The sequence below is a fragment of the Ambystoma mexicanum genome, chromosome 4p (assembly GCF_040938575.1).
Source record: "Ambystoma mexicanum isolate Mex_15411 chromosome 4p, UKY_AmexF1_1, whole genome shotgun sequence".
Lineage (NCBI taxonomy): Eukaryota > Metazoa > Chordata > Amphibia > Caudata > Ambystomatidae > Ambystoma > Ambystoma mexicanum.
In genome coordinates, this window is record NC_090927.1 from 1,118,982,670 (window position 1) to 1,119,126,848 (window position 144,179).

Genomic DNA, 144,179 nt, shown 5'->3' on the forward strand with positions numbered 1-144,179 from the left:
AGCTGAGAGCAATAAATCACAGACTGAGAGAAGAGCAGTTTCAGTAGAGCGAAGAGGATGAAGAGCAGATTAAAAACAAGGAAGTATAGAATTTAGTGACAAAGGAAAAGACCTGAGAATAAACAAGCCATTCCAGAAGCTTAGAAAGATAAGGAAGAAGAGATGTAGGGTGAAAATTTGAGGGAGAAGATGGATCTGAAGAAGGTTTTTTTCAGAATGGGAAGAATAGTAGCATGATTAAATGAAAGAGGTAAAGTAGAAGTACAACGAGAGATATTAAACATACTAGTGAGAGAACAATTAAGAGTAGGGTAGATTTTAAGAATAAGGGAAGAGGGAATAAGGTCATTAAGAGAGGCAGTGGGATGGACCTGTGAAAGGAGCAGAGAAATATAAGAGTTGGAAATTGGAGAGAAGGAGGCAATAATCATAGATGATGAAGAGAAGAAGATAGAGAGAATGAGAAGAAGGAAAAGAGGATGGAGCAATAGCTGCATGAAGAGTAGCCTCTTTAGAAGTAAAATAGGTGGTAAAGACAAGTGCAGTTAGAGTCGACTTAAGAGGGTAGTCAGGAGAAGGAGGAGAAAGAAGCTGCAGCAGTCATTGGAAAAGACCCCTAGGATGAGAAGATTGAGATTGCAAAAGATAAGAGTAATAGGAGCTTTTAGAGGAGAGGAGCACCTCATCAGAGAGAATATGATAGGAAGAGAATGATGCATGATCAGCTTCCTTGAAGGACTTTAACCAATGCCGAAATTATAGAGCAAAATTATGAAGAAATCTGAGGCTGTGGAGGCTTTCGAGAGGGAGAAAATTAGGAAGGAGGATATAATCCATCGAGTGATGAAGAGAGAGAAGAAGATAGACCACAGGCTGCCTTATCCATGGAACGAACAGATACAGCTGGGTGGAATGGAAGAATAGAAATACAGGAAGATACAAACAAAGAAGTATTGAATGCACGAAGATCACAACAAACATAAGGATCTCTGTTTTTATCAGGAATGGGGTTCTTGTTGGGTCACCCAGTACCTTTCCCGTTCATCAATATGAGGGAACATTCGGCCAGCCCTAAGCTGAGTGGGAATTCATCATCTAAGATGCCAAAATTTACTATCTCTTCCTCCTCTTACATGAGAGTAGCGCTGACAACTGACTGCTTGGGTCTACCCCAGTGCTTGTAGTGCCCTCACTCCACCTTTTTCAGGAACCAGACAATGTTGGTGCCTGGAATTTCCCCTCAGGTTTTTGGGCCCCTTTTTTTGCAGCAAGAGAGTGAGTACTTTTGTCCTTACTCTCCTTAGATTTACTCTTCTCATTCCCTCATCATCTGGTTTGAATGCACTAACCACATCCTTTTTCTGTATGCGAATAGCCAAGAACTTGGCGGCTGCTTTTGTGAGCTCCCCAGGGTCTGTGATATTCTTGTCAACTAAATGTTGGTGTAACTGCATCTCACATTGCTTTAGTGTGCTCTCACATGCTATAAGATTAACCATGCCCTCAAATATGTCAACTGTTTTACCAGTAAGCCAACCTGCGAAATGTAGCATGAAATAAAGGGAATGTAATTCAGATGCTGCTTTCAACGCTTTCAATGAAACCTTACACCCGGTACATATAGCTTCTTGTTCCTCGTGCTCTCATTGATAGTGCTTTTCCGACAGCACATGGACCATTTTTTCTCCTCAGGTCTCACCTCCAAGTTCTCTGAGGCTTAATCTGCTAAGGCCAGTGAGGAGCCTTCTCCGAAAGGGTCTTGTTCCTATCATGTATGAAGGAAATGAGAACAACCCATTAAACATTTGAGCTGCATGTGCCCCTCTCCTTGTTCAATGGGTTCTCCTGTTAAAACACTCCCAGGACATGTGACCCGGGCTGCCACCCATTCCATGTCCTTTTTTCATTTATGGACTGTAGCTCCTCCCAGTTTTCCCTCCAAAGTCCTTGTGGTGTTGGCCATCTTTTGTTCACCTGCCCGTTTCTCCCCCTCGGGGCTGGCGATGCCGTAAGTGGGGGACTCAAATCTTGATGCCCATTTTTGAGGGCCGCCGATGGGTACCTCAGGCCCCAGGGGTCTGGTCCCACGAACACCATCACTTCATTCTCTCTAGAAGCCGACCCATCTGCTGATCTGGGGTCTGTTTTATCCCTGCCTCACCGGCTGGGGACCAGCCGGGAAATTTACTGAGGCAAGGGTCTTGGGGACTGTGGCCTCATGCTCAGACAACCACTTAGCTATTTCAGGGACTGATCAAAGGTTTCACTTCCCTTTTTGGTCAGCTCTCTAAAACTCTTGAGGTATTGTTCTGGGGTTTTGCAGAACTTCCTGAGGACAGTGGCCTTCATTTTGGAATAGATAGGCCTCACTTCAGGAGTCAACTGAATAATTACATCAGTTACAACTGTCAGTAGACGGCTCATAAAGGCTGCACCCCCAACTCCTCTTCCACCTCCTGCAGGTGGAAAGCGAACTCCATCTTTTGGAAACAGTTGAAACCTCCTCATACAGCTGGACTAAGTCCATGGGGAGGTGTAGTGTCTAAGCCTTCCTTGGAAGCCACCTTTGGATGCTTCCTTCCCCACTAGAGGTTTTGCTGGCTTCCTTTTGGACTTTGAGCTCCTGCTTGGCAACGTCACATAGTCCCTATAATTCTGTTCTTCCAAAACCACCCTTCTTTCTTCTAAGAGGTAGAGTCTGTCAGCATTGAGTGCCACTAGAGTCTCTTGGTGCCTGGCCAAATTGCAGGATCTACCCAACTAGACGGATTTGTGAGGGACTTGAGACCCTTGGGACACCACTGTGACTACCCATGAGGAAAAATGCTGGGGATTTCCACGGCCCCCAGGTGAATAGGTAACAGGGCTAGGGGATCGAGTTTGCTGCTGCTCCCCAGAGAACCCTCCATCCCCTAGCTTCCTTGAAAGCTTAGAGGTTTTTTAATAGTTCAGCTTTCTTAAACTTACTGCCATGGTGGATACCCCTTACTCGACAGGGGTTGCACAATCCGCTTGCTATCATGGTCTGCACCATGCTCATGTCGAGTTACATGGTCGTAAAATCACTTTGGCAGTGAATACTAACAATAACTGCACAGTTTTATTTTGACTGGCTGAGCTTTAGGCACAGTCTGTTTCAAATCCCACTGCTGACATCAGTGTGACGAAATGGGAAGGCTATGGTCTTAAAAGGGTTGTGCAGATGAACCAATAGTGACACAAACAACACAGTATCCCAGTCCAAAATAAAGAGAACATCCAATCAAGGTTCTATAAACATATATATATATATATATATATATATATATTCACTATAAAAAAAAACTCTTTAATGGGACGTTATGGTTACGTTGCGCTACTAAAAACCTGTGAAATTCCCTTAACAAAACTTTATAAACGTCACATTATGGTTCCAAGTACAACCGAAAACCCCCTGAAATTCGCCAATTATGGTAGTCTAGGCAACCATAACTGTTATTTTTAACAGACCAGGAAAAAAAAGAAGAAAGGTCAACAAACGACTCAGAGGAAGACAGGCTGAAAAGAACAGAACTGAAAATGGACACACTGAATGACAATTTTAATAGGCAATTTGTGGAGGAATTTGTGAGAGGAAAAATACATCATCACTGTCCCACCTGTACCTGCCCACATTCTCCATTTCCTAGTGAACCATCCCCAAACCTTCAAGAAGAAAATAGACGATTTGATGAAACATCCATTCCTTCTTCCCCTCACAAATCATCTCCTGAAAATCAACCCATTTTGAACCCTAATTCCCCTATATTTGTGTCAGTATCTGCTTCCCCCAGTATTTCTGTTGATTGAAGTGTGTATGTGTTTTTAGAAAGTTTTTGTATGTTTACTGTAGTTGAACTGTTTGAGGATTTTTTTTTTAAAAGACTTAAAATGTTTGCGAACACCACGCCTGTTCGAGCTAGCCGTCAACAATAGAATATGGAGGTTCTAACGCCAATACAGCTGCCCGTACCAATGCCACCCATGATGAAACTGATCTTAGAACACACTATCTGTGCTAGTTATGCGTAAATGAACAGAATGGGACGTCCTAAGGACTTTGTACCTCTCTGTACCACTCACAAACGAGATAAAACATGTTCCTAGAACACACCAGGAGGCGGGAATGTCTGTAAAATAGCAAAGTGGTAGTGTCCTAAGGACACTATAACCGTCCGTATCGTCCGCAGCCAAAATGGAACCGTCCATAGAACAGGCGCGGTGGCCGGCAAGTTCATGGTCAAACAAAATGGAGGTGTCCTAAGGACCCTGGACCTGTCTGTGCATTCATCAGATCATGTACACACATGTGCAGTACACCCATAAGTACTGCGAACATCGCGCCTGTCCCTAACTGTCCGTTTCACTTGTGACACAATTTTAATTTGTTTCAGCACCCGAACGCTGTCCGTAGAACACTGGCGCGCATGAGCACATTTGTTACTCTGCATTTGCTGTCCAGCGGGTAGGCATTTCCCACGCAGATGTGTTCAGGACGTCATCATGTGACCGCACCCACACTGAGCATGTGGACTAATTTGCGCAGTTTGTCTGATTCCGCTACATTGCAAAAGAAGTTATACATATATAAGAAAATCATTTCACATGTCGCATCAGTAGATCTACCTGAGAACGTGTCGTTTAGAATTTTTGCAGCGCTTCTGAGTGATCAATATGGTCACAAGGCGCACCCCTCTAACCCTATAAATGGCCACACCCCCAAGCTCATCTTCATTGTGCTTCTGACTATAGCTGTTAGAGGTGTGCTGCCTTTACTGCTGTAGTGACCATTAGGTAACTAATCCTTATGGCATCCATGACTACTGTTGCTTCATTAGCCTCAGCAACACCCCCACACCCTCCACCGCCAACACCTCCCCAAGGGCCTGCAGAGGGATATACGGATAAAGATGTAGAGATGGAGGAAGAAGAGGAAGAAGAGAATGAGGTGGAGGAACTATGCATTACTAAAACTCAGCAAGAGTCGTGGGTGTGGCGGTTGTTTTCCATTTTAGGGAATGTACAGAAAGCACGTGTGAACTTTGTCAGGTGTAACCGGTGCCAGTTGGTGCTCAGTCGAGGGAGACCTGGTGCGTACAGCTTTGGTACGACAACCATGAAGCGACACCTAACTTCGTTCCACAGTGCGGACATTCGCAAGGTGGTGCCATGCGAAGAACGTAGTAGATTGGGTCCCTCCACAGCATCCTTCGTGTACGATCCTCTCACCACAAGAGACACTCCTGTGGGGGAGCGCATCCCTCCAGCTGCCTCACAAGCCATTTGCAATGCTGTTGAGCCTTACCTTTCGAGGGTCACAATATTGTGTGTGTATTGTGACGCAGTACTCTGTAGAGGGGCGAGTCTTCGAAGTGCTTTTGAGGCTATGGTCACGGAGCACCAGAAGAACTGCTCCCTACCTAAGTAAAGGCCACCCTATATCTTTCTCTCTCCACCTGCCCCTTCTTAGCCCCGTGGTTGGTGTCCCTTCCTTACCCTCCTTTGCCTTCCTCTCCTAGTGTCTCATGTCGTCAAAAGTAGTAAACTGGAAAATTACAAAAATTAATAAAAAAGGCTCTTTTCAAAGCCGCCTTTCTCAGTTAAAGAATAGAACTATCAAGTGACTATTGTAGGCCCCTGCACATTTTTGGAAAAGTCCACAGACAGTCGTAGGACACACAGATTAAGCATAACAAAACCAATGGACTTTTTGCTGGGAGTAATTGGTGGCTCTGAAAAGAGCCTTTCGGTGGAGTTGTGTGTCCCTCAAAAAATGGAGGTTAGAAAAAACGGATTGTCAATTAGGTGAGTATGATGTCAAAAAAAGTTGCAAAGCATTTTGTACATTGCGAAGAAAGATCTGATTGCCAGCATATGTGAGATGGACTCCATCTCTACGAAAAAGTAAAGAACTACGAAACAAAATGTTTTCATTGTGGAATGAGGACATGCCAACATCTCTTAGAAAGGCACAAACAGCCTTATTCACATTGCGCCTCGCTTTCTCCATTTGTGGACCAAATGCAGAGGAACGCAACCATATCTGTCTTTGTGCAATACGGGAAAAAACAATTTGGCAATTTGGAAACATGTCCATGACCTTCGCAAGTCCTTCCTTCATTGCAAATTGCAGCGAAATTCCAGACACATGGCCTAAACTGTTTCCTAGTCAATGAATGATAAGTATGTCTGGATGACGCTCTGTCTGTAAAGTTGCTCAGAGAGGTACCAAGTCCAGCCACCTCAATCCACCAAAGCCATGCCAGTGCACTTCTACATTAGGAAATCCAAGATCTGCACATAGGCCGCAACTTTCAGCATGCACCTTCAACCAATGTATCCATGAGTCTCCCAAAATCCAGATAATCTGTTTTCCAGCACACAGAGCCATGGCTGTCTGGTCTCCTGTAAGGGAAAAGACGTTCTCACTAAATGTCTCTGTACAAAACACACCCACTGAACTTTACTGACCAATCCCTAGCTTTGCACATTCTCATTTGCATGCGTCTCCACCCCAGAATTGGCGCTGCCTGCAAACTACCACCATGTTCGTGGACACGTACAGGATAAGAGCGTGAGGACTGTACATTTAAATATTATTCCCTTTTTCCCCTTTAAGGTGGGCTCTGAAAAGAGCCGTTTTTTTAAAATGTTTTGGTCAGATGCCTTACAGACCTCTGTTATTTTGTATTTTTTTAATATTTTTTCTTCGTACTATACTCCTACAACCATTACAGAATCTTCTCCAAAACAAGCCTCACATTTCAAAAGAACATGGCAAGGTAACGCAACAGCATCTGCTTCAAAATAAGCCGCATTACTGGGAACAATGTTCTCGTGGCTGCAGAAAATCATACCAGTGCGTAACACAAAAGCAAGCATGCTGTGATTGATGGTACACCTCCCAATTCCTTGATCAGGACAGAAAACAGAACTGTTGTCCCATTTTCCTCTAGGGAGTAACCCAGAAAAAATGTATTTCGTAGTTGGAAATATGTTCATGACTGCTTGCACCAACTATTCCAAATCGTCCAACTAAGTACGTGTACTCACGTAGCCCTAATGACAAGCACCGTAGTGCAAAAGTACAACATGAGAAGTGGGCATCGCACGCATCTCGGTGCAAACTCAGAGAATTGCCGCAACATTGCGATCAGTCTCAGCGCTCCACACCACCTCTACTCTTCTCACATCGAAATGGTGCACTACATTCCTACTTTCGGCATAGTGCTGTAAACCATGCACAAAATATCTACAACAACCAAAACCTTCACCCTCTGCACCTCTCCCATCTTCAGTATACGCACTGTCTTTCGACACAAAAGAGCAATGTGAACATCTGATTGGCTGATGGCTACAATTCCCTTTCCATGCTAGATTTGCTGTAGAAACCCGTATGTGACACACCCTACCCGCGCACAAGCGTTGTGTACGTGCAGCACGTAACTCTTAACTAGTCCTTCTACCCTTACCACATCACTCGCGAATCCATTCCCTCTTTGGACACAGCTAAGCAGTCACACACTATCCACCAATCAGATTCAACATCCCTACATCTAACTCCGTCATCAAAATTTCACACTTCAAATGTACTATTGATCACTCTGAGTACAAGTCGCATATCATTGCAAAGCACCTACTTGGAAAAGTACTGTACATGTGTCACGGATTTCTACGTACAGCTCCATCGATGCACACATGCATGCGTATAAAGTACAGGTATGCATATTTTAATCAGAGAACATGTACAACCCGTGTGATTTCATTTAAACAAATTAATGGCACTAGATCTGAATAGCCAATACATACCAACGCTCCCCCTTTAAGTGCAAGATGTCCGATTGTTCATTAACAAACCGCACTACTTCTTACTGTCTGCCGCATAACCTATACATACGTTACAACCTTCCCTATTTAGTGCGAAACTCGATTTTCCATTAGAAAAAGGCATTTTTACTGTATACTGCCTACATCAATGCTACTTCCAATACGATCGTATGAGAAAAATAAACGCTCCCGATTGCTGTGGTGAGGGTCTCCTGATTTTTCGAAAAAGTACTTATAATAAGAAAGTACCAAAATTTTTCCCAGCAACTATAATCAGCTATCGCTTACAAACCTCTCTGCTATAGACAACACAGCTTAAAAGAAACAAGGCATTTTCGTAATCTAAAAATTGTACTAATTTCTGAAGCACTTGCAACTAACATACTGCAAGTAACATACAAGGGCAGCACATAGTGAAGTGAAATGCACACATGCACTGTGTGAAATATCAAAGGAGAATACTTCGACAACAGATGAAAAAATGAACGTATACAGTAACATCACTACTTTAAACACACAAAGTTACAAACTTCTTCTTTTTACAATCGCAGTGAAGACTACTGTCCTGAAAATCAACAGCATCTAGATTACAAATGACATACCAAAACAACCTGGTCATTCTGCAAAAAAAAGGAAGTACAGGACGACCTTTATATTCTAACTATTCCTGAAACAGAGTGTGTGGGTTATGTATTTCATTTGCGCATCAATTTATTAAACAAAGATTGACAGGCAGAATGGCTCACAAATCCCCATCTGTTTGGAACCCAAATAACATGCAAACACCTTACAATGTTAGTACTAGAAAATAAATAGCTGTTTCAATTTAATGCCATTTATGTTTACTATTAATGTGTCTCCTCACCACTAGGCCTCTTTGTACTCCTATCTGAAGCACATTGTAGAAGTATACAAACCGAAAAATATCCTTTCCAAATCATTATAAGAGACCAATGATCATTCACACACCACACACACACACACCAGCGTCCCCATCAAACTCATGAACGCATGCACAGTTACATTGTACAACAGATCAAACCATGCCTTCTTTTTTTCAACAGACCCTAAAGAATGCCTACCAAAAAGCAAGTCCGTAGAAAGGAACGCAGAAGTAGAGCCAATAAAAATGAAAGTGTCCAATCTAACCATCCATCTGTAACAGAGTTTGTAGAGAACGTTGGAACAATACAGCTACCACAGTCATTTAGCAAAACAAAGGAAGCTTCAACTACCAAAACTTTACCTCCTCCAACAAAATGTGGCACGGAGGTCAAAACTCTTCACAAAAAATCAGCTACCAGTACTCCTAACAATGCTACTATTAATCCTGATATAGTGACAAGAACCTATAGTAAAAAAAGTATTTTAGCCAAAATGTTTCGCCATAGAGTCCTTCGGAATCTAATAAGAAGAGGACCGAAATCATCCTCAACCCTTAAAACCTGCCGTAGAAAATTAATCTTACAAGCTCTCGCGGACAGTGCAATCCTTCTGAAAAGGAAGTTGTTTATATTAGTGTTAAATAGGATGAAACCACTAACAATACTAAGTACCAAACTACAAAAGAAACGTATCAATAAACAGAATGTGAACAAAAATAACTTCTTACATATTTGTGGAGGTGAATGGAATCACACAACAACCACAGAACAATATTTTAATGAAGACGCATACAAACAAAATCAAACAAACACAATTGCCATCCATAGCAGTGGAGGAGGGTATGAAAAAATCAATCATAGCATCATGGAACAAGAAACACTGCTTCGAAACGTATCCCCTGAAAACTCAGAATTACCTCTCGATTTGACTGAACCAGACCGTCCAGTGTACAAATGGCCGTGCACATCAATGTGTGCCATTCCTAACAAATTATTCAAATCTTTACGTCAGTTCCGCAATCAGTATGTGAAAGGTAACGACAAAGTAAAAATTAAAGTGCTGCAAAATATAGATATCTGTCCAGTGCGCAAATACACAGGACTACAAGGACATTCATTAGCCTGCATTTCTGGACCTATTTGCAAAAGCACCTTCCATGATATCAAAAGGATATCAATATATCTTACAAATGTAAGAAATCGCATACAATATACTATGCTAAAAGTCCCACTTCAGAATTAGCCAATTTAAATAACACTCTTCTGCATGGTACACCCAAATATCTACAAGAAGGAATGGACAGTATTCAGAGAAAATATTTTGGAAGTGAAATCCACTTACAAAATGCAATAGTTGTAGAACAGAGCACCAACAATTCTCCACGTAGCAACCTTCTATTACACACATACAAAAAAGAAATACTAAAATTGAAAAGTGCATCAGCTGAAATACCAAACATGTGTGTGTGTTGCCACAGAACATTTTACAAAAGTAACACAAAAAATATAGACATAGCATTCAAATTAGAAGACAATGAAGATTCCAACTGGTTTGAATTAGCTCTCTACCTTTTAGCCGAAAACAAATATCAAATAAGTGAACCACTAATATGTTGCAGATATAGCACTACAAAACTAGACAACAACCAAACTCCTTCAAGTGCTATCACAAATAATTTAGAATTGTTCCCACTACCAAAAACCCTGCAACAACTCAATTTGTATGAGAGCATCATAATTCAAACAGTTCACCCATTTCAAGCAATTATACGCTTTCATCAAAAACAGCAAAAGTACCTCCCTCTGAATTGGTGAAAGGCATTTGTGGCAAAGTAGTTTACTTGCCATTAGATCTAACAGTAAATGTACACACTCTAGGAGTGGAACGTTCAATAGAGCATTCTTTAATTGTCTTGGTAAATGGTGTACCAACAAAAGACAAAAAAAATTGGCAACTGGTGGATTTACATAAAGTTAGAGAAGCCTTGTAATATCTAAAAGACAATAACGAATACTACAAGGAAATAAATATTGAAGAAAGCTTAAGGGAAACAACTGAAATAATTGAAGAGTCAACAGAAACTGGACAATTCAAACTTCTGGATCCTGCTGCAGTATCCACTCTTTTGGACCAGTATACAATTCATCCATTGCATTCCAATGAAAGCATAGATGATGCACTAGAAACTTACCAAATGCGACAAACCAAAGGTTCACCAATGAGCATATGGGAAAAAAGTATAGAAGCACGTGCTTTTCCACTGCTATTTCCTACTGGCAAAGGTGCAAGATACGATGATAGACCCACTCAAATTACAGCATCAGAATACTGCTCATTATGAATGTATTCGCAAGATCCCAGGTTTAGACAAAATGTAGAATACATATTCCACCTACTCTTTGAAAGTGAACTAGGAACCCTATGTTACGGAGTTGCACACATTTTGAAATCTGGAACCCACTTTCAAAATATGTCAGCTATGCAATTAATACAAAAAGTGCAAGAAAAAGATGAGGTTTTACAGTCAAATATAACACATTGTTTTGCAAACATGCATGGTTTAAAAGAATACTGGTTCCGACGGCACGGAGGCGTACGTTGTATGATCAGAAACCTTGGACCACCGACTTGTTTTGTTACACTAAGTTATGCAGAATATGCATGGGAAGATTTACATGAGTTCCTACGCATATCAAACAACAACAAAACTGGCGTACATTTATTAACACCTGGAGAACTTTGCTCTCTAGATCCAGTTAATTTGTCAAGATATCTCCATCATCATTTCATTGCTACGCTACACTTTATTTGCAATACAACTGTTCCTCCCCTCAGAGAAGTGCAACACTTCTTTTGGAGAAAAGAATACCAAGCGAGAGGAGCACCACATATTCACATGCTGTTATGGATCAAAGATGCACCTAAATTTGGTCATGACATTGATGCCACTGTTTTGCAGTTCTTCAAAAAATATGTCACTTGTGAAATCCTTTCACAAAGGACACATAGTGACCTGCATGGGCAGATTTTACATTTTGAAAGACACAAATGTGGCAAATATTGTCGTCGCAAAAACAAAAACAAAGGGAAATACTACACCAATGCTGCTTTGGTTTCCCTAGACCAGTTACAGAAACAGGTGAAGTCAACAACTTCATGTCTTCAGTTAGACATAGTGTTAAAGGTAAATCACCTAAGAACACGTATTACATAAAAAGAAAAGAAGAATCAAAATACATCAATGATTACAATGCAATCATTGCCCTCTATGGAATGCAAACATAGATGTGCAGTACATTGCAGACAATTCCACTGCTGTTGCACGATATGTTACAGACTACTTAACAAAATCATAAAAAACAGAGCTTCAAGACCTATGGGATGACCTATCATCAGACAAAACACTATCTCAGAAATTGTACAGCCCAGGCATAAAAATGCTGTCTCATAGAGAATGTGGCGCCTATGAAGCAGCATATTGTTTAACTGGTACTGCTTTGTATGGAAAATCAGAGAACATAGTATGGCTAAGTCTTGGTCCTGCTAAATGTAGAAAAAGAGTTCTGAAATCATATGAGGACATAGAAACAATTGCCAGAAATGATCCCAACATCAAAGACATTTTAAAAAACTATTTACTTGACACATACTATCCGACCAGGAGTAGGACTTTGGAAAGCATGTGTCTATACCACATAGCTCAACATTTTGCATACAAAAATAATATAAAACCCAATGAAAACAAAGGCAGATATAGAGTCACAGATTGTGAAGGCAGCTTAGTGAAACTTACCAAACGAAGCTTAATTAATCATGTTAAATTGTCATTAAAAACTTCTCAACAGGAAGAACTATATTACTCTGCTACAACATTTTAAACCATGGAGAAAAGAGGAAGAGATACTAGATAACTATGACTGCTATGAAGATGCTTTAAAAGCAAATGAAAGAGCTATCATCGATGTGAACTTTATGCAGTACAAAACAATGTTGCACAATGAACAGCAACACGAAGAAGAACTTCAGGCCCAGCTAGATAAGGACTCTTCCGACAGTAGTCAACCGTCTGTAACATAAAGCCAAGAACGACTAGGACAGCCACTAATAGCAAATGAGGCAGAATTAGCTATGACAGAAGTGGAAAACACCATGTGTCACTATCAAGAAAATATAGAAGACTTAACTGTACAACAAGCAAAACTTAACAAAGATCAGCGCACCATTTTTGAAGACGTAACAAAACAAATAGCACATGGTGTACAGCACAAAACTAAAGAATGTACCTGCCAAAATTGCAAACCAATACTATTGTACATCAGTGGTGAAGCTGGGTCAGGAAAAACATTCTTAATCAAAATCATCAGCTAGTTCCTTCAGCAATTGACAAACAACAAACTGTCAGCTGTTGTAACTTACCCACAGGTTTAGCTGCCTACAACATAGGCGGTGTCACTTTACACCGATTACTACTTCTTCCAGTAGAACACCAAAACAAATTAGACTATTACAAACTTTCTACAAAAGCTGCAATGGAACTGCGCAGAGTATTAAAGCAAATGAAAATGCTACTAATAGATAAAGTGAGCATGGTCTCCAACCAGATGTTGGCTTTGATTCACCTCAGATTGCAAGAAGTACTTAAAACAAACTACGAAGAACTCTTTGCAGGGAAACACATTATCATTTTCAGAGATCTTCTACAATTGACACCAGTGAAAGGTGAACCTATTTTTAAAACCTTAGGACACAAACTCTGCCTCAAACCGGTTGGCAGCATAGAAAATGTCAACCTTTGGCAACATTTCCAATACAACGAATTAACAGAAAACATGTGGTAATCTGCAGATCTCACTTATGCCAACATCCTAAAAAATATTAGAGTTGGTGTACTATCGCAAGAAGCACAAGCAATATTGAAAAAACGGCACATTCATGCACTTTATGGCGATAATGCATGTGCTACTGATGTTATGGAACAATTAGCACACAAAAATGTCAATTGTATGGCCTTAATGCCAACTCTTCCAAGCTGTTTCAAATTCAATGAAACAATGTTAAATAAAGAAATGCTACCAATAATGGAAGTTTGCGCCACAGACAAACTAGACGTACATGGCATGACACTACCCATGTGTGAGCAAGCAACACAAGACAGCTTAGAAAATTCAATCTCCAACATAGCTGGGTTGGAAAAACTATTTAAATTATCCTTAAATTGTAGAGTAATGCTTAAACGTAACCTTGACGTAGAGCAAGGGCTAGTTAATGGAGCACTGGGTACAGTTGTTGGCTTTCAATCATACCCACGTGACACCAACATTCAGTTTGTCAAAATTTGCTTTGACAAACTTTCAGAAGTGAAAAGAATAGGGCGCTCAACTGCTCGACTCCTTCTGTTCAAAGACATGTATGTACGTAGAGAAAAATGTTCTCTAACTCTTGCATATGCAGTCACCATTCATAAATCCCAAGGTCTTACCCTAGACAAAGCATTGATAGATATAGGAAACACAGTCTTTAAAGAAGTCATGAGCTATGTAGCACTATAACGCTTACGTACACTTGTCGGTCTATTTCTAATCAACTTTGATGCAAGTAAAGTGAACGCTGATATTCCTTGCATTTTAGAATACAATAGTCTACGTTCACTGTACACCCCCCTATCTCAAACAATATCCTGCTCCAGAAAAAGTAAAATGCGGTAAAAGAAAACTAATTGAAACAGAAATGCAACAGAATCTGACAGCAAATCCTTCAAAGAAAACAAACTAAGGTAAAGGCTCCTCAACAAGCAAAGAAGAACCTATTAGGGAAAGTAAACCAGGTACTTCTTCAAAGAAAGAAGACAAACTCCAAAAAAAGCACTCAGATACAGAACTAGCTGGTCCATTCATATTTTCAAATGAAACTGGTTGCTAAGCAAATGTAGCAATACATATTCTATTGCAATTGCCACCAATTGTTAACAATATTTTCTTACACAGTACAGACCAATTGTGTTTACAAATGTTAGTCCTTCATATAAATGCAACAAACAATCCTGACAACATGTACAGTGTTCACGGAAAAAGACAAGAATTGGACTACTGTGCTGGAATAGTGAAATTCACTATAAACTCACAAGAAGATCCACAAGAATTTCTAATGTACTTACTACAAGTACTGGAAAACAAAAGCATACCTATAAATTAAATCTTCCAGATTTTATACATGTGGAAACATACATGCACTCTCTGTAGCAATGTGATACAGGAACAAATCCCAAATGAATGATTTGTGTATGTATCCATGCCTAATTGTGAATCCATTCCATTTCAGCATCTTGTACAGAATGCAAACCATGGCATCTTATGTACTATGTGTAATTCAGAAAATCGCTCCACCTTACTAATACAAACACATAGTAAGCACATAATACTTATGCTGCTATTTTATAAAGAAGATGGTACTAAAAACAACTGCAAGCTGACTAGACTCACACACGGTCAAGTGTCACTTGAAAAGAAAACCTTTACAACAGTAGGTATAATCGACCATGCAGGAGCCACAACCAATGCAGGTCACTACACTGCATACATTAAAAAGAAATGTGGATGGCTGGAATGTAATGATAGCACCATTACTTCAAAGCAGAGATTACCAGCTAATCTTACAAATGCGTATTTACAGGGTAATTCATAGAATTTCGCACAAAAGTGGCGCACGCGGCTGGCGCACAGTGTCCCCGTGCGATACACTGCGCCAGCCGCGTGCGATAAAATCCATTTCATCACACAGCGTATTCATGGATTCCAACCTCCAAAACCAGCCGTGGCGCAGAGTGGCGCAGCGACCCTGCAGCAGCGCCAGTTACGCCCCCAAGAACGCCCTCGCGCAAGGAAAACCCTTCAAAATTCCCAATTCATCGCAAAGGGCTGCGCTAACCCTGGACCAGTTCACAGGGCTGCCAAACACCAAACGCCAAGCGGGGAACGTGTATTTCATTGGTTCGCGGGAAGTATCACACGCGATTGTCCTGGGTACGTGTACATCAGGGGTGCACGTGAAGTAACACACGCGATTCCATCAGGGCACGTGTATTCCAGGGGTGCGCGGGAAGTATCACATGCAAAATCAGCAGGGTACGTGTATTTCAGGGGTGCGTGGGAAGTATCACACGCGATTCCATCAGGGTACGTGTATTCCAGGGGTGCGCGGGAAGTATCACACGTGGTTCCATCAGGGCACATGTATTCCAGGGGTGCGCGGGAAGTATCACACGCAAAATCAGCAGGGTACGTGTATTTCAGGGGTGCGCGGGAAGTATCACACGCGATTCCTTCAGGGTACATGTATTCCAGGGGTGCGCGGGAAGTATCACATGCAAAATCAGCAGGGTACGTGTATTTCAGGGGTGCGTGGGAAGTATCACACGCGATTCCATCAGGGCACGTGTATTCCAGGGGTGCGCGGGAACTATCACACGTGGTTCCATCAGGGCACATGTATTCCAGGGGTGCGCGGGAAGTATCACACGCAAAATCAGCAGGGTACGTGTATTTTAGGGGTGCGCGGGAAGTATCACACGCGATTCCTTCAGGGTACATGTATTCCAGGGGTGCGCGGTAAGTATCACATGCAAAATCAGCAGGGTACGTGTATCTCAGGGGTGCGCGGGAAGTATCACATGCGATTCCATCAGGGTACGTGTATTCCAGGGGTGCGCGGGAAGTATCACACGCGATTGCATCAGGGCAGGTGTATTTCAGGGGTGCGCGGGGCGCACTACACGTAATTTGGCCATGTGGGTCCTCCCAGGTGTTCCCTCTACACCCTCCACGGCCCCTGCAGCCAGCCCACACCACAGGGGACCACCCTACACCCCTGCCCATGTCCGGCAGGCAGCCCATCCACCATGGCCATGCCCCCCAGCTAAGCCACATGTCACCTTGCACTACTGATCAACAATGCATGTCTCCCAGCACCCTCACCCCCCAGCACTGTGGGGCACCTGCCAGCAGGCCCCCACACATGTCCAACTCATGTCCCCCTGCACCCCCACCCCCCAGCACTGTGGGGCACCCTCCACCAGGCCCACACTCATGTCTCCCTGCACCCCCACCCCCCACCAGTCAGGGGTACCCTCCACCAGGCCCCCACTCATGTCCAACTCCTGTCTCCCTGCACACCCAACCCCCCCAGCACTATGGGGCACCCTCCACCAGGCCCCCACTCATGTCCCCCTGCACCCCCACCCCCTGCATCCAGGGGCACCCTCCACCAGGACCCCACTCATGTCTCCCAGCACCCCCACCCCTTGCATCCAGGGGCACGCTCCACCAGGCCCCCACTCATGTCTCCTTGCACCCCCATCCCCCAGCATCCAGGGGCACCCTCCACCAGGCCCCCACTCATGTCTCCCAGCACCCCCACCCCCCCTGCATCCAGGGGCACCCTCCACCAGGCCCCCACTCATGTCTCCCTGCACCCCCACCCCCAGCACTGTGGGGCACCCTCCACCAGGCCCCCACTCATGTCCCCCCTGCACTCCCACCCCCCTGCATCCAGGGGCACCCTCCACCAGGCCCCCACTCATGTCTCCCAGCACCCCCACTCCCCTGCATCCAGGGGCACCCTCCACCAGGCCCCCACTCATGTCTCCCAGCACCCCCACCCCCCAGCATCCAGGGGCATCCTCCACCAGGCCCCCACTCATGCCTCCCTGCACCCCCACCCCCCACCAGTCAGGGGCACCCTCCACCAGGTCCCCACTCATGTCCAACTCATGTCTCCCAGCACCCCCACCCCCCAGCATCCAGGGGCATCCTCCACCAGGCCCCCACTCATGTCTCCCTGCACCCCCACCCCCACCAGTCAGGGGCACACTCCACCAGGCCCCCACTCATGTCTCCCTGCACCCCCACCCCCCAGCACTGTGGGGCACCCTCCACCAGGCCCCCACTCATGTCCCCCTGAACCCCCACCCCCCTGCATCCAGGGGCACCCTCCACCAGGCCCCCACTCATGTCTCCCAGCACCCCCACCCCCCTGCATCCAGGGGCACCCTCCACCAGGCCCCCACTCATGTCTCCCAGCACCCCCAACCCTCTGCATCCAGGGGCACCCTCCACTAGGCACCCACTCATGCCTCCCTGCACCACTACCTCCCACCAGTCAGGGCACCCTCCACCAGGCCCCCACACATGTCCAACTCATGTCTCCCAGCACCCCCACCCCCCAGCATCCAGGGGCACCCTCCACCAGGCCCCCACTCATGTCTCCCTGCACCCCCACCCCCACCGTTCAGGGGCACCCTCCACCAGGCCCCCACTCATGTCCAACTCATGTCTCCCAGCACCCCCACCCCCCTGCATCCAGGGGCACCCTCCACCAGGCCCCCACTCATGTCTCCCAGCACCCCCACCCCCCAGCATCCAGGGGCACCCTCCACCAGGCCCCCACTCATGTCTCCCTGCACCCCCACCCCCCAGCAGACAGGGGCACCCTCCACCAGGCCCCCACTCATGCCCAACTCATGTCTCCCAGCACTCCCACCCCCCAGCATCCAGTGGCACCCTCCACCATGCCCCCACTCATGTCTCCCAGCACCCCCACCCCCCAGAATCCAGGGGCACCCTCCACCAGGCCCCCACACATGTCCAACTCATGTCTCCTTGCACCCCCACCCCCCAGCATCCAGGCGCACCCTCCACCAGGCCCACACTCATGTCTCCCAGCACCCCAACCCCCCAGCATCCAGGGGCACCCTCCACCAGGCCCCCACACATGTCTCCCAGCACCCCCACCCCCCTGCATCCAGGGGCACCCTCCACCAGGCCCCCACTCATGTCTCCCTGCACCCCCACCCCCACCCCCCAGGACTCCCTGCACCCCCACCCCCCACCAGTCAGGGGCACCCTCCACCAGGCCCCCACTCATGTCTCCCTGCACCCCCACCCCCCACCAGTCAGGGGCACCCTCCACCAGGCCCCCACTCATGTCTCCCAGCACCCCCACCCCCCTGCATCCAGGGGCACCCTCCACCAGGCCCCCACTCATGTCTCCCTGCACCCCCAGCCCCCAGCATCCAGGGGCACCCTCCACCAGGCCCCCACTCATGTCCCCCTGCACCCCCACTCCCCAGCACTGTGGTGCACCATCCACCAGGCCCCCACTCATGTCTCCCTGCACCCCCACCCCCCTGCATCCAGGGGCACCCTCCACCAGGCCCCCACTCATGCCTCCCTGCACCCCCACCCCCAGCATCCAGGGGCACCCTCCACCAGGCCCCCACTCATGTCTCCCTGCACCCCCACCCCCCACCAGTCAGGGGCACCCTCCACCAGGCCCCCACTCATGTCTCCCAGCACCCCCACCCCCTGCATCCAGGGGCACCCTCCACCAGGCCCCCACTCATGTCTCCCAGCACCCCCACACCCCTGCATCCAGGGGCACCCTCCACCAGGCCCCCACTCCTTCCTACCACACCCCCCAGCCCCCAGCAGTGTGAATCGACTTTGTACGTGTATATCAGGGTTGCGCGTGTAGTCTGACACGCGATATCAGCAGGGTACATGTATTACGGGGTTCGCGGGAAGTTCCACACGCGATTTCAGCAGGGTACGTGTATTTCGGGGTGCGCGGGAAGTTTCACACGCGAATTTGCAGGGTACATGTATTTCGGTGTGTGCGCGTGAAGTTACACACGCGACTGTGCCTGTGGGGTACGTGTATTCCAGGCGTGGGCCGGGATTATTTACTCGCGACTGGGCCTGGGAGAGCATGTTACGTGTATTCCTGGGGTGGGCGGGAAGATTTACACGCTCGCCTACAACGCGCCAAAAAATAAAAGGACCAATCCTGCAACACGTACGCCAGCATGAAGCAGGCGCACGTCCCGCGCAGCATAAAAGAGTGCGCAAACAACAAACAAGCTCAGACGCCAGGATGAATATACCGTTCCTAGCAGCAGTGGCCGTGGGATACCGCAGAAGGACGAGAAGGATAGTCAGGGCCAGCATCTTCACACCCAGAACCAGCCTATTTGGTATGCCAGATGACCAGGTGTATGGGAGGTACAGGTTTCCACCACACATAATACTCAACCTGGTCAGTGAGTGGGAGGATGACCTCACATCACCCACCCTGTGCTCCCAAGCACTCAGCCCCCTGGAGAAGGTCCTCAATGTACTGCACTTCTTGGCTACCGGATCATTTCAGCGGACAAGTGCCATAGTGGGGGGGGGTCACAGGCCATGCAGTCATGGTGCCTACACCAGGTGTTGGCCATCATCACTGCACGCCCATCAATCCGCAGGCACATATACCTGACCAGAACACCTGCAGAAAGGCAGGCTGTCAGCCAGGATTTCTACAGGGTGGCACAATTCCCCAAAGTGCTAGGTGCAATTGATTGCACCCATGTGGCTCTACGTCCCCCAAGGGCATCTGAGCACATCTATAGAAACCGCAAGCACTGGCATTCCATCAATGTCCAGGTAGTAGGTGATGCCAAGGGAATCATCACCTCAGTATATGCCAACTATCCAGGGTCCACCCACGACAGCTTCATTTACAGGATGTCAACCCTAAACCGGGACATGGAAGCTGGGCGGCATGGCGATGCATGGCTGCTTGGTGAGTAGAAATGCCACAGCACACGCATGCATGACAGATACAGAGTAATGCCAATACCCCACTAATGATCCCCATCACCACCTCCCCAGGGGACAGTGCCTACCCTCTGAGCACACACATGATGACGCCAATACGGAACCCCATCACGCCTCCCGAGGTAAGATACAACACAGCCCATATTGCAACACGCGGCATAGTGGAGCGCACATTCGGAGTGCTCAAGTCACGTTTTCGCTTCCTTGACCGTTCTGGTGGGCAGCTGTTATACGCTCCCCCAGTAGTGTGCAGGATCATAGTGGCAGCATGTGTCCTGCACAATGCTGCAACACGCCGGGGCCAGGCTGTGGACATGGTGGTGCCCCCACATCCCCAACCACCTGCACGCCCGCTGCGCATGGGAGGAGAAAGGGCACGGGGTGAGGCAGCCCGTACGCAGCTGGTGGCTAATTACTTCACATAGAAAGCACACCCGTATGGAGTGCACACAGCCCTGGCACATACCATCTGACAAACAATGATGACTCAATCTGACAATTATGATGAACAAAGGGACAGTCAACTGTCAGAACCATAGCAGCCTGAGATTGTTCATCTGGAAGTGTCACAATGTGTGCATCCCTACCTACACAAACACCACCAATGCAGTGTCATCCAAAGACACACTTCCATGCAGCAAAAATGAATACCCAATACTTGCAAAATACAACATGAGAACAGTGCCATGTCACCCAACCCCTCCCCGGCACGGCCACACAACACACCATGGCATGTCATGCAATGTGAGAGCAAACAAATGAATCCCCACAACATGCCCCAAGTGTCACCAACTACAGTGTCCCTAATGGAAACTGGCCACATATGAAATGCTCACAGTAATGCAGGACCAACAACACACATTACCAAATACTTACCAAGAATACCAATCACCTATACAACCTCCAACCTACCATAAACATGACAGTGCAGACTTAAAAAAATTGGTAGCCTCACTACCTGATAATGGCAGCACTTCGAACACTTCCAAGTGTACAGTGTTAGCACCACGCAAGAGTGTAGGTGCACTGCTTACAACATGGACTCCAGTCCCAAAGTAGACCGCCTTGTGAAAACATGAGAAATGGACCTGCAAATTAGGAGGATGAGAGGGATGCAGAGGCACATATCAATACACCATGCAGTGTACAATACAATAACAATATGCACTAGGAATGTATACACAGTATTGACTACAAACTGCCCACACATTAAATGGGAGTCCGACGTCACCGTGTAAGTCAATGTCACTTGGGCACACCCTTTGCAAGCCCATGGAAATGGGAAGCAGGAGGGGTGTGTGTCACACAAACCCAAGCATCTGACCCAAATTCAGGACAAGCCTGCATGTGCCCAGCCACAATACAGCGTATGCCCACAGGAGCCACACAAGGCAACACACTGTCCAAAAAAAAAAAAAAAAAAAAAATGGCCATTAATGGACCCGGGTGGTGGGGGAGGCCACCCAGGAGGTCCGAGGACAGCGTGCACACCAAAACCCACCTGTGTGGATCTTGCGAAAAAAAAAACACCTGCATGGGCTCATGGCCTGCACGGCTACCCTATTGTGGGAGAATCGCTGCTGTCGCTCTCCTCACCCTCTGCAGCTGCATCAGGAGGTGGTGGCACTATGGGAGGCATCCCACGCAAAGCCCTAGTCTGGTCCTCCATGGCAGCAAGCATGCGGGTGTGGAAGGTCTGGTTCTGGAGGATAATTGTGCAGAGGTCCCCATGCAACAACTCACGGGATGCCCGGACCTCCGCCCTAGTTGCCTGCATCTCAGCTGAGAGCGTACGTGTGAGCCGCTCCAGCTGCTGTTCTGTCCTCATGTTAGCTGAAGCCTCAAGCTCAACCAGAGTTGCCCTGAGCTGACGGAGTTCCACCCTCAGGGCTTCCCTGTGGCCCTGGGACTCAATGGAAATGGCTTCCCGCAGAGTCTCCAGTGCCGCCCGCCTGTCCCTATTGGACGCCAACATGTCCTCCCTGTGTGACTGGCTAATGGAGTCTGTTGCCTGCTGTAGTTGTTCAATTAGCCTTTCTTGGGGGACAATGGAAGTGGCCACCCTATCCATGGCCTGAGCCATCATCTCAGTTGATGCTGCCTGTTGGTTTGCCATACCGTATATGGATTGCTCCCATGCGGCATTGCCAACTGGCGTACGGCCACCGCGTCGGCGGGCACCACACCTGTCTGGGGCAAGGCGAACTGCGCCTTGCTGTGCCGGCACTGCCTGAGGCTGCAGGACTGCATTCCCCCTCTGATCTGCTGGCCCAGGAACAGGATCAGATGTAGCGGAGTGTGACCCTGCATCCGTAACCACCAAAGGCTGACCTACCAACACTGACATCCCCATTGAGGGTTCTACCCTGGTGCAGGTGGGTTGGACAGTACAGAATCCCTCCCATAGACACTTACCTGCGACGCAACATAGGTCTCATCATCCGAATCGACACCTGAATAGAGTTCGGGGGAGGTGCACCCAGAGACTCCCCTTGAAATGACGGCCTGCAGCAAGTGTGGGTTCTCACCCACCACCACACCACGTCCCTCACTGGTGCCGGGTTGGGCCTGAGACCCCTCCTGGGTCTGCACCATCTCCACAACCCCAGCAATATCAAGGGCGTCATCCCCTGCAAAGACATGAAAGAAAAGAAATGGGAACAGGCATTAGCAACATGGAACACAATTAGGGCTGAGAAGTAACAGAAACAGTACTTCATTGACACATGTACCATATGACTACCCTCCCATGCATGCACTGTCACTGCGTATGAAGGGGAGGCAAATGGCACACATTGATGACACCAAGATGGGAGACCAACAAATTTGCTGCATGCCATCACGCATTGACCTGTGATTGGCATGTCCAATACACATGCATGACACATGCCATCACACAGATGGCATGTACCCTAGCCATGTCACACATGTGACAATAGGACTGAGAAATGCCTAGTGAAAGTGGTGGAATGCAGACAATCAGCCTGAATGAACACAGAATAACATGCAACTATGTTGTGGCAAGATGACAATTCAAAGGCAACTGGCGTGAGGTTGGGCTGAATGTCTACTGTTGCCAGAAGGGATACTGCAACACCCAAATCCTGGTGCACAGAATGTATTGGATGAAGCACATGGGTGACCCAAACCACTCAGGCACACACCCCCTCACCTGGCACTCAATCAGAAGCACTCACACACACGCCATGCACATGGATGACACACACATGCATGTGCACTCACCAGACAATGCCTCGTAATCTGGCAGGTCCCCCACACCTTGGATCTGTTCCTCCGTGACGTAGGTCCCAGCAACATACTCATGTGGAGTGAGTTCTATGTCCTCTGCCGGAGACCCGCCTCCAGTCACTAGAGTTGCGGCATGACTTGAGGCCAGCTTTTTCTTTGCCCTGCGCTTAAGGTCATTCCAGCGCTTGTAGCAATCATTAGCTGTGCGCCTCACAAATCCAAGGGCACTTATGAGTTCCGCAATGGTCTGCCAGTGTGCCTGACGTTGTGCAGGTGTGGTCTTGCATCCTGCAGTAATCACCAATGCTGTCATGTGCGGACACATACACCACATGTGCATCAAGTTCGACCCGATTGAAGCAGGGCTTCCTTGGTGGGCCAGACTGTGTAGCTGTGTCTGGGGCATCAGCCTGTACTGGACGAGCACTCTTCCTCTTCCGCTTGGAAGGTGGTGGTGATACTGAGTGTCCTACGCCGCTCTGGACACTAGGGGCAGGAGCCCCGGTGGACTGTGGACTAGGAGTGTGGGAATGAACACTCACCATGGGAGTTGGTGCAGGCATTAGCTGAAGTGTGATGTAGTCAGGGGGAACGTCAGCAGGATGGACTAGGACCAACACTGTCCTGGCTGGGACACTCAGAGCTGGGGTGGATGGAGCCGCAGCTGCCCCTGCAGCCTCCCCACCCTGCCTACTCGGGGCAGCAGATGACATAGCTGCCCCTGATCCATGTGGGCTGGTGACACCAACTTGCACCGCCACACGTGGCCTAGACCTGCTGACCTGGAAGTCAGCCATGGAGTCACCCAGTGCCTAGTCTGGTGCCACAATGGGCTGGTCCAACAAGGGCTGAGCAGGGATGGTGTCAGCCGCGTTACCCTCAACCGGGGGGGGGCATGGGTGTCCCTGACTGGTCACCCACACATGGGGGGCTAGGGGCACCCTGCAAGTCCTGGCCACGTCCCCTCCCGTATCCACCACGGCCACCTCTTGTGGCTCGCCCACCTTTGCCACCGTTACTACGTGCTCGCCTCCCAACCATGGCACTGATGTTGTTGTGCGTATGGGAGTTGCAGTAAACTATTGTCCTGGGCAATTGGGGGCCAAAGGGGTAGGGTACTAGATGGAATTCATACCCTAGTGCTCTAGCAAGGCTGTATGTAACCCCTGGGGGAAGATGACGGGTCACGCAACGCACAGGCACCCCGAAAAAAAGGGAGTTAAGGTGCACACAACCCCTCCTAGACCACGTGCGTGGAAAAAAAAACCTGCACTACGCTGTGGCACCCAGAAACACAACAATGAACGTATGCGTGTCACACGCAGCATAGACTGACCTCTGAAGGTGTAGGCAACACACGGGGCAAGCACAGATGTCAAATATGTGCGCAACTCACCGTCTGCCAGGAAAAATTGCGTGCGCGTTGGCAACACCCCTGCCAAAAGGAGAATTGTACGCTGTCTGAGGAGACAGGACAACAGGAGAAGTGAACGCTGTTTGAGCAAACAGGCCCAGGAAAAAGACAAGAAGAGAAAAAGCTGTCAGAGGTAACAGGGAGTACAAACTTGGAACGCCGTGAAGTAAATCACGTGTGAACTGACAAGAAGTACAGATTTCACCCACTCGCTCTCCACGAAAAGCACATACAAGGAAATGGCGTTCTACACGTACCTTTTAAACATGCCCACACGTCCAGCGTCACTTCCGCGTGTACGCGCTAAGGCCCCATCCTCCAATTACACGCGATGACACTCTGACGTGCAGTCATTGGATGTGTAACATGCACCCGTGTACAGGGAAATGCCCGTGCACGCACGTCACAGACGCGCATACGCGCTGTTGGCCTTTGGGCCAATGAATTCGCGTAGTGTGCTGACGCGCTTACGCGCTAAGGCCCTTTCCTCGAATTACACGCAGACGTGCTGGATTTTCACGTGCCAAATCACTCCGTATCAAGCTGGCCACGCGTAAGCACACGGAAGACCACGCTCCTGCCCAGAAGGCTGAATTACTGCCCCCCAGAACCCCGAGCACGCTCCCACCTGCCATCTGCTGCTGCCTGATTGCCTGCTGCCCACGTGCCCTGCCATTCACTGCCTGCACATCAGCCAGGGGTGCTGTTGCTGGGACCACCCCTGCTGGAACCGAAGACTCCCGACTGGGATTCCATCGCTCCACAGCCCAGCCCCAGGACCCAGTTTCCACCCACTCCTGCCTCTGGGGTTGTCATGTCGGGCACTGCAACATCTGGCACCACTGACAACCCCCAGCCAGAGAGGCAGAGGGGCACCAGCTTCACTGCCACCGAAGTTGGTGTCCTGGTGGAGCAAGTCCTGGGGCAGTATGATGCCCTCTTCAGAAGTTTGCGCGCCGACAAGGAAGGATGGACTCGGATCTGGACAGACATCGTGACTGCCATCAATGCGGAGGGGGTGGCAGTCCGCGACTTCCAACATGTCAAGAAGCGCTGGGAGGACTTCAGGTCCAGGACCCTCAACAAGGCCCGGCGCCTCTTGAAGGCAGCCGATTTTAAGGGGTGCCGGGGCCACTTGTCGGACGATCAGATGAGGGTCCTGGAACGCATATCCCCAGCGCTCCACGTCCAGGTCCTTGAGAGGCAGACCCGTCTGGAGTCGAGCGGTAAGTGTACATGCATCATGATTGTAAGCTGTGCGTGTGGTGATGTGCCAGTAGTGTGCAGGTTGCACATCTGTTTGTATGGGGCCGAGTATGGGTGGGGGTGTACAGGGCCGTGAGGCTAACACATGCGAGGGCTGTCATGTGTGAGACATGGATGGTGCTTGTGTGTGTAGGCTTGCATGCCAAATGCAGTTGTGTGGGCACTCATGTTTGGATGAATGTGTATGTAAGTAGGCATGTATGTGATGTCACACATGGATGTTGTTTTCAGCTGTATGTATCAGCACTGTGTACATGTGCATGTGTGTGTATTTGACAAGGGTGCAACAGTGATGCAACATGGATGCATGTGACAGCGGGATGTGGAAGCCTGATTGGCAGATGTGACATGGATGCCCATCTGAACACTGCGACAGTTGGCAGAGGTGTACACATGCATGCAAGTGTGGTGGTGTGTGTGCATGTGTAGTGCACTCCCTGTGTTGCATGTGATGTCTGGCTCACCTTTGCCTGCTCATGCTGTTTTATGTGTATGGATGGTGCTGGCAGTTGCGATATGGCTGTGGTATGGCTCATGTGTGCAAGTTGAAATGACATGTGTGTTGGCGATTTTGATGCCATGTCTGAGGTTTGCCAATGCCACTCATGTACAACTGTCATGTGTGTATGTGTCCATTGTACAGTGCCCTGATGCCTGTGTTTTATTTCTCCCTGTCTGCAGCGTCAACTGATGAAGAGGGCGGAGAAGGTGCTGTGGAGCACAGCGGCGGGGATCGCACCGCCAGCCGGAGACGCAAGGCCTGGCTCCCCTCCCAGGTTGTGATCTCGTCGGGGAGTGAGGAGTCCAGTGCCGCGTCCCAGGCTGCAGCTGCCGGGGGGAGGTCCAAGAGGCGGAGGTCGGAGCTGGACTCCTCAGCAGCAGAAGGGGCAGCTGGGACCCCACAGGGCCCTAAGGGGGAAGATGGCACGGAGTCATCCAGGTTGGTGGGGGGTTTGGTGGAGGAGGAGGCCGTGCAAGCAACAGAGACGGGGTCTGGAGGTGGGGATTCCACTGGTGCTAGTGGTGCAGTGCAGGACCAGGGACAGGAGGCAGCACAGGCCGCCGCAGAGGTGCCTGTGTGCAATCCTGTCCCTGATCCTGTCACTGCATCATCTTGCACCAGCAGGGATGCCTACGTCCAGACCCGTTTTCAGGCAGGGGATGAGCTCACAACAACTGGCCTTCCTCTGCCTGCAGACGTGGCTATCCGGGTCCGGGTTGAGCCTGTCCTGACTGGTGTGGCGTTGCGTCAATGGGCCATGCGAGGTGACCTGCAGTCTTTTCATGAGGAGACTGCACGTCATCTCGAATGGCTCGTTGACCGCGTCGGCCCACTGGGACAAGTCACCCAGGCCGGATTCCTCCGTTTGAAGGGGCTTGCTCAGACCCCCTCCTCAACTGAACCCCCTATGCGCCAGTCGTCCTCCGTGCCATCTTCCCACCCATTAGTCACCTGGGTGCCCTGTGGAGCTGCCTCTGACGGTGCGGCCAGGCTGGTGGAGGAGGCATCCCTGCCACAGTCGGGAGTCGGACGTCCAGCAGGGGTGGCCACATCAACGACTGAACCCCGGCCAGTGGAGGATGTGCAGGCAGCAGGAGGCAGGGCACGGGCAGAGGCACAGCAGCAGCAGCAACGAGGTGGGAGCCATGATGGCTCGGGGCCTTTGACATCTGAGGGGCAGGCATCGGCTGGAGGGCAGGAGGACCCAGAACGGGAAGTGTCTACCGTGTGGCAGCTGTTGGGCCACAAAGCAAAATCAAAGAGGTGATGGCTGGAAGGTTTAGAATGAATCTTAACCACTGGCAATGCTATGGGCAACCCTCCAGACCACCGTTATTCGCCTGCCAAGCCATTACAGAAGGGGAAAAACCATATGCAAATCAGGCTTGGCCCCACCCCAAAAGGGGCAGTCCAGCCCGAACTGCTAGGCCACATCCCTTCTGCATGAGACCACAAGCATCCCCAAACATGTTTCGCCCTTGTTGGGGCTCATCAGTGAGGAGTAGCTTGGATCTCTAGGCCCAGCAGGGACGGGACCCATGTCTGGGCATACCCGTCCCACTCGGGGTGACAAAGCAAAAACAAAGAGGTGATGGCTGGAAGGTTTAGAATGAATCTTAACCACTGGCAATGCTATGGGCAACCCTCCAGACCACCGTTCTCCGCCTGCCAAGCCATTACAGAAGCGGAAAAACCATATGCTAATCAGGCTTGGCCCCACCCCAAAAGGGGCAGTCCAGCCCGAACTGCTAGGCCACGCCATAGATGCGGAGCGGCAGCGGGCGGAAGAGGCACGGCTCAGGATGGTCAGGGCGGAGAACTCCATGTGGAGGGCCCTGAGGCGGGCCGAGTGCCTGGAGGCAATCCGCAGGGAGTTGGAGGTGAACATGTCGACGGCCCTGCGGACCCTCGGGCCATTGAGGAGGACCGCCTCCGGGACATTGAGCAGGAGTTTGATGATGCCCTGGCCCGGAACATCCCGAAGTGAGCCGTCGGACTAGCCCACTGCCCTTGTAAATAGTTCTGTTGTTAGTGTTAGGTTTCCTTTGGTTTTGCATTTTTTTTGGATCTTTTGGACAATGGGCCACATTTTTGTATATAGTTATTTTTATTAGGTAGTGTTATTAGATAGGTTCATTTCTTCTGTTGGGATCATGGACCCTGGATTGTTTATCTGTATATAGTTGACTGTTGGATTTTCATTTTTTTTTTATTTACCCATGGAGCAATGGTTTTCGATTTTAATTTTCCATTGGATTTGCTTTTGTGGACTGTGACTTTGGACACCTTTCCTTTGGATTATGATTTGTGGTTTTGCATTATTTCACGGACATGCTGCTTTTTATTTTTAATTCCCATTTTTGTTTGTTTATTTTTGATTCAATTTATGTTGCTTTTAATACATATTTTTTCTTCAAACTTCAATGTGTAGTATCATCTCATTGGTTTCATGAATATCATGATATGGGTTTTGACATTCACTGACACCCATTGTGTGTATGTGAGGGACATGTGTTCATTTCCAAACTTGCAATTGGGGTTCTATCATGTTATTGCCATTTCTAAGTGGGCGGATGCAATACTAGGGTGGGTGTTTGGCATTTGGAGGCTGACCATAAGGGCCAGGGATCTAGATTGTGATGACATGTTGGCTGGGGGACATGTGTGGGGGCCTGGTGGAGGGTGCCCCTGGATGCAGTGGGGTGGGGGTGCTGGGAGGCATGAGTGGGGGCCTGGTGGAGGGCGCCCCTGGATGCAGGGGGGTGGGGGTGCTGGGAGACATGAGTGGGGGCCTGGTGGAGGGTGCCCCTGGATGCAGGGGGTGGGGGTGCAGGGGGACATGAGTGGGGGCCTGGTGGAGGGTGCCCCACAGTCCTGGGGGGTGGGGATGCAGGGAGACATGAGTGGGGGCCTGGTGGAGGGTGCCCCTGGATGCAGGGGGGTGGGGGTGCTGGGAGACATGAGTGGGGGCCTGGTGGAGGGTGTCCCTGGATGCTGGGGGGTGGGGGTGCTGGGAGACATGAGTGGGGGCCTGGTGGAGGGTGCCCCTGTATGCTGGGGGCTGGGGGTGCAAGGAGACATGAGTTGGACATGAGTGGGGGCCTGGTGGAGGGTGCCCCTGGATGCTGGGGGGTGGGGTGCTGGGAGACATGAGTGGGGGCATGGTAGAGGGTACCCCTGGATGCTGGGGGGTGGGAGTGCTGGGAGACATGCGTTGGTGGGCAGTAGTGCAAGGTGACATGTGGGTTGACTGGGGGGCATGGGCATGGTGGATGGGCTGCCTGCGGGACATGTGCAGGGTAGTCCCCTGTGGTGTGGGCCGCCTGCAGGGGCCATGGAGGGTGTCGGTTGAACAGCTGGGAGGACCCACACGGCGGATTCACGTGTAGGACTGCCCGGCACCCCGGGAATCCACATAGGCTGCTGGATTCACGTGTGGAATTTCACTTGCACCTTGGAATACACTTACCCTGCTGAAATTGCGTGTGGAACTTCCCGCGCACCCCGAAATACACGTACCCAGGGCAATCGCGTGTGGAACTTCTCGCAAACCCCGTAATACACGTACCCTGCTGATATCGCGTGTCAGACTAAACGTGTAACCCTGATATACAAGTACACAGGCGAATCGCACTGCTGGGAGGTGGGGGTGGTGGTAGGAAGGAGTGGGAGCCTGGTGTAGGGTGCCCTTGGATGCAGGGGGGTGGGGGTTCAGGGGGACATGAGTGGGGGCCTGGTGGAGGGTGCCCCACGATGCTGGGGGGTGGGGGTGCAGGGAGACATGAGTGGGGGCCTGGTGGAGGGTGCCCCTGGATGCATGGGTGTGGGGGTGCTGGGAGACATGAGTGGGGGCCTGGTGGAGGGTGCCCCTGGATGCAGGGGGTGGGGGTGCTGGGAGACATGAGTGGGGGCCTGGTGGAGGGTGCCCCTGACTGGTGGGGGGTGGGGGTGCAGGGAGACATGAGTGGGGGCCTGGTGGAGGGTGCCCCTGGATGCTGGGGGTGGGGGTGCAGGGAGGCATGAGTGGGGGCCTGGTGGAGGGTGCCCCTGGATGCAGGGGGGTGGGGGTGCAGGGAGACATGAGTGGGGGCCTGGTGGATGGTGCACCACAGTGCTGGGGAGTGGGGGTGCAGGGGGACATGAGTGGGGGCCTGGTGGAGGGTGCCCCTGGATGCTGGGGGCTGGGGGTGCAGGGAGACATGAGTGGGGGCCTGGTGGAGGGTGCCCCTGGATGCAGGGGGGTGGGGGTGCTGGGAGACATGAGTGGGGGCCTGGTGGAGGGTGCCCCTGGATGCAGGGCGTGGGGGTGCAGGGGGACATGAGTGGGGGCCTGGTGGAGGGTGCCCCACAGTCCTGGGGGGTGGGGATGCAGGGAGACATGAGTGGAGGCCTGGTGGAGGGTGCCCCTGGATGCAGGGGGGTGGGGGTGCTGGGAGACATGAGTGGGGGCCTGGTGGAGGGTGCCCCTGGATGCAGGGGGTGGGGGTGCTGGGAGACATGAGTGGGGGCCTGGTGGAGGGTGCCCCTGACTGGTGGGGGGTGGGGGTGCAGGGAGACATGAGTGGGGGCCTGGTGGAGGGTGCCCCTGGATGCTGGGGGTGGGGGTGCAGGGAGGCATGAGTGGGGGCCTGGTGGAGGGTGCCCCTGGATGCAGGGGGGTGGGGGTGCAGGGAGACATGAGTGGGGGCCTGGTGGATGGTGCACCACAGTGCTGGGGAGTGGGGGTGCAGGGGGACATGAGTGGGGGCCTGGTGGAGGGTGCCCCTGGATGCTGGGGGCTGGGGGTGCAGGGAGACATGAGTGGGGGCCTGGTGGAGGGTGCCCCTGGATGCAGGGGGGTGGGGGTGCTGGGAGACATGAGTGGGGGCCTGGTGGAGGGTGCCCCTGGATGCAGGGGGTGGGGTTGCAGGGGGACATGAGTGGGGGCCTGGTGGAGGGTGCCCCACAGTCCTGGGGGGTGGGGATGCAGGGAGACATGAGTGGGGGCCTGGTGGAGGGTGCCCCTGGATGCAGGGGGGTGGGGGTGCTGGGAGACATGAGTGGGGGCCTGGTGGAGGGTGTCCCTGGATGCTGGGGGGTGGGGGTGCTGGGAGACATGAGTGGGGGCCTGGTGGAGGGTGCCCCTGTATGCTGGGGGCTGGGGGTGCAAGGAGACATGAGTTGGACATGAGTGGGGGCCTGGTGGAGGGTGCCCCTGGATGCTGGGGGGTGGGGTGCTGGGAGACATGAGTGGGGGCATGGTGGAGGGTACCCCTGGATGCTGGGGGGTGGGAGTGCTGGGAGACATGCGTTGGTGGGCAGTAGTGCAAGGTGACATGTGGGTTGACTGGGGGGCATGGGCATGGTGGATGGGCTGCCTGCGGGACATGTGCAGGGTAGTCCCCTGTGGTGTGGGCCGCCTGCAGGGGCCATGGAGGGTGTCGGTTGAACAGCTGGGAGGACCCACACGGCGGATTCACGTGTAGGACTGCCCGGCACCCCGGGAATCCACATAGGCTGCTGGATTCGCGTGTGGAATTTCACTTGCACCTTGGAATACACTTACCCTGCTGAAATTGCGTGTGGAACTTCCCGCGCACCCCGAAATACACGTACCCAGGGCAATCGCGTGTGGAACTTCTCGCAAACCCCGTAATACACGTACCCTGCTGATATCGCGTGTCAGACTAAACGTGTAACCCTGATATACAAGTACACAGGCGAATCGCACTGCTGGGAGGTGGGGGTGGTGGTAGGAAGGAGTGGGAGCCTGGTGTAGGGTGCCCTTGGATGCAGGGGGGTGGGGGTTCAGGGGGACATGAGTGGGGGCCTGGTGGAGGGTGCCCCACGATGCTGGGGGGTGGGGGTGCAGGGAGACATGAGTGGGGGCCTGGTGGAGGGTGCCCCTGGATGCAGGGGGGTGGTGGTGCTGGGAGACATGAGTTGGACATGAGTGGGGGCCTGGTGGAGGGTGCCCCTGGATGCAGGGGGGTGGGGGTGCTGGGAGGCATGAGTGGGGGCCTGGTGGAGGGTGCCCCTGGATGCAGGGGGGTGGGGGTGCTGGGAGACATGAGTGGGGGCCTGGTGGAGGGTGCCCCTGGATGCAGGTGGGTGGGGGTGCAGGGGGACATGAGTGGGGGCCTGGTGGAGTGTGCCCCTGGATGCAGGAGGGTGGGGGTGCAGGGAGACATGAGTGGGGGTCTGGTGGAGGGTGCCCCACAGTGCTGGGGGGTGGGGGTGCAGGGGGACATGAGTGAGGGCCTGGTGGAGGGTGCCCCTGGATGCTGGGGGGTGGGGGTGCAGGGAGACATGAGTGGGTCCCGGTGGAGGGTGCCCCTGACTGGTGGGGGGTGGGGATGCAGGAGACATGAGTGAGGGCCTGGTGGAGGGTGCCCCTGGATGCAGGGGGGTGGGGGTGCTGGGAGACATGCGTTGGTGGGCAGTAGTGCAAGGTGACATGTGGGTTGGCTAGGGGGCATGGCCATGGTGGATGGGCTGCCTGCGGGACATGTGCAGGGGTGCAGGGTTGTCCCCTGTGGTGTGGGCCGCCTGCAGGGGCCGTGGAGGGTGTAGAGGGAACAGCTGGCAGGACCCACACAGCCAATTCACGTGTGGGACTCCCCGGCACCCCAGAAATACACATAGGCTGCTGGATTCGCATGTGGAATTTGTAGCGCACCCGGAGTACACGTACCCTGCTGAAATTGCATGTGGAACTTCACGCGCACACCGAAATACACATACCCTGCTAATTCGCGTGTGAAACTTCCCACGCACCCTGAAATTCATGGACCCAGGGCAATCGCGTGTGGAACTTCCCGCGAACCCCGTAATACACGTACCCTGCTAATTCGCGTGTGAAACTTCCAGCGCACCCCAGAATACACGTGCCCAGGCCAATCGCGTGTGGAACTTCCCACGAACCCCGTAATACACGCACATGCTATTTTTCACACAGCGAGTGTCCCTTTTTGTCGGTACCCCTTTGCACCTCATTTGTCCTAGAGGGCCACTGTATGGACCATTCATCATAGCTGTATATGCGTGCTTTTTGTTAGCGCACATTTTGGCGCACATTTATTTCAGGCGCAGGGACGCTACCGCCTGCTTTCTTGTGGCGTACTTGTTTGGCCCTGTGCGCGTCTTTCACCGTGCGCTGGTTTGCGCTATTCGATTCCATGAATACGGGTTGTAGGCGAGCATGTGAGCGGTCCGCGCACTTGCCTCCTGTACTTCCCCCGTGACGCCCATATTTTCATGCGTTGTTCCCCATTCCGAGTGTTACGCCCCGTGTTCTGCCTACTTTTGTGATGTGCGCCACGCTATGTGCGATTTCGCAGTGGCTGTGGCGCACGCCATTGGATGACCTGTGCGCCGGCGTGAGCCGCGCACTTTTTCAACGCACATCCAATGTTTTTCTCGCGGACGGACTTCCATGAATCGATGTGCGCTGGTTTCCCTGCGATTTTCGCAGTTGCACTGCGATTTTCGCACTTTTACTGAGAATTGCACGTTTTGGCACCTCTGCGCGGGAATTTTCAGCGCACATTAATTCCATGAATCGACCAGTTAATCTTCTTGAAGCCAAAATTTAATAACTAATGTGTACTTCTACATTACCAAAAAACGAAGTGAAAGACTACAAATAGTTAGAATACATCATCAGGTATCTAACTGCCCAAGACTGTATAACAATGACACAGATAAATGAATACCACAGAACCGTAGCAAGAAATGCACAGTTAGAATACGCCAGTTAGCTGTTGTTAAAAATTGGCAACAAGGCAACAAACATAACATTAAGCAGAAAGAACAAGAAACAACTCAAAGAAAACAAAGAAATATTTTGTAGCTTAGCAAATTAAGTTTTTTTTTTTCCCCCAGACCCAAGGATTAGAAAAACAAACACAGAAACTGAGCACAAGGCACAGTACACTGGTTTGTGAACTAAATATGAGGGGAAAAAAAAGCTGAACTGTCTATTATACTTTGTAAAAAAACTTTATAAAATGCAAACACTAACATGCTTTTTTCTTTTATCACAGAAATTAAAAAAGGCTACTTTCGCCAAGTACTGCAATCATGCAACACATGTATGGATTATGAACAAATTAAAGAGTAAGTATAATAACAGTCATTTCATACATATGCAAATGTACACAGCTAATCTATGGAAGTAATATGGTGCAGTGCCTGTAGGCTGGGCCTAGCAGCCTTGATGTACAACCTACCACCTACACCCTACAGCCAAGCAAGCAAGACTATAGGTCCTACCCACAACCATCACTCCATATGAAAACCATGGTGCTTGTATTTTCACTACTTCTAAGTTTAGTTTTCGGTGCATGGTCTGAAGCCATGCAGCCAATACAGTACAATGTGCACACAACCACCGCACCACACCACGTCCATATTCACTTATAACCTCACTGCTTATGACTTCAGTGTTGGGTGCATGGCCTTTGGCCATGCACCCAAGTCTCTGGGTGCTGCCCAGAACCACCAATGCATATCACAACTATTGTGGTATCTAATTTCAGTACGTATAAACTTGGTTTTGGGAGCAGGGCCTTTGGACATGCTCCCAAAACTGTACGCCCTCTCCACAACCACCTGAATAATGTTTCATAGTACAAGTGTACCTATACCTGTGATATGCTGCAGTAGTTGTGGCAACAGGCTACAGACTTGGCTGTAAGTCCATAGATTTCTCAATGTATGGGTATGCAGTATATAAAATCCATAGTGGGTTACAACTGCAGTTCTTATAACTTTGTTCTTGGCTGCATGGCCTTTGGCCATGCACCAAAGACTTTATGTCTGGGCCACAACTACCACACCATATCATACCAATTGTGCTTTTAACACCACTACTACGTATGAATATGCTGTTGGGTGCAAGCCCTCCCCACAGCTACCTGAGTGATGGTCAATACCACGGGTGTATCTATAGCTGTGATATGCTGCAGTGGTTGTGGCCAGGGCCTAATGTCTTAGGTGTATGTCCATACATATTTCAATGTGTGGGTATTAAGTGGCTTATAGCTCCAGTGTTTACAACATTGTTCTTGGGTGCATGGCCCTCGGCCATGCAGTCAAGACTCTACATAATCCCCACAACCATAGGAGCGATACCCAATACTACAGGTGTACCCATTGCTGTGACATGCTGCGGTGGTTGTGAGCAGGGACTAAATCTTTGGAAGTATGGCCTACAGCCTACAGCCATGCACCCAAGAGTCTACGGCCTGCCCACACCTACCAGATACATACTCAATTGTATGGGTGTCATGCATGAATATGATATGCTGCAGTGGTTGTGGGCAGAGTGTACATATTTGGGTGTAAGGCATACAGCCTGCAGCCATACATCCAAAAGTCTACGTCTTGCCCACAACCACCAGAGTATGTAAAACCCATGTTGGCTGATAAGTTAAGAGGTTATAACTTTTTTGTTGGGTGCGTGGCCTTTGTCCATGCACCCAAGAATGCAGGGCCTCCCCACAACCACCTGAGTGATGTGCAATACTATGGGTGTGTCTATAGGTGTGTATGCAGCAGTGGATATGGCAAGAGTATATACTCCTAGCTGTATGTCCATAGATATGGCAATGTATGGGTGTGCAGTAGCTTATTACTCTCATGCTTACAACTTTGTTCTTGGGTGCATGGCCTACGGCCATGCATCAAAGACTCTAGGCCCTGGCCACAGCCACCACAGCATGTCAACAATAATCAACAATACTAATCAACAATATACCCATAGGGAAAAATAATGTAATAACAATATGTACTCAATTTCAATGTTCGCTAACAGCACGCGTGTCCTTAGAACAGTTTCAAGGTGCCTTTGCACAGCACTCACTGCACCCATGGCAGTGTATTAATCAACAACACACCCATTGGAAAAAATAATGTAATAACGATATGTACTCAATTTCAATGTTCGCTAACACCACGCGTGTCCTTAGAACAGTTTCAAGTTGCCTTTGCACAGCACTGTGTGAAATATGACCCTTATTAAACCCCTCATTTTCTGTAGGTGCAAACATTTCGAACAAGGTGGTCATAGAAAATACATCATTAACACCGACCGCCTGAACAAATACAGTTTTTCACCCATCTCTTAGTGTGTGAACCTCCCCAAGCACTATGACACAGCAAAATAGTTTTGAAATAGCATGTTCCCGCTGGTCGCCGTTGCGCTGTCGGCCGATCAAAGATGTCGGGCGCATTCAAACAATCTGATGGAGAACACGTCTCACTGCAGCCAATCGGCAGACACGTCGCGTGTCCGCCTCCATGACGCCAGCCCCTTAGCCAATCGGTATCTTGTCCGCTAAGCGAACAGGGAAGTGTGACCGCGGAGCAGACATAGATATCACTAATTTCTTGAGACCTACTTTTTGGTTGTTTTAAAGAAAAGTAGTGCAGAGATTGTCACCAAATCTACAAAAGCACGCTTTCGGGACCAAGCCCCTGCCCTGCCACAAATTTGGTGAAAATCCGTCCAGCGGTTTGGACTATAGGCATGCGCAAATTTTTTCGCCCATTCAGTCTATGGGAAAAAAGAGATTTTGGGACCCCACCTATAAATCCCGCCCCCTAGGAACAAACATCACCAAGCTTTGTAAAAAAAAATCAGAGTGGCCCATATACATTTTCTGCAAAGTTTGGTGAGGATTCGTCCAGGGGGAGCGGAGCTACCGTGGCTGTGTAATATATATATATATATATATACATATACATATATATATATATATATATATATATATTTCCAAACGAAAAGTTCAGCCCCTAGCAGGGCAAAACCAATGGATTGCACTCCACAAAGCAGCTGAATCAGGAAAATCCAGTCGTCAGCAAAATGAAAGGCTCAGACGGCAAAGACAGTTAGCACCAAATATCCTTTATTTAATCAAAAGTGCATCAGAGAGGAGGACCTGAAGAGCACAACGACGCGTTTTGCGGTCCTCCGACCGCTTGATCACGTAAGTAGGGAGAACATAGAAGGAGTACTCATTTAAGCATCGCCCGAACTCTATGGTAACAATGCATAGAGAGGACCTAGACACACGTTGATACAATGAATAATTCACTAGGCGGCCATATTGGAATGTGCAAATAACAGCATGTGCATTAATGTACCATCAAATAAATAGAATAAAGTACACTGTATATTAACAGTCAGCAGTCACCAATTTCAAACTGGCAAGTAGCCTGCACTGCCGCAATATTTAATTAAAGTGGGAAATAAAAAAGAGGGGGAAAACTTAACGTATACAATGCGTGTAAAATATGAACTTACAGAGGATAAAACCTCAGCCGGTAGCAAATGCCGCTATCAAATGAAAACCCCTTATGATGGGCCATTAAAGAAAACCTATGCCATTAATGTTGGCATACACAGCAAAGTCACTACGTCTCAAAAATTAGTCCCACAAATTGAAAAAAGAGTGCTAGGTTCAAACATTTGCTAAAATGCAAAAAATCTCATGGTCAATAGTCCCACAATATATATATACACTCAGGTAGTTCATCATGCATAAATGAAATTTTAAAAAACGGGAAAATGCAAATCAATAATGGCTGTATGCATGGACAGAATAAAGTGCTTAGTGCAAGAGTTACCAATAAAGTGCAAAGTGCATAGCAGCATGAATACAAGGCATGGGAAAGAGGAAAAGAAAAATAAGGAAGAGTAAAAAGTAAAAGGTACTAAAAAGGGAAAGGGGGAAAAAATTATGAAAAAATGTGGAATAAGACTGAAAATCTCAACAGCAAAAATCCTATGCACAGTGCTCTGTGTCCATGATGGCTATAGTTATCAAACTCAATAGACCAGGAGTGTATAGTATGAAACAAAACGTCTATTTAAAACATATATTTAGAAAAATCACTAAATATCTAAAATAACATAAAGTTCCAATGATTAAAAACTATCATACTCACTCAAGTAAAGCAACAGACTAATAAGCCCTAAGAAACAAGCCACCATGGATGGCCGGAGAAAATTCAACAAATATATCCACTAGAAAAGTGCAAAGTGCAATATCCCTTAAAAAACCTTAAAAAAACCTCAATTATTGAGGCCAACCTCCCATCCCCTAGGTAGTACTACAGCCATAATAAGATGATACATTCAAAAAAGACCCGTTAAAAACTATAATAAAAAACCCGAAAGCAAGAAATGTATATTCCAAACCCCTATATAAAAATATTAGAGGCGAGACACGGTTATAAGACCTAGAAAAATCATAGAGTCCCTCCTTCATAGTGTGACACAATACAATCATCTAAAATACCCAAATAATGAAGTGTAAATCAGCCCTACAAAGATACATGTTAAAAATAATGTGCAAAACGAGCGAACACTAGTACATGAAATCGCAACCTGTAAAAAACCTATCATAAAAACTGTGAAAAAACTGTAAGACAATAGAAAAGCATTGCTAATATTCTCAGGTAGAAGAAAACCTTATGAAACCTTAATAGATGTTAGAGAGGTCATACAAAATACATATTTAAACACCTAGCCTTCAACCATTGTTGAGCCTGGGTAAACAGAAAATTGCATACCTATTAGTTCCCTAAAAAAGTATACAACTCTTCGTCAAGATTATGACCCCTAGGTTTCTTGGTCTCAAGGTCCAAAATGGTCTTTGTCTCCAATTGCCTCAGCAGTAACTCTCTGTTACCACCTCTGGGTGACTTGAGCACTGTATGAATCCCAAAGAAGGAAAAACCTTCCATTTTACTGTCATGATGGGACTGAAAATGTAAAGCCATAGGATAATTAGAATCAATGTTTTTGATGGCTCGAATATGCTGAAGAATTCTCAACTTAAGTTTACCTTTTGTACTGCCGACATACCACATATTACAAGGGCAGCTCAACATAGACCATATAATCTGTGTCGCAAGTAATTCTAGATGCAATCTTGATGTTGTTACCCAAGATAGGATGAATATAATGGGTCTTGTTGACCGCATATGTACATGCTTTACATTTGGAACACTTACTGAAGCCATTAGATTTAGTATTAAGCCAGCCATTGGTCACTACATTGGTGATTGGCCTCATAAAGCTCGGAACCAATGTGTCCTTAAATGAGGTAGACTTCCTAAACGTGATGTTAATATGGTCGCCTAGAATGGTTTTCAAATGTTCATCAGATTTAAGGATGTGCCAATGACGCTGCATCACTTTTCGAATGTGATGTGCTTTAGCTCCAAATGTCAAAATGAGTCGTGTTTCATTAGTATTAGCCCTGGTATGGTCGACAGAATCAGCCAACAATAGCTGAGAACGGTCCATGCTTCTCGCTTTCAAAAAGGCCCTCTCGAGAATTTTCTTGGGGTATCCCCGTTGTTTGAATTTGTTAGCCATATAGGCACATTCATAGTCGAAGGTTTTGATCTTTGAACAGTTTCTACGTATTCTAACAAACTCACCATAGGGGATGCTCCATTTAAGGGCGGTGGGATGATTGCTCATGGCATGCAGTGGGATATTAGAGCTTGTGGGTTTTCTATAAAGACTGGTGGTGAGTGCACCTTGAGCCACAGTAACAAGAATGTCCAAGTATGTAATAGTAGTCTTGCTGTGGCTCTCGGTGAACTGTAAATTCAAATCATTGGTATTAAGAATGTTAACAAAATCCAACCAATCTGCACTGATCCCTTCCCAAATAACAAACAAATCATCAATATACCTCAACCAAAGGGCAATTTTGGATGTGTGATGATTGTTCTCTGGATGCCAGACTACAAACTTTTCCCACCAACCCATAAACAAATTTGCATAGGCGGGGGCAAAGGTGGAACCCATAGCAGTCCCCTGGAGCTGCATGTAGTACTGTTTGTCAAAAAGAAAACAATTATTAGTAAGACAAAGTGAAATCATCTCTAGAATCATCTGCGAGTGTTCAAGATAATTCAAGGAACGTGTATGGAAAAAGTATTCACAAGCTTTCAGACCATCGCTATGTCTTATTGACGTGTAAAGTGAAACAACATCAAGTGTTGTAAGTAAGAAAGTAGGTTCCCATGGAATACCATCTATGCGGCTCAAAAAATCTTTGGTATCCCTTAAATAAGAAGGCAGAGTGGTAACAAACGACACCAAGTTCTCATCTATAAACCTAGAAGTATGTTCTAATAAAGCGCTGCATAGGGTTACAATTGGTCTGCCAGGAGGTCTAACAAGACTCTTATGTATTTTTGGCAGGAAATAGATGGTCGGAGTCATAGGGAACCTGGGATGAAGGTAAGAACAGATGTCCTCATCCAGCAAATCTTTTTCCTTCCAGGTCAGCAAAAGATGGCCTAATTTATCACTCATCATACCTGATGGATCACCAGGCAATTTAGCATAACAGTCCTTATTCAACAATTGTCTATGTGCCTCTTTAATATAATCTCCACGATTCATGAGGACGATGTTCATGCCTTTATCTGATGGTTTGATAATGCAGTCACTCATAGTGCTCAAACGTTCAATGATGTCAATTTGTGAATTTTTGTGATTCGATTTATAGGGCACACGTTGTTTCCTAATTTTCTTTAGGTCATGAACAACCAGATCCTGAAAAGCCTCTATATGGCCACCTGGATTGAAAGCGGGGTTAAAGCGTGACTTTGCCTTGAGTTGAGTTTTCCCCGGCCAGGTGGTGCCTACATACAAAGACACAGATTCTTGATCAAAAGCATCAGTGTCCAGTTCACCTTCAGTGTACAAAAATTCCAAGTCTCTAAGAGTTAATGTGTCTTGTATAGAGACTTCTGTACCACCTTCAAGATTCAATTTAGGTTTGGGTTTTGGAGGATACATGGCAAAGAATTTTTTCAGTCTGACTTTGCGCATGTATTTGTCAAAGTCTATCCTGGTTTCAGCATAATCATATTTGGAAGAGGGGCAGAAGTTAAGGCCCTTTTGTAAGACATTGGTTTCCTCATCGGTAAGGGGGTGCGAGGACAGGTTAATGATGGACATGTCCTGTATATTCTTATCTACTTGCGTTATTTCTTGGCACCAGAGCGTGTTAATCTCTCCGGTTTGTCCACGCTTGGTGTAGATACTACGCCTCCCCCTCCTTGTTTTTTTCGACCTCTTTGGCCCACGGTTTTTCCTCTTCCTCGGCCTCTGGTTTTCTTTCCACTGTTCAGCAGACCCTCCATACCCAATAGTCTCATCTCCTCTAAAAAATTCAACTTTCTAGAGGGCTGTTGTTCACCCTCACTCTCTGTAGTGTCCACATCAGAGGAGGATACATCAGTAGGGACATCATCAGTAGTTCCAGTTGCAGGTGCGGGTAGGTTTTTGCGAAGGTTATCATAACATTTTGCAAAAGTCAATACTCTTCCCTGTTCATAATCCTGCTTATCTCTAATGAACTTCCTTTGTTTCCTTAATTTAATTTCCTCCTCATATGTTTTGTATCCACTCTCAATGCTAGTGCAAAGGGTCTTTCCTTCTTCGCTCTGGTCGAGTTTCTCTAGTTCCTCCTCAATATCCTGAATTTTAGCCAAAATCTTATGACGATCCATATGAGCATATTTAATGAGAATATTAAGAAATGTGACTGAGCAGGTATTACTGGATTCACCCCATTCCTGTAGCATGGCTGGATCCTGTTCCTCAAAGGAGGGTGTAGTCAATATTCGCAGACCTCTTGGGATGCGTCCAACGTCAATATAATTTTGGAGGGAGTGTTCCTCCCACCATTTGCTGATCTCACGACGCCTTATTTTCTCCAATTCCCTAAGCAATCTTATTTCAATATTTAATTGTGGGTCCAAGGTAGGCACTTGAGATGTAGGTTTACTCACAGGTTGCCCTTCACAAAAAAGTGAAGCCGCTTGGGTCTTTTTCAGGTTCTCTCTCTCTGTTTGTGATGCCATAATGCAAATGCACAGTGCTAACTGTATGCCCAGTCAAGCCCTTCCAACTTTAAACAGTGTTAGCTCTGTAGCACCTACAGTCATGTGATGTAAGTGCTTTATATCCAAACAGTTTATCCAATGGGCACGTGTTGAAGCAACCAGGGATGGAGACACTAAAAAAGCCTACCTGGGTGGATGCAAATCTCTCGAGTCCTCCGATGCAGTGAAGAATCCAATCCTACCGTCAGGCGGAATCCAGTGTACCTCCGGAACCCTGTAGCAGCGCTGATCAAAGTTGAAATGGACAAACTGGAGCGCAGCAAAAGAGTCCTTTCACGGATCCGAGGGGAAAACGCTTTGTGCGCTTCACGTAGGTGGATGGGTGCATAAACCAGCGTCGCAGATCCCACGACGAGCCAATATTTCCAAACGAAAAGTTCAGCCCGTAGCAGGGCAAAACCAATGGATTGCACTCCACAAAGCAGCTGAATCAGGAAAATTCAGTCATCAGCAAAATGAAGGGCTCAGACGGCAAAGACAGTTAGCACCAAATGTCCTTTATTTAATCAAAAGTGCATCAGAGAGCAGGACCTGAAGAGCACAATGACGCGTTTCGCGGTCCTCCGACCGCTTGATCACGTAAGTAGGGAGAACATAGAAGGAGGACTCATTTAAGCATCGCTCAAACTCTATGGTAACAATGCATAGAGAGGATCTAGACACGCGTTGATACAATGAATAATTCACTAGGCGGCCATATTGGAATGTGCAAATAACAGCATGTGCATTAATGTACGATCAAATAAATAGAATAAAGTACACTGTATATTAACAGTCAGCAGTCACCAATTTCAAACTGGCAAGTAGCCTGCACAGCCGCAATATTCAATTAAAGTGGGAACTAAAAAAAGAGACGGAAAACTTAACGTATACAATGCGTGTAAAATACAAACATACAGAGGATAAAACCTCAGCCGGTAGCAAATGCCGCTATCAAATGAAAACCCCCTATGATGGGCCATTAAAGAAAACCTATGCCGTTAATGTTGGCATACTCGGCAAAGTCATTCCGTCTCAAAAATTAGTCCCACGAATTGAAAAAAAGAGCGCTAGGTTCAAACATTTGCTAAAATGTAAAAAATCTCATGGTCAATAGTCTCACAATATATATATATACACTCAGGCAGTTCATCATGCATAAATGGAATTTTAAAAAACGGGAAAATACAAATCAAATAATGTAATAACGATATGTACTCAATTTCAATGTTCGCTAACACCACGCGTGTCCTTAGAACAGTTTCAAGTTGCCTTTCCATAGCACTGTGTGAAATACCACCCTTATTAAAGCCCTCATTTTCTGTAGGTGCAAACATTTCGAACAAGGTGGGGATAGAAAATACATCATTAACACCGACCGCCTGAACAAATACAGTTTTTCACCCATCTCTTAGTGTGTGAACCTCCCCAAGCACTATGACGCAGCAAAATAGTTTTGAAATAGCAATTTCCCGCTGGTCGCCGTTGCGCTGTCGGCCGATCAAAGATGTCGGGCGCATTCAAACAATCTGATGGAGAACACGTCTCACTGCAGCCAATTGGCAGACACGTCGCGTGTCCGCCTCCATGACGCCAGCCCCTTAGCCAATCGGTATCTTGTCCGTTGAGCGAACAGGGAAGTGTGACCGCGGAGCGGACATAGATATCACTAATTTCTTGAGACCTACTTTTTGGCTGTTTTAAAGAAAAGTACTGCAGATATTGTCACCAAATCTACAAAAGCACGCTTTCGGGACCAAGCCCCTGCCCTGCCACAAATTTGGTGAAAATCCGTCCAGCGGTTTAGACTGTAGGCATGCGCAAATGTTTTCGCCCATTCAGTCTATGGGAAAAAAGACATTTTGGGACCCACTCTATAAATTCCCCCCTCCCCCTAGGAACAAACATTACCAAACTTTGTAAAAAAAATCAGAGTGGCCCATATACATTTTCTGCAAAGTTTGGTGAGGATTCGTCCAGGGGGAGCAGAGTTATAGGCCGCCCAAAAAGTGCTCTTCCTATGGAAACAGCAACTTAACCATAACTACACAGCCACTACCATGGCTGTATAATATATATATATATATATATATATATATTTTTTTTTTTTTTTTTCAGTGAAAAAACTTTGTTAAAGGGACGTTACGGTTCAAAGTAAAACCGAAAAACCCCTGAAATTCGGCAGTTATGGTAAGATAAGCAACCATAACTCGTGCCACCATGCACTGCTAACACTAACACCCAGGGCATCAAAGATGACATCACAAATGTCATTGATGACATCACTGATGACATCACATGTCTGGCTCTCCCTTTTTTCCCTTTACTGACATATCTAGTTTTCTTCAGTAACAGTCAAGAAGTAAAAATTGAAAAGGTACTATATTTGTAGACTTAGGGTCAAGTCACATCATATGAAACATATACATAGCGGAAGACACAGGCTTGGGTTATCAGCACTTTCTCATAGTTTTATTTTTATTACTCTAACTTCCCTGTATATGCTCATATTTGTATACATTGTACTCACTCTCCTTTCCTTTGGGTGCAGTCACATCATGTGATACACATACATATGGTAAGTAGCAGCTTTGAAACAGAGCAATAGTTTCTCTGCATAAAGACAATCAGTTAGGTTATGAAATTGTTCAGCTACTACGTCTGCTTTTTTGTTTACTTCAATGTCCCTGTATATACTCATATTTGGATGTGTTGTTGTCTCTTTGTGTTTTGTCTGTAATAATTATGTATTAAGTGGGTTTTATTATCTACTTATTACATGTTTCACAGTACGCAAAACTCTAATAAGAAAGCAGTTATCATTTCACTATTCAACATGGCAAGATTATGAATATGGCACCTTCATCATGTATGCTGCACACACTGCCTATGTTTCTGCATGAGTAGCTTAGTATACTGGATAGAACTTCATAATAGAATGCTATTTATATCAATGCATTGCTTAATGCACTAATTAGCTCATGATATTTATCCCAATGATCCTTGCAGTTTTTGGTCAGCATTATAAGAATCCTGTGTACAGAGTTTTCATGAAAAGTAAATGCACATGTGATGTCATGTGATGCTTATCTTACCATAACTGCTGAATTTCAGGGGTTTTTCGGTTTCACTTTGAATCATAACGTCCCTTTAACAAAGTTTTTTCACTGATTTTCATAGGTTTTTAGTAGCGCAACTTAACCATAACGTCCCTTTAACAAATATTTTTTACTGAATTTCATAGGTTTTTAGTAGCACAACTTAACCATAATATCCCTGACTTTAAATACATGTAACATAGAACATACTGAACCCCTAGCTAGTGATTTCGATGTCCGCAGACTACCGCCATGTCCGCGGACATATCGAAAATCTGAGCTTGGTGAATGTAAATTTAAATAGTGTGCCCCATTTCCCCTTTGAGGTTGGCTCTGAAAAGAGCTGTTTTTTTGGTTTTTTTGCAGATGCTTGACAGACACCTGTTATTTTGCATTTTTTTTTCTTATTTTACTCCTAAAATCTTCACATAACCTTCTCCAAAGCAACCCTTACATTCCAAAATAGCATGGTATTTCCCATAAAAGATAAGGAAATGCCATCTTCTTTAAAATAAACAGCATTACTGGAATCAATATTCTCATTATTACAGAAGAACATACTAGCTCTAAGCATGAAGGCACACATGCCTCGGTTGATTAGACACCTAGCATTGTTTTGCTGAGGGCAAACAACTGAACTATTGTCCCATATTGCCCTAGGTAGTAATCCAGAAAAAAATACTTTGGCATTTGGAAGGATGTTCATTACTGCTTGATCCAAGTGTTTCAAATCTGCCAACAAAGTAGGGGCACTGACATAGCCCAAATGGAAAGCACCATAGTGCAAAACTACCACATGGGGACTGTTCATCCTGCCCATATCTTCACAAACTTGTACAATTCCCTGTACATTGCAATCAGGCACAGTGCTCCACACCACCTCCACTCCTTTAACATCAAAATCATTTGCAACATGCCTGCATTGAGCATACTGTTGTAAAGCATGCACAAAAATATCTCCAAGCACCAACACCCTGAGGTTCTCCACTTCTGCCATCTTCACTACACACAGTCTCTTTCAACACAAATCCACAACCTCAACATCTGATTGGCTGATCCCTACAGTCTTCTTTCCATGCTGGATTTGCTGGAAAACCCCGGATGTAGCACGCCCTGTCCACGGACAGCTGCGGTGTCCGCGGACCGCGTAACTCTTGGACGAAAACTGAGGACTCAATTGAATCTATGAATTCACCAGACATTCTCTTTATTACTAATACTAGGAATCTCCTGCACCACCCGACAATCTTGACTGAAAGAATCCTGGAACACATGCATCCTACAAGGCTTGAGGAAAGTCCCTGTGTATCACACACTACATCGAAGAGGATTTGCTATCACCAGATAGCAATCTAGGCTGACTTGGAAAGCTACGAGATATGTAGAAAGAGTATTTATCGTGGCTAACATCTTCCTCAAGACCCTCAGACAATTAAGAGTGACAGAGCTTGGACAAGAAAGCAAACAGATCTATGTCTCTAAGGGCCTCATTACGACCCTGGCGGTAAGGGGTTAACGCCAGCGTTAGCTGCGCCGACCCCTTACCGCCAATTACGAGGTCCCTTAGCGCCATGGCGCTTTTAACACCTGCTTTTAGCAGGTGTTAAAATCCATGGCGCTAAGGGACCATGGAGTTAATTACGTCACCGTAATTTACGGTGGCGTAATTAACGCCTTCCTCACTCCCATTATGCCCTATGGGGCAAAAATGGGAATGGGGAAGGGTAAATGGGGATTGGGGACTTACCGCCCCGCCGACCTCGGAATGGGGCGGTAAGTCCGCCAACCACCATGGCGTAAACGTAGTTTACGCCATGGTGGTAAAGTCACGGCCCAGGCGGTAACTTACCGCCTGGGTCGTAATGAGGCCCTAAGACTCTAAACCTAAGGATCAGATTTGAATTTCTTTTCATTAGTTCCTGATGAGGAGGAGGATGATTATCGACAATTGAGAGTGAAGATACAGACCACATTGATCTAGATCTGAGGTGCACAACATAGGGCCCGCAGGACATATGCGGCCCACGGCATTGTGCTTTGCGTCCTCCTAAGGACAGGACTTTCATAATGAAGCACTGCCCGCTTCAAGCAACAGAAAACAAAGTGGGCCACACTTAATTATGAAAGTCGTTGAAGCCCCTGACATTGCTGGCATGAGAGTTCCGAGAAGGGGGTGATTGCATCCCTAATTGATGGCCTGCCCACCTCCCCCCGGCAAACAACTCTTTGCAGGGGCCTTAAAGGTGCTCCTTTGCCTCAACCACCATTTGTGCGTTAGCAGGCTCTATTTGAACAGCCTATGTTCTTTCTTCTGGCCTGAAAGGGACACCACGGGAAGCAATGGGAAAGAATATCACTGCTGGCCATGACTGATAAAAGCAGGCCACCTACATGGTGGGAACACTTTTGTTTTCCAAATGTGCAGCTTACACTTGTCTAGAAAAAAACAAAAGACATTCCCAAACTGAAACATGATTCTTGAACTTACATTCATTAGTTTTCTTTGAAATGTGTTTTTTTGTCAGACTGCCACACAAGTACCCTGTGATTATTGAGTCCCTTCTTTTGTGTTTTTTCACAGGATATATTTCTAAAGCTGTTATATGCTTGTCAAACTGATTAATCACAAATACATGCTTATATTGCACTGACAGCAGTTATCAGGATATTAAACTGTGGGTTCATGGGTTCCATCTTTTGATTTTCACTACATGGGCAGAAATTCCCTCACCCTAAATATAAGCAAACTACCAGTCCAACCCATCCCCTGGCTGAACAGATTTTATAGCACTTGTTTTTTTAAGGAATCACAAAAAGTCATATGATTTGCAGCCAGTTTTAAATATACAACATTTTAGCAACAGTCACCCAACCGGCTGAGCTACCCTGGTCACTTTCTCCTATAGGGCATTTCTATGAGTCCATTAATGTGCTCAATATCATTGTATTACCAACAGTGCAGTTTGTGTACATGACTTCAAAGTCAACAGTATTTCATCTCCAGCCACACTGACCCTGTGCATACATTCTTTGACGGGGCACCAGCGGCGCTTGTCCATAATGGGCAAGGTTGTGCTGACCGACAGGCACCCTCGACCATAATGGAGGATCCAGCCCATTGTAAACACTGAGCACTCACTCAGCTGCTTTATGCGGCTGACAAATCGCTCCTCGACTGGCTTGAACTATCAAAGGGAAACACGGTTTCCGTTTGACAGTTTTGTTCCCCGGTCTCGTATATTTATTTATTTATTTATTGTGCATTTATAAGGTGCTTATACATCAAGTAAATTGTGTTTCAAAGCGCCCACAGGGCAAAGGGGAGGGGACATGGAAATGAAAGGCAAATATAATAACATTGAAGAGAAAGAGAGAGGTGGTCCTACCTTTGTGAGCATTCAGAACGTGCAAGTGCAGAAAGAGAGACGGGACAAGGAAGAGGGTAAGTGCTAGGAGTTCCACACAGTGAAGCGTCAGGGAGTGAGTTGCAAGCAGCAGTAAAGAGCCTGGCAGTGATCACTTGGTAAGAGTGGTCAAATTCCAATACAATAAGTGCCGGCCTGTGAGTCAGCACAGTCCAGTGGGCGCCCAAAAGCAAGTGCTGGTAGTGGGCGAAGGCTAAAGGCGATTGGGGCAGAGGGCCAGGAAAAAGAAGTACACATTATGGCCCTGATAACCAATCTCAGTTACTGTTGGGTTTAGCAAGGGAGGTAGAGTGGGAAGGAGGAGGTGAAAAGGAAAGTCTTGAGGAGCTTCCAGAATTTGAGGAGATCCAGCTCAAGACGGAGAGGAAGGGGGAGTCTGTTCCAGAGGAGGGAGCCAGCCAAGGAAAGAGATCGGCCACCAACTTGCTGTTTAGCGAAGCGCTTGACATGCAGAGAGTTGGCTCCGGAGGTGTGTAGAGATCTGGGGGGAGAGTATTTGGTGAGAGCCAGTTGAAGACTGCGTGGTCCCGGCCCCAGACAGCCTGATGGATGATGCATAGGGATTTGAATTTGATGCTTGCAGCAGATTTTAGGGCTGGAGAGATCCAGTCCCTGGGCTTGAGGCCAAGGATAAGTCTTGCAGCTCATTGAATTTTATCTATTGCACCATTTAAAGCCGGAGTCGTTTTGCTTCCCCAACCTTGCCTGGCCCATTGGGGATTCTGGCTGAGGAACTGCATGTTTGTATGTGCGAGGGAGGGGCTCCTGCACCTCCTCCCACATACAAACAGAGCAGGGCTCTTCGTCATCAGCTCTCCAGCTCTTGCACGCATGTGCACAAACCAGGAAGCACTCTTTGCTTCCTTTTCCTGCTATGCGGAAGCTGCAGCACTGGGAGGAAACATCAGGACCATTCTTGTGTTTGAAAAATGTTCTCGTGGAGGTGGGGCGGAAGCCCCCTCAAAACCCCTTGATTGGTTCGGGCTCCCTTGCTACGCGCCATCACACTGGCATATTTAGGAAATATTTACGCCCCTTCAATTTAGGACACAATTTTACCAACACCAGTGCTGTAAAACATGGTAATAAGCAGTATAGAAAACAAACTATATATGTTATATTTTATTTCCAAAGCAATGTTGACAGTGGGTATTGAAGTCTTTTGTGGCAGTACTTCTGAATGCAGAGTTGTTTTGTGTTTGTATGTAGGATGCACATTTAAAGGTTTTTCTTTAAATGTGATGGTGTTCTATAATGCCGATGGCCTCCCAGTCTGCCCATACTGCAATTTTGTAAAGTGCAAAGGGTTGGAGACGGCATTCTCTTCTAAGATCCATAGGCAAAGCTTCCTCATGTAGTTATTAATGTGGGCAGATCTCTTGTTAGTCACATCGCTTTTTCACCTGTTTGACAGCTAGTTCTGTTAGGTTATTGCTGCTGCAGGTGCAGGGATAATTTTGTTCTCACACTATTGATAACGTGTTGAAGCCCAAGGGCAAATCAGTTTTTCTTTTGGTTCTGTACTAATGTGTACTGCAGAATTGAAAGCGCAAATAGCAATAAAGACAAGAAGTACACCTCAAAATGCCTGTTTGTTCTCCCACATGCTTACTAAAAATGTCTGTGAGGGGTCATACATTCACCAAATGCCCCACCCGGCTACCCCACACAAACAATCCCACTCCCTGTAGACAGTTAGTAAGGTACATTCAGCCCTCTGGCAAAACTAGTCATGCACCCCTGAATTCTAGACCCTGCAGGTGTCACAGTGGAAGGTTCCTCTGTATTTCAGGATTCAGTTGGGAAATCTATGTTTGATCCTGAAACTCTGATGAAACTACACACTCATTAATGGGGTTCTTTGCCGGTAGTAGGGGCATAAGCCGATGGCTTCCTGAGCAATAAACTAGATTCTACTACTTGTAGCAGCATACGAACAGAATGCCCCAAGACATCGCCAATGTCCACTACCATTCATTCTATTGATACCAAGCTGGCAGATTCTATCCCTCGATATAAGGAGGATGTCACCATGGAAATTGGCAAGACCCAGGATTATTGGCTGGTTCATATATCTGAGCCTCTTATATCTGTGACCTCAGATACACAGGTTACAAGTCATAATGGAGATTCTGAGGAAGTGAGCAAATGGACCCAGCAAACCATATTCTTCCTTGGCAATGCACAAGCTTATAGCTCTCATGAGTGTTGCAAGGTCATCATTCTAAAGATCAGTACTAAACTGGGAGCTCTATCACAGTCAAAGGAAGTCCTTCTTTCTGGCCATCATTTCTTTGATTAGGAATGTGTTAAGGAGCTGGCTAGCTATGTCAGTACCTTCATCTTGTTAGAAAAGGCACAAGCTCCTCTCAAGAAAATGCTTGCTCCTCTTGTTTCTACCCGCATAGGCAGATTCAATCTGGTTACATTTGGCTGCAGACACATTTTTCGAATTTCTTTTGCCAATATGTGCTGCAAATGTATGTGGGGTTTGGGGGGTTTAGAGTAATAACAAAGGCGGGGGGCGTAGGGTGGAGGACTGCGGGGGGTCTCCCCCTACATACATTTGTGGTGAAATGTCATAAAAGAAAAAAAAGAATGACAAAATCGTCTCGAGCAAAAAAAACTTTGTTTCTACCATTGCCAGCCATAGTAGGGGCTGCACAACTGGCCATTACCTCTAATATGTTGGGCCCTCTACTCATTGGGCCATCATATACCAGTCTGTATTCACGAGACCCAGAAGACTCATTTCTTCCCCAGAAGGGTCACAACTTCAGATCTAAGTACCCCGGATGCACAGGTGGAACAGATGGTTTAGCTCAGGGTGAGCATGCATTTTCCCACATCACCAGATTTATCTGCAGGGGGAAGTTCTTCATAAACACCTGGTTTCTCATTTCTCTGATGTCAGAGTGCTGCAAACAGTTCAAGGGTTTTGTTGGTATTTTCAGTGACTCCTCCAACCTGGACAATGACAGGTCATTGTTTTACTTCAAGGAGAATCTGTCATTGATCACTCCAGAGGTTAAATCTGTTCTCCAGAGGGTGGCATTAGAAATTGTTCCCTTTTGTCTGAAAAGGCTTTGTCAGCAATGTATTCTTGGTCAAAAAGAATGAACAGGGATATTAGCCTGTGATAAATATCAGGAACTTGAAAGAGTGTGTGGTCTATCGTCACTTCCAGATGGAGATGATTGCCATGTTGACAAAATGATTTAGGCCAGGAGATTGGCTGTTTCAAGTAGCTCTAAAGGACACCTATGATATGGTCCCAAAGCAGGTTTAGCACAGTAGGTATTTTAAGTGTCAGTGGCAGGAATGAACCTTTTAACTTTTTTCCCTGCCTTCCGATCTCACACGAAACTGCTGAGTCCAGTTACCCTTTTCGTACTGGTAAGGGGTTTCAAGCTACTCATTTACATGGCCTGGAACACTCAGGAAGACAGTTCTACCTCATTTGATAGTAAACATTTTGCAGTTCATGTGGTTTATCATACACTTGGAGCAGTGTGAACGTACTCTTTCTGATCACATACAATTGCTAGGATTTCTGATAAACTGTATTCCTGTGACTTCCTCAGTAGAAAAGCAAATCATCAAAATGGAGTTGTAAAGGCACCTGCACCTGTCAGTGATCTCATTGAAGCACCTGGCCAGACCTGTAGGGATACTCTCCTCCCTTATGCTGCCGATTTTCCGGGGTGCTATGCTTTCGAAGGCTCCGCAGATATTAAAGATAAATTACTCTAATGCAGGATTGAGGTTATTGAAGTTGGATCCTGATTTTAATCAAGTAAATGGTGGGAATTGCATCTTGCCCATATGAACTTGAGGAACAAAGCCCCATCCCCACTTTGTCCCATACTCTGCAATTTGAATCCAATGCAATGTGAGAAGTTGGGGGTTATATGTTGCACAACCTTGACTAGAGGGCTATGGACACCGCAGGAGTCCAGTTGGAAAATCCATTGTTTGAAGGTATCTGCAGATCTTTTGTGATCAGGTGATTTGAAGTAAGGTTCAGGCACTGCCTTGTGCACCCACTGCTGGAAAACATCGGATTATCAATAAATTAGGGGGGCAACAGAAATGGCAGCATTTAAAGACTTTACAAAAAAAGAAAGAATTAGAAGAATGAAAAAGACGACTAATTTTAGACGTTATAATGCTTGTCCCTATTATAAGGAAGATTATAAATATCAAAAAAGAGATACATTCCAACAAATATAGACAAAAAACCAATTAAGATTCAGAAACATGTCCTATAGATTGACAGAGGATAGCTCACGAGATACAAATTGACAACAAGAACAAAGCAATAGATAGAGATGAATAAATTACAGATGAAAATGCAACAATCGAAGACCCAGAGGTAGAGGAAGAAGAGGCCAAGATGGAAGATCTTTTTTAGATCAGGACCACACAGAACGAGAGATGGAATCCAGAAAAACAAGGAGACACCAAACCTTGTAGTAAACCTATCCCACCATACCCTAACACCAATAAAAAAACTATACTGAATAAAGGACTAGGTTTCATCACAATGAATAAACACAATAGCACAATAGTTTTATTAATTTAGGGTCGAATTTGAACAGTTCATGAGGAAAATACATCTTCACAATACTTCCAAAACAAAACATATGAGTGTAAACCCAACGGATATGGCCTAAAAAATCCCTCTGAATGTACAACGTCAACCCACAGTCAAAGTGCAGAAGCTATAGTCTTTGAGAAAAAAGTCTTGACAGACTTAGAAAAAAATTGAAAAAATAAATAAAAAGCAATATCAAAATATTTCAAGAAAAGAAAGACAAGCAATAACTAATCTAGCTAACAATGAAAACATGATCCTGCTGAGAGCCGACAAAGGAGGAGGAGTAGTGATTTTAGAATTAAATTAAAGAATGGAAGAGACAACTAGATGATCAAACCTGTTACGAGAAGTTAGATACAGACCCACTAAAAGATTACAAAGCATGATAAAAGCTATGAAAAAGTGCTGCAAAGAGGTTAGCTCTGTAAACAAGATGCATTCGTCCTGATGAAATAAATTCCTAGAGTACCTCTATTCTATATTTTACCTAAAATACATAAGAGCCTAAATGATACACCCGGAAGACCTATTGTTTCTGGAATTAACTCTGCTCTTGAACCACTATCTAAATTTGCAGATGTATGTATACCTTAGACCGTATGTTACACAAATTAAGTCATATGTGCAAAATACCACAGACTTAATTAACAAAGTAGAAGGAATGCCATATGATCCCAGTAAAGAAACGTTAAACAGCCTAGCTATTGTATCTTTACATACAAAGATTCCACAAGCAAAAGCCCTCCTAATGGTAGAAGAACCATTATATCTGAAACGTACACCGAACGAAACTCCAAACTCATTCATAGTCTGGTGCGTAGAGATGACGCTGACTGAGAATTTTTTGTTTCTAGATACATTTTACAGACAAATCCATGAAACCGCAATGGGAGCAACAGTAGCAAATCTATATGTAGAAACACTAGATGAGACCAAGATTTATACAGACTTGAACCAGTTCAAAAATAAAATAAAAACAAGGAAAATATACATCGATGATGTGTTCTTGATATGGTATTTGAATGAAGTGGAAGAAATAACTAACTTTGTGAAGTGGCTTAATAACCAGGATACATGTCTCTAGTTCACAATAAATTAGAAGAGTTCACAGATAGAACAACTAGAGATCATCATCCATGCAGATATTTAAAAAAAATGGCTGTAAAACCATACCACAGACAAACAGATAAAAATGCATTGTTGAACTATGAGAGTTTTCACACAAAAGACACTACAGAAAAACTTGCCTTTGGGCAATTTGAATTTGGTGATCTCTTGCAAAGAGGGGTGCCCAGATGTAGAGGTACATCCAACCCAAAAGATTTTTAGAAATGGATGCACCCCTCTTACATTGCATCTGCGGAGGGAGGTGGCAGGGAGAGGGCAAATGAGACTGTTTGCATGTCTCTGAGTGTGTACGTGGTGAGGGTGAATGCTATGCTATAGGCAGGGAACGGGGGCGTTGAGGGAGGTAATGTATTCTAAGGAAGGTAACAGCGTGGGAGAGGGTGAGAGTGTGGGGTGAGGTGGGATCACCTTCTAGTGGGTGGTTAGCGGGGTGGGGGGCAGTACAATGTGATAATTCGGCCTTTTGAAGACCACACAAGTATTTTTTGTATTTGTTCTTCAAAATTCAGAATTATCACATAGAACCCATAATGGACCTTGCCATACCATTGACCTTGTTGAGTGTAATAGCATTCAATGGGACAGAACTTGCACTGCCTAATGGTCCAGAGCTAATGGGCTCTATATTTTTAAAGAGAGAGTAACAGCACTTCTCAGCAGGGCTGTGTAACCTATTTTCTACTAGAGCTGCCATATTTGAAATGGGGCAATGCTGGTACTCCTCAGTTAGCTCGCTAAACAGGGCTTCTATAATTGTAGTACTATGCTTTTGTTGAGGCAATGCTAGTTTATCTTAGTGGGGCTGCTATACTTTTGATGGGCCAACATCAGCACTTCTCAGTTGAGCTGCTACACTCTTATTGACAAGACCCCAGCACTTCTCAGCAGAGCACTTCTCAGCAAATGTATTCATTTTAATTTTAATTGGTCATTTATAATGTGCGTAATACCCCGAGGTTTCTAAGCGCGGACCGAGGGATCGAATCTGTGTTGCGCGGACCTGAAGGATCGAACCTGTGTTGCTCCATGTCGTCTTGCTTTCAAGGCGAGCATGTTGCCCCCGAGCTATTCTCCCGAGACTCTGAAGATCTGAAGTACATTTAATGATACAGAATCAGAACTATTGAGCAAGTCTAAGATCATCTTCATCATCATCAGAATAACTCAACACTGTCGTGGTTATACAAGAGCTAATATATTTAAAGGAATGGAATTACTGTGAATGTAGCAGCGCTATTCAATAGCCCAAAGTGCATAAGCATAGTTAATGTGAAAATACTACACTTTTCACCGTTGGGACAGTACTGCCACTTCTCACAGAGGCTTCTACACCTTGTATGGGGCAGCACTGATCCAACCTACTGGACAGCTCAGCTTCACTTTTAATAGCACTTCTCAATAGGTCTGCCACACTTCAATAGGAAATGACCAACACTACCCCGAAGGGAATTGCATTCTCTTGATGCCACCGAAGCAGCACTTCCACCCACCACAGCTGCTTTATTTTTAATAGCACAGTGTGTGTACTTCTCATAGTAGATCTGGCTACATTCAATTGGCAATAGGCATGTCCCGAGCTACCTGCAGTACATAAAATGCCGCTCAGAATTTTGGAAGCCGTGATGGGGCAAGGTATAGAAGGCCCAAGCCTGTAGGATAGCAGAACCAGCAGAGTCTTAAAACCTGCTCACTCATTCTGGAGTGAGGGGCCATGGGACAAAATGAGCCTGATCCCACACACAGGGGGTTGTCACCCGTTTATCTCTCCTGAATGAAAGAATGAGCTCTCTCAGACACAAGTTATCACCCGTGCACGCACAATGAATGAATATGGTATGGATCTATAGATCGAGAAAACTGGAGTGAGAATTCAGAGTGTTTTAACAGAAATATTATTGTCTTCCCAGATGGGAGACTGACTCCATTAATATACATGGGGTCACTGAGATGACCAAGAGTGAAACTGTATGTTCAGTTGTGAGATTACCAGTAACGGGTATACTATGCTCCAAGGAGTGAGGTGCCCACTCAATATATCACACTGTTTAAAAGGTGTGAGACCCATCCTGAATGCTTGCCCAAAGAGCCTTGTCTGAGCTGTGCACTACCCATGGCCCCATAACTATCAGTGTCAACAACCGGTCTAGAGCTGGCATGTACACTATCATTGCTCTCTTGAATCCAAAATATTTGTGCTTTTTTATTTCCTGGACAAAAAGAAAACAGGCATAATCCATTAGAACCATTTTGGTATTTGGCGATCAGGGAAATGGTTGCTTCAATGCTTGATGCATTCCCACTGTGCAGAAAAAGTTCACCTCTCACGTAACAATAGGTGGATGGGGAAAAAACATCCAAAAAAACTTCCAGGACTGATAGTATATACTACATTTTACAATTTCAATTTAACCCAGTTATTTCACAACATGTTAGTTAAATTAAATGTATTTAATATTAATTTCTTAAAACATGTCATTATACAGTTCAAAAAATTCAGATATCAACACACATTTCTAAAAGTTATACATTTAAAACTCTATAATAAAACTAATCTTAAGTGTAATGTGAAATATAAAGTGTTAGGGTGCTTCCAATACTATTCACCACTCATAGTGCAAATCTTACATTTACAACTCAGATCTAATTATTAAATCTGGCTTCGATAATAAATTGCCCAACACCTTTCATTCATCCATTTTAGAGTTTAAATCTTGGAAACTTCTTCATAGACTTGGTAATTGCTTCTACTGAGCTATGATATCTGAAGATTTCAGTGGCCTATTTCTTTTCTATTCATGTGTATCTAAGGCTACTTCTCTGTGATACTGGGAGGCTTCTTTCTACTCGTGCTATTACACGTTTATATTATACTGATATAGTGTTCTCCTATTGCAATCATTTGTATTGCTTTATTATATTCCTAAGTAGGACTTAACCTGTCATTCATTACAACTAGGTATATTATTCCATATAGGTTGGGCCTGCATTACGGTGTATTCTTCAGCTTCTTTGCTATGTGCCCCTGTGTCTCTCTGTGGGCAAAACATATAGAAACCATCATTTTATCCACTAGTTCATTCATTCTGTCTTTTATGTCTATTATCTCGTTTTTCTTTTTTCAAAATGTTGGTTCACATCTTATGTCTTGTATTGGGCTGGTATCAGTTCAGTGTTTATGAATCTGCTGTCGTGTTTAATCTATATAAAACATGAATGAAATATGGCTCAGTAAACTGTGATTTAACTATAATAATTCAGAATGGAGCAAACAGTTTGATGCAAGTCTGCTCTGCTTTCACTCACTCATCGCAGGGGTGGTCTGTTTGTGCTTACTACGATCAATATCCCAGCTTGTCATTAACTTTAGATGATCTGTTACTCATAATTCTCTTGCTGGTTCAACTTCCTCACGGGTGTCTGCCTAGGATTAAAGCTCTGTGTTAACTGAATCCTCTAAATAGGACATTACATTCCTTCAGAGTGGGATTATTCTTGTCTGTCTATGGTTTCACTTACACAATCTCTTGTGAGGATCAAAACGAGTGCATGTCGCATTCTATCTATGGCTTCTGGTTCACTGGGTCTGTGGTCTCAAATTCATGTTGGTGGAGTTTGGTTTCCCTAAATGACCTTGACACATTTCGAGGGGAGATTTCTAAGCTCTTTGCCACTCTTACGTGAGCACCATCTTTGAATAGTTCCCTCCTCACTATTCTATATTCCAGGACTATGGAGTATATAATTACTCTATTAATCAATGGTATTGCTGATTCGTAATTGGCATCAAATGTGTGTTACCTTTTTCCAGGTTCTTTAATGCTTGGTTTTTACATATGACGTTTTTGCACCAATTTGTACTATTTATCCTTACAGCAGTGTAGATATCCTCACTGTGCTATGAACTGAATACTCTTGCAGTTAGTTCACCAACCTATTCGTCCTCGGAACACAAGTGTCTTTATCCCTGGTTTCAAGTACATTAGCTATTTTCTATAGCTAACGTCTATTCTAACATTGTGACAACTAATTTGGGCCGGATTGGGGCGAGATCTGAATCCTCTCTTGTTATACTGTAGGCTTCATTGGTTATAATGTGACTACTTATTATGGGCCCTTGTTAATTCCCTACTACTATATTCTTTCCTAACAATGGGCCTCATTCCGAGAAGGGTGGTAAGGGATACCGGGCACCGGTAAGGAGACCGGTGCCAGTAATCCCTTACCGCCCTAATATGAGGTTCTGACCAGGCGTTATGGACGGGACCCGTTAGGGGACTTCAGAGCTAATAACGGTACCGCAATTTGCGGTACCATTATTAGCGCCTTCCCCATTCCCATTGAGCCCTATCGGGGCTCAAATGGGAATGGGGAATAGCTTTTTCAATGGGGACTTACCGGTCCTGCAAAGATCGGACTACATGTCAGGATCGGCAGGTGGAGACTTTGGAAGGGTTGGAGGCAGTGACCTTTCAGGGTAACATTCTAGTCCTCATTCAAGATGGCAGCACACACTATATCTTCAAGCTCTGCCCCTCCAGCCAGTGCGTTGTATCTGTTTACCTCTCGTTACTGCGCTCTGCTTTTCTGAATCCTTCTCTCGTGTTTTCAATTCTGTCATTCTATAGTATCGTTGCTATCAGTCCTTTCTAACCTCTACGGCTACTCGCTGTATTTTCCCTGCTACTCTACTTCGGTTCGCCTGTTTGTTTTCCTCTTTCCGCTAGCTTAGACTTCATATCTCTATTCACGGCGCCTGCCGTTCTGCATTGCTTTCTCTCATTGTTCTACGCGCGAGCTGCTCTCGCGACTTCCATTTCTCCTTCCAACCTTCACGGCGCCTGCCGTTCCGCACTGCTTACTTTCTTCGGTCTGCACGCGAACTGCTCTCGCGACTTCCATTTCTCCTTCCTACCTTCATGGCGCCTGCCGTTCCGCACTGCTTACTTTCTTCGTTCTGCACACGAACTGCTCTCGCGACTTCCATTTCTCCTTCCTACCTTCACGGCGCCTGCCGTTCCGCACTGCTTACTTTCTTCGGTCTGCACGCGAACTGCTCTCGCGACTCCCATTTCTGATCCCTACATTCGCGGAGCTTGCCTATTCTGCATAGCTCATTTCTTTTTACATACGAGTTTACTTTGTGTTTGTGTACTTTCATTGTGATTCTCAGCATAGGCTCATGGCGCCTGTCCGTTCCTACTTATTTCTGTTTATGATTCCATCTGTATAGGTTTTTAGTTTCCATAGCTATTCCCTTGTTGGCTTTAGTGCTATCTCTCTGTATTTTTGGTACTTCCTCCTTTTTTTTTTATTAGGTTCCATCCTCTTATTTCTTTTGCCCTTCTCATCCCGTTGGATCATCTCAGGACTTTGGTCTTTGGAAACTCAACTTTCCCCACATCTGCAAAGCACCAGAAGCAGGGTTTTTTCTGCCTTCTGGCTTTTTCCCTGGGGCGAGGCTGGCCCTCCTGGAGGTCCCCTTGAGCAGGTTCTCATCTCTGTCACGGTGGCCTCTGAAGGGGCCAGACCTTATTTACACGAAAGAAAAGGACGGAGACTAAAGGAAAGTCCGCCCAAAGAAAGAAAGAAGGACAAGAAGAAGCCTGAAACAGCACTTAAGGAACGTACTTCCGAGTATTCAGGTGAGGAGAAGGGGAAACTGGAACCGGAACCTGACAGCATACAACGCTCTACTCACACGATGGCTTCCTTGGAGCAATACCAAGAACTGGTAGCTGCGTTGCAGAATCTAACAGTGGAGGTGCAAGCCCTGAGAACGGAGAATGTTGCACTCCGACAACAGGTCGTTTTACGCCATGATGACTATGGAGACCTGCCAACTATGCCACTCTCTTTCGGAAAGTACGATGGGTATCCTGGTGGTCTAAAGGACTTTCTTGATGCCTGTAAGGTGTACTTTGCCTTCAGGCCCCATGCATATGATACGGCCAGATCAAGGGTCGGGTTCATCATCGCTAACCTCTCTGGAAACACATTATCTTGGGTAATGCCGTTCGTTACAAGCAATGACCAGTCCTTAAATGATTACGACCGTTTTTTGGAGCTGTTTAAGGAAAGTTTTGACAGACCGGAAGTACTCTATTCCGCTTTGGAAGTCATTCTGGACGTTCGCCAAGGAAACACGGATTTGCAAACTTACATCTCCCGTTTCCAGAGACTAGCAGCCAAGACGGACTGGCCAGATTCGGCCCAAAAGACCATTTTCAGACGAGGCCTTCATGATGAAATTAAGGATGAGCTGGCTAGAGGAGCCCGACCTGCTTCTTTCAGGGATCTGATAACTCTGACTCTCCAGATTGAATTTCGTCTACAGGAAAGGCGACAAGAAAGAAGACGACCTAGAGGAACCTCTCAGGCATTAAGTTTCCCTTCCCCTTCTCTTCTCACAAGACCCTCAACCATAGCAGAAGAACCCATGCAGATCTGAGCCACCTGGGGTCCCCTGACTCCAGAAGAAAGAAAGAGAAGACGGAACTCCGGGTTATGCATGTACTGTGGTTCCTCCAAACACCTACTGAGAGACTGCCCGGATGTACCTCCTCAACGGAAGGAAAACTTCAGCCCCCGCTCTGCTGCAAGGGAAGTGTCGGGGGAATTGACAAGCACCCTTGCATCAACACAAGAACCTTAAACAATCCGGAAGAGAACAGTCTGATGGTGTTCAAGGTTAAACTTTGGTTGTCTGGTTCTGCCCCCACTGAGGTATTAGCTATGTTGGACTGTGGAGCAGCGGGGAATTTCATGGACCTAAGATGGGCAACCGAACACCAGGTAGCTACCAGACTCAAGTCTGCTCCCATACCAGTTGAGGGTGTAGACGGCAGATCTTTATCATCTGGACCCATTACCTCTGAAACATTCCCGCTCAAGATGATGATGGGCCACCATGAACAGATTCTGGTATTTGACCAGATCAGAGCAGCTCATTTTCCCTTGATAATAGGGATTCCGTGGTTAAGAAAACATAACCCACACATCAACTGGACAGATAATAAGGTGAACTTTGACTGACAGTTCTGTAAGACCCACTGTATGGAACTTTCCATTGCCGGAACCACAGATGTCGGAGCTGAAACAGGAAGACCAATCCACAATCCAGTGATCGTTTCTTCTATCCCTCTACAATATCAGGCATTTGCCGAGGTATTCATGGATGCTATACCCAAGAAGCTGCCCCCGCATAGAGCTGAGGACTGCAGCATCGACTTGATACCAGAAGCCGTGGTTCCTTTCGGACGTATGTATCCCTTATCGCTCCCTGAACGGACTGCCCTTCGAAACTATCTGGTTGAGAATCTTCAGAACGGACTTATTCAAGAATCAAGGTCCTCCTGTGGGGCCTCTTTGTTCTTTATCCCCAAGAAGGATTCCAAGGAGCTACGTCCGTGTATAGATTATCGAGGTTTGAATAAGGTTACCATCCGTGACAGATATCCCATGCCATTGATTCGGGACATATTAGAAGCGGTACAAGGAGCCGTCTACTTCACGAAGCTTGACCTAAGAGGTGCCTATCACCTGCTGCGTATAAGAAAGGGGGACGAGCGGAAGACTGCATTCCACACCCCCTTTGGCTTATATGAATACCGGGTGATGCCATTTGGCCTGGTAAACGCCCCAGCCGTATTCCAAAGGTACATGGATAAGGGGTTTTCTGACATGTTGTTCATAACGGTGGTGGTATACCTAGATGACATCTTAATCTTTTCCAAAACCCTTGCAGAGCATAGAAGACTTGTCATACAGGTGTTGCAGCGTCTTCAGTCCCACCAGCTACTGATCAAACCGGAAAAGTGTCAATTTGAGGTTACGTCAGTGTCCTACTTAGGATTTATCCTGTCTAAGCAAGGGATAGAGATGGATCCGATCAAGATAAGTTCAATGAGAGACTGGAAAGAACCTACTAATGTAAAGGAGCTACAGAGTTTCCTGGGTTTAGCAAACTTTTATCAAAGATTCATACCCAATTTCTCAAACACCGTGCTTCCTCTAACTTCCTTGTTAAAGAAGGGCGTAAGGTTCGTCTTTTGTGAAGAGCCCAGAAGAGCGTTTATCGCCCTTAAGGAATGCTTTTCTAGGGCACCCATACTGGTCCAACCGGATCAGTCTAAACCATACATTCTGGAAACCGATGCTTCTTTGGGTGCAGTCGGGGCAATCCTACTACAGAAACTAGAAGATGGTGTAGAACATCCTGTGGCCTACTATTCCAAGACCCTGACTACAAGTGAGCGCAATTATTCTGTAATAGAAAGGGAACTTTTAGCAATCAAGTTAGCATGCCAAGAGTGGCGTCATTTATTGCAAGGAGCCGCCCACAGCTTTGACATCAGAGCAGACCATCGTAACCTTCGGGTCCTACAACAGATGGAATGCACTAACACACGCCACGCCCGGTGGGCTTATTTTTTCTTGCAGTATGACTTTAACATCACCTATATTCCCAGCACAGAGAATATGAAGGCTGATGCTTTGTCTCGCAGTCTAGGGGAATGCTCAGGTACCTACATGGGACATGAATTGGTCTTCCCAGGACGCAGGATAATTGCATCCTCTCTTTCTTTTCTTCAAGATATAATACCTGAGTATCAAACAGGCTCTGAACTCCCTTCCTCGGTCGTTCTTGGTAAGGACGGGTTGTATTATCAGGGTGAAGCACTGTTCATTCCCACCAAGAGACTCCAGACTCTTGTCCTCTCTTGGTGCCACGACACCCCACTAACAGGTCATCCAGGAGTCAGAAAGACTTACAACGTGCTACGCAGGGGCTTTTGATGGCCAGCTCTTCGGAATGATGTGGATCTGTATGTATCTACGTGTTCGGTTTGTGCCTCCAACAAACTTCGAACTGGAAAACCGCTAGGGTTATTGCAGCAACCCTCCTTGCCTGAACGCCCCTGGGAACATATTTCCACAGATTTTATTGTGGATCTTCCCCCATCCGAAAACATGACTGTGATCATGGTGACTGTAGATTCTTTCAGTAAGTTGGCTCACTTTTCCGCCTTCAAACACATTCCTTTGGCCTCTGAGACAGCAACACTATTCCTCCGAGATATAGTGCGCCTACATGGGTTACCTCGGACAGTGATTTCAGATAGAGGACCTCAATTCACTTCTAAGTTTTGGGCTTCTCTTTGCCAGACTCTGGGGATTCACAGGGCTCTCTCTTCGGGTTATCACCCTCAGAGTAATGGACAGACCGAGAGATTGAACGCCAGTCTGGAACAGTACCTGAGGTGTTTTTGTAGCCCGCAGCAGGGGAATTGGTTTCGCTTCCTTCCGCAAGCAGAGTTTGCCTACAATAATGCTCTGCATACTACCATCCAGATGAGTCCTTTTTTTTGTACTTATGGGTACAATCCCCAACATTTGCCCTGACTCAGCGCCCCTTCCACCAAGATTCCGGCTGTGGCTGAGGTTCTGAAGGACTTACAAGAAGTTCATGAGCTAGCTCAGAAAGCACACCTGAGCAGTCAACAAGCACAAAAGAGATGGGCAGACAAGGGCAGAAGCCTCAATCCTACATGGCAGGTTGGACAATTGGACTGGTTGTCTACCCTTTTCTTGCCTAGGTGGGTACATTCCGGACAATTCTCCTCACGGTTCCTCGGGCCGTTCCCCATAGTACAACGGATTAACCCGGTGGCCTTTAAGCTTAGACTCCCTGATTACCTCAGGAGGGTACATCCGGTTTTCCATGTCTCCTTACTCAAGGAATACAAGGAAGATCCTTTCCGAAGACCAGTCCACAGGGTACGTGCTCAAGTGAACCCAACACCAGAAGAATACGAAGTGGCCTACTTGGTTGCTTCTCGGTACCGCAGGGGTAGGTTACAATACCTGGTACATTGGAAGGGTTACCCGTTGAAAGAGAGGTCTTGGGAACCAGTGAGCCATATTCATGCCCCCAGACTGATAAGGAGATTTCACCATTTTCACCCGGGCAAGCCTGGGGGACCCCCGATGAGAAGGGGGTATACTGTCAGGATCGGCAGGTGGAGACTTTGGAAGGGTTGGAGGCAGTGACCTTTCAGGGTAACGTTCTAGTCCTCATTCAAGATGGCAGCACGCACTATATCTTCCGGCTCCGCCCCTCCAGCCAGTGCGTTGTATCTGTTTACCTCTCGTTACTGCGCTCCGCTTTTCTGAATCCTTCTCTCGTGTTTTCAATTCTGTCATTCTATAGTATCGTTGCTATCAGTCCTTTCTAACCTCTACGGCTACTCGCTGTATTTTCCCTGCTACTCTACTTCGGTTCGCCTGTTTGTTTTCCTCTTTCCGCTAGCTTAGACTCCATATCTCTATTCACGGCGCCTGCCGTTCTGCATTGCTTTCTCTCATTGTTCTACGCGCGAGCTGCTCTCGCGACTTCCATTTCTCCTTCCTACCTTCACGGCGCCTGCCGTTCCGCACTGCTTACTTTCTTCGGTCTGCACGCGAACTGCTCTCGCGACTCCCATTTCTGCTCCATACATTCGCGGAGCTTGCCTATTCTGCATAGCTGATTTCTTTTTACATACGAGTTTACTTTGTGTTTGTGTACTTTCATTGTGATTCTCAGCATAGGCTCACGGCGCCTGTCCGTTCCTACTTATTTCTGTTTATGATTCCATCTGTATAGGTTTTCAGTTTCCATAGCTATTCCCTTGTTGGCTCTAGTGCTATCTCTCTGTATTTTTGGTACTTCCTCCTTTTTTTTTATTAGGTTCCATCCTCTTATTTCTTTTGCCCTTCTCATCCCGTTGGATCATCTCAGGACTTTGGTCTTTGGAAACTCAACTTTCCCCACATCTGCAAAGCACCAGAACCAGGGTTTTTTCTGCCTTCTGGCTTTTTCCCTGGGGCGAGGCTGGCCCTCCTGGAGGTCCCCTTGAGCAGGTTCTCATCTCTGTCATGGTGGCCTCTGAAGGGGCCAGACCTTATTTACACGAAAGAAAAGGACGGAGACTAAAGGAAAGTCCGCCCAAAGAAAGAAAGAAGGACTGAAACAGCACTTAAGGAACGTACTTCCGAGTATTCAGGTGAGGAGAAGGGGAAACTGGAACCGGAACCTGACACTACACCTGTAAGTCCCCATTGAACCATACCGGTGCCGGTACCGTTATTAGAGGCAGTCATGGCGCAATAGCGCCATGACTGCCTCCAATCTCAGAATGAGGCCCAATATCTTCTGATGTAGTTGTCACAAAATGTGTGTAGTGTTCTGCATGAATCTCAGGGATATTCAGTACTCTACAGTAGTCACATATCTTTGCTTCACCAAATTCTATACTGTAGACTGTTTTCCAAAGCCATCTGTTAACTCTACCTATTAGATCCAGTCTCATGGTTTGATCTTATTCCATTCAATATTTCCATTCAGCCCTATCTGATTGCATTTAGTCAGGAAAATTAATTCTTGTTCTTTCCTAAACAGACGGTCTTTGTCTGCATTGATGTCTTTACTTCTTGTTTTTCTGTATAACACAGTCTATTTTAGTTCTTCATAATTATGTCTTTGTTTTAGGATGTGATCTACCATAGGTGCTGCTTTAATTTTATTGCAGATACAGCTCTTGTGTTCACTAATCCATGTTTTAATTTTTCTTATATTCTTACCTATATATACTTTAGGGGAGGGACACCAAATGGCATAAACCACCATAGCAGTATTACAATTCGTTAATGATGCTTGTTTCCACTTTGTCTTCAGTCCTATGTCTACATCCTTAGTTCTTGTATTAGTAGGGCAACTTTTACATTTCCCGCAAGGGACATGTCCTCTGATGCTTTCCATAACCCATCTTCCAGTGAGACTCAGTTGTTTCTGTACTCTTGGGCAAATATAATTTCTTATGATCTGGTCTTTTATGTTTCCACTCCTTTATAAGCCACCAGCAAGAGTCCTAGGGGTGTTGTGCCTTCTTGTAGGATTCTCCAGTTATTTTTAATGGATTTGGTGATCTCGTTTGACCTGCCTGGAAAGGTTCTCACAAATTCAATTTTTTCTGAATGTTTATCTCTGTTGTTCTTATATCCCAGAATTGCTTCCCTGTTATTGTTCCTAGCTCTTTTATATGCTTTTTTTACTAATAGTTTGGGATATCCTCTTTTTAGCAATTTACATTTAAGAAGTTCTGCTTCAAAGGTGATAATGGCCTTGCTATTCCTTTTTATCTTCAAGAATTGCCCAAAGGCAAGTTTTTCTGTAGTGTCTTTGCAAGAGGGGTGCCCAGATGTACAAAAACATCCAACCCAAAAAGATTTTTAGAAATTGAGGGACAGACTTGCTTTGCATCTGTGCCTCGTTTTGTGTGGGGTGTACCTCTACATCTGTGCATCCGGATGCACAGATGTAGAAGTATACCCAAACAAAAACGATTTTTAGAAATTGAGGGACAGATGCAAAGCCTCTTGCTTTGCATCTGTCCCTCATTTTTAAACATCGTTTTTTACCCGGCTTTTATTCTGCCGGTGGGTGCTGGGCCCCGGAGCACCCACATACTCAGCGCCTCTGCCCTCAACCCCGCCCGCTCACACCCTCCAGCAACGCCTCTGCAGCTCAAATGACGAAAGTACACAATATCCAGATTTGGTTTGTTTATTATGACATCTAATGCAATATTCTTTGAGTGTTCCTTCTCAGCGTCGCATCTCTTTTGCTTATAACGCAATGAAATTAGGCAATGTGTCTTTTGCAAAGTGATTACCTGCATTCATGTGTTTTTAATGGGCTCCATCCTGTGCTTAATGAGTAAATCATTTCAAAGTTAATTTTTAATTGAAACATTAAGCCGTCTGTAATTTAAAATGTAATTACTAACTTATTCCCCTTAAGGAAATAATGTAACAGTTCAGTCAAACAAAGAAATGTACGCAATGAGAATAAAGTATATTGAAACATAATGAGGAAAGCAGAGGGGTTCAAAACACGGTTCTATATAACAATATTGTGAAAGGGAAACTTCTTTTACGGACATTCAACTGGTGTTTATTTCATTTACCTCTTGTGAGCGACGTACGTTTGCAAAGGTAGCGAGGCGCTCCCCCCCCTCCGACTCCCTTGCTTGTCACAGCACACACGTGCTAAACCTGTACCTCTCTACCGTGTCTCATCCACCCATATCCCCCAGTGTGCGACGCACGCACCCAGAAACGTAATGCGCGAGGACCGGGTCATGCTAACGGCTGTCTTAGGGATTTCACTCTCGTTCCCGCCTCTCATTCGCATGGCGGGCTGCAGATTTTTCACTTCTGAGCTTGTATGGCTGAATGGTCTGATCCACGGCTAACGTGCCCAGGTTACTGCGCCCCCAAAGCATTGGAAAATTGACAGATTCTGTTCGCGGCTGCTCGAAGCGAAGAGCCAGGGCAGGCTCGAGGGCTTTAGAAATCACAGGGCTTTCATAAACGGGACTGCTAAGCATTTTAATGGCATCTGCTTACTCGTGTATTATGGGCCTTTAATAGTACCACTGATTTTTGTGAAGCCGTGTGAGACTTTACTAAGGCATGCTGACAGAGGGTTGCTAGGTCTGGAAAAGATCTGGGGCTACACTAATGTCGCTACTGTCGGGACTCTGGGCTAGCTAGCCTTTTGGCTTGTAGCCTCTGAGATTCTATCCCAGGCTAAAACCAAAAGACCCCTCGTCCTATAACTTATACCCCCCTCGTCCCCCGAGCAACGAGTCTGCATGCTGAAACGGGAATAACGACCCTTTCATTCTGTGCCAAATTAACAACATCACAAACGTTTAATAATCAAATTGTGAAGGTGCCAAGTAACAGACCGAAAGGCAGTCTTACAGCTCAAACATTCGCTATGGAATGCGCATCTGTAGAATGAATACAACTGTAACCTTTACATTCCCGATAGGACTGGACAAACCTATTTGCAAGGGTCACTCGAAACCCAGGACTCAAGTCAAGGGTACACACCGGTGGACGGAGTTCCCCCACATTTTTCACCACGCCCCTTGTTATGCTAATTTCTGGTAACACCACATTCAATAGGTATGTTAATGGGTTCCCCACTTTTTGTTTAGGACTTGACCCATGCTGAATTGTGGGTGGTTCCTCCAGGTCGAATCTCTGACAGACTTTGTAAGATGTCAGATCTAGTTCAACCACATGACCGATAAAGGGGCACATGTGGTGGGAGATGGATTTTAGTCTTGGGCAGCTTTCAGAGAGACAGTAGGGGGTTGCTGAAGGCAGGTTTAAGACATTTAGGCAAGTAGGCAAAATGGGCACTGAGTGAACGTAAAACAGGCCTTTTGGGAGGATGAGTACATGGTCCTCGCGGGAAGGTAGTGTGAGACACTTGCTGATGTGATATTATGAGGGAGAAAGCAGCAGAGGTTTAGGTAAGCAAGTGAAACACCAGTAACTAACGTCTCTTGAAGTGAGTGGACGACACACGCGTCATTGGCTCATGGGTGCTCGGGTAATGTAATGCAGGTGCTCGTCAGCGACTGACAGCCTCGCTACATGTGGCTCTGTAAGAAAAGATTGAAGTTGGATTCCTTAGTAGGACAATGGGAAAGGCAGTTGTGAAAACCTGTAGTGTTGATGGGTGCAGGACGGAAGTACCCTGTTCCTGAGTGCCACTCTATTTTCTATGGGTGTGGTAGAGAAACTTGGCACATGCTTTCCATAGGGAAGAGCCCAAGACCTGATAGACTACAATGGTTTGGGTCTGGTTAGCCATTAGCGTGGGAGAATGCAATGGGGCTAAAGCGGAGAGCTTAATCATGGCTAGGATAGTGTTGATCTGCTGGTGGCTAGGCCTGTGGTGGCAATCTGTGGGGGTTTATTTGTGTATTGTGAGATGGTAAAATAATATAGAAGGAGGTTGGTTAGTTGGGGGAAAGGGGAGTAGAATTTACAAGGCAAAAACAGCCTCCAAATCTGCATTGGCATTTGAAGTGCAGGCCCCATTTACCTAAATCCAATGCCCCCTCACCCTGTCGCTCTTTCTCTTTCTCACACTTTCCCTCTCTCTTGGGCTCTGTCTCAAATAGATATTTTACTTGCTATTTTTAAACCTTCAAAGTAAATGCAATTTCAAAGGAGTGAAAATGAGCTTTGTCCTCCATAAAAGAGTAAAAAGTTTGTGAAAATCCAGCTGATGCATCCAAAAAGTTAAAACTATATGGAAATCATTATGCAGCAGCAGTCCACATCGTGAAAGAAAACCATGTTTCACTCAAATTAACAGATACATCACAGTGTGCAGTGGAAAAAACACCCTCTCACGAATGGAGCAGATGAGTGTGTGTCAAATTGACTTCTGCCCTGTAGGAGTATAACGATGACTGGAGGCTAAAATGCCCACTCGGCCCTCGCACTTCTACAAACCAAGAGCCAACACAATCATAAAGGTAAAAAAAGGCCCAGTCACCAGATATACCTCCCTCACCTTTTGTGGTAACGTGGGCTGAGGGAAGGCTATACTCTTAACAGGTGTGTGAATGTGGTTTGATAGCAACCCAAACAGCGAAGTATAACAGTCCAAAATCAAAGAATGGCCAATTAAAATTTTGTAAAAGTATATACACTTTAATGAAACATGCCATGTACAATAATACTATGTAAAAAAAAACACTAAACAAAACCCACCCCTCAGGGAAGGATACAGAAAAAGCAAAGATAGTAGATGCAGCGCTCGGGGTAATGAATCAGGGGTGAAAGGCAAGCAAAAGCAACAGTGTTCATAAAAAATGATAGGCAATTGGGAGCAAAAAGGGTTCAACGTATCCTAACCAGTCTCTAGCTCCAAAGATGGTGCAAGGAGGCAGTTAGCAGTCAAAAGTACCTTACTTATACATAGACTTCTTGGTGCTCTGCAAAGGTCAGGAGAGAGCGAAAGGGAGCAACTCTTGGCTCAGATTTGTTGAACAGTTCATGAAACACACTCCTGGAAGTTCAACAGTGAATAACACTAGAAGCCCCGCTGTCTTGGCTCTCAAGGTGCGTCCAAATCCAGGGGCTCAGGGACAAGCTGAGACCTGCTCTTATGCTTCCTAAAAATGGGGAGGCTGGCACACAACTGCAGGGGTCTTCCAACATTGTGAGGTCCTGGGTACTGCTGTGGTTGGCAAAGAGGCAGGTCCTGTTGCAGCAGTAGATCATGCCCAATGATCCCCGGAAATTGTTAAAGGACAGAGCTGGTCTCTGCCTTGGAACACTTGCTTCCACCTCACAACTGGAGGAATCTCAAGAGGACTGCTATCTCAGCAGGGCCCAGTGAACTCTTTAGGATGGTTGAAGATGATTCCAGATGATTCAAAGAAGTGGTGGGAGACAAGTCACCAGGTGATTGAACTACAGCTAGCCTGCATTGGGGGGTCCAATCCCTGCTCTTGAAATGAATAGACATTGCCTTATGATGTCACACCCAAAGCGCTTTGCTCCAGAGGAAGTGGAGAGGTCAGTAAAGAGAATAAGACAGAGAGAATCAAAATGTCAGAACCCTCCAAAAACTGTGCAGAACCCCCTCTGGCTCATCCTAACTCTGCCCCCTCCTCTCTCAATATGATCAAAGGACTTTAGAAATGCAGCCCTGTGGTGTGAGGCCTAGCTCTCTGTGAATGGGTGTGCCTCTTGGTTTCGGTTCCCAGACCAGCGTCCTGTGGAGTGGCTGTCCTGAGGGAAAGTGTGTTATCTGCCAGTTACAAAGGAAGAAAGAGAAGCAACCCACTCCCCAAGGTTATTGTCTTGTCTGGGAGGAATGCACATAATCCTTACACAGCTGAACTGGCCCCCCCGGGCTGACACATGTGCAAAATCAATGTAATGTGGCTGGGATAACTCCGAAAGATCCTGGCCACCATCCCCTTTGCAGGTCTGGCTTATATTTGAAGTTTTCTGTGCCAACAGGACAACATCTTAAGGGTCATGTCTTTTTTGGAACAGGGGTGCATATTCTAAATGCAGACATTGCACTGCAGAAACCTGGGTGTCACTGCAGCTGTCTAGAGGGCACCTGTGTCATCTGAACCTGCTCTGTGATATGATATGATATGATATTTTATTTATATCTCACTCGTACACAGGTGTTTCAGAGCGCTATCAGGCAAAGAAAGGGGATAAGGGGAGAACAAAAATAACAATCTTACTAGGCCCAATGACATTGAGAATGCGCAAGTGCATGGGAAAGGGAAACGCGGGAGAGTGCATGGAAGGGGGAGAGGTGGAAAGTGCGGAACAGAGGAGAGAGCAGAGTAAATAAATAAGTAAAAATAAATAAATAAATATAGAGGTAGTAGTACAGCCAGCAAGTGGCAAGTGCTAGGTTAAGCAGATAAAGTATATCTGATAAGTGCAGAAGAGAAGTGGGTGAGGGACTGTATGGGTACAGATACAGACCCCAGTGCAAGGGGTGGCCTGGAGGCAGTGCAGGAGGGTGGCAGGGTGAGCAGGTTCCTGGGCCTGAAGGACAGAGGGTCGCCAGGTGCATGGTGCTGAGAGAGAAAACAGATTAGCAGGGAAGAAGAGGGGCAAAGGCAGAAGCAAAGAGGAAGGTCTTGAGATGCATGCGGAACCGGAGATGGTTCTCCTCAAGTTTTAAGATGGCAGTGAGGTTGTTCAAAAATGAGGCCCAGGCAAAGACAGAGATCTGCCTCCAGCCCGTTTCTTTGAAAAACGACTGACCCGGAGGGAGTTAGAGGAGCAAAGGGCTCGAGAGGGGAAGTATGCACAGAGGGATAGTTGAAGGTATTTTGGACCCAGACCTCAGAAAGCCTTGTAGAAAATGCAGAGGGTGCCACTGGTAGAGCATGTGCTGTAAATCAGGATACTGATACAGCAAGGCAAAAGTACACACTATGTTTCTGGCATGGAGCTTGTGAAAGGAGAATCCAAATAGCAGATTTCCCTTTCAGAGATGGAATTACCTGCATCATTTTATTATTTAATAAAACATCAAAAAAGCCAGGGCCTTCGCACCCTTGTCAGATGGCAATTCATCACAATGAGAACTAACACTATGAGCTTCCCCTGCATGCCAAGAACAGGTACAGCAGCAGAGTAAACCTTTCACTACTTCGCTCACACAGAACAAGTCATCTTGAGTTGGAGCCGATCAAGCTTCCCTCACACAAACAAAAAAAAGGCGAATCGGGGCAACAGCAATGCAGGCTGCCAACATGTACAACAGATGGAGTAGATTCATGCATGCTAAGCAAGAGTAGAAGATACCTACACAGCGAACAGATAAGTAATGGATCTATAGAGCTGGTTCAACACAGGTTTCAGGAGTGCACACTCCCCATCTAATATAGAAAATGTATGCCATCACCCTCCGTATAGCATGTCAAAGGAAGGTCACAGGTCTGAACAGTACAAGATTACCACAGAGAAGTTGGTCACAACAATAGAGGTTTCACTCACATAGCCAAGAAGCTGCATGGGATGGAGCAGTGCAAGCACCCCCACACTGAACAGGTAAACGAAAGACAAGCTACACTTCCATAGAATGGGAAGGGCGTAGTCCTTAGCAGTCCATATTCCCCTCAAAGAATTTGCATAGCAGGGGCAAAGTGATCCAAGCTCTCTTCACATCGAATAGGAATAGCATAACAGGAGTGGGAGCACCACCCACATAGAACAGGAATAGTTAATTGCCTCTGCAGTCTAAGCTCCTCACAGATAGAACTAATATAGCATTGATAGCAACTACTGAAATGCTAACTGCTTCGGAATCAGAAAAACTCCACATAGTAGGAATTTAGTAAACTGCAATTAGAAGGAATTCGACCTGAGAACAACCAAATATTTGTTTACCATTTCCAAGCAACTGTATAGTCGGTCCACTTCCTAAACCATGTTGTAGAAGGGGATATTAATGTTATAGGAGGATATGTCACTCAAAATGCCTTTCATCTTTCCTCTACAAAGGTCTGCACATTTGATCTCTTCTGTATATAGTTTCATTTTTAAGACACAAACAAACCTAGCCATTTATACAATAAAGCAAATATAATGTGTATTATGTGTTTTGAGGTTTGACAGCAGAATTGTCTGTTGATCTATGAAAGCCCTCATTTACTGGAACTGGTAGTGCTTAATGGTATGCCAATGATGTGATATGATAGCACAGAGAGGCAAGTGCTGAAGGCTAAAATCTACACCTTGTCTCATGGTCAAATGTTGGCTGGCCTGATTTCGCCTTACAACCTTCAGAAGTCAGCAAACTATCATCTGAGCAAATAATAATCACAGTGCTTAGAAGTTGGACGGGTTCTGCATGAAGTGCTACATACAAATTTAAATACTTATCTTGATTACCAATAAAGGGACAGATTTTTAAGAGTTTCTTTTTCATTTTTAAATGCAACAATTTCATTGGTGTCTTGAAATATTGCATGCACTGGACGGAGAGTCAGCTTTTGCATGTTTAAAGTGTAGTCTTGTCGATTTGAAAGAGGGTGTGACCTCTGTAATTGATGTAATGACTATCACTCACACTTGAGAAAACGGTCCTGCTTCTGTGAACCATTTATAGTTCAATTTACCACATTGACTCCAAGTTAAGATTTAATGGACATTTAAACTAAACATTGAATACTAATTCATGCCCCGGTAAGGTTTTAATGTGGGGAGTATTTTAACAAAATTAAAGAGTAAAAATGATTTGCCTCAGCAAGAGTGTAAATAGTATGCAGCAAGCAACCAAAACATTACTTAACTTAAAAATGAATATTTATTTATTTATTTATTTATTTATTTATAATATGCCCGGACCTGGAGGTATCACAGCGTAGTTACAGACAGTGCGTAAAACAGGCTTAATTATAGTACACTAATAATGCAGACAAAGGTGGTGTTCCATACATGGTATATACAATGAAAATAACAATTGTTCAGTTTAATATTGATCAGTGCTTTTTTAAATTGTGGGTAGGATGTTTCATTATTGATATTGGTGGTTAGGGAGTTCCAGTGTTTGGGAGCCACGACCTTGAAACTGCTGCCCCCGGATTTCTCTCTTTTGTATCGGGGTATTTCGAGTTGAGCATTACTGTTTGATCTGAGAAGTCTGGTCTGAGATTTCATCAGGACTGTATTGGTGAGGTATTGGGGGCTTTGTACGTAATGCATTTGTGTGTGATACTTAGAGCTTTTAATAGTATCCTAGCTTGGATGGGGAGCCAGTGGTTATCTCTTCAGATATTAGAAATATGTTCAGATTTTTTTATGCCTAGGGCAGCTCAGAGGACTTTATTCTGCATAAGCTGAAGTTTGGCTATGTTGGTTTTGGAGGTGCCAAGGAGAAGGACGTTACAGTAATCAAGCTTCGATAATATGAGTGCTCTTGCTAATGTCATGCAGTTATTAGGTGAGAGAAATGTACGACTAAGGGAGATAAGTTTGGATTTGTAGGACATAGAGGAGGCTAGTGTGTTAACTTGTTTTAACATAGTTAAAGTGGCGTCAAAGTAGACACCAAGTGTCTTCACTTGTTTAAGTACCGGGATTGTGGTGCCATTAATGACAAATGATTTGTAGGCTGGCTGAAGCACATTCATATTGGAGAGTGAGCCTGCTATGAGTAGCTCTGTTTTGTCATAATTGAGGCAAAGGCTATTGTTAGCCATCCAGTTTTGGATAATTGAGTAGATTTGATTGATGAGCAGTGAGTCTTGCTCGTGATTGCCTGTGAGTGGGATGATGATCTTGGTGTCATCTGCAAAGTTGGTGTAGATGACACCCATGGCATCCAGGGCTGCGAAGAGCAGCTTAGTATAAGCATTGTAAAATGTAGGGGATAGACAAGAACCTTGCGGGACGCCTATGGGAACTGGTATAGGGTGAGCTGATTCTTTGTCAATGGACACTCTTGATGTCCTGTCTGCTAGGAATGATTTGATCCAGTCTGTGGTATCCTTGGACAGATTAAAATTATTTGCTAGTGTGCTGTAGAGTTTGTCATGGTCGACCAAGTCAAATGCCGCTGAGAAACCCAATAGTATTAGTAGGCATAGTTTGCCTGCATCTCTGGTGACGTCCATTTGTATCTTCAGGGATGTCTCTGTACTGTGATTGGGGCAGAATTCTGACTGTCGGTCTCCCAATAATTGGTGCTGTTCAAGGTGCTTTTGTATTTGCGAGTAAGCTATCTTGTCAATCATTTTTTGTAGGAAGGGTACCGTTGTAATGGGTCGGTAGTTTGTGGTGAATGATGGGTCTAAGGTAAGTTTTTTTAGGAGAGGGGTCACCTATGCTTTTTTAGTGCTGGTGGGGACTGAGTTGGTGTTGAATGAGGCACTGACAAATTCAGTACTGATGGGTAAGAGAATGGGGGCGCAAAGCTTGAATAGGTGAGATGGGAATTGGTTTTCTTTGCAATTGGATGCTTTGAGTTTGGCTATAATGTCAGATGCTTCTTTGTGTGAGACTGGGGTGAAATTAAATGGATTGCCAGTGGTTGAGTAAAATAGGTTCTCAGTGAGTCCATAATTTGTAGTTTTGTCTGCTAAGAGGTTTTTTTTACTATAAATTTTTTTTGCAGTAGTAGAATTTTAGGTGCTAAGACGTCTTGTATTGTGGTGCACCAGGCTTTGCTAGCATTCGAGGGTGCCGTATCTTGGCAAGGGTTTTCTAACTCTCTGAGGATGGAGAATAATTCTTTACTGTCTGAGGAGGCATTCATAATGCGCTAGTTCAGGGCATTGGCTTTTTGTGAGATTATGGCTGATTTGTACTTTTTATTGGCTTGGTCAAAGGCTTTTGCTGATGCTATAGTGTTGGCTTTCCTGTGAGTGTGTTCAAGTGCTCTTTTTTGTGCATCTCGTGAGACTAGTTCCTCATTGAACCAACACATGAACGTTTGTCTGCTTTGCGAGTTTTGGTACTGATGGTATCACAAAGGTCAGCAATGTCCTCTTCTTCAAAGGAAGTCTCAAACCCCTCCCCCTCCTCCTCACCTCTGTCTTTTCTCCTGATCTTCTTTTCTTCCTGGTTTCCTGGTTTCTCCTTTTTTTTGTGAAGATAGGGACGGCCGCGAAAGGACGCCACCGCGATACCGTATAGGTAAGGCGGTGAAAGATCCTCCGCGACCGTCGTATGAGGGGAAAAAGCCAAAGGCACAAAAAACCCCTTACGGGAGAGTTCAGGTGGTGGTCCGTAAACAGACGGAGTATACTTGAAGGATCGAAGTCACCAAAACGGAAGGCAGAGGCAGTCCAATAAAACAGGCAGGGTCGGAACACAGGATGATCCAAAGTTCACTACAACGGGAGGCAGGGGCAGTCCAATAGCAGGCAAGGTTGGTACACGGGAAGGCAAGATTGAACAGCAGCGGGAGGCAGAAGTAGTCCAATAGCAGGCTAGGTCGGTACACGGGAAGGCAAAATGTTAAGCAGCGGGAGGCAGAGGCAGTACAATAAGTAGGAGTGAAAATTAGAAAGGAGGGGACAAGAAGAGAGAGAATGGGTTAGGTAAAAGAGGGCAGAACGGGAAGAAGGAAAAGCGAAGGAGAGAAAGAAACAGCAGGAGTGAGCGGAGGATACACAGAAGGCTTCCTAGCAACGCAACGACAAGCGAAAAACCAGGGAGCGTTGCAACGCGTACGCGACCCGGAAGCTGAAGGCTAAAAGCTCCCGGTCGCGTACGCGATCGGAGAAAGACTAGACCTGCAGGCACGTAGAGGGAGGGGAACGTGGCGGCAGACTCTACGACAGACTACGTCGATATCGATCCCAGACTCGCCATCTGCCCCACGATGTGACAGTATGCCCCCTCCGAAAACATCCTCCCCCCGGTTTCCCCGGATGGAAACGGTGGAACTGGCGTAACAATCGAGTGGCGTGAATGTGGGATTTGGGCTCCCAAGTGTTTTCTGAACAGGGAAATCCTTTCCATCTTACCAAATATTCGAGGCTACCCCTATGATACCGTGAATCGCATATCTGAGCGACTTCATACTCTTCTGGAGTAGGATCAGTGGGAAGAAGATTGGATTGAGACTTACGGGACCAGGTATCTTCTACAAATGGTTTCAATTGGGAAGTATGAAATACTGGATGCACCCTTTGTAGACTAACAGGAAGCTGGAGACGAAATGCCACAGGATTTATCTTGTGCGTAATCTTGTAAGGACCTAAGAACTTAGGAGAGAGTTTAGAGGGATGAACCCACCGGGGTAGATATTTGGTAGAGAGCATGACTTGGGATCCTACTTCCCACCCTGGAACCTGTCTACGATGTTTGTTAGCCTGGATCTCATAACGATCTTGTGCCTCCTGAAGGCTCAACTTAGCCTCTTCATGTACCTTCTGTATGTGAGAAAGAGAAGAATCCACCGAAGGTGTGTGTGAGGGGGTTAAAGAGATGGGTGGAATGGAATGGGGATGATAGCCATAGGTGCAAAAGAAAGGACTTATACCAAGTGCAGAATGAACGGAATTGTTATATGAGAACTCTGCCAAGGGTAAAAGAGGAACCCAATTATCCTGTTGTCGGTTGATGAAACACCTTAGATACTGTTCGAGGGTTCCGTTAAGTCGTTCCGTTTGACCATTGGTCTGAGGGTGAAAACCCGAAGATAAGGCTCTCTCTATGCCCAATTTTTCACAAAAGGTCTTCCAGAAGCGTGAGGTATATTGACTCCCCCGATCCGAAATGATCTTAGCGGGTATTCCGTGAAGACGAAATACATCTTTTAGAAAAACCTCTGCCATTTCTGCAGCGGAGGGAATGCCAAGTAGGGGGGAAAAATGGGCCAGTTTGGAAAAAGAGTCCACCACCACCATGATACAAGTGCAACCCTGAGACCGGGGTAACTCTACGATGAAATCCGTGGAGATGGTGTACCAAGGTCCTGCAGGAATGGCATCGGACTTCAATAATCCTATTGGTCTTTGATGAGATACTTTGTTGCGAAGACAAATAAGACAGGACCGTACGTACTTCTTAGCGTCCTCCTTTAAATTTGGCCAATAAAAGTGCCTTAGAAGATATTCCTGGGTACCTCTGATGCCTCTATGTCCTGCAATCTTAGAATCGTGACACCATAACAGTGCCTTCTTCCTCTGTTCAAATGTGGGTAGATACAATCTATCTTTTACTAGATAGAACCCATCCTTGATGTTATACTTGGTATCTATGGGGTGGAGATCCCCTTCGAATTTTTCTTTAGAAGTATCTCTGACTTGCTTAAGGAATGTAGACAGTTCTCCGATTTGTTTGGTTTTCGGAAACATCAAATCTCGGTTGCCCTCTGTCTCTGTAAGGTAATCACTGCGACGAGAAAGTGCGTCCGCCACCAGGTTCTGTTCTCCAGGAATGTATGTGATGTTGAAGTCGAACTGGGCAAAAAAGTGTGCCCATCTTGCTTGTCGGGTGTTATAACACTCAAACTGTTTCAACACTTGTAGATTCTTGTGGTCAGTCCTGATGGTAAATGGATAAATGCCTCCTTGTAACAGATGTCTCCATTCGACACACGCTAGTTTCATGGCAAGTAGTTCTCGTTCGATGACCGAGTAATTCTTTTGACTAGAGTTGAGTGTTTTTGAAAAATAAGAGACAGGATATTCGAGATTGTCATGAGCTTGAAGTAGAACTGCCCCAACCGCCATCGCCGACGCATCAGTCTCCAGTATAAAGGGGAGATCCTGATTCGGTTGTCGTAGAATGGGAGCAGAACAAAAGTCTTCTTTGAGAAGATGAAAACTCTCCTCGGCTGCATCAGACCAAGTAAACGGCATAGAAGACTTCTTAAGTAAAGATGTAATGGGTAACACTCTTTGGGAGAAGTTTGGAATGAACTTCCGATAGAAGTTAGCCAATCCTAGGAACTTCTGTACCTCCTTTACTGATCTTGGCGAAGGCCAATTTAGAATAGATGTGACCTTCTGTGGATCCATCGAGATACCCTTACTAGAAAGGATAAATCCCAAATAGGAGATAGAGGATGCAGCAAAAACACATTTGTTCAGTTTGACGGAAAGATGATTATCTTTGAGACGTTGAAAGACTTCTCTAACATGTTCCTTGTGGTCTTCTGGTGTTCGAGAAAACACTAAAATGTCATCCAGATAAACGATGGTAGTATGGCATAGGAGATCTGAAAACAGGCGATCCATGAAGCGTTGAAATATGGAAGGAGCATTGACTAAGCCAAAGGGCATTACCTGATATTCGAATAGACCGTATGGAGTCCGAAAGGCAGTCTTCCACTCATCTCCTGCTTGGACTCGAAGTAAGTGATATGCGTTTCTTAGGTCAAGTTTTGTAAAGATGGTGGATCCATGTACAGCTTGGATTATCTCTGTTATAAGTGGCATTGGATACCGGTCTTTGATGGTTACTTTATTTAAACCCCGGTAATCAATGCAGGGACGTAGCTCTTGTGACCCTTTCTTTGGTATGAAGAATAGCGAGGCCCCTGCCGGAGACTTTGAAGGTCTGATGAGTTCATTGGCTAGATTCTTGTCCAGGTATTCTCTGAGATAGCGTCTTTCTTCCAGAGAAAGGGGGAACATCCGACAGAAAGGGACCAGAGCCCCTGGCATGAGATCTATCCCACAATCTTCAGGACGGTGAGGAGGTAAATCCAGAGGTATCTTTTCTGTGACTACCTCGGTGTATTCCTGAAGATCAGTGGGCAAACAATGAACAGATCTGGTCTCACAACAACTTGATGTCTTGACAACTTCATAACTAGGTTCAGGCAGGCACTCAGACTTGCAGGTAGCGGAGTGAAAGCTAAGAAGGTTCTTTGTCCAATCTATTTTGGGGTTGTGTTTTCGTAGCCAGCCAATCCCAAGGATGATGGGGAAGTGAGCCGCACGGATAAGGTCAAATGATATCTTTTCAGTATGTTGTTGGACTGACATCACTAGTACTTCCGTGGTGTGTGTTATCAAGCCAGAGCTTAAAGGTTCGCCGTCGACCCCCTCCACCTTCTGATCCTCCTTCTTGGCAATACGAGGCACACACTTCTGAGTGGCCCAGTAGGTATCCATGAAATTGCCAGCGGCGCCACAATCCAATAGAGCCTGAGCCTGAATCTCCGAGTCACCCAGTAATAGAGTTACTGATAAAATCATAAGGCGAGCATCTTCTGGGATCGCAGGGGTAGAGACTGAAAGAGTAACATATGGACTATTCGAAGCCCCTCGGAAGTTAGTCCTGACACTCACCGAGGGCGACCGTTTCCCGACCGTCTTGGAGGGACATCTGGGCAGTCCCTAAGGAGATGAGTCGAAGCCCCACAATACATGCACAGGTTTCCTTCTCTGCGCCTCTTACGCTCCTCAGAAGTAAGTGGAGCACGAGTAGTCCCTATCTGCATTGGTTCTTCTCGAGTGGATCTTGAAGAGGATGTAGGGACGGGAGGAAGGGGAACCAAAGGAAGAGACGCATAGGGTTTGGATTTCCTTTTCTCCGCGCGTCGTTCAGCCAAACGGAAATCAATACGAAGTGTAGCAGTCACGAGTTCATCAAACGTTGTTGGACGAGCGATACGGGCCAGTTCATCCTTGAGATCCTCTCTCAACCCCCGTCGAAAGATGGCATACTGCGCTTGTTCCTGCCATCCTGCTTCTGAAGCAACTTGTTTGAAGTTCGTGATGTAAGTAAGCAATTCTGACTCGCCCTGGCGTATATCCAGCAGATCTTCAGACGCCAAATAAGTACTCTCGGTTCGTAAGAAGGTTTGTTGTAACAAAGTCCTGAAGGCGTTATAATCTTGCAGCACTGGATCTGTTCGGTTCACTAGGGGGGTGGCCCAAGCAAGGGCATTGCCAGTCATATGAGTAATCATAAAGCCAATTTTGGCATGATCGGAGTCAAAAGTATGTGTACGAAAAGAGAAGTGAAGATTACACGCATCCAAAAATTCCTTGACCCTTTTGGGGTTCCCATCGAATTTGCCGGAGACTAAAGGAAGAGGAGGTAGATCTGTTGAAAGGCGTTCTCTTTCTGTCACTCGCTGTAGCAATGTTGCGTTTGCACTTTTTAAATTCTGTACCTCCAGGTTCAGGTTCTGTACAGCGGCTACTAATTCTTGAATCTGTTGGGGAGTTGCCATCTTGGTATTGGGGCGTTGCAAACTATCACAAAGGTCAGCAATGTCCTCTTCTTCAAAGGAAGTCTCAAACCCCTCCCCCTCCTCCTCACCTCTGTCTTTTCTCCTGATCTTCTTTTCTTCCTGGTTTCCTGGTTTCTCCTTTTTTTTGTGAAGATAGGGACGGCCGCGAAAGGACGCCACCGCGATACCGTATAGGTAAGGCGGTGAAAGATCCTCCGCGACCGTCGTATGAGGGGAAAAAGCCAAAGGCACAAAAAACCCCTTACGGGAGAGTTCAGGTGGTGGTCCGTAAACAGACGGAGTATACTTGAAGGATCGAAGTCACCAAAACGGAAGGCAGAGGCAGTCCAATAAAACAGGCAGGGTCGGAACACAGGATGATCCAAAGTTCACTACAACGGGAGGCAGGGGCAGTCCAATAGCAGGCAAGGTTGGTACACGGGAAGGCAAGATTGAACAGCAGCGGGAGGCAGAAGTAGTCCAATAGCAGGCTAGGTCGGTACACGGGAAGGCAAAATGTTAAGCAGCGGGAGGCAGAGGCAGTACAATAAGTAGGAGTGAAAATTAGAAAGGAGGGGACAAGAAGAGAGAGAATGGGTTAGGTAAAAGAGGGCAGAACGGGAAGAAGGAAAAGCGAAGGAGAGAAAGAAACAGCAGGAGTGAGCGGAGGATACACAGAAGGCTTCCTAGCAACGCAACGACAAGCGAAAAACCAGGGAGCGTTGCAACGCGTACGCGACCCGGAAGCTGAAGGCTAAAAGCTCCCGGTCGCGTACGCGATCGGAGAAAGACTAGACCTGCAGGCACGTAGAGGGAGGGGAACGTGGCGGCAGACTCTACGACAGACTACGTCGATATCGATCCCAGACTCGCCATCTGCCCCACGATGTGACAGATGGGGGCGAGAAGGTCAAAGTATTGGTGAGGCTCTGTTGATAACATTCTGCTAGGTAAGTGGGGTTGTTGGTATCAGGGGAGGTGTTGGCTAATGCTACTTTGAGGATGGGGGACAGGTTATCTGCTGAGAGTTTTTTGATGTTTCTAGTTTGAAAGGTTTCAGGTTTTTAGGGGTAGTGTTATCTGGTGTGTTGTTGTTCAGTGTGAAGTTGATAACGAGGTGGTCTGACAACTGTAGTATAATTTATTGTGTACGTTATTGACAGCAATAATGTGGCACATATAGCTAGCCCTATGTTGCTAGCAGAACATTTCGGTATGCAAATGGAGACAGGCTGCAGATTTAAAAGTACACAAGAATATATTTTTTTCTATTTCTCTTTTTATTTTACTTGAAATGCCTCATTCACAGGAGACTACATTAGCTGTCTAATTGACTGACTTAATTAACAAATACTAATACTAATACTAACTCAATAACATTACTATGTAATCTCTATGTGGAAAAGAGGCAGATTCATTTTAAACGTGCATTTTTTTTCTCTCTCTCTGTTCACTGTGTTAGCTGGAAGCAAAATCTGCGTGCCAGGAAATTAGTTTAGATACAGTTTCTTACTGTAAAAATTAAGCTATTGTGGAAGGAAGGAGGATACGGTCTTTTGAATTTCATTGGTGCAGAGTGTCTGCAGTGATTCCACATAAGCATAGGGGGATGCAACAGAGTGCTGCTGGACGAAGTCGTACAGAACTAAACTCAGATCGCTTTGGCTGAGCTGCTGTGAGGCAGCTCCAGTCTCACTTGGCACTTGCTTGAGAACTGCAGATTACTGCATGTTATCGCTGTGCACTCCAAGCTTTCAAGATTACAAAGACAACCCTGGGCCCATTCTTCAGAGGCGAGCGGGGAGAGGTCTTGTGTGGGAGAACTAAAGATAGGTGGTAAATATACAAGTGAACTGAGGTTATTGTGTGCAGTATGGATGACCTTCTATAAATATCAGACAGGGAGAATAGCAATAGGGAATCCCTGTGTTTAATTGCCACGTTATAATGTTGCAAAGTCAATGCCATGATGCGCTGTATTTTTCTCTTCTTCTTGTTACAGATGATGCAAAGTGAATTTCGGTCTGTTGCCGTATATTTTTTCTTCTGTTTGTTTCCGAGAATACTGTAACACAAAAGGGTAAGATGTTGTTTGGAGATGCAACTGTTTCTAATACAAGTATAATGTACACAAACCGTGTAGAGTGTTTTTGCTTTTGTCTTTTTCTTTGGTGCATCTAGAATAATATTTCAGGAGAAGGGTAAGATTTTTAGGTAATACATGTGTCATATTTCCCATACAGATGGAGTAATAACATTAGCAATGAAAAATAACTGTGCACGTGTTTTCACTCAGTGTGGTGTCTGAGTGGAATCTAATACATTAGATATTGCTGGGCATACATGAATCAGCAAAAAGGCCTATGGAAACATAGTTCACTAATGTATATAAATTAGTGATACTACCACAGGTTATTGAGAATGCTATATATATATATATATATATATATATATATGAAGCTGTGGTGTTTCTGAATGTAAGTCCGAGGCCTCTATAGATCACAAGAACAGTCTAAGAAAAAGAAGAGTTTGTGTATATTGGGGCCACAAATAAAACAGAAAAATTATGCTCACCAAAATACCACCAACAATAATGTATACCACTAACTTATCCTATATAATGTAATAAAGAATGGTCCCTGAAAGGAAATAAGGCAAAACCCAATCTAAATGCAAGGAGTAGCCATTGCCAAATTACCATTATTTTTGGCGATAAGAAAATACCGCCAGGCCCCAAATTTACACATAATATCCAACATATTTATGGTGCGTTGCAGGCCGGGAAAGTGATCATAGAGCACCTGCTGGGCGTGGCAAGTGTGTTTCACACTACCATTTGTACATTAGAGAAAACCCATTTCATAATAGCAGTGTGTCACTAAAAACGAATTTCAGAATGTCTCAAATGCAAGCCACATTCTCAGAACTAGTGCAATATCTGGAGGCAAAGTTATATGTACATGGGACATGGTCATCAAATAATGCCACAGAATGGCATGACCGCATTTATGGTGAAGTGCAGAAAGAACAACTAGACAACATTTTTGCCGAAGGCAGCATAATTCAGGTCTGCCTTCTGAGATTATTAAATGCAGCTGATAAACATGCAGAGAAAGATCGTCTGATACGGCTATGCGCTAAGACATGGTTTATTTTGAATAGGTCCCTGCAAATGCAAGAAAGTGATACTAAGCTGGTTAACAGGTTAAAAGCCGACCTAGATGGGGCAAGTAAAAGTGAAGAAATGTTAAGAGCAGAATTAGAAGGGTGCAAAAAAGACATGCAGTTAAAATGCAGAGATTTTGATATTCAATTGTCCAAAAGCAAGAAACAGTTTGAGGACAGTGAACAAGAATTTGTACAGAAAGACATCATATCACAGTTGGTCCGTGAATTTGATTGTGACAAGTCCCTTGAGTGCATTGTGCACGAAAGCACAAAACTATATGAAGTACTCTATTGTCAGGGTAGAGAAAGTGATAAAATGTAAGACACTAAACCAAAAGTTAAAGAACCCTTGCAACAGCGATGGAAATCAGGTCAGCCAAAATGTCCCTTGAGTCTACTCGAAGTCCAGGTAAAAATAATTTGACACATGAAAAAAGGGGTAATCAACAAAGGTCGTCACTTCCTGTACCAATGTTTCAATCACATGATCCTAGTAATAGGGAGAGCTACAACAGCCCTAGGTACTTAGGAGATAGGCCCCGGGCAGGCTATCGGTCTGATATGTCAGGTATGAACAATAACCAGAGACAAAATCAGGATGAAAGAAATAATGGTCCCTACCAGACATTGGGGACACAGAGCAGATTTGATCCCAACACCATGATATATGGTAATCAGGATAGACACCGATATGTGGAACGATTTACTGATAATGGGAATCAACATAGGAGTTAGTACCCACAACATGAGAGACAGGACATGAGGCAGAATATGAATTATGCTCCACGTCAGTACAATGTTTCCCCACCAGGGGACTACAACCAAAGGATGGGTGCACCCCGCTCCCCTCCACATATGAATCAAGAGTTCAGGAACAATCCCAATAGAAATCATTCCCCTGAGAGGTATCAGAATAGACCAAATCAGGGGTAAAACAACCAATATCGATCTCGGCCACAGAGAGAGGATTTTAGAGAGATGGAAAGATTCCAGTGTCCCGAGGCCCAAGTGAAAATGTTAGCTGAGCAAATAGGAAAGCTCTGTACAGCACAAAAACAGTCATCAAAGGAGGGGGCAGAAGGCCATAGCAATGACCGGGTGGTTTCTGAAAAGTGACTAAGTACTTATGACACCTGCAGTGCTAAGAAAACAGATTGCTCTAATGTGATTTTCCATAATGACTCTGAGATGTCTAAGGATTCAAAAATAAAGATACCGGTAAATTAAAATGTGAGAGAAAGTGCAAATACCCTTATGAAAGAAGTTCGGTTTAACCGAGAGCTAAATCAAACATTGGAAATTTGTACAAATAAAAAAGAAAAACCTGGAATTCCAAAGGAACAAAGAGACAGATTTAAGAAAAATGACTCATGCATGGGGAATACCAGTGAGCAGGGAGTGAGTTGGGATGCTATAACTCTTTCCCTGGGCAATCAGAATAATAGCCAAACACAGATGGAAAAAGAAATACTGAAAAGGAGGGTACAGGTCAATCACCTGAAGGATTCTTTGAGCCACATATTTTTGAAGAAGTTAAAAGGACTGGTACCATACTAAATAATCAAAAATGCACAGAGTTAGACAATGACAAATTGCCAAGTGGTGTTGTTACACATGTTCAGTTGGAGAATTGTAATGTGACCTCTGATGATACCTGGATGATGGGCAAACAGTGGCCACACTCCAAAAAACCTCTGAACATGGAGAAATTAATACATTCTCTCACACAGAAATGGGCAAAACGGAGGGAAAAATGTCTTTCCATTTACCAATGTGCTTAGCCAAAGTGAAAAAGGCCAGAGAAAGGTAAGCCCTGAACTCAGGAAGAATTCACACTTCTTATGTGTGTTAGAGGAAGTTGAAGACACGTATTATGCTCCCATCACTGTAGAAGAAAAATGCAATACATTTGCAATGATTGACACTGGCGCACAGGCCACAATTATGTCTAAAGAATTGGTAAAGAGTATCAATGAAGGGAGATCCCCACAGAATCAGATCAAATCAAGGTCCAGTGCATAATTTTAATGGGGAGGAGGTGCCTATTATAGGTGTCACCGAGGGTGATATAAAGATAGGAAAACACAGGATGAAACAAGAGGTATTGATCACATCTATTTGTGAAATTACATTTCTGATGGGAAGAGATTGCCTGAAAAGATTGTCCCCGCTCTTAGATGGGGTGAATGGAGTACTGTGGTCCTTAACCAAAAAACCATTGAGATCTAAGAAACTAAAATCACAAAACAGCAATATAAATTAATGTCACACCGTTGCCAAAACAAATGATGCAGTGGAGGTATATCTCCAGAATAGCTGTATACTTAGCGTCACTGTTATCTTGATGTGTCAAGATAAAATGCACAGTGAAGATGAGAAACAATCTGTACAAATATATTTAGACCCAAGGAAAAAATGGCAAACTGCCATAGATGAGCACACATTATATTTTTATTTAAAAGAAAAGACATGTAAACTGAATACTGCTCCTAAAACAGATACAGAAAAACATATCACTACTCTTGCTGAAATACACATGGAAGAGGAGCAACCATGGGTTCACATTGGTATAAATGACTATTCTAAAACAATAAAAGCCACTTTAGCGCTTGAACAGGAAAGGAGCTCCATTAATGAGAAATTGTTGCAAATAATAATGGATAGGGAGGAGATCCCGAAATTTAGAATTAAAAACCAATATGCCTCTGGTTTAGACAGTCCAGACTTTGAAAACCGAATTGCAGGCAGATGCATGCTGAAGATGAGTATTGGACAAAAAACAATTCACCATAATGTTTGGATAGTGAGTGGGACACAAAATGACTTTTACATGGGCAATGATATCATGCACAGAATGTGTATGGTGTTAGATCTTCTTAATAAAAAAAAATGGTCACGTCTAGGTGGGCCGGCACCTGAATTTGAAGATAAAAGAAGGGCTTATCATTGCGCACAGCTGGTCCCATATGCAATTGAATTACAGCTGAGGAAGGATACTATTATCCCTGCATTCACCAAGCAGTTTGCAATAACGCTAAAGTGCAAAAATGGACAACAGGTGAAGGATCCAGATGCATTTGTGTGTTTGAATGAATCCATAAAACAGCAAAGCCTGGATTATGAATACATTCCATTGATAGATGTTGGTGAAGGGTCTGTAAAAATTATGGTGAATAAAAAAGGGTGTCAAGATATTCATTTAGAGGAAAATTCCTCTTTAGGAATGGCCATACAGAAATCACATTATACTGCAGATCTAAATAACATGGTGATGATTGGAAATACTCCTAAATAGTATGTGGATGCCAGGGGTGAGTTGCCAGAATACCTGGATTCTCAGCCTAAAGGAATATTTAAAATTCATTCTGTGTACCCTCATGATTAAAATGGGACAGTGTGCTGTCATCAAGAGGATTGTACAACATTTAACTTAAATGAAAATGAAACAGAAAATCAGCCCATTGAACTGGAAGCTGATATACCAAAATATTTAAAAGTGGCAGCATTACAGAGAGACACAGCCACACAGTTAGAAGAAAGCACAGAGATTCCTCCACTGGAAGATTTCCCAGAATTTTCGAAAATGGTAGAGGAGCAGATTTTATCAGCGGATGCATGTGACAGCGATGAGGATAGAAATGAATTGAGGAGAATATTTATGGAGTTTAAAGATGTCTTTGCTAAAGATGCTTATGATTGCGGTCTAATTAATTTACATGTTGCCACACTACCGGAAGGGTGTAGTAGAAGCCCAGTATTTGTGCTCCAGAATAGATTACCACTGGCATGTTTAGAGTCATTGGCAGAGATAATTAAACATTTTGGGGTCGATTCATGGAGCAAACGTGCGCCGAAAATCCCAGCGCAAGCAGGTGCAAGGTAGCGCAAGCGTGAGAAACGCATCGCACGGGCACGCGTGCGATTCAAGGAAGACGCTGCGCGTGTTTCCCGCTGTCCGTGCGCCCAATCCTGCCATGGCGCACGCAGACACACACAGCGTGTGCTACGCGCACAGCAAAAGCGCACATAGCGTGGCACACACAACCAAAGTGGGCGGAACAGTGGGCGTAACACGCGGAATGGGGAATAACGCGTGAAAAAGAAGGCGTAACTGGGGAATTACTGCAGGGAACTACACGGAACGCCCACACGCACGCTAACATCCCGTATTCATGGATTCGAATACGGGAAACCCGCGCACAGCAAAAGACGCACACAGGTGTCAACGCCTCCGCCACACGAAGGTAGGCGGAAGCGTCCCCGCGCACAGTATAAAAGTGCGCGCAAACAATAAACACGTATATACAGCTACGATGAATGCCCCATTTGTCGCAGCACTGATCGTGGGACACCGCAGGAGGAGGAGAATAGCCAGGGCACGCATTTTCGCACCACGGACAAGCCTTTTTGGGATGCCTGACGACCAGGTCTACGGCAGGTATAGGTTTCCACCCCATATCATCCTAGACCTGGTCAGGGAGTGGGAAGATGACCTTACATCCCCCACCCTTTGCTCCCAAGCATTGAGCCCCTTGGAGAAGGTGCTCAATGTCCTGCATTTTTTGCCCACTGGGTCATTTCAGCGGACTACTGCCATAGTGGGGGGGGGTCTCACAGGCCACGCAGTCACGCTGCCTACACCAGGTACTGGCAAGCATGACAGCGCGCCCCTCAGTCCGCAGGCACATATACATGCCCAGAACACCTGGAGAAAGGCAGGCCGTTGTCCTGGATTTTTTCAGGGTGGCACACTGCCCCAAAGTGCTCGGTGCCATAGATTGCACCCATGTGGCCCTACGTCCACCTAGGGCCACTGAGCACATCTACCGAAACCGCAAGCACTGGCATTCCTTCAATGTACAGGTGGTATGCGATGCAAAGGGAATCATCACCTCTGTCTATGCAAACTACCCTGGCTCCACCCATGACATTTTCATATACAGAATGTCCGCCCTGAGCCGGGCCCTGGAAGCTGGGCAGCATGGCGACACCCGGCTCCTAAGTGAGTACAAATGCCCTTGCACATGCATGCATGTCACACACGCATACACAAATACACAAACCCCAATAATCACAACCATTTACAGCTCCCCAGGGGACAGTGCCTACCCTCTGAGCAACCACATGATGACGCCAATCCAGAACCCCACCACACCAACTCAGGTAAGATACAACGCTGCCCATATTGCAACCAGGGCCATAGTGGAGCGCACATTCGGAGTGCTCAAGTCACGTTTCCGCTCCCTTGACCGCTCTGGCGGTCAGCTACTCTATGCACCACCAGTAGTGTGCAGGATCATTGTGGCAGCATGTGTCCTGCACAATGTTGCAACACGGCAGGGCGTACCGGTGGACCTGGTGGTGCCCCCACATCCCCAACCACAGGCACAGGCGCTGCCCATGGGAGGGGCCAGGGCACGTGGCGAGGAAGCCCGGACCCAGCTTGTGGCCACATTTTTCACCTAAACTCCCACCCCTGCAGAGTGCACACAGGCCTGGCACATACCAGGTGACAATCGATGATGACAAAGAGACAGTCAACTGTCACAACCCTACCACCCTGAGATAGTTGCCATGGAAGTGCCACATTGTCTGCATCCCTAGCTACTTAAACACAAGATATCCTGTGTGACCAAAAGCACACATATGACATGACATGATATGGCCTATACACAAGTATTTCAAGGTGCGATGAGGCAGGGAGGGGGGAACAAGGGAAGACAGACAACGATACTACTAGGCCAGGTGTCATTTAGATTGTGCAAGTGCAGGGGTAGGGGGAAGGGAAAAGTGCAAGGGGAAGGGGAGGGGGGGTGCAGTACAGGGTAAGTAGACTAAAAAACAAATACATAGGCCAGCTGGTGGCAACTGCAAAGGTAAGTGCAGACAAGTGCTGGGAAGGGGGGCTGTAGGGATAGAGAGACAGTCCCGCAGTGCAGGGGTTGCCAGGGAGGCAGTGCAAGTGGAGAGTGGCTGGGCCAGGGACCGAGGTAGGTGAGAGTGGCCCAGTTGCAGATCCAGTGCAGTTCCAGTGAATAATTTTGCAAGGGAGAGGCAGAGAGAAAGCAGAAGCAAAGAGGAAGGTCTTGAGGTGCTTCCTGAACCGGAGATGGTTCTCCTCAAGTTCCAGTGAGGCAGGAAGGCTGTTCCAGAGGGAGGCCCCTGCCGCGGAGAGAGATCTACCCCCAGCTAGTTGCTTTGAGAAGCGGATGACCCTGACATGCAAGGTGTGAATCACACACACCTGCAAAACAGGCCATGGCCATCACTGTTATGTCACTCAAACCCTCCCAAACCACAACATGACATGGCAAACAATACCCATACACCAACACAGTAACAATAAGGTACACATTGCCATGTCCAAAATGTACAGTGGCATCAGACAATGATGCCTGACATGGAATCAGATGAAATGACTGACCAACAACCTCCCATCCAAATTAAGTCATTTCCAAATGCATTACAAGAGTTGTAGACGTAACATAACAATGAATGCCTGTCTACATGCACATTGTGCATTGCAAAATCAACACTGCAGCTTCTGTGTGCTGTGTCCAACTCCAGCAACACACTGCTCAGCGCACAGCACAGTGAACAGCCATTGTGTGTGATGCACACCCTGAGCATCACATCTAAGCGACAGACCACATCAAAAAGCAAATTAGGCATGTACAGGATCCATAATTGGTCACAGAACATGTGCTGCAGGGACACAGTGGGCGCCAGAAGGCAAACAGTGTACACGTGGATAGGCAAAGGTGGTTGTACATGTAGTGCATCAGAGTGCAAGTGTGTGGGTCAGTAAGGACATGCACTCAACATATGCATGTGCAATCAAGTGACCATCAGTGTCCTCTACACATCACATGTGAACATTCACCATGTGTACACCCCAGCATGTCAAACCACAACTATCCCCTCGCACCTGAAAGGTAAACACAACACATGAACAGGCATTGATCAGCAGAACACAACATGTACATAGGATACCACCATTACAATGTCACGGTTCCCATCACCCTGCATGGCAAGACAACTATCAACAAGAACCCCCCCCCCCTCACAAATGACCATGACCCACTGAACAACTGCACCTGGGTCATGGAGTCTTCAACCCTCAATTCCACCTGGCCACAGGATCACCTTTCCCCTTCGTCACCATCTCCCACCTTGTGTGTAAAAAGGTGCCTGCACCCTCAGAGTCCACACTCATTTGCAAAATCACAAAATCCAAGCCAGAAAAACGAACCAGAACACCCTCCAGTAGATGACTTGACGTAGCAGTACCTCACAAAGGCCAAGTACTACCACAATGATGTAACAACCAAGGTAGCACAGTAAAACAATGTCACAACAGGATGTGAACCATGTGTGGTACATAACATAGAATGATGCACCATGAACGGATGTGTACTGTCACAGGTCCCGTGTACAGGCGCGGAAGTGTCACGAAACAACCACCCCCACCGTGTCCCGGGTGCCTGCAAGGTCAAACTCACACAGGCCTCTGAGACCCTGGTGGGGAAGGAGGGTCAGGGATATGCAGTCGGGACAGGTGTTGGCACACTGGATAACTGGAATGAGTGGCAGGAGAGGGGCGGAGGAATGACACATGAAAGTAGGGAATGCACGAAAATGTACTACCTGCATGAACACATACACAATCCAAACAAACTTGGACATCATTGTCATGGCCTTCTGTAGTCCAGGTTTAGGAGTGGCATGAACCTACCACCCCCTCTAGGGTTTTGGCTCCTGCAGGTTTGGGGTTTACACAGGCATCCACAACCGCAGCGGGGAAAGAGGGTTAGGGAACGTTGCTTGGATAGGTACGGGAAGCAAGAACACCGGGTAGAGGGTACAGGGTTCAAAATTGGATAGGATTCCGGGTGATTAGGGGAAAAAAAAACATACCAAATTGAATTACACATTCATCCATGCATTAGTGCACCCCCCAGCAAGCCTATGCAGAGCAGTTTGAAAGAAAAACAACAAGACACTTAGCTCTGGTTTTGAGTGCTGGCCTCCTGCCTGCGCACTCTCAGGTCTGGTTACAGGAGCACTGCAATGCTGCAAAGAGAGCCACAGCCAACAACCTGTATGTGCTCATTACACAAAAACACACCACCAAACATGCCCCATAGCAACAAACTTCTCTACAAACAGACAATCTGGTGTAGATGATTCGTACCCATATATAACATTACCCCTGTGATGGGTCATACACAGTCAATGCAGTAAGTCAGCCGCCGGTGGGTGCGTGGCAAATGGAACACCAATATGTTACAATTCACACAACATGAAATGTTTCTTGGGTAAGCAGACAGACCCATATAGCAAGGCATGACTTCAGAGCAAGTTGTGTACCACCATGACCGAAACAAAGTTGGCAGTGCATTTATCAAAATGTACATGGATATGAAATGCACTGCACCCGAGTATGTCCCTTGCTGTATGTCCCTGTGAGCTGCCCATTTCCATGTCTCGGAAGGCTACATGGTTGATACAAGTGCCTCAATGGACCCTGGTGTACCGGAGGGTATGTGCCACTGCCCCTGCAGATGTCCCAGACAACCTTACAATCAACAGCCATCAGACCACCAACACATCTGAGCTGCATTGTGTGCTTCAACACCAATACTCGTCCAAGCTCACCCTCAGTGCTGTGACTAAGCCTGCATGTGCAACTCGCCTGGTGCAAGCTTTGCTGTGTTGTGGTCCCCCTGTGCTGCTCACCTTGCCTGGAGTTCCTTGGAACACATCAGCAGTTCTAGGATGTAGGTCTGCAATCCCTGTGCCTCTGCTTGTGCACACATGTGCATGTGGGCACCAACAAACGTGTCCAGAATTCCGACGTCCAATGGGCCATGTCTGCTGGCAAAGGTGCTCTGGAGGCTCATCCCCCTGCAGAAAGGGCATGAAACACATGATTAATGCTTTAAAGTCATCTGTGTGTGTCTCTTCAGGCATCTCATTACTTGACCATGTCAGAGAGTTACATTAGAAATCACACCATCAGTCCGTCTTTCACATCCAAAGTGTGGAACACACTATCTACAGCATGAATTGCAACAAGCACGTGTACAGTAAAGATAAGAAACATACTACACAATGCATAGCAATGAATGTACACATTAATCATGAAACACCCCATCTAGCAAAAGCTGAACAGTGGACAATAACACCGAAATCATCCCCACTAGGGGTGTCAACACAAGTCACACAGCACCAGACATGCCACAGATATGACAGTCCAAAGCCCTTGTGTAATAGGTTGTCACACCGAACCATCCTTGCGAGCCCATGGATAAGGGAGGCAGGAGTGGCATATGTGAGTCAAGGACCCCAAGCAGCAAACATATACACAAGACAAGCCTGAAGGGCCCAACTGGAACAGACAGTGGATGCCTTCAAAAGCCACAAAGCACTGCACCGTCACATGAAAGCACAATAGACAAGCAATTTTAAACTATATTAACAAATTACACTAACTATGGAAAACCTACATTACCTAATTAAACTAACTATCAAACAGAAACTTAACTAACTAAACTAAAAGAAAAATAAAAAATGGCCACATACGACCCGGGGGGGAGGGGAGGCACCCAGGAGGGGGAGGTACAGGGTGCTGCTCAACATCCACATGCAATGATGCTGAGCCAAAAAAAAACCTCCATGGGCTCAACGCCTGCACAGCCCGACCTATGTGGGAGATAGATGGTCGTCCGAGTCTGGCTCATCCTGGAAAGGAGGACGTGGCACAGTAGCCTGGCCGCGCCTAGCCGCAGCTTGCCCCTCGTCAGCAGCAAGTCTGCCGGACGGGTGTGCCTGGTTCTGTGTGGCGATGTGACGTAGGTCTGCATGCAGAACCTCACGTGATACACGTGCTTCCTCTTGCAAGGTAGAACGTGTAACACGGAGTTCCTCCTGCAAGGCCTGGCTGGACAACCGCTGCACCTCCCGGCAAGCTTGTAGCTCAGCCGAGATGGTACGCTCAAGCTGTGCAAACCTCTCCTCTGCCCGCTGCCTCTGGGACATCATAAGGACACCCAGAGCGGATTTGAGGGAAGCATACTCCTCCCTCAGGGCATCCATGTGCGCCTCTGCGTGAGCAGAAATTGCTTGATGCAGAGACGACATTTCAGCCTGGCGTGCCCTGTCTGAGGCCGCCATGCCCAGCCTTAGCGAGCGGGCCGTGGACCGTGCCACCTGCTGCTGGAAAAGCACCTGCCTAGCAGGGGGGAGCACAGATCGGGCCACACGCTCCATGCTCTCAGCGATGTTCTCCATTGCTGCCCCCTTCCGTTCTGAATTGGCAGTCATGTCTTGCTCCTACTCAGTATACTGCGGTTGCACGCAGCGACCGCGTTTACGGGCTTGACCCCTGTGGGACCCAAGGACCTGGGGTCCTCGCTGTGTTGGCACCGCCCGCGGCGGCACGACTACATGCCCCGTCGACGTGATGTCCCAGGCACATCAGTGACTGGTGTGGAGGGTGACCCTGCGTCCCGATCCACCGCGGGCGGAGGAACCAAGACTGTCTGATCCCTCAGTGCAGGTGTCGCAGACAGAGGAGTGTCCACATCAGAATCACTCACCCCTGACACATGGACTTGATGCTCATCCAACTCAACATGGACGTCAGAGTCGTCATCAAGGCTGGACTCATAGGCAGCCAGAGACAAGATGGACTGTAGCACTTGGGGGTTTTTTTGTGGCCTACCACCCCACGACCCCCACTTGTGCCGGGTTGATGTAGTGGTAACAAAACTGTGTCTGGCATGACAACACCATCCTCCGCCTCCATTGCGTCATCACCTGAAAAATAGAGAGAAAAAAGGTCACTACACATGTCAGAAGAACAAAACACACACACACCGACAGCAAACGCATCAGGCAGACATGTGACACACAACATATAACTTGGCATGCATGCTGGGTCAACTTTGAATTGCTTCTGTGATCAGACCTGTTGAAAGGTGGCAGTTTCCATGGAAGTGGGTCTATGCAGTGCAGAAAATGTGTACACCACTCACTACCTACATGTACAAGGACTCCATGGTGTTTGCCAGGAAATGTGAAGGCAGTGCAAGGTCAAATTCAGGCATCACGTGCATTGGGCATTCAATGTGTACCATATCTAGAAGCCAACACCCTCCACCCCAGTACCAAAGCAGGGATGCCTAGCATGGTATCAAAAGGCTGACCATACACCTGTGTATTGACAGGCAGTGTTGACTGGCATCAACAGCTTAATGTGATTCAAGTGACAACACTGCAAATGATGATGGGACAGTAAGCAGGACACATGATGAAAACTCTGGTAGCCGCCCATGTGTGAAGAAGACACAACAACAGTTGGACAGAGTCATTGGCCATTGAACAGGCTGAGGCATGTGAGCCACACAGATTGTCAGACCCTAAACATGTGTGCAACACAGTACTGAGCCACAGTTGACATGGGATGGCTGATGAGATGCCATGCAATGTATGTAACCAAGGACTTGTATTACAGTGATCATCCAGTCAAGGACACATAGGGGCATGCGTGCAATGCACATGGAGCATGAATGGGCACTCATGTCCCTGCGGGACATCTGACCTATGCACAGTACAAGTGAGATACCCTGCATCAAGTACTAAGGCTGTACCACACGGCATATTTCTGGCAGATTCTACACTGGAAGTTAGCATCTACACAGGCCGCATGAACAAGAAAGTACACATTGGCAAGATTGAAGCAGACCAGTGCAAAGGTGGAACTGGGGTGCAGAGTGGCAGAGGAGGGGCAAGGGAGCATGCCTACATGGAGTCCCCGCATGCAGGCAGAGGAGACATGCATCACGGAAGCATTGCATTACTTACACATCAGAACCATGTACACGTCACATGTAGTGGCAATCATGCACAACACATCCCACAAGTGAAACACACACGTCCTCAACAAACACGCATCAACACTCACTGGACTGGGCATCAAAGTCCAGCATCTCTCTCACTCCTTCGACCAATTCAGGTGGTATGAACTCCGCAACAAGTGCCTCATGCGGAGTGAGCTCTTCCTCCTCTGGTGCAGGCCCACAGCCAGTCACCAGAGTCAAGTTGTAATTAGAGGCACGCTTAGCCTTAGTGCTGCGTTTGATGACATTCCAACGGTTTTTGCACTCTTGCACCGTGCGCACCTCATGGCCGAATTAACTGACATGTTCCGCAACATGCTTCCAGTGGGTGTCACGTTGGGCAGCCGTAGTCTGACTATTGGCACCCACTAGCATGTCACGGCTGAGGCCCTGCACGTAGTCCATGAGGAAGTCCAGTTCCTGCTTGCAGAAAGGCTTCTTCCTCGATGTGCAGGAGGTCGTGGCTGTGTGTGGGGTCCCAGCCTGTGCTGCAGGTGCAACCTTCCTCCTCTTGGACTGTGGCACAGACCCTGGCTGGCTAATGCCGCCCTGACCAGTATGGCCAGTGGGTTCGGTGGATTGAGCCGAGGGAGTGGCAGGTGGAGGGACGACCAAAGGCCTGACTTGTGTCAGTGGCAGCTGGGTGCCCTCTAATGGACCCTGCGCAGCAACATCAGCTGTGGCAGGGTCATTGACCGCACCGGTCCTGGTTGGCAGACTCACAACCGGGGTGTTGTTGGGTGCATCTGCCCCTGCACTTGACAACACCCGGCTGTTCAGGGCAGCAGATGACATAACTGCCCCAGGGACACGTGTCTTGGTCTGAGCAGCCCGGCCTGCCCCTATGGTTTCCCTCCTGGCCTGTTGGAGATCTACCAAGGGCTCCTCAAGTGCCAACGCAGCCTGCGCTGGCAGACCCTGAGCCTGGGTGGCGGTGTCCACAGCTGCACCTGCATCTACCACTACCCTTGGGCCCGTGGCAGTCGATGGAACGGACTGCCGGGTCACACGGGTGCCAGTGCCAGATGCAGAAGCTGCATCCCCCGGAACCACAGGGGGTGGTGGCACGACTGCACCGACACATGGCACAACATTGTGCTCAAGTGGCGCACCCCTGCCTCTTCCCCCTCTGTGGCCGCCCTAGACACCCTGGAGTCCCCCTACTCCCTGGTCACCACGGCCACGTCCCCGACCACGCCCGCCACTAGGAGTATGCCCAGCTGAGGCGAACCTCACCTTTGGTGGCCTCCCAATCATGGCACAGATGTAGTAGTGCCGGTACAGATGGAGTGGTGCCAATGGGAGGTGTACACCACAATTGACGTGGGCAATTGGGGTGAAGGGGGTGGGAAGCAAAATGTTAACAGCCCCCCTGCACCTGCAAGGCTGTATGTGACCCCGGTGATCTAGTGACGGGTCACGCAATGCTCAGGCACCCCAAAACTGCAGTAAAACCGTGCACGCAACCCTGCAGCCTACGTGCGTGGATTCAACCTCCCGCAGTACGCGGTGGCACCCAGTAACACGAATAACGCATACGCGTGGGACACGCAGGCTACTATGACATCGAAAATGGGTGCGATACACAGGGGCACCCGCAGTGGGAAAATGAGCGTATGCTACTCACCGTCTGACTAGCGCGATGCAGAAAACCACGCGTAGCCAATATCCCGCCAAAAGAAGAGATACGTCCTTGATAGCTGTGAAGTTGTGATGGCGCACGAAACAACAGGAAGCAGCAACACATGTCGGTCTCCATGAAAGGCACGTACAGCGAACTGCTGGCCCCGCTCACCTTTAACCCGTGCTGAGGGAAACGCCCGCGCGCGTCACATCACTTACGCGCATGGGCCCTTTCCTCAGATTACACGTGGACATGCAGTTTTTCACGTGTGCTGAAATGCCCATGCACGCCTGCGCGCGTCACGTCACAGGCGTGCTTGCGCTTGAGGGGCCTTCTGTCCAATGAAATTGCGTATGCGTGCAGACGCGGTTACGCGCTAAGGGGCTTTCCTCAAATTACACGCTGACGTGCAGAATTTTCACGTACCAAATCACTCCGTATCAAGCTGGCCACGCGTAAGCACACGGAAGACCACGCTCCTGCCCAGAAGGCCGAATTACTGCCCCACAGAGCCCCGAGCACACTCCCACCTGCCATCTGCTGCTGCCTGACTGCCTGCTGCCCACATGCCCTGCCACTTGCTGCCTGCACATCAGCCAGGGGTGCTGTTGCTGTGACCACCCCTGCTGGAACCGAAGACTCCCGACTGGCATTCCATCGCTCCACAGCCCAGCCCCAGGACCCAGTTGCCCACCCACTCCTGCCTCTGGGGTTGTCATGTCGGGTACTGCAACATCTGGCACCACTAACAACCCCTGGCCAGAGAGACAGAGGGGCACCAGCTTCAGTGCCAGGGAAGTTGGTGTCCTGGTGGAGCAAGTCCTGGGGCAGTATGATGCCCTCTTCGGAAGTTCCCGCGCCGACAAGGAAGGACGGACTCAGATCTGGACGGACATTGTGACTGCCATCAACGCGGAGGGGGTGGCAGTCCGCGACTTCCAACATGTCAAGAAGCGCTGGGAGGACTTCAGGTCCAGGACCCTGAACAAGGCCCGGCGCCTCTTGAAGGCAGCGGATGCTAAGGGGCGCCGGGGCCACTTGTCGGAAGATCAGATGAGGGTCCTGGAACGCATATCCCCAGCGCTCCACGTCCAGGTCCTTGAGAGGCAGACCCGTCCGGAGTCGAGCGGTAAGTGTACATGCATCCTGATTGTGAGCTGTGTGTGTGGTGATGTTTCAGTAGTGTGCAGGTTGCACATCTGTTTGTATGGGGTCGAGTATGGGTGGGGGTGTACAGGGCCGTGAGGCTAACACATGTGAGGGCTGTAATGTGTGAGACATGGATGGTGCTTGTGTGTGTAGGCTTGCATGCCAAATGCAGTTGTGTGGGCACACATGTTTGGATGAATGTGTATGTAAGTAGACATGTTCGTGATGTCACGCATGTATGTTGTTTTCAGCCTCATGTATCAGCACTGTGTACATGTGCATGTGTGTGTATTTGAAAAAGGTGCAACAGTGATGCAACATGGATGCATGTGACAGCGGGATGTGGAAGCCTGATTGGCAGATGTGACATGGATGCCCATCTGAACACTGCGACACTTGGCAGAGGTGTACACATGCATGCAAGTGTGGTGGTGTGTGTACATGTGTAGTGCACTCCCTGTGTTGCATGTGATGTCTGGCTCACCATTGCCTGCTCATGCTGTTGTATGTGTATGGATGGTGCTGGCAGTTGTGATATGGCTGTGGTATGGCTCATGTGTGCAAGTTGAAATGACATGTCTGTTGGGGATTGTGATGGCATGTCTGAGGTTTGCCAATGCCACTCATGTACAACTGTCATGTGTCTATGTGTCCATTGTACCGTGGCCTGATGCCTGTGTTTTATTTCTCCCTGTCTGCAGCGTCAACTGATGAAGAGGGAGGAGAAGGTGCTGTGGAGCACAGCGGCGGGGATCCCACGGCCAGCCGGAGATGCAAGGCCCGGCTCCCCTCCCAGGTTGTGATCTCGTCGGGGAGTGAGGAGTCCGGTGCCGCGTCTCAGGCCGCAGCTGCCGGGGGGAGGTCCAAGAGGCGGAGGTTGGAGGTGGACTCCTCGGCAGCAGAAGGGGCAGCTGGGACCCCACAGGGCCCAATGGGGGAAGATGGCACGGAGTCATCCAGGTTGGTGGGGGGTTTGGTGGAGGAGGAGGCCGTGCAAGCAACAGAGACGGGGTCTGGAGGTGGGGATTCCACTGGTGCTAGTGGTGCAGTGCAGGACCAGGGACAGGAGGCAGCACAGGCCGCCGTGGAGGTGCCTGTGTGCAATCCTGTCCCTCATCCTGTCCCTGCATCATCTTGCACCAGCAGGGATGCCTACGTCCAGACCCGTTTTCAGGCAGGGGATGAGCTCACGACAACTGGCCTTCCTCTGCCTGCGGACGTGGCTATCCGGGTCTGGGTTGAGCCTGTCCTGACTGGTGTGGCGTTGCGTCAACGGGCCATGCGAGGTGACCTGCAGTCTTTTCATGAGGAGACTGCACGTCATCTCGAATGGCCGCGTCGGCCTACTGGGACAGGTCACCCAGGCCGGATTCCTCCGTTTGATGGGGCTTGCTACGACCCCCTTCTCAACTGAACCCCCTATGCGCCAGTCGTCCTCCGTGCCATCTTCCCACCCATCAGTCACCTGGGTGCCCTGTGGAGCTGCCTCTGACGGTGCGGCCAGGCTGGTGCAGGAGGCATCCCTGCCACAGTCGGGAGTCGGACGTCCAGCAGGGGTGGCCACATCAACGACTGCACCCCAGCCAGCGGAGGATGTGCAGGCAGCAGGAGGCAGTGCACAGGCAGAGGCACAGCAGCAGCATCAACGTGGTGGGAGCCATGATGGCTCGGGGCCTTCGACATCGGAGGGGCATGCATCGGCCGGAGGGCAGGAGGACCCAGGACAGAAAGTGTCTTCCATGTGGCAGCGGTTGGGCCACGCCATAGATGCGGAGCGGCAGCAGGCGGAAGAGGCACGGCTCACGATGGTCAGGGCGGAGAACTCCATGCGGAGGGCCCTGAGGCGGGCTGAGTGCCTCGAGGCAATCCGCAGGGGGTTGGAGGTGGACACGTCGACGGCCCTGCGGACCCTCGGGGCCATGGAGGAGGACCGACTCCGGGATATTGAGCAGGAGTTTGATGATGCCCTGGCCCGGGACATCCAAAAGTGAGCCGTCGGACTAGCCCGCTGCCCTTGTAAATAGTTCTGTAGTTAGTGTTAGGTTTCCTTTGGTTTTGCATTTATTTTGGACCTTTTGGACAATGGGCCGCATTTTTGTATATAGTTTTTTGTTATTAGGTAGTGTTATTAGATAGGTTTCATTTTTTCTGTTGGAATCATGGACCCTGGCTTGTTCATCTGTATATAGTTGACTGTTGGATTTTCTTTTTTTTTTACAATTTACCCATGGAGCAATGGCTTTCAATTATAATTTTCCATTGGATTTACTTTTGTGGACTGTGACTTTGGACACCATTCCTTTGGATTATGATTTTTGGTTTTGCATTATTTCACGGACATGCTGCTTTTTATTTTTTTAAATTCCCATTTCTGTTTGTTTATTTTTGATTCAATTTATGTTTCCTTTAATACATATTTTTTGTTCAAACTTCAATGTGTAGTATCATCTCATTGGTTTCATGCATATCATGATATGGGTTTTGAGATTCACTGACACCCATTGGGTGTATGTGAGGGACATGTGTTCATTTCCAAACTTGCAATTGGGGTTCTATCATGTTATTGCCATTTCTAAGTGGGTGGATGCAATACTCGGGTTGGTGTTTGGCATTTGGAGGCTGACCATAGGGACCAGGGATCTAGATTGTGATGACATGTTGGCTGGGGGACATGAGTGGGGGCCTGGTGGAGGGTGCCCCACAGTGCTGGGGAGTGGGGGTGCAGATGGACATGAGTTGGGGGCCTGGTGGAGGGTGCCCCACAGTGCTTGGGGGTGGGGGTGCAGGGGAACATGAGTTGGACATGAGTGGGGGCCTGCTGGCAGGTGCCCCACAGTGCTCGGAGGTTGGGGTGCAGGGGAACATGAGTTGGGGCCTGGTGGAGGGTGCCCCACAGTGCTGGGGGTGGGGGTGCAGGGGAACATGAGTTGGGGCCTGGTGGAGGGTGCCCCACAGTGCTGGGGTGTGGGGGTGCAGGGGAACATGAGTTGGACATGAGTGGGGGCCTGCTGGCAGGTGCCCCACAGTGCTAGGGGGTGGGGGTGCAGGGGAACATGAGTTGGGGGCCTGGTGGAGGGTGCCCCACAGTGCTGGGGGTGGGGGTGCAGGGGGACATGAGTTGGGGGCCTGTTGGCAGGTGCCCCACAGTGCTGGGGGGTGGGGGTGCAGGGGAACATGAGTTGGGGCCTGGTGGAGGGTGCCCCACAGTGCTGGGGGTGCAGGGGAGCATGAGTTGGGGGCCTGGTGGAGGGTGCCCCACAGTGCTGGGGGGTGGGGGTGCAGGGGAAATGAGTTGGGGCCTGCTGGAAGGTGCCCCACAGTGCAGGGGGGTAGGGGTGCAGGGGAACATGAGTTGGGGCCTGGTGGAGGGTGCCCCACAGTGCTGGGGGGTGGGGGTACAGGGGGACATGAGTTGGACATGAGTGGGGGCCTGCTGGCAGGTGCCCCACAGTGCTGGGCGGTGGGGGTGCAGGGGAACATGAGTTGGGGCCTGGTGGAGGGTGCCCCACAGTGCTGGGGGGTGGGGATGCAGGGGAACATGAGTTGGACATGAGTAGGGGCCTGCTGGCAGGTGCCCCACAGTGCTGGGGGGTGGGGGTGCAGGGGAACATGAGTTGGACATGAGTAGGGGCCTGCTGGCAGGTGCCCCACAGTGCTGGGGGGTGGGGGTGCAGGGGAACATGAGTTGGGGGCCTGGTGGAGGGTGCCCCACAGTGCTGGGGGGTGGGGGTGCAGGGGGACATGAGTTGGGGGCCTGCTGGCAGGTGCCCCACAGTGCTGGGGGGTGGGGGTGCAGGGGAACATGAGTTGGGGCCTGGTGGAGGGTGCCCCACGGTGCTGGGGGGTGGAGGTGCAGGGGAACATGAGTTGGGGGCCTGGTGGAGGGTGCCCCACAGTGCTGGGGGGTGGGGGTGCAGGGGGACATGAGTGGGGAGCCTGCTGGCAGGTGCCCCACAGTGCTGGGGGGTGGGGGTGCAGGGGAACATGAGTTGGGGCCTGGTGGAGGGTGCCCCACAGTGCTGCGGGGTGGGGGTTGCAGGAGGACATGAGTTGGGGTCCTTGTGGAGGGTGCCCCACAATGCTGGGGGGTGGGGATGCAGGGGAACATGAGTTGGACATGAGTGGGGGCCTGCTGGCGGGTGCCCCACAGTGCTGGAGGGTGGGGGTGCAGGGGAACATGAGTTGGACATGAGTGGGGGCCTGCTGGCAGGTGCCCCACAGTGCTGAGGGGTGGGGGTGCAGTGGAACATGAGTTGGGGCCTGGTGGAGGGTGCCCCACAGTGCTGGGGGGTGGGGGTGCAGGGGAACATGAGTTGGGGGCCTGGTGGAGGGTGCCCCACAGTGCTGGGGGTGGGAGTGCAGGGGGACATGAGTTGGGGGCCTGCTGGCAGGTGCCCAACCGTGCTCGGGGGTGGGGGTGCAGGGGGACATGAGTTGGGGGCCTGGTGGAGAGTGCCCCACAGTGCTGGGGGGTGGAGGTGCTGGGGGACATGAGTGGGGGTGCAGGCTAGTCCCCCGTGGTGTGGACTGCCTCCAGGGGCCGTGGAGGTTGTGGAGTGAACACCTGGGAGGACCCACACGGCCAATTCACGTGTAGTACTCCACAGAACCCCTGAAATACACGTACCCTGCTGATATCGCGTGTGAAACTTCCCGCGCACCCCAAGATACACGTACCCAGGACATTTGCATGTGGAACTTCCAGCGCACCCCTGAAATACACGTACCCTGCTGATATCGTGTGTGAAACTTCCTGCGCACCCCAAGATACACATACCCACGACATTCACGTGTGGAACTTCCAGCGGACCCCTGAAATACAGGTACCCTGCTGTTATCGCGTGTGAAACTTCTCGCGCACCCCAAGATACACGTACCCAGGACATTCGCGTCTGCAACTTCCAGCGCACCCCTGAAATACACGTACCCTGCTGATATCGCATGTGAAACTTCCCGCGCAAGATACACGTACGCAGGACATTCGCGTGTGAAACTTCCAGCGCACCCCAGTAATACAGGTACCCTGCTGAATTCACGTGTGTAAGTTTCCGCGCACCCCGAAATACACGTACCCAGGACATTCGCGTGTGGAACTTCCAGCGCACCCCTGATATACACGTACCCTGATGGAATCGCGTGTGAAACTTCCCGCGCACCCCTGAAATACACGTACCACGCTCGCACAGGGCCAATCGCGTGTGAAACTTCCCACGCACCCCAGTAATACAGGTACCCTGCTGAATTCATGTGTGTAAGTTTCCGCGCACCCCGAAATACACGTACCCAGGACATTCGTGTGTGGAACTTCCAGCGCACCCCTGATATACACGTACCCTGCTGAATTCACGTGTGAAACTTCCCGCGCACCCCTGATGTACACGTACCCAGCTGAAATAACTTGAGGAACTTCCCGCGCCCCCCAGTGATACACGTACCCCGCTTGCCGTGCTGGTACAGGGTTAGCGCAGCCCTTTGCGCTTGATTGGGGATTTTGATGCCTTTTCCCTGCGCAAGGGGCGTTCTTGGGGGTGTAACTGGCGCTGCTGCAGGGTCGCTGCGCCACTGTGCGCCACGGCTGGTTTTGGTGGCTGGAATCCATGAATACGCTGTGCGCGGAAATGTATTTTGGCGCACGCGGCTGGCGCAGGGATTCGCACGCGCACACCGTGCGCCAGCCGCATGCGCCACTTGTGCGCTGAATTCTATGAATTACCCCCTTTGAGTCTCAGGGAATTATCAGGCCTATTCATAGCACATCCAACACACCTATTTTAGGTGTGTTAAAGCCAAATGGTCAATGGCGGCTATGTGCAGATTTGAGGGAATTAAATAAAAGGGTACCAGTATCCAGATGGCCACTGCCATTCATTGATCAAGGCCTGGCTCAGGTACATGGCTCAAAAGTTTTTACCATGTTAGATCTCACTTCTGGATATTGGTGCGTGCCATTGGCAGAGGAGATTCAGAATTTTTATTTTTATTTTCATATGATAAAACCAAATATGCATGGGTTAGAGTTCCATTCAGGTATGTCAATAGTGGGAGTGAATTTGGAATATTTTTGAGAAAGGCCATGCCTGATGCAGCGGAAAGAGGTACCATAGTTTATGTGGATGATGTATTGATAAAAAATGAAAGCTTGGAAAAACCATTTTGATGAAATAAGACACGTTCTTGGCCAACTGCAGAAAGCAGGCGCCAAAGTATCTTTACAAAAAGCACAATGGTGCAAGAAAAAAGTGAATTTTCTAGGCTATGAAGTGACTGAACATGGACTAAACCCACAAAAGTAGAAAGTAGAGGCCATACAAAAACTAAAAGACCCTAAAAATGTGAAAGAGGTAAAAAGTTTATTAGGAATGACGGGCTATAACAAGAAGTTCATTAAAAATTATGCTGAAATTTCTCAACCGTTGACTAAATTGTTAAAGCTGAATACAACCTGGAAATGGGAAAAAGAGCAATCTGAGGCAGTGGCTAAATTAAAGGTATGTCTTGTAAAGGCAGCATGTTTAGCATACCCCATAAAGGATAGGGATTTATTTTATAGAAATAGGCTTCTCTGACCATTGTATGTCAGCAGTGTTATCACAAAAATATGATTGGAATCACAAAACCATTGCCTATGCAAGTAAGGCGTTTTCCCAAGTTGAAATTAAATTCAATGAATGTAAAAGGGCCCTTTTGACCACTGTGTGGGCGCTACAACGTTTCCACCCCATTGTTCAGGGAGAAAAGGTGATTATTGAGACAAATCATCAACCTTTGCAGATTTTAGAGCGTAAAAGAATTAGGTCAGGTAACCTAGCACAGTCCAGAATCACTTCATGGACGCTGGCGTTACAGGGTTTTCCTGTAGAAGTGAGATATGGCCAGAATAAAAAGAGCCCAGTTGCTCAAGATTTGGCAGATCTACATGACTGTGCAGCTGAACATTTATCAAATGAAGTAGAAGTGGAATCTAGTTTACAGGAATTTGGGCAATCACCACACAAAGCTTTTGATGAAAAGACATGCAAGGATTTGCTGACTGTATATGTTGACGGTTGTGCTTTTCACATTGAAAATGACAGTAATATAGGGATGAGAATTGGAGCTAGAAGCAGTCAAGTAGCAGAACTGGCAGCCATTTATAAAGCAATTACTACTGCAGTTGATAATAAATTTAGTGAAATTGTCCTGGTGACTGATTCTGATTATGCACAAAATAGTTTTGTGGAATATTTGCCTGGCTGAAAAGCAAGAGGCATGGTTACATACAATAAAAAGCCACTTAAACTTGGAAAAATGATACAAGCCATAGACAAATTGGTGTCAGAGAATGATTTGACAATATACTGGAGAAAAGTTTGTAGACATTTAAAAACTCCAGGAGAGGATAAGGAGGGGAATGATAAGGCAGATCACCTGGCTAAAGTTGGGGCTGTGGTGGGAGAGTTGCTACCTATTGAACATTTACTTGGTGAAATACAAATTGATGCAGTAACACGTTCTAAAGCGCCAAAAGAGGTGGATCAACCAGTAGTACAATGGAGTTACAATGTACCAGATCAGAATCTGATTAAGGCACAGAAGGATGATCCAATTTTGGGAATCTATTATAATTATTTGATAAACCCTGAACAAAACCCATTTACAGAAAATGATTGTGTGGGAAAAGAAGAGTTGAGGGTGCTATTAAAGAATAAGAAACACATTAGACTACAGGATGGGCTCATGATTAGAGAGTCCATAACAGGACAAATACAGTGGGTGGGTCCCCTTTCATTCAGAGGGCTAATGCTACACCATGCACATGATACAATAATTGCAGGCCACAGAGGTTCACAAAAAACATTGGAGATACTGCTAGATTATGCCTACTGTCCACATATGTCCCAAGATGTGGAATTATATACTAGAGGATGTCTAGTATGTGCCCAATTCAAACCTGCTTCACCAATGCATAGAGCCCCTTTAATGAAAAGAGGCTTAACTCTTCCATGGTCAGATTTGCAAATAGACTATCTAGGGCCTGTAAAGAGGTTGAGGTAGGGGAACCGGTATATTTTGAATGTGGTCTGTTTGAACTCAAAATGGATAGAGTGTATTCCTGCACCAGATTGTAGTGCGCAAACAGCATTACTGGTGAATCATATATTTTCAAGATTTGGGTTACCACAAAGAATAGAATCAGACAGAGTAAGTCATTTCACAAGCGCTCTAATGAGTAAGGTATGGCAAATACTGGGAGTGAAAAGAAAATTACACATTGCATATCGGCCCGCTTCTTCTGGGGAAGTTGAACGCTGCAATAGGTCCGTTGTGGATATATTAAAGAAGTTTGTAGCAGAGGCAGGTGCCAGCTGGGATTTACGTTTACCTCTGGTTTTGATGGCAATCAGATCAACTCCTGCCAAAGCAACAGGTATTAGCCCCCATGAAGTATTGACAGGTAGGAAAATGGTATTGCCGCAACACCTGCTACACAGAACACATGAGCTGACACTTGTAAGCGCATCTACAGTTCATGAATACATGGATGAGCTGAGGAAGCATTTACAACATGCATTTGCTTTTGTGCAGCGGAATCTGGAAAGGGCTGCTGACAGTGCAAAGTCATATTATGATAAAAAGACATCAATGAAAGAGTATTGTGTGGGGGATCAGGTATACAAATTTCATTTTGGAAAAAGTAAACAGAAAAATTCAAAATTTTTGGCAGCCTGGCAGGGGCCATTTCGAGTTATAGATAAGATTTCTCCTGTGGTGTACAAAAAATCAAATTAAACCCTGGCATCCCAAACATGAGGTAAAGAGGCTTGAGCGTGTAGACACAGATGAAGCCCCTTAAATACATGCAAGAAGATACATGAGTCTATTCATAGGGCAGTGACAGAGAAATAAAAATGAAAGAGATTGTTGCAATAGAATAGATGTGAACAAAAAGGACTATATGTGATGATCATTAAAAGAGGGTTGAAACTGGTTGTATCTACAAAGTTGAGATATATTAAATGATCAATGATGCTTTATGTATGTTTGTTTTCTCTCTAACATGTGCTTAATTTCAGAAGGCGAGAGGAAAAGGACGAAGGGTTTTGCAGTACACATGGATATATTTTTCTTTTGGTAAAAGGGTGAAGTTACTATTGTGCTATATGCTTAATTAGTTTCTTTTCTATCTGATTTAGAATACTAACAAACCTTTAGTCAGAGGACACGAACCGGAGGACACGGGAGGATGAAGTCCTGTAGTCCACGCGGACTGGTTCCGGAGAAACCCCAGGTGGGATGAAGACCAAGTTTACAAAGCTAGTAGCATTGATGATTTTTTTTCAAAAACCTTTATTTTTGGTTTTCTGAACACAATACAACTTCTCACCCACATTAGCGTGGAATGAACTTGCACCATTCCCATTCCCCTCTCCCCCCACCCCGCCCCGCGTCTCCCCCCATGGTGTTCGGTTTCAATGGTGGCTCACTCTGCACCAGGCCAGTTCCTCGTCATAGGGTGCCACTGCGTGTTGGGCTTAAGCGTTAACAACATCGCAGTCAATAACTAATTAGTGCTGGCAGGGGAGGCTGGGGCATCCTCGGCCTCCTTCATCAGGTACAGCGTCAGTGGGCCCCATATGTCAGGAGGACAGGCGTGGAGGGGCAGCAGTTTGACAAAGTCAGTTTCAACATCTTGGCAGTAAAGGATGTCTTTACGCCAGTAGGAGACTGTGGGGGGCGGACCCCGGGCCCATGCCATGGCGACCCTTCTCTGGCCAAGTGTTAACAGTAGGCCAGCCAGTCTTCTTGTTGGTGCTGATAGCTTTTTTGTCAATCTCTGTATGGCTGCCATGTGGGCAGGTTGAATGGCTTCTCCGATGATAGCTCCAGTAGTATCTAGAACCTGGTTCCAAAACGTGGTCAGTCTGGGACAGTCCCAAGCAAGATGGACAAAGTCGGCTGGTGCTGCTCCACATCGCTCGCATCTTGAGGGAGTTTCAGGATGGTGTTTATTTGTCTTTGCTGGTGTGTGATAGGTTTGATGAAGGAAGTTAAAGTGGATTAGTTTGAGGCTAGTGTTGAGTGCAATTTTTTGCGTTTGCTTGAGGATGAACGACCAGTCTTCTTCAGGGATGGTTGTACCGAAGGACTTCTCCCATCTGATTTTTGCTCTGGAATTGTTGGAGGTTGTGTTGGTGATGATGGCTTTGTATAATTGTGTGACCAGTCTACCTTCTCCTTGTGATTGTATTACGTTGTGCATAAGTTGCCAGGTCGGAGGTTGGTGAGGGAAGTCAGGTAGGAGCGCTTGAAATGTGTAGTGAGTTTTGAAGTAGATAAAGTTGTCGAGCGCTGTGGTCACGCCTCTCATTTTCGCCTGTTCTGGAGTCAGGAAGTTATCATCGGCGAACTGGTCTCCAATAGAATTTATCTTTAGTTTTTCCACCCACTGATGGAAAACTCTTTCAGACGTCAGCAGGATTCCGGGTATGAATTTGATGGGGAGGAGTGGAGAGTATCTCGATCGTACTTCACATTTTTGTGCAAGTTTCTTCCAGATTTTATACGTTGAGAGTACAACATTCATGGTATTGTTGGCGACTGGGATCTGGCTGAAGATAACCGCCCTCAGTAAATTGGGTGTCACTAGGGCTTGCTCCACCTGCACGTGGGGTCTGACTGTTTGTGTCGAGTACCAGTGGCCAAGAAATTGTGCCTGTGTCACCCAGAAGTATTTCTCCAGGTCTGGCACGGCCAGACCCCCATTCGTCACTGGGAGAGTTAGTATTGAGTGCACCACTCTGGCTGGTTTGCCCACCCACAGCAGATCGAGGACCATACTTTTCAATTTTTTCAGGAAGGATTGTGGCAATAATAAGGGATTGTTTGTGAATAAGTACAGCATCTTAGGCAAGATCACCATTTTAACTACGGCGGCCCTTCCCCAGAGGGTTAGCGGTATGGTTTTCCAACGAGCTACCTTCTCCTGTAGTGATTTGGCGGCTACTTCATAGCTGTCATGGAACACTTCTTGGTGATTTCGTGGCAGTTGTATTCCAATGTACCGGACTTTGAATGTCTTCCATGTGAGCCTGAAGTCATCTGCAAAGGATTTGGTCGCCGAGGTCAGTGGGAATACTATGGATTTTGACTGGTTAATTTCCAGCCCAGATGCTGCGCCAAATTTGATCACCTCCCTCATGACCGGGTTCAGATTTTCCGCGGGGTCTCGTACAAATAGCATGGCGTCATCAGCATACAGTGAAATGATGAGTTTATGTGGGCCAATGATGAATCCTCTTTGTTGTCGCTGTTCACGCAGGTTAGAGGCAAGTGGTTCCATCACCAAGGCAAATAAAAGAGCTGACAGCGAGCAGCCCTGCCTGGTGCCTCGCCGCAGATTGATGGTAGCTGACTTTGCTGACCCCACTATGATGTTGGCTTGTGGATTGGTATATAACAGGGATACTAGTTTAATGAAGCGTGCTCCCAGTCCCATCCTGGTGAGCACTGCAATCAGAAATGGCCACTCCACCGAATCGAATGCTTTTTCTGCGTCGAGCAGGACGACGACTGCATGCTGGGATGGGTCCAACACTTCCATGACGGCAAACAGCCGTCTGATTCCAAATGTTGTGTTGCGACCTAGTATGAACCCAGCCTGGTCAGCCAGTACCAGGGCAGGCATCAGTGGCATCAGCCTGCTCGTGAGAACCTTCGCTAGTATTTTATTGTCTAGGTTTAGCAGGGGGATAGGACGGTAGGATGCGCATTGCTCTGGAGGTTTGTCTTGTTTATGCAAGAGGACAACGTTGGCTTCGCAGGTAGACTGTGGGAGAGCGCCTTTTTCTAGGGCTTCCTCATACACAGCTGCTAGGAGCGGTGCCAGAGTATTCGCAAAGGCTTTATCAAATTCTCCGGTTTGGCCGTCCAGGCCAGGGGCTTTGGATTTAGGAAGAGATTTGTTAGCTTCAAGGATTTCTTCTTGTGTGATTGGTTCGTTGAGAGGCTCCCGTAGCTGACTTTCGACCCAAAATAATTCTGTGTCTTCTAAATACTCAAGTGGTAGATCTGAGTTTCCATTCTGTTGGGTGTTATAGAGGTCTTGGTAGTAGAGTCTAAATTCTTCCGCCATTTCCTCGTCTGTGTACATTAGTGCTCCCTGCGTATTGCGGATGCATTCAATTGGAGTTAGCTTGCGGTCGGCTTTTATTAATTTTGCTAGTAGGGCACCAGGTTTTTGACCTTTGCCGTACTGTCTGATTTGGTAGCCGCGGTTTAGACATTTTATTTCACGCTCTGCCGTGGCATTGAATTTCTGAAGTTCCTCTCTCAGAGCAGCTTTTACTCTCGGGTTGTCTGAGCTCGTGTCCTGGCGTTCGAGTTTTTTTAGTAGGTCCTCAATGGCTGCCAGTTCTCGTCTAATGAGTTTGAGGATGCCGTTTTCTTTGGCTTGGCACACTCCTCTTAAGAAGCACTTGAAAGTTTCCCAAATCGTGCTGGCAGAGGGGACTGAGCCAATATTGGTTTCTAAGAATGTGTCAATCTCCTCTTTCAGTTCAGTCGCGAACACCTCGTCTTGCATGGAACCAGTTTTGAAGCGCCAGCGTTGCAGTGTGGATTTAGGATGACAAGTAGCATTGATGATGACGCCAACGATATGGCTGATTATTATGACAATCAGAGGGAATTTTAAAACTTTAGAAGCACAGGTTGTCATTGAGCCCGGACCAGCATCTGGTATTGCGGTAGAAGAAGCACCAGGATTCATCATGAGTGATAGAAGGATGATTTTCCAGAACATTTATATACCCTTGAACCCTGATACTCTGATGGAAAAACATTTTAATAATACTGGAATTAAGGCTGAGCAGACTAAAGAGTGGCAAGAACTAAGGAAAGAGGACGCCAAGCAGTCGATAAGAGATATGTTGATGCAATTAGAGAAAACATTTGTGAATTCAGCATACATAAAGAAAAGGAGAGGAAAAAGAGGAGCAGTAATGCTTGCAGTCTCATTGGTGATGTCTATAGTTGGAGCCATAATAGGTACCACGATTTCAACAGCCAATGCCATTTCAGTAGGGACGCTGAGTACTAAAGCACAACAACTGAGTATCGACTTAGAAATGATACAAAAAACTTTAGATGGAATTAGGGGGGATTGGATGAACAAATAAGGTTTATAAATGAAACTGCAATCGTATTGAATGAACACGCGGATGTAATTCAACGGACAACCAAGTTAATTATTAAGCATGACCGAACATTAAATGAGATCCTAAATATAATGAATCCTGTTGATAGACTGTTGACAAATTACATGAGGGAACTTCAAACTGCATTTTCACAATTGATTCGAGGACATATACCATTGCATTTCGTTTCACAAGATATTATTCATCAAATGATAGAAAGGTTGACCAGGAGGGAGATTGATATGGTACAAGTGAAAATTGCATTTGAAATGGGTAATGCAATGCCCTTATATGTGGATTTGGAAAGGTTGGAAATAGGGTTTTTATTATGCATTCCATACATAGCTCCTGTACTCATTTATCAAACTGTCAGCACTGATGGGGTCTTCAGTGTCAACTTCGAAATCCGACCCCAACTCCACCTCCTCACCTGAAAGTTCGGGCTGCTGTGATCTCGGTTTCCTTCCGTTGCGAACGGCAGATCCTTTTTTATGCAAATACGGCCGACCGCAGAACGACGCCACCTTGGTTTCCGAAAGTAACCCCGGTTACCAGGGACGCCGGTCCGCAGCTGCCTAAGGGGAAAAAGCCACAGCGGCAAAAAAACCCTTCTCGAGGAGACTGGAAAGGTACCCCTCTTTACTCGAGTCTGGTGCACAGGAAGGCGAGGGATCCACTGGAAGGATGCGGAGGAGACTTCTCAGGAGAAGCCGGATCAGGTGGGAGACCGGGAAGAGTACCAGTGGGGGTCCAGAAGAGTTGGAAAATGACCCAAGGAGCCAGCGAAAGGGAAGGAAAGACCAGCGAGAAACAGAAGAAGGAACCAGGGAAAGAGAAACAGAGAGGGGCAAAGGAAAGCGGGGCTCAGCAGAGCCAAGAGAAATGACAAGGACCGTCGGCAACAAAGCGGAGGAAAGCGCAGTTGCAACGCGAACCCTGTCGGCTGCACAGAGCCAAAAAAGCCGGCGGCGGCCATCTTGGAATGAAAGACTAGACCGCAGAACACGTTACGCCAAACGTGATGGGACTCTTCTATGGCGTCCCCTTCTCCACCGATCCCATAGGCGCACATAGAAGGGGCGCATGACAGTATGCCCCCCTCCGGAGAAAGAAAACCCGGGTTTACCAGGGTGAGTCCGGTAGAAATTCCTTATCAATCGGGGAGCAAAAACATTAGAACTGGGTTCCCAGGAATCCTCTGAAGAAGGGTAACCTTTCCAGGACTAAAGAATGTCAATCTCCCTTTGCGATAGCGAGAATCCCTTATTGCTGCCACCTCATATTCTTCATCTTCCTCAGACGTCCTGTTCTTTAAAACTGGCCTCACTGGGCCGGAGGGTACCTTCTCCAAGGCTGGGTACAACAAAGAAGAGTGGAACACAGGATGAATCCTTTTCAAACTCTTGGGTAGCCGGAGTCGAAAAGTCACCGGGTTAATCTGAGACAACACTGTGTACGGACCAATATATCGAGGAGACAATTTAGAAGGATGGATCCACCTCGGTAAGTACTTGGTAGACAACCAGACTATTGAGCCTGGACCTATCTCCTTGATTTGGGAGCGTTTCGATCGGCCCACTTCTTATAACCCGCTCGTGCCTCTTCTAGGGCTAATCTGGCCGTTCTTTGTGCTTGCAATATCTTCTGTAAATGATCCTCGATAGAAGAACAGACCGAGAGAGTAGAGGATGTGGGGATGATATTCCTGGGATGTTGGCCAAAGGTACAATAAAAGGGCATAAGTCCGGTGGCAGAATGCCTAGAATTATTATAAGCAAACTCTGCCATAGGTAAGAGATCAAACCAATCATCTTGGGACTGATTTACATAGCACCGAAGGTATTGCTCCAAAGTTCCATTTAGTCTCTCTGTTTGTCCTTTTGTTTGCGGGTGGGATCCAGAAGATAGTGCCCTTTCTATGCCCAATCGGAGACATAGAGCTTTCCAAAATTTGGACATAAATTGACTCCCTCTGTCTGAAATGATCTTCGTGGGTAGACCATGGATGCAGAAGATGTCCCGGATGAAAGTCTCTGCCATTTCTGATGCCGAAGGTAACCCTGGGAACGGGGAAAAATGTGCCAACTTAGTGAGAGAATCAATGGTTACCGTGATGCAGGTATGGCCTCTCGAAGGTGGAAGATCGACAATAAAGTCTGTAGATATCTGCTCCCATGGGACCTTTGGTAACGGAATCTGTTCCAGGAGTCCTAAAGGTCTTTGGTAACGGTGTTAATTGCGGGAACATTGTACACACTCTTGAACATACTTCTTTACGTCCAAGGACAACCCCGGCCAGTAAAAAGATCTCCTGATAAGGTCTTCAGTGTTCTTGGCACCACGATGACCCGCTGTAATATGGTCATGACACCAAGATAGAACCTTATGACGTAGTTCTGTGGAAGGTATATACAGTTTCTTGTTTACAAAAGTGAGGCCCTCTTTAAAGTGAACTCGGTCCCCAGACCAGGTAGGTTCGGGGAGAGGTGAGAGGGAAGTGGCATCCTTGACTTGGGAGAGGAAGGTCGCGGTAGTAGCGATAAATGCCTTCTCAGGAAAAATCCTTTCCTTGTAGAGTGAGTTAACATCCTCAACCGTATCTCGGCGGGAAAGGGCATCTGCCAGCACATTCTGGCTACCAGGAAGGTAGGTAATTTCAAAGTCGTACTGGGAGAAGAAGTGGGCCCATCTGGCTTGTCGGGAATTTGTGCATTCCATCTTCCGCAGGGAACTGAGATTGCGGTGATCTGTACAGATGATAAAGGGGAAGATTCCGCCCTGGAGAAGATGTCTCCATTCTTCACAAGATTCCTTTATAGCTAGGAGTTCCTTCTCGATTACAGAATAATTCTTTCGACTGGGCGATAGGGTCTTAGAGAGATAAGCTACAGGGTATTCCAGGCCCTTGTGTTCTTGAAGGAGGACTGCTCCAATGGCACTTGCAGAAGCATCGGCTTCCACAATGAATCTCTTAGATTGATCTGGTTGTTTTAAAATGGGTGCGGAGCTGAATCTTTCTTTGAGGAAACCAAAGGCTTGTTCTGCTTCAGTAGACCATTTGAACGGCAGATTTGCCTTCTTCAGAAGAGAAGTGATTGGAACCACAATGTCTGAGAAAATTTCGGATAAACTTCCGGTAAAAGTTTGCGAATCCCAAGAATCTTTGTACCTCTTTGACCGAGGTAGGTGAATGCCAGTCTAAGATTTCAGAAACCTTTCTGGGATCCATCTTGATGCCCTCCTGAGAAAGGATAAATCCCAGGTAGGGTACTGAGGTAGTCTGGAACACGCATTTACTGGGTTTGACCAACAAATGATTGTCTCGTAGACGGCTAAAGACCTCATGCAAATGAGTCGAGTGTTCCTGGAGGGTCTTTGAAAATACTAATATATCATCCAGATATATGATTACTGAGTGAAATAGCAGGTCAGTGAAAATCCGGTCCATAAATCTCTGAAAAACTGCAGGGGCATTTACCAATCCAAAGGGCATCACCCTGTATTCAAAAAGACCGTATGGTGTTCTAAACGCTGTCTTCCATTCATCTCCGGCGCGAATGCGCAATAGATGGTATGCATTGCGGAGATCAAGCTTGGTAAAGATGACCGCCCCCTTAACAGCTTCGAGAATATCAGAAATGAGGGGCATGGGATATCTATCCCGGATGGTAACCTTGTTGAGCCCTCGATAGTCAATACAAGGTCTGAGTTCGGTAGAATCCTCCTTAGCAATAAAGAACAACGAAGCCCCTGCAGGGGATTTGGAGGGTTGGATAAGACCATTCTTAAGATTAGCATCCAGGTATTGGCGTAGAACAGACCTCTCTTTAATGGACAAGGAGAACATTCTGCCAAATGGTACCAGAGCATTTGGAACAAGGTCGATGGAACAATCTTCCGGACGATGCGGGGGTAATTCATGTTCTTCTCTTTCCAAAAAAATTGTAGCGTAATCTGTAAACTGAGAAGGGATGGAATGGATGGTCTTTGTAGGTGACTCTGTTGCCAGCAATGTTGCAGTCTGATACTTCCGGGATGATAGACAGTTCTGCGAGCAGAAAGGGGAACTGAAGGAAAGAGAGTTGGAAGACCAATCAAGGTTAGGGTTATGACGACGCAGCCATGCAATACCCAAAATTATGGAAAAGTGGGCTGCCCTGATTATATCGAAAGACAAGTCTTCTTGATGATGAAGGATGGTGACCTGAAGGATCTCGGTGGAATGGGTAATGGGCCCTGAAGAAAGGGGGGTGCCATCCACCCCTTCGACCTTAAGATCTTCCTTATTCTGAATCCTATGGATACCCATCTTGTGAGCCCATATGGTATCCATGAAGTTGCCTGCCGCTCCGCAATCAATCAAGGCCAGTGTATCAATCTCCTTGTCTCTCCAGGAGAGGTGCAGGGATGTCACCATTAGTTGAACATCATCTTCTTGGCGAGCAGGAGTAACGGAAAGAGTTACGTAAGGACCTCTTGTAATCCCTAGAACCGTGGTCCTTCCTAGGTTCGAGGCCTGGCGTTTCCCGAATGCCTGGGTGGAACTTTGGGACAGTTGCGGAGAAGGTGGGCTGCAGAGCCACAATACATACACAACCCTGAGTCCCGGCGTCTCTTCCTTTCTTCCGGAGTTAACGGATTTCGCATGGTACCTATCTGCATGGGTTCCTCTTTGGAGTCTCCCGAAGGCAATACCAAGCTGGGAGTAGAATGAGAAGCAGATGGGTTCCCTTTTCCTCTTTTTCTCTCCATCTTGTGTTCATTAAGGCGATGCTCTATCTGTAGAGAAACAGACACCAATTCTGGGAAGGAGGCAGGCCTAGGAATGCGAGCGAGTTCGTCCTTGATTTCGTCTTTCAATCCTCTGCGGAAGATTGTAAACTGGGTCGGTTCTTGCCAGTTAGCCTCTGCAGCTAATCGTTTGAATTTGGTGATATAGGAGTAGAGATCCATCTGCCCCTGATGAACTTCAAGAAGTTCTTCCCCGGCTAGATATCTAATCTCAGGTCTTTCAAAGGCTTGTTTAAATCTTTCTAGGAACATCTTCCAGTCCCGTAGAACAGGGTCATCTGAAGTAACCAAGGGATTTGCCCACGCCAGGGCATTCCCGGTTAAATTGGAAATAACCAACCCCACCTTACTTAGATCCGTAGAAAAGGTGGAAGGTCTAAAGGTAAATTTTACATTACAGGCCTCTAAGAACTCTTTCAGATGTGTAGCAGATCCATCAAACCTTCCGGAAGAAAGTGGCATGGGAGGGAGGTCAGTACTGCGAAGTTCCCGATCCGCCACAATCTGTCTGAGAACTGTGTTTTCTGCCTTGATCTGCTGCATCTCCTGATTCAAATTTCTTACTTCAAGGTTGAGTGATTGTACTGCTGCCACAAGTTCTTGAACTTGTTCCGCCGTAGCCATGGTAGGATTCGATGGGCGTTGCAATCTGTCAGCACTGATGGGGCCTTCAGTGTCAACTTCGAAATCCGACCCCAACTCCACCTCCTCACCTGAAAGTTCGGGCTGCTGTGATCTCGGTTTCCTTCCGTTGCGAACGGCAGATCCTTTTTTATGAAAATACGGCTGACCGCGGAACGACGCCACCTTGGTTTCCGAAAGTAACCCCGGTTACCAGGGACGCCGGTCCGCAGCCGCCTAAGGGGAAAAAGCCACAGAGGCAAAAAAACCCTTCTCGAGGAGACCGGAAAGGTACCCCTCTTTCCTCGAGTCTGGTGCACAGGAAGGCGAGGGATCCACTGGAAGGATGCGGAGGAGACTTCTCAGGAGAAGCCGGATCAGGTGTGAGATCAGGAAGAGTACCAGTGGGGGTCCAGAAGAGTTGGAAAATGACCCAAGGAGCCAGTGAAAGGGAAGGAGAGACCAGCGAGAAACAGAAGAAGGAATCAGGGAAAGAGAACCAGAGAGGGGCAAAGGAAAGCGGGGCTCAGCAGAGCCAAGAGAAATGACAAGGAGCGTCAGCAACAAAGCGGAGGAAAGCGCAGTTGCAACGCGAACCCTGTCGGCTGCACAGAGCCAAAAAAGCCGGCGGCGGCCATCTTGGAATGAAAGACTAGACCGCAGAACACGTTACGCCGAATGTGATGGAACTCTTCTATGGCGTCCCCTTCTCCACCGATCCCATAGGCGCACATAGAAGGGGCGCATGACACAAACTAAGTGGGTACACAATGTGGGATTTTGGCAAGAAGCCAAGTTTATCAAGATCAAGACTCCAGAAGTGGTGGCATTTCAGTTATGGGAGCCTGAACTTCACTTGATCCCAAATTTGGAAACCTGTGTAAAATTTTAAGAACAAAATTACATGTGTCCGCGTAAACCGTTTATTCCTGGTGCTACAGATGCTATTTGTGGTTTGAAATCTGACCCAAGTATATCAGGAGGATGTGAAGTAGTTATTAGCAATATGAGGGGTGAATCTACCGATAATACATTTAAATCATGGAACATTTGTTGTCAAACAGGTGAAATATAATGTATTTTACTTACAGGTTCCAAAGGACACAATTGTTTCAATTGGAGGTTTAACATTGTTTCATATTACAAATGATATTTGGGAAAGCCAAGTAGAAAATATTGAATTTTTTCAAAGGGATGCATTGCCAATAGATCCAGATGTGGAGTTTTTATTGAATTATAAAAAAAAGCATGTTATGAAAATGAATTTAAGAAAAAACAATATCACAGTAACCTGGGTATAATAGAAGTTGAAAAGTTTAATTGGGGAACATGGGGGGTACGCTCTATGGTGGGTTTAGCTCATGATATTAGCTACAACAGGGAATGAAAGATATCCCAACACACATATATTGTAAAGGAAAAAAAGGAGCGTGTTTGAGTTTCTTGCAATTGTGGCTTGGACCACTGCCAAATTCTCAGAAAAAGGAGGGATTGTAGTATAATTTATTGTGTACATTATTGACAGCAATAATGTGGCACATATAGCTAGCCCTATGTTGCTAGCATAACATATGGGTATGCGAAAGGAGACAGGCTGCAGATTTAAAAGTACACCAGAATATTTTCTTTTCTCTTTCTCTTTTTATTTTACTTGAAATGCCTCATTCACAGGAGACTACATTAGCTGTCTAATTGACTGACTTAATTAACAAATACTCATACTAATACTAACTCAATGTAATCTCTATGTGTAAAAGAGGCAGAAAGACATGATCTGAGATTCATTTTAAATGTGCATTTCTTTCTACCTCTGTTCACTGTGTTAGCTGGAAGCAAAATCTGCATGCCAGGAAATGAGTTTAGATACAGTTTCTTACTGTAAAAATTAAGCTATTGTGGAAGGAAGGAGGATGCAGTCTTTTGAATTTGATTGGTGCAGAGTGTCTGCAGTGATTCCACATAAGCATAGGGGGATGCAACAGAGTTCTGCTCGACAAACTCGGACAAAACTAAACTCAGATTGCTTTGGCTGAGCTGTTGTGAGGCAGGTCCAGTCTCACTTGGCACTTGCTTGAGAACTGCAGATTACTGCATGTTCTCGCTGTGCACTCCAAGCTTTCAAGATTACAAAGACAACCCTGGGCCCATTCTTTGGAGGCGAGCAGGGAGAGGTCGCGTGTGGGAGAACTAAAGATAGGTGGTAAATATCCAAATGAACTGAGGTTATTGTGTGCGGTATGGATGACCTTCTATAAATATCAGGCTGGGAGAATAGCAATAGGGAATCCCTCTGTTTAATTGCCACGTTATAATGTTGCAAAGTGAATGCCATGCTGTCGCTGTATTTTTCTCTTCTTCTTGTTACAGATGATGCAAAGTGAACTTCGTTCTGTTGCCGTATATTTTTTCTTCTGTTTGTTTCCGAGAATACTGTAACACAAAAGGGTAAGATGTTGTTTGGAGATGCAACTTTTTATAATACAAGTATAATGTACACAAACCGTGTAGAGTATTTTTGCTTTTGTCTTTTTCTTTGGTGCATCTAGAATAATATTTCAGGAGAAGGGTAAGATTTTTAGGTGATACATGTGTCATGTTTCCCATACAGATGGAGTAATATCATTAGCAATTAAAACTAGCTGTGTGTATGTTTTCACTCAGTGTGGTGTCTGAGTGGAATCTAAAACAATAGATATTGTTGGGCGTACATGAATCAGCAAAGAGGCCTATAGTTCACTAATGTATATAAATTAGTGATAATACCACAGGTTATTGAGAATGCTATATATATGAAGCTGTGGTGTTTCTGAATGCAGGTCCGAGGCCTCTATAGATCACAAGAACAGTCTAAAGAAAAGAAGAGTTTGTGTATATTGGGGCCACAAATAAAACAGAAAAATTATGCTCACCAGAATACCACCAACAATAATGTATACCACTAACTGATTCTATATAATGTAATAAAGAATGGTCCCTGAAAGGAAATAAGGCCAAACCCAATCTAAATGCAAGGAGTAGCCATCGCCAAATTACCATTATTTTTGGCGGTAAGAAAATACCGCCAGGCCCCAAATTTACACAAAATATCCAACACCACTCTACAGGGAGAATAGAATCGATAGTGATTTGTGAATTCAGTGTGAGGAGCCAGTCTAGAGTTCTTCCTTTGGAATGGGCAGGATCATATATCAATTGTGTTAAATTCATGTTGCAACAGGATGGAGGGGATCATTGAATCCTAAGTTGATGTCTCCGAAGATAATGCATTTGGTGTTAGGTTTGATAATAGGTGTTAATAGCAGAGGGATGTCCAGGTTCGGCTGCGTATTTTTATTCGGAGATCTATGCACTACCAGGATGTTAGTAGTGGTTTTGGGTTTGGATATGTATTTAACTAGTAATAGTTCATAGCCTTGTATTTGTTCCAATGGACATGCTCTAATTTGTAGGGTGGTTTTGGCTATTAATATAGGTTAAATAACAAAAACCTTTATGTAGCAAAGATGTCTGGCTTCAAACAAATGATTACATTTGTGGACAATGTTTTCCTCGTTAATTTGCTGAACACACCACACAGATGCAACATTATTAAATGTGGAGTGAGCTGAGTGTTGCCGATATCTCGACTAGCTATACTTTTGTAGTGGAATTGCTGGATTGGTCTGTTGATATAAACAGCTTGTGCACCGTGTCCAATTCACCCAAATGTCCCGTGCTGGGATTGCCGGTTAAATGCTATTCGTTTGCTAGAAGAGACAAGTATTGCCCAAATGAGTACTCATGGTGGAAACAGCACCACACTGGCTTCTCGTGCACTTTCATGTGTAAAGCAGATTTATTTCCCTGTCTCTCCGTGGATAGGACTGTGGCAGAAAAAGGACCAGGTAGCAAACATATGGCTCGTAAACACACATTGCAAATTATGATTTATTGCAACAAATTTAGTGCTTGGATGTGGGTGTATTTTTTTATGGAAAATGTGTGGTGAATGAAGCTTTTTAAATACCATTGGGTGAGCATTATGATCAAAACTACCAGATGTGGCCAGCCGGGTGCATCAAGTCGCAAAATTCCCTTGCGTTGTCCCACAAAACTGGTGCACACTAGTCTGTCAGGTTAGGACTTCAGGCAAGCCTGAGTTTGGTCTTCTTGTCTCAGTTTTCCTGCGACAAATACATGTTCTGAATACTCACGTTCTGAATACTCACAAGGCATAGTAGGTTCAGGCCCCTCCCTCTTCCCCCTCTGCTCTTAAATATTGTGTTGTAATGTACTTCCCACTCTCCCTCCTTGCCTTGTGGGTGCTTTAAAACAGTATATTCTTATTGTATACACGCCTTACAAGAAAACAATAAATAAATAAATAAATGCATAAATAAATGTTGCTTCTATCTCCCTTTTACAGCATCTGCCAAAGCATGAGGAATAGCTTTGCTTCTGTGGTGTTTTAGTTGAGAGTTGTGGGTTAGTACTGCCTGTTCGGGATAGGATAAGAGCACCTAGAATTTGGCAATACCCTTTGTGTGGTGTGAGCGCCTGGGTATCTGCTGACAATTGTTGGCATATGGGGCAAATACTTACCCTTTAATGGAAATACCAAGCTCTTGCTGATCATTTGATGATGATACCTGCTATATGATCTGAGAAACTACCATTTGATTGAACTACCTGGAATATGATTTGCTTACTTCAGCATATGAGAGCAATATCTAAGGCTGCTTATGTTTCATTGGCATGCCTGCTAGGTGATGTGAATTAGTGGAATACCTGGCTTCGGATGTGAACACTTGGTAATCAATGTAATTGCCTAGCATCAGCGTTGGTGGAATAATCTTCAGAGTGGGATGTGCTGGCATCACCTAGCCAAACAAACAGCGTTTTCTAGCAATCAAGGTGCGAGTGTAGCTAATAAGTGAACACTTTAGACTGCAGCATGTGTGTCAGGAAGTCTGCTTGAGGAAATGTTTGATAGACCACCGATACCAGGAAACTATCAAATGTGTCTTTGTTCTGGCTGAAATGAGAAACAAATCACACCATTGGATAAGGTCTTATTCTTACAAGTATGTGACGTCAGTCAACAAATACGTTAGCAGGCCTCAAAACGTTCAGTTGCCATTGACTAGACATAATGGGTTCTTGGTGAGTAAGAAATGGAGTGCTGTGCGTATGTGAAGAATTGGGGGGGGGGTGGGCGAGTGACTATTAATGCCTGGCTAATAGCTTGTAACTTGTAATTTTTAGCCCTGATGGTAGTGCACTATAATTGGAGCTTCCTTTGTGTCGTTCCCTTAAGTAGTGCAGCTCAGTGCTACACTGTGTGTGTTACAGGAATGGGACATCTGTAGGAGGTACAGCTTTAAAAGCCACATATCATTACTCTTTATGTTCTCTGCTAAAGAGCATAGGCAGATCACACAAAAATGAAAATAAGCCCAGATTCTTTATCTAGCATAGTGGGCAAAACATATATCACTCATTCTTAATGCAACCCTGCAAGGCTAAAAACTAAATTACAACCCTCTGCTGTGTAATACTAAATAGTTCTGTAATGATTCTATGTAATCAGGGTACTGTGTGGTATGGCATGTATGAATCACACCTGTTGAAAAGGAAGTTCAGAGTCTTTGCACTTCAATCACAAGCCCACTTCTGAGACACAAGGCAAGTGCTACAGCATTGAAAAAACAGCCGCCCAGATTTGCTGTGAAGGTGCCATTGCCAAGTTTAGCAGCAAAGGCTCTGCTCGATGTGGAGTGCCACACCGTCCTATTAAAACTGTACCAGTCATGTTGAGAGAGTTGTTGATACTGTCCCATTGATAGTTTAGTTGCCTAGTTGGCTACTGATGCACAGTTCCATTAAACACACAGCATCCAATGCCATGCTGTCTAATACAATTAATAGCAGTCAGTCTGAAAGATTTTCTACAGAGTCATGAAAAGAGCATTCGAAAAATGTTCTTCTGTCCAATCAAATGCTTATCAGCTCTGCTGAAAGGAGCAGTCATGTCAAGTATAAAGCTGTTTTTTCTGCTTTTCATGTATTAAAGCTCTTCCAAGAAATGCCTGCACAGTTCCATGAAGTGGCTGCGAGGTGGAACTGAGCACTATGTAAAAATTGCATTGGGCAGTATTCCTCTGAAAAATCTATACAGTACATGCAGGCCAGGAGGCTCTATTATATTACATACTGTGGCTATAATTTAAGACCAGTCTTAATAGCATATACAATTCTAAAATAACGCATATGATACTATGTGGGTCTGCAGAGTGGGCCTTAAGAGGACTTTTTGACTCTAAACAAGTTGAGGGAAAGTGCTGGAGACCTTTGTTGGGATTACCCCAGAGCACCCCTATGGAATTAATCTTAGGTGATTTTGGACAGGCAGCTACCGAGTTTCTAACCCAGGGTCGTGCTCTGGGTCTGTATGTCAAACTAATGAAATCATGGGCACATACTCCTAATTCGTTGCTAAGCGAAGCATTGCTCAGAAACTCGGTTTGCTAGAAGCAGTGTTAATTTGCTGGTTAAGCATGGCAATAGTGCAGCAGTACGTGAAGGCCTTAACCGCTTACTAGAGGAGATAGAAATCAAATTGAACACTCTTGATCGTTTTCCAATACCTGTGTACTAAAGTCAATTGAGTAGAAAATGTAAATTAGTACCCAGCGGACGTGCGTCCACGCGATACACTTAACGTGATTGGCTTGTTTCCGAGCCATACCACAGTGTAATCCCGTGGACGCACGTACGTGCCTGGGTTAGTTCCAGGCGGGGGGCCTGGCAGCCCCTTAGCCAATGAGGAGGCTCGAAACAGGGCAATCCCCGCTCCGAGCCTCCCCATGGCTGGATGCTGCCTTCGTCCCCTGCTGGGAACTCAGGTACTTTTTTTTTTCTCCACCCCTCTCCCCTGCAAACTATCCCTTCCCCTCCCTCCCAGCCCCACTCACCTTCTTTTTTCTTCTTTTCTCGGAGCAAATGCGCTGGGAACACTTATGTTCCCAGCGCGTCTGCTCCCGATGGCTGCCATGGAAAGGAAAAATGGGCTAAGTTTTCCCTTTCCCGGCGATAATTTTATCTATCATTTTTTTTTTCTGTTCCGAAACGTGGCAGTGTTTCGGAACAGAAAAAAATGCCATGAGTACCTCGGTCTAACAGGCCGGGGTACTAATGGCTATAAGCCCCTCAACAGCGGGCCAATATCACCCATGTTAATTCCCCCAGGGCCTCGTGTAACTAGAGGCCCCGGGGGCATTACCTGGGGCGGTGTTGTTCTGTTGTCTCGGGCCTTATTGCTGCAATAATATCTGGCAGTACTCTAGTAGGCGTTACACCATATCATGTGGCAGAGCTGCTTCTAACAGGCAGAAGTGCTGAAAATATTATTAAGTACCCAGAAATCGAATATTTCCTCCTCTCTCAACAACATTACCAAGTGCAATAGTATTCTTCCATCTCAGACTTGGTAGACATCAAAGTATGCCTCCCGCAGAAAGAGCTTTATTTGCACAGGCTGAGAAGCTACTGCGGATCCTCCTAACTGTTCCAGCATCTTCCTGTGAGGCTGAGGGGAGCCTTAGTACTTTGCGATGACTGAAAATGTGGCTGCGTACAACTATGACTCAGAAAAGATGCAATCATGTTTGTGTGTGCAATATACACAAAGATATAATGAATCTAGTGGAAATACATAAAAACAATAGCAACACAATGTGTTAAGCATAATGAACGCCGCAAAAAATATTTGTTTTTTTTAACAAATGTGTATGATCATCACTCAAAACAAATAAATGGGCATATTTTACTCTGTGGTGTGTGTCTGTAGCAAAGTCCTCAAGGTGTCCCCTGTCCCCCCCAGATTTTATGTGTCTCCTACGCCCCTTTGGAGAAGTTTTGGGAAATCTAAGATATTGTATTAACACAAGAAGATCAGACTGAAGAGTAGATTGAGTAGAAGCTGGTTGTAAAATCTGTGAAATTAAGAGTAGAGGTTGGCTTAATAAATGCAGATACGATTTTTAATCTGGGAGATTTCTTTTAAGTCTTTTGAACATTTTTTGCAACAAGAGAGTTCTTGGGTGTTTTAATGTTCAAATGATTGACATGGTTTTAAAGGATTATTGATTGTACATGGAAAGGCATTAGCACTGTTCAGTATAAATGAGACTAATCTTTGAATGATTAATGGGTATCATTTTGATTAGATTCATTTAATGAGACTTATATATGTGATACATATATAGTTAACATGTATTTTTTTATTTGTTAAAGTTCTTTTGAACTGTAAACAAATAAATAAATGAAAGATTATAAGTGCACTCAACTCCGAAAAATACTTTTGTGCAATGTAAGCATGCATTGACTGAAAAGCACCATTTGTTTGTAAAAAGGATACTTCCCAATTGTAACTATGTTTTCCACCTTATTGCTACAACGATCCTAAAATGGTAGGAAAATAAAAATGTATGCAAAATGATCCTCTTCAGTCACCACAAACCACAGTACTAGTTGAACAGAAAGAAACCATTTCTCATCTCACTGTGTGCTCTAATTAGCTCAGAGAAAAATGGCTGAACCAAACCTTCATGGGCTGTAGTTTCAACCATGCAAAAAATAATCAAACCATGGATTCTGGTTCCTTTCAAGTCACCTGCCCTTTACAGTGACATCTGCTTTCAGATGATGCATACAGGTACTCATAGATCGATAAAGGGTTTTGTATTTGCAATATTATAATGCATAATAAACCTGGTACAACCCTTATCTGGAGGCCTGATTATACCCCATGAGGAACCAAGTAAGCATTTGCACATTTTCAAATGAGCAAAAGGGGTGGTGTGAAGAATCACCATGAGCTACCTGCTAAGGGTTATGTGAGGCAATAACGTAAGGTTCAGCGGAAGGGCATGGCCATGAGAGTCCTTAATCCTCATTTGAACATACTCACGTGCTATGCTTAGGGCCTTGCTATGACTTTTGCCCATCAAGGGTAGGGTCCATTAAGACAAGGCAAAGCATTTGTCTGGCATTAGTCAGGGCAGGGGCCAGATTTCCTACTCGATTCACCCAATAGTTGATCCTGCTATGATTGGGCAGTTTAGGGCCAGAATACCATCTCATTTTGTCCAGCGGTCTACCTGCTGTTTCCCATAAGCCCCAAATTCTTCTCACATAGTCCACAATGAAATTCTCCACCACCAGCAGCCACAGCTCACTAGGTTTAGACACAGCACCATGCATCCGAGTGATGTTGCAACCCTGCAGGGGATTCTTCACAATGAAACTCCCTCGAATGAGATGTAGGGAGGTGAGTGATACACCAATCAGTGGCAATCTCTTGAAGGGAGTGAACCATGTATGTGTCATTCAGTGATACCTGGAAGTAGGAACAGGTAAATCCTGAGGGCAACTAGTGTGATGCTCCTTTTGGGGGAAGAACTAGCATAGAGTCAGGGAGCCATGTGATACACCAGCCAATGACCATCTCTTGTAGTGATAATCTAAATATGTAATTGAATGACAGCTGGGATGAGGAGCAGATACTACATGAGGGCACCAATAGTGAGACTCCTACTTGTGCAATTTGTAAGGGCAGAAAGAGCAGAGATTCAGGGAGGTGAATGATAGACCAGGCAGTGTGCATCTCATGTAATGAATGGGCGTGATATCTGATATAGTTTGATATCAAGAAAAAGGAATTGACAATCCTTGAGGGCTCCTTGTTTGAGAATCACGCTAGTAATTCTTGGGTAAGCAGCAGGGAGTCTTGGACGCAGGTGATACTGTAGCCAGTGTTCACCAAGACAAGATGCATGCCATCTGGAGACATCTGTAAGAAGTAGCAGAGAATTGCAGAGGGCAACTAGTTTAAGACTCACACTTTTGTGACTTGTAAGGGAGGACTCAGCAGAAATTTGAGACGGTGTGTGAGCCATCAATCAGAGTCCATCTCTTAACGTAAGTGAATATAACATTTGCCACTAGGTTACAGCTGTTAGAACATCAGAGAATCCCTGAGGGAAGTTACTGTGAAACTCACCTTTGTGTGTTTTTCTAGGGTAGATGCAGCAGTGAGACAGAGAGGCAGGTGATGCATCAGTCAGTGTCCATCTGGTTATTTGACTGGAGGAGAGACATGCCATTAGGTGGCCCTTTGGAGGTAGAACAAAGGATGCCTGAGGGCAGCTTGTGCAAGACACATGCTTACATGTGGCTAGGTAGTGAGAGATTCACACTTCCATGAGTTATGAGAGAGGAATCACCAGAGATTCAGGGAGCTGGGTAATGCACTGGTCATTGTCTGTCTCTTGAAGGGACTGGATGAGACATATGCCATCAGATGACACATGGGTGTATCAGCAGAGATGTAGCAGGGAGACCACTGACACACCAGTCAGTGTGTGAACGATGCCTTGGGATATTATGTCAGGACCGAAATTGGACCAATGCAGAGGGAGAAGTGCAACTAGCAGTATTTTCACATTGGCATCAGCTTTTCGTGTGAGTAAGAAGCTGGAGTACATGTGACAGTAAATGTAAATATATGTGTACTGCATCACATAGATGAACAACCACGTGACCTTGAGATAGACAGATAAAGTAAACATTTGGACTGTACATTGCCAAGGAAGTGAATGTTACAGAATGTGAAAATGTGAAACAATCAAGAGCCACCATTTGAAATTCATCTGAGAAAATACATATCGAAGAGATCCAAGTAATGTAAAAATAAAAAAATATACCATAGGGTAAGAATCCAGAAATAAAAGATGCATTTAAAACTAAGGTTTATGAACGGATGTGTAGAAGAATTGACTACCCTGTAATGCTTCCACAGATTTTCAAACTAATGTAAATGTTTAATACTTCTGAATGTTCAAAACAGTAAGGATACATCGTAAAAGGGAAATGATCTCTTATAAAATATTTGTAAACAGAAAATCCTTTAATCTCAGAAAACAGTTATGGATATTAAAACAGTGAAAAAAACGACTTATCAAGAGGACAAAAATCCATTAAAAATAAAAAAGCAAAACAATCAGACCATTCCAGATACATGAAAGGGGCATAGGTGAAACAACATAGAAAGGACCTCTTTACATCCAAGGGTAAAATAAGTAGAAACCAGAGAAAAAGGAAATGTGTTATGGAATGGAAGCAAACATAGACAATATAAATGAAGAAAATAAAGAAGGTGTCATGAACACTACTACATCTGAGCAAACATTGAGTGATACATGTGACAACAAACTATCCCAAGTAGAAACAATACATAACTTTTATTACAGACAACTGGTCTCATGCATCCCAGAATGTGAAGGACTCCACCATATCATAATATTACCAACAAACAAGAAAAAGGGAGTAAGTCAGATAGCATGTAAACTAGCTGCAATGTAGAAACCTGTATACAGGTTATGAAACATGACACAAAACATCATATATGTATATGTTTGATAATTCTGCATCAAAAAGAGAAATATTCTGAATCCTTAATACAAATGCACAACAGCAAAAGTCTCTGATATTTTATCAATTCCTCTAGGAAGTTGAACATGTAGCATCATGACCAGAAAACTTGGGAAAACATACATAATAATTATTTGCCATACAATTATAACTATTTCTCACATAAGAACAAATCATTGTAAAAAATGTAAAGTCATTTAAAAGTACACTAAGGGGGTAATTCATAGAATTCAGCGCACAAGTGGCGCACGCGGCTGGCGCACAGTGCGCGTGCGAATCCCTGCGCCAGCCGCGTGCGCTAAAATCCATTTCCGCGCACAGCGTATTCATGGATTCCAGCCACCAAAACCAGCCATGGCGCACAGTGGCGCAGCGACCCTGCAGCAGCGCCAGTTACGCCACCAAGAACGCCTCTCGCGCAGGGAAAAGCCATCAATATACCCAATCCAGCGCAAAGGGCTGCGCTAACCCTGTACCAGCATGGCAAGCGGGCTACGTGTATCACTGGGGTGCGCGGGAAGTACCTCACGCGAATGGCCCCGTGCGAGCAGGGTACGCGTATTTCAGGGGTGCGCGGGAAGTTCCACACGCGATTTCCGCAGGGTACGTGTATTTCAGGGCTGCGCGTGAAGTTCCACACACGATATCAGCAGGGTACACGTATTTCAGGGGTGCGCGGGAAGTTCCACACGCGATTTCATCATGGTACGTGTATTTCAGGGGTGCGCGGGAATTTCCACACGCGATTGGGCCTGTGCGAGCAGGGTACGCGTATCTCAGGGGTGCGCGGGAAGTTCCACATGCGATTCCATCAGGGTACGTGTATTTCGGGGTGCGGGGGAAGTTTCACACGCGAAATCAGCAGGGTACGTGTATTCCAGGGGTGCGCGGGAAGTTCCACACGCGATTCCATCAGGGTGCGTGTATTTCAGGGTGCGGGGGAAGTTTCACACGCAAAATCAGCAGGGTACGTGTATTCCAGGGGTGCGCGGGAAGTTCCACACGCGATTTGTCTGGGTACGTGGATCTCAGGGGTGCGCGGGAAGTCTCACACGCGATTTCCGCAGGGTACGTGTATTTCAGGGGTGCGTGAGAAGTTCCACATGCGATTTCAGCAGGGTACGTGTATTTCGGGGTGCGGGGGAAGTTTCACACGCGAAATCAGCAGGGTACGTGTATTCCAGGGGTGCGCTGGAAGTTCCACACGCGATTCCATCAGGGTACGTGTATTTCGGGGTGCGGGGGAAGTTTCACACGCAAAATCAGCAGGGTACGTGTATTCCAGGGGTGCGCGGGAAGTTCCACACGCGATTCCATCAGGGTACGTGTATTTCGGGGTGCAGGGGAAGTTTCACACGCAAAATCAGCAGGGTACGTGTATTCCAGGGGTGCGCGGGAAGTTCCACACGCGATTTGTCTGGGTACGTGGATCTCAGGGGTGCGCGGGAAGTCTCACACGCGATTTCCGCAGGGTACGTGTATTTCAGGGGTGCGCGAGAAGTTCCACACGTGATTTCAGCAGAGTACGTGTATTTCTGGGTGCGGGGGACGTTCCACACGCGATTGGGCCCGTGCGAGCAGGGTACGCGTATCTCAGGGGTGCGCGGGAAGTGCCACACGCGATTTCAGCAGGGTACGTGTATTTCGGGGTGCGCAGGAATTTTCACACGCGATTTGTCTGGGTACGTGGATCTCAGGGGTGCGCGGGAATTTCCACACGCGATTTGTCTGGGTACGTGGATCTCAGGGGTGCGCGGGAAGTCTCACACGCGATTTGGCAGGGTACGTGTATGACAGGGGTACGCGGGAAATTCTACACGCGATTTGGCTGTGTGCTCCCAGGTATTCCCTGTACACCCTCCAAGGCCCCTGCAGGCAGCCGACACCACAGGGGACTACCCTGCACACCTGCTCATGTCACCCAGCACCCCCACCCCCCAGCCACCATGGGCAGCCCCCACCAGGCCCCCACTCATGTCTCCCATCACCCCCACATCCCAGCATCCAGGGGCACCCTCCACCAGGCCCCCACTCATGTCTCCCACCACCCCCACCCCCCAGTATCCAGGGGCACCCTACACCAGGCACCCACTCATGTCCCCCTGCACCCCCACCCCCCAGCCACCAGGGGCAGCCTCCACCAGGCCCCCACTCATGTCCAACTCATGTCTCCCACCACCCCCACCCCCCAGCATCCAGGGGCAGCCTCCACCAGGCCCCCACTCATGTCTCCCACCACCCCCACCCCCCAGCATCCAGGGGCAGCCTCCACCAGGCCCCCACTCATGTCTCCCACCACCCCTACCCCCCAGCATCCAGGGGCAGCCTCCACCAGGCCCCCACTCATGTCTACCACCACCCCCACCCCCCAGCAGTGCAGGGGCACCCTCCACCAGGCCCCCACTCATGTCCCCCTGCACCCCCACCCCCCAGCATCCAGGGGCACCCTCCACCAGGCACCCACTCATGTCCCCCTGCACCCCCACCCCCGAGCATCCAGGGGCACCCTCCACCAGGCACCCACTCATGTCCCCCTGCACCCCCACCCCCCAGCATCCAGGGGCACCCTCCACCAGGCACCCACTCATGTCCCCCTGCACCCCCACCCCCCAGCAACCAGGGGCAGCCCCCACCCCCCACTCATGTCTCCCACCACCCCCACCCCCCAGCATCCAGGGGCACCCTCCACCAGGACCCCACTCATGTCTCCCACCACCCCCACCTCCCAGCAGTACAGGGGCACCCTCCACCAGGCCCCCACTCATGTCCCCCTGCACCCAGGTCCTCACAATCCCCAATCATGTGCGTTATGGTCAGCCTCCACAGCCAAAAGGCCCTACCAAGTAACCCATTCACCCACATGGAAATGGAAATTACATGTTACACCCCCAATGTTCATAAAGCAAATGAACCCATGTCCGTCACACACAATGGTTGCAAATGAATGGGAAAACACCCAACATGACATGCATGAAACCAATGAGATGATACCACACAGTGAAGTATGAAAACAAAATTGTATTAAAAAAAATTGAATGCAAATGAAATGAAACAAACTACAATGGCAATGAAAAAAGATAAGCTGCATGTCCGTCCAAAAAAATCAAAACTACAAATCCAAATCCAAAAAAATGTTGTTCAAAGTCACATTAAAAATAAAATCAATCCGAGAGATGAAAATAAATGCAAAGACTATTGCTCCATGGAGAATAAATAAAAAATAAAAAAAATAAAACAATCCAATGAAGAACTATGTACAAAACATCCAAGGGTCCATGAGCCCAAATGAACAAAGGAAACCTACAAAAAACCCTAACTAAAATGCAACTATATACAAAAAGTGGAGCTGTGTCCGTCGACTCCAAATCATAAGACGAAACAAATGAAACCTAAAACTAAAGAACTATATACAAAGGCGGCGGGCAAGTCCAGCGGCTCACTCCGTGGTGTTCCGGGCCAGGGCATCATCAAACTCCTTGTCTATGTCCCGGAGGCGGTCCTGTTCCATGGCCCCGAGGGTCCGCAGGGATGACGCCATCTGCTCCTCCAACCCCCTCCGGATTGCCTCGAGGCACTCGGCCCGCCTCAGGGCCCTCCGCATGGAGTTCTCCGCCCTGACCATTGTGAGCTGTGCCTCTTCCGCCCACCGCCGTTCCGCACCTATCTGCTGGCCCAACCGCAGCCACACGGAAGACACTTCCTGTCCTGGGTCCTCCTGCCGTCCGGCCGATGCCTGCCCCTCCGATGTTGATGGTCCCGAGCCATGATGCCTCCCACGTTGACTCTGCTGCTGCCTCCAACGCAACTGCCTCTGCCAGCACGACGGCATCCAGGCTGATGGAATCCACCGACGATGCCGGCACATCCTCCATCTGCTGGGGTACAGTTGCTGTGGTGTCCACCCCTGCTGGACCTCCGACTCCTGACTGTGGCAGGGATGGGATCCCCACCGAGCTGGCTGCATTGGTCAGGGCAGGTCCACAGGGGGCCCTGGTGGCATCTGGGCTGGAAGACGGCAAGGAGAACGACTCGCATATAGTCTCCACAGAGGAGGAGAGGGCCGCCAGATTGGCCGACACATGCAGGAAACCCCCGAACATGGACGATCCCAATTGGGCCACATCGGCACGGTGCTCTTCGTGATGACGTGTGTGCTCCTCCTGGGAAGCATGCACGGCATCACGAATCACAGCCGTGCGCATCGCGACCCCAATCAGGACCTTCTCCATACGGCCAGGGGTCCCCTCGTCCGCAGGTGGAGGGGAGTCAGATGACATGGACATCCCCTCTACCTGCGGACGGGCCTGGGACGGGGCATCCCTGCTGGTGCATGGTGGTGCACCCACAGGGTCAGGGACAGCGACATGCACAGGCCCCTCCACGGTGACCTGTGCTGCCTCCTGCCCCTGGACTGCACCACTTGCACCAGCAGGGATGCCCCCCCCAGGCCCCATGTGTGCCTCAGTGGCGGCCTCCTCCTCCTCTGTGGAACCACCAACCTGGATGGCTCCTCACCATCTTCCGCCGTAGCAGGCCCCTGTGGGGGCTCACCCACCCCTTCCGCTGCAGCCGTGGGGGCATCCCCGCCGCCTTGCTCCACAGCGCCGTCCCCGCCCTCTTCTTCACTAGCCGCTGCGTAGAGGGAGACATAGAACACAAGCATCAGGGTACTGTACAATGGTCCCATAGACAGGAAGCAATAGCAGATGAGTGCCACTGTCAAAGTACACTTCCACCATGTCCCTCCACAACACATGTGTCAGTCCAGGCAAAACACACACAGTGACAGTCATGGTGCATGCCATGGACATTTCCATACATGTCCAATGGACTCCCGAAAAATACAATGTAATGGAACTCACATGCATCATGGGTCATGCCTATCACATGCACACACTTCACCTCAGTCACATCCATCTGGCCCCGTACATCCCAATCACAGTGGATACAAGGATGACTAGGCTGCATCAGTGAATCTGTACATTGTCACAGACATGTGTCATGCATCCATGGCATTCACAAGTCACAGACACGCAGGTCAGGCACACAGACATGGATACCATATATGTACCTGGCATCAGCACCCATCCCCCACCCCCACCCATGTCCAGGAACAGAGACCAGCATGCTCTCATGTGTACAATCTGCATAGGGCTCCCCATGTCGCATTTAAACACATGCAACAACCGTGCGGTTCACACATTACTGGTCGCACATGCATTACCATGATGTCCCTGCACACATACATGCGTACATGGCCTATGTCACACATACAGGCAAGTATCAGACAACCAGCACACTGCAACATGCCCTGTCTCACACAGCAATGCTTGGCCACTTACCGCTCAACTCCAGACGGGTCTCCCTCTCAAGGACCTGGGCGTGGAGCGCTGGGTGTACGCATTCCAGGACCCTCACCTGGATGGAACTCATGCGGCCCCGGCCCCCCTCCACGAGGCGCCGGGCCTTTATGAGGGTCCTGGACCTCAAGTCTTCCCAGCGCTTCTTGACCTTCTGGATGGTGCGGGTTGCCACCCCCTCTGCGTTGATGGCAACCACACAGTCGGCCCAGATCCTCTCCCGTCCTTCCTTGTTGGCGCGGGACGATCCGAAGGGGGCATCATACTGCCCCAGGACTTGCTCCACCAGGACACCAACTTCGGTGGCAGTGAAGCTGGTGCCCCTCTGCCCCTCTGGCCGGGGGTTGCCACTGGTGCCAGATGTGGATGTGCCCGACATGGCAACCCCAGGGGCAGGAGTGGGTGGGCAACTGGGTCTTGGGGCTGGGCTGTGGAGCGATGTTATCTGAGTCCGGAGTCTTCTGTTCCAGCAGGGGTGGACACAGCAACTGGACCCCTGCAGATGGCTGATGTGCAGGCACCAAATGGCAGGGCACGGTGGCAGCAGGCAGGCAGGCAGGCAGGCAGCAGCAGATGGCACGTGGGAGGCTGCTCGGGGCACTGGGGGGCAGTAATTCGGCCTTCTGGGCAGGAGCATGGTCTTCCGTGTGTTTTCGCGTGGCCAGCTTGATACGGAGTGATTTGGCACGTGAAAATCTCGCACGTCAGCGTGAAAATCGAGGAAAGGCCCTTAGCGCGTAAGCGTGTCAGCACGCGTACGCGATTTCATTGGACCAAAGGCCCTTACAGCGTAAGCGCGTCTGTGACGTTTTGCGCACGGGCATTGCCCTGGCAGGGCTTGGATATCCCGCGTGCCTTTACACTGTTCTGTACGTGCTTTTCGTGCGGTGCGTGCGTTTTCCATCCGTTGGGGTTCACACGCTATTACTTCACAGCGGGTGTTGGCTACGCATTCTTCTACACGCAAGGCAGACGGTGAGTGGTACCCCACTCCCCTGAAATACACGTAGCCCGCTCCCCCAGGCGCGATCGCGTGAAAAACTTCACGGGAACCCCTGAAATACACGTAGCCCGCTCCCCCAGGCCCGATCGCGTGAGAAACTTCACGCGAACCCCTGATATACACGTAGCCCGCTCCCCCAGGCCCGATCGCGTGAAAAACTTCACGCGAACCCCTGAAATACACGTAGCCCGCTCCCCCAGGCCCGATCGCGTGAGAAACTTCACGCGAACCCCTGAAATACACGTAGCCCGCTCCCCCAGGCCCGATCGCGTGAAAAACTTCACGCGAACCCCTGAAATACACGTAGCCCGCTCCCCCAGGCCCGATCGTGTGAGAAACTTCACGCGAACCCCTGAAATACACGTAGCCCGCTCCCCCAGGCCCGATCGCGTGAAAAACTTCACGCGAACCCCTGAAATACACATAGCCCGCTCCCCCAGGCCCGATCGCGTGAGAAACTTCACGCGAACCCCTGAAATACACGTAGCCCGCTCCCCCAGGCCCGATCGCGTGAGAAACTTCACGCGAACCCCTGAAATACACGTAGCCCGCTCCCCCAGGCCCGATCGCGTGAAAAACTTCACGCGAACCCCTGAAATACACGTAGCCCGCTCCCTCAGGCCCGATCGCATGAGAAACTTCACACGAACCCCTGAAATACACGTAGCCCGCTCCCCCAGGCCCGACCGTGTGAGAAACTTCACGCGAACCCCTGAAATACACGTAGCCCGCTCCCCCAGGCCTGATCGCGTGGGAAACTTCACGCGAACCCCTGATATACACGTAGCCCGCTCCCCCAGGCCCGATCGCTTGAGAAACTTCACGCAAACCCCTGAAATACACGTAACCCTCTCCCCCAGGCCCGATCGCATGGAAAAGTTCACGCGAACCCCTGAAATACACGTAGCCTGCTCGCACAGGCCCAATTGCTGTATGTTGCCACTTTTGTAATGCGCAGGGACGCTACCGCCTGCCTTCGTGTGGCGGACGTGTTTCGGCTTGTCCGTGTCTTTGGCTGTGCGTGGCTTTGCCCTATTTGATTCCATGAATACGTGTGGTTCGAGTGCGTGTGGGCGTTCCGTCTGCTTCCCTGCAGTACATCCCCAGTTACGCCCTTATTTTCGCGCGTTGTTCCCCATTCCGCGCGTTACGCCCCGTGTCCCGCCCACTTTCTGGTGTATGCGCCGAGGTTGTGCGCTTTCACTGTGCGCGTCGCGCACGCCTTTCGGGATGTTGCAGTGACTTGTGCGCCATGCACGGGTTTGGCGCACATCCCGGGGTGTACACGCGCAGGGACTTCCATGAATCGCACGCGTGCGCGTGCGCCTGTTTTTTTCCGCTTGCGCCTGCTTGCGCCTGCTTGGGCGTAGATTTTCGGCGCACGTTTGTTCCATGAATCGGCCCCTAAATGTAGACCTATAATAAATGTCAAAAGAAAGTTTAACATATTTTTGAATTACAATAACACAATTGAGTAGTACTATGGATAAGCGTAATTCCTCAAAAGATTGCAATTAAAAAAATACACAGAATATTTTTAAAAATCTACAATAATAAAATGATTGTCCTCTGTGGCACCACGAGGTATGCCTATCACCAAAGTCCATTCATTCCTCCACAACCAACTCAAAATCAGATTAGAAAGTAGTACATTCAAAAATGACATCCAACTAAGAATGATTTAATTTGTACATTTCTCTTCTTGGCTTTTATGAAATGGCCCTGTGACTAAAAATGTTCTTCCCATCTACAAAAAAGCGAACATAAGTATTTGTTGGCGTTCTCTCTCCTATGCATATACAATAAACATGTGACTTTGAATACTTCCTTCCCCCCTACAAAAATGACATGCACGAAATAATGATTTCATCATCATCAAATAAGGTCTTCAGAAAAAAACGAAAAACTAGCATTTTCAAATAAGTGAGTTAAGAACTAGTATCATAAGTCCGATGTCCTGTCTAATTTTGAATGTCCATGTCTAAATGTACGCATCCCGATGCCTGCGGGCTGTTCAGCATGATATAAATAAATAAACAAATGTTTGTTTGTTTGTTTATTGATTTTGAATGGCGCGCCAAACCCAGAGGCAACAGGGCTCTAGAGAGAACAGGAAAACAAGATTGCTTAAAAACTTAGTTAAAAGGCACAATACAAACAGACACATTACATCACGATAAATCAGTTAAAGAATATACATATGTACAGTCAGGTTAATAGGTATGGATTGGTACATGGTTAATCTTGGGGGTTATTGGAATGTAGCCATACAAGAATATTCTGTCTAAAGCTGTAGTAGGACTGGTCTGTTCTGATGTCAAGTGGAAGAGCATTCCAGCATTGGGCTGCCTTAACTGGGAAGCTGCTGCGACCTAGTTTTTTTTGTCTAATTGTAGGTATCTGAAGGCAGTAAGAGTTAGCAGTTCTGGTGGGGTGAGTGGATGTTTTTCTCGCTTTTCTTGCTGCCAGGTAGGGGGGCTACATTGTTAAGACATTTAAAGGTAAGTGATGCTGTCTTAAGTGAGATTCTGTCGCAGATTTTGAGCCATTTGTGTTTTCTTCTAGTTTTAGAAATGTGTTCTTTAGAGGGTAAATTGAGGGCAGTTCTAAGGGCGTTGTTTTGCAATGTTTTAATTTTGTCAATGATGCATTTGTTAGCTCCAAGATACAGAGCATTGCAATTGTCAAATTTGGAGAGTATGAGGGCATTGGCAATGATGATACAGCTGGCTTAGGTGAGGAAAGCTCTACTTTCCCTAATAAGCTTGCACGTGTAGGCTGTAGAGGATGCAAGGGAGTTAACTTGTTTTGTTAGTGTTAGGGCTGAGTCGAGCTGAAAGCCTAGTGTTTTTACTGTTTTGGAGACTGTAATTATATTTCCATCAATGTCAAATGCTAGTTAGGACTAAGTTTTTTTTTTAAATTGGCAGTGGATCCGAGGAGTAGGATTTTGGTTTGATCATCATTCAGGCATAGTCCATGTGTGGCCATACATGCCTGAATGATGATATATTTTGTTTACCAAGGACGTATCCGTGTTGTCAAAATTGCGCGAACGAGAAATGAGGATCTGAGTGTCGTCTGCATAATGTGTGTAGGTGACAGCCAGTCTGTCCAATTTGTCAAATAGGGGCTTGGTAAAGATATTGTATAGAGTTGGCGAGACACAAGAACCTTGGGGTACACCGCAAGTTATTTTGATAGGGTCTGCTGATGCCAATGTGAAGAAAACTAGGGTTTGCTTCTTGAGAAGGGGTAGGACCCAGGACTCTTTTAGGTTACTTTGGATGATGTTGGAGGAGAAAGAGGCATTGATCAGATTGGTTATGAAGGGGGCTAAGTATCTTGCGATGTCCTTAATTAACTTGGCTAGGCAGCTGTCACCCTTATAGTTGGAAGGTTTGAGGGATGCGATGATCTCTTCAGTTTCCGGGATGGATCATTGTTTGTCATGATCTCTGCTTCCAAAAGGTCAGGGTTTTCCCAACTCCCTTGGAAGCAGATCCTTAACCCAGGTTCCGAGTGCCAACCAGTCCCAATTGGGACCTTTTGGACCCAGTCCTGGCGCCAGTGGCACCAGGCTCATAAATATGCCCAGTCCCAGCGCTGGAAGCGCCGGGCTCATAATGCTTGGGTGGACTTACCTTCAGCAGACCATGCTGCTTACTTGCCTGCCAGTTGAGCCTCTGATCCTCTTCTGTTTGGAACTACTTTTCCTGTTGGGTGGGGCTGGAGCCACTCCCTAGATTCAGAACACTGGAACTCTTCTGGAAGGCAGGAACTCTTTTCTTACCAGGAACTCTTTTCTTACTTAGGCGTGGCTGTGGAAGGAGACACCTAAGCACTACAGGAGGCTATTTAAACCACACCCGGTGGATGAATCTTGCTTTGCGTTATTCTGCAACCTCTGCAGCAGAACGCTCATCGTGTCTTCTGCATCCGGTCCTGGGCCTAAGGAAAAAGGCTTACCATCCTGAATCCAGTCTTCAGCAACACCTATAAAGACAAGAAAGAACAGGTTAGCATTCCGGCATCTGAAAGGCAAAGGCTTACCATCCTGAATCCAGTCTTCAGCAACACCTATAAAGACAAGAAAGAACAGGTTAGCATTCCGGCATCTGAAAGGCAAAGGCTTACCTACTCTTCGTGCGCTCCGGAGGTCTTCACACTGCATTCCGGCATCTGAAAGACAAAAGTTTACCAACTCTTCGCACGCTCCGGAGGCCTTCGGCGCTGCATCCCGCATCTGAAAGACAAAACAAGGTGCGTTTAAAGACATTGGGGAACTTTAATACTCACGTGCCATTACTCCTTTCCACATCTAATCCAGTGGGTATTCCGGCACCCTGCAGCCGCTCCGAACTCGTACCTGCAAAATAAAAAGACAGTTAGAGCGCATAGTGAAGCAGGCAACAAGCGCTTACTTACGTGCTTCCAGGCGCTTCTATTCATCACACGGGCTCCATCTTCAACTCACTTCAGCCCGTCATCCGCCATCGCCGGAACCCTGCAGAACAAGAGACATCATTACTAAAGACTTTAAAGACATTTGAATGACTCGAAACTTACCGCTCGTGCAGTAAACGACGGACAGCAGTCCTCTGAAGTCAAGAGGCCTGCGCTACCTATCCAGTGAAGAAACTGGTTACAGCACCCTGCCCCGAGGCAGATGGAGAGCTCGGCATTCACTTACCTAAGGTGAGAGCGTTAACCTTTGGGGGTCTACAGGAGAGGAGAAGAGGAAAGAGATAGGGACACCCCAATAACCCCAGTTCATTAACCCCATATTTTCTATCTGCAGACATCTTACTCTACACGTCAGGCATACAGTGCACAGAGGTCCAGCCCAAAGAGCCAACCGGGTGCTACACATCACCTTTGAAGATACGGTAGTCGCCCAGTCAAGACCGGCGCCTCTGCGAGAATCAGGTGAGCGTTACAGAACGCAAAGCCTACCGCAAAACTCTCGCCCAGGCGTTATGGAAACCTCGGATACTGACCCCCTAGCCCAGTTACTTGGGGAACTAAGGGCAGAAGTGCATGCAGCTCGTCAGGAAACGAATGCTCTAAGAAGGGAACTAATTATTTCCAAGGAGAGAACAGACAATCTTGCTAGACAAGTGCTACAGTCACAAGCCGGACAGACCCCGTTACCCGCATCAGGGGCAAATCTTCCTTCAACATCCTCTATGAATCCAGTGCAGATCAACCTACCTGGGAATGTACCTCTGGCTCCGCCCGAACGATTTTCTGGTGACCCAAAGAGGTTTGCAGTATTTATCAATCAGTGCCGGTTGCACTTCTTATGCCGGCCAGCAGCCTTTCCAACTGATCAAGCTAAAGTAGCTTTTGTACTTTCGTACCTTAGTGGCAATGCGGCAGACTGGTCGATCCCTCTAGTTAATCAAGATGATCCGGTTCTCCATGATTTTGAAGCCTTTCAGCTTAGTATGGAAAAACTGTTCGCAAGACATTCACAGGGGCAGGCCTTGGACAATGAGCTTCTTTCGTTGCAACAGGGTAATCAAGACCTTTTGGCTTATATTGCATCTTTCAATAGACTAATAGTGGAAACTCAATGGCCTGAGGACAAAAGGATTACGCTGTTTTATAGAGGTCTACGTGGAGAGCTCAAAGACGTTTTAGCCCAAGTAGTGAATCCCCCACAAGACTGTTCGGATTATATAGACTTGGTCGTTCAAATAGATCACAGGCTGCAGAACAGGAAGGCCGATCGTTCCAAGTTTGATGCTCGAGTATTTTCCAAACCGCCAACTCCTTCCAAAGGAGTAGACTCCGGGGAACCCATGCAAATAGTGGGTCTGAAAGGTCCTCTAACACAAAGGGAGCGGGAAAGGAGGAAACAGTTGCAATTATGCCTATATTGCGGAAACCCAGGGCACTTTCTTCGAGACTGTCCGGTGAAACCTGCCAAGAAGGCAGTAGGAGCTGCAGTTACCAAAGTTACAAACTCTGAGCAGGGAAACGACCTCGCCCAACAAGAATAGAGGTCCTCTTGCCGAGCGTGAAAACCAGTTCCGTGACCTCGCATTTCGTGATACCTATGGTCCTCATTAGCCCTGATAATCCGGATCGATTACATGCAATTGAAGCTTACGTCGACAGCGGTGCCATCGGCAATTATGTGGATCATGAAATGGTTTTGAGGATGAATCTAACTCTTTGTCCCAAGGCTGTAAAGGACGTCATTACTACGGTGGATGGTACGGAGATAGCCTCCGGGCCAGTAACGCATACCACTCAAGAGGTGACGCTAGTAAGTCAAGATGGACACCATGAGAAGATCGTGTTCGATGTGATCAAGGCCCCTCAGTTTCAGATTATTCTAGGAATACCTTGGTTAGAGAAACACAATCCTCTGATCGATTGGCGAGCAAGAACGGTCCAGTTTCCAGAATGTGTCTCTACTTGTCACCCTCCACCTGGTGTTGCACTGGCCGCAATTTCTTCAGAGACTCCCCAGTTACCTCCCGAATACCTAGAATACCAAGATGTTTTCCGGAAGGATCAGGCTAACTCTCTACCTCCTCATAGGTCTTATGACTGCCAGATAGACCTGATACCTGGATCTACTCCTCCTTGTAGTAGAATTTATGCCCTCACCGAGCCTGAGAACCTTCACCTTCGACAATACCTGGATCAATACCTGGCAAATGGGTTTATTCGTCCTTCCAAGTCCCCTGCTTCTTCAGCTTTGTTCTTCGTTCCAAAAAAGGAAGGAGACCTTAGAACTTGTATCGATTATCGCTCCCTGAACCAGATCACCGTTAAGAATAGATATCCGTTACCTTTGATCCCTGAACTCCTGGACCAAGTCAGAAAAGCATGCATATATACAAAGCTGGATCTTAGAGGAGCTTACCACTTGGTACGAGTAAAAGAGGGCGATGAATGGAAGACGGCCTTCCGCACCAAGTATGGGCTATTTGAATATCAGGTCATGCCCTTCGGACTTTGCAATGCCCCGGCCGCCTTTCAATATTTTATGAACGATGTCCTCAGAGAGCTCATAGATGTATGTGTTGTTGTTTACATTGACGACATCCTCGTTTATTCTTCATCGGAATCTGAACATCGGAAACACGTGAAAATGGTCCTCGAAAGATTGCGTCAACACAAACTTTTCGCTAAGTTGGAAAAATGTGTTTTCAACGTGACTGAAGTTGAATTCTTGGGATTCATATTATCACCTGGCGGAGTGCGTATGGATTCAAAGAAGGTCGATGCAGTTCTCAAATGGCCATCACCATCCTCCGTAAAAGGTGTGCAAAGCATGTTAGGCTTCGCTAACTTTTACCGCAGGTTTATCCCCGAATTCTCTCGAATAGTCCAGCCCATCACTGCCTTGTTAAAGAAAAACAAACGTTTTGAATGGTCTAACGAGGCGGAACAAGCTTTCCAGGATTTGAAGACTAAATTTATCTCTGCACCAATCTTAAAACACCCTCGCCCCGAACTCCCCTACATCGTGGAAACTGATGCTTCAAGCCTTGCCATGGGGGCAGTTCTATCACAAAAGGACCCGATAACCAATCAGTTGCATCCCGTGGCATTTTGGTCCCGCAAATTCTCGCCTCCTGAAATCAATTACACGATTACTGACAAGGAACTTCTGGCTATCAAGTCTGCCTTTAAGGCTTGGCGGCATTATCTGCTGGGGGCCCGACACACCGTTACTGTGATTACGGATCACCGAAACCTGCAATATTTGAAGACCGCAAACGCCCAATCCTCTAGACAACTCCGTTGGGCATTATTCTTTGCCGAGTTTGACTTCATAATTACCTATCGACCTGGTACAAAGAACGGTAAAGCCGATGCCCTTTCTCGGATGGGAGTGGAAGAACACTTGGTCAACCCTAAACCTGTACCAATCATTCCCG